The sequence below is a fragment of the Canis lupus genome, chromosome 29 (assembly GCF_003254725.2).
Source record: "Canis lupus dingo isolate Sandy chromosome 29, ASM325472v2, whole genome shotgun sequence".
In the NCBI taxonomy this organism is placed as follows: Eukaryota; Metazoa; Chordata; class Mammalia; order Carnivora; family Canidae; genus Canis; species Canis lupus.
Genome location: NC_064271.1, coordinates 27,002,868 through 27,147,046, shown reverse-complemented (window position 1 = coordinate 27,147,046; position 144,179 = coordinate 27,002,868). Strand labels below are relative to the sequence as shown.

General features: G+C 37.3%; 2 long non-coding RNA genes across 4 annotated transcripts in view; both read right to left on the bottom strand.

Annotated features, from left to right (window-relative positions):
• Positions 1 to 612, bottom strand: part of LOC112678417 (uncharacterized) — a 21,030-nt gene extending 20,418 nt beyond the window's left edge. The window contains exon 1 of the long non-coding RNA XR_003147562.2: positions 484 to 612. This is a non-coding gene — a long non-coding RNA (uncharacterized LOC112678417). The remainder of the gene's footprint in view (positions 1 to 483) is intronic.
• A 25,593-nt stretch (positions 613 to 26,205) lies between these two features.
• On the bottom strand, positions 26,206 to 121,938 carry LOC118352800 (uncharacterized). 3 transcript variants are annotated; one of them, XR_004810555.2, is made up of 6 exons: positions 121,458 to 121,938; positions 86,023 to 86,158; positions 73,627 to 73,687; positions 61,995 to 62,119; positions 48,421 to 48,525; positions 26,206 to 27,105 (listed from the first exon to the last, which is right to left on the bottom strand). It is a non-coding gene; the product is annotated as an uncharacterized LOC118352800 (long non-coding RNA). The 3 variants fall into 3 exon arrangements; XR_004810553.2 differs by lacking the exon at positions 121,458 to 121,938 and adding an exon at positions 118,050 to 118,128; XR_004810558.2 differs by lacking the exon at positions 121,458 to 121,938 and adding an exon at positions 108,869 to 108,942.
• Positions 121,939 to 144,179: the final 22,241 nt, after the last annotated feature.

Sequence of the window (144,179 nt, the reverse complement as noted above, 5' to 3'; positions counted from 1 at the left end):
GCTGCCTTAATTTAGCTGTCACGCATAATCACATATTCGAATGACTTCTTTGACTAGACCTATTTCTGAGAACATAATTATAGTATATTTTATTTGTGGTAATTACTGCATTCTTTGAGAGCATCTTACATAGTCTATCCTTTGACTTGTTTAGTTTTAAGACATCCTTTTTCATGATTCCTCTTGGAAAATGACTGAACTAGGGCTTTTGTCCAAATGCAAAAAGGGCTTCCAGTTGATAAAAATTACTGAATCCGACCATGCAAGCGGCAGTCTGTAAGATGGCAAGCTTACTGCCCTTGCTCATTTTGCCTTCTGTTCCTCTTTATTGTGGTTCAGATGACACTGATGACTTGTGAACCATTCATTATAAGGACATTCATGGATTCTATGGAAAAATGAATTTTAAAAAATTCTAGAAGAGGAAACAGTGTAGTGACTCCCTTCTGAAATCTCTCCGGAGTCTTTCTGTTTCAGTCTTACCTCTTGATGGAGCGTGACCCTGGAGAGCTCATAATCACAGGTTATAGTGCCAATCAAGGAAGAATGAAGAATGATATGAGTAAGCCAAAAGTTCTTTTTTCCCCTCAGTTTGGCAGATGGAAACCCCTAATAAAGAAGAATAAAGGATTAATAAAAGACAAGACTATGGTAACAGTACCCAAATGTTTTAAGAGTATTTTGCATAGGATTCTTTTTAAAAACACCCTTGCTTTTTCAACCCCCCACTGTCTTCCATGTTTGGTATCTTTCTGGCTCCTGAGTAGAATTCTAGCTTAGTTCAAATGGACTGCCTGTCTGTGAATCGTAGACACCCCAGCCCTTCCCATACCACCTCCTACCTCCCAGTGCCTCATTGTTTTTATTCATTCCAGCTTGATTTATTTTTGCCACCTGGTTCCTGTCTCTGGGATCACTTGTCACAGCTCATGCCTAAGCACATTTTGCTAGTGTGGTGTTGTGGAAAGACCATGAGCTTTGGGATTTGAAATCCCAGCAACTAGTTCCTGGCTGCGTAAGCTCTTTCTGTGTCAGTTTCACTAAATATAAAAAGAGAATATTAATACTTTCCTATTAGGATAAAAGTGAAGAATTCACAAGTTAACCATATACAGTGTTTATTACAGTGGCTGGTACCTAGCACATGCTCAACGCCTATATACTTCTTTCTCCTGACATCCACTCGCAGAGACATGTCTGCTTCCCCTTGCACTGGACAAGTCCACTGCCTTTCCAGGCACTGGACACCTGTTTCTGGCCAATTTGACTCTTTCCCTTTCCTGGCCTTCTCCCTAATGACTGTGGGTTTGTGGGTCATGACATTGTGACAAGGATGACCAGTGCTGCAACCTCCTATCCACACCCTTCATGTTGTCTTGTCCTCCATACTTCTTCCCAACACCTGTCTTCCTGTCACGGGTAAACTACCTGTTAACAGTTATCAGTTACACATCTGTTATCATTGTTAGCAGAAACACTAAAGGAGGAGAGGAAAGAATCAATAAAGATATAAGCTGGGGTTTCTTGGGATCCACTAAATAAGTTAAATCTTCAAAAATGGCATCATCTTAAATTTAACACCACCACCATTTTAACTTTGTACCTTATACTCTTTATTTCCCTATTTATAAGAGTTGGTACTAATGATACTTTTCTCTTTTGTTTCACCACACCAGGAAATCAGTTGTCATCAATTTCTTTTAATTTGAAGAATCCATTGCCGAAACTTTCTGAGTTTTCTTCTATGGACATACTTTCACTAATTTTGTCAAAATCTGTAATTTAAACTCTGCTTCTGTTTTAAATAGGTAATTTGGACTTTTTCCTACTTAATAGCTGAGTGATTATCACCAAAGAATGGCCATGGTCAAGTTTTCTGCCAGTATCATTCATGTTTTATCTTTTTTTTTTTTTTCCATGTTCTATCTTTTATCAGGGATTTTAACTTTTGTAGCTCTCAGTTTTGAAGATTCTAAGAGGTATAGAAGCTCCGGGTGTTGGAAACAAGCTTAACATTCTTAAATAATTGAAATGATATTCTTGTCAAGTGGTCACTTGGCCCAGCTTGAACAATCCCAGTTAGTATAATAATTGAATCTCAAGGCATCAACCCACTCCATATTTAGACAACTTTGACTATTAGAAAGCCAAGCCAGACTGTATTACCCATTTTCTTCTTCCTTAATCTCAAATTTGTCTCTCGGATTCATGTGGAGCAAAGCTGGTTTCTCTACTTCTAAACTCCTTAAGCATTAGAAGGCAGGTGTATTGTTCCCCATATACTCTTCCCACACCCAACATTCCTTAATGGGATAAATATATCCATTCACTCCAGTCACTCATAAAACAAATGTTTTTTAATACATAAGCTTATCACGTTTGCCATAAAGTTAGGAATTTTTCTTTCTTTGCAGTAATGCCACAGAAATGATAGTCATCAAAGTCATCTCCAATAGATGTCATATGTTAAAAACAAACTACAACAAAAGAGAGTGTTTTAACAAATGTTATGTAAGAAATTGTTCATTTGAAGTAATATCTTTGCATACTCATCTATGTTGTCTTGAACATGTAACGTTGACATAAGGGAACTGCTAACCATATATAGATATATGTGGATGTGGGGGTGAGTGGTATGATTTTGGACATTACTAATGTGTCTGCCTTTCAGAGTCCATGACCTTTGGCCCCGTCAACCTGAGACAGCCCTCTGCCTAATAGAGGAAGAGAATTCATTACAAAAAATGATGAAGAGAAAAACAGACTAATATATAATTCCTGGAATGAAAAGCAGGGATAAGGCAAAATAAAAGCATTTTAACCCAGACTATCATCCTGAGAGATGATTTCCCAAATGCCTTTGTTTTTTCCCTTTTTAACATATCAGGTGCTAAACCCAGAGAATCCCATAGCAGAGAAATATCCTTCCATCCCATGACAGCAAAGTTCTGTTCTTCACAGAGATAGAACGCAGAACAAAAAGCAAAACCAACCTCTTTCCTAGGCCTGGAAGATGATAATGGGAAGGGGACAGAGAGGAAGAGAAGCAAGGAACACATTGGTCAGATGTGTGCCTCCCTACTTCCCCTCTCTGGACTATGGAGTAGATGCAGGAGTCCAGTGGGTCCTGACTCCCTTCTGAGGCTTACAAAGATAGATCTTCAAGTCTTCCTGCACTAAGTAAGCATACTGTCATTCCCCCAATCTTGCAGTGTTGTTGCGGAGCTGGAGCTTTCCTGGGCTTCCCAAGGTGATTGGTCTCTGATCCTTGGAGTAGGCGTGGAGTCTACTGAGGCACAGGGGAGTCTTAACAGCAGACACTGGCCAGGAGCCTCAGGGTTTGGATACAGCAGGTGCCAAAGTGAGACAGGATTGGCCATAGAGTCAACTGGCTATAACTAAATTGGGAGAATAGGACCAGTTTACAGACTCTAGCCATGAATGACAAGACAGACAGCAGCCACATGGACAAGGCAACATCATCTAGGAGACCAGAGCACTGTGCTCAGGACCTCCATGTTTCTCCATTTTACCCCTCCCATACATCCAGCTGCCTTCTTTCAGAGCTAAACAAGGGAGAGCAGAGGAGATCTGAGAACTGAGATTTCCTCCCACTCCTGGGGAGACTATTGTCTTCAGAGACTATGAAAATAATCAAATTAGATCAGGCTTGAAATGGGTTAGAGATGTATTTCAAATTTTTCCCCTAGCTAGGGGATGGGGGCTCATGTGGAAAACCATAAACAAACAACAACAAAACATTTTCTCTGCATACATATCTGACTTGTGTTCATAACAATTTTCAACCGCCATTTTGTATCAACTATCCCTAAAACACCTCTAATCATATCTGAAAGAGGAGAGAGATTGTCATTAGTGATTTATCACCTCAAGCTCACTGATGCCTGAAGTTAATCTCAACTTTCTATTCATGTAGTGGCTTATTTGCACATAGTGTGTTACATTAATTTTTCAGCACACTTTTTATGTATTTTTATTAAAGTATACGTTTCTTTTGACATTTTAAAAGCCTTGTTGGTATTGCAGTAACCGATGCATGCGTTCATTGGTTTGATTCATGCTCGCTTCTTGGCTTTACTGTTTTTGTTTATCTTCAGTGAGAGCAGAGCAGAAAGTCCTGTTTATCCTTTGCTGTTCATTCAATATTCATCTAGGTTTTTACATATTCCCAGAGTGCATTATTCTTTAGGCTTATATGCCACAGAGCTAGGGGACCTGATAAATTTGATAATTTCAATGAAAACAATTTTTAGTATTATACAATGGATTGCAGAGTTAAGGAAAACTAACGGTTTTACTTTAGGATTCTGATTTCAGGTGCTTGATCCTTGGAGTAGAGTTGGATTTGTTGAGATTTATTTTATCCCGAGCTTCTACTTTCTTTGTTTTTTAATTTTTTTAATTTTTATTTTTTTTGAGCTTCTATTTTCCTATAGAGTTATAAGAAGTTTTATTAAAAAAAAAAAGAAGGTATATTATCCATGGTTGTGTTGTGTGTATATTTTGGGGGAAGGCATAGAGATTATCTCGTGGGATTAAAAAAATTCTGATTTTTTTTACTACAAAAACATTCCGCAATATTTATTGAGCATCTACTCCATACTGTTCCATTGCCTAGTGGCCTTCATTAAGCAGCACTCTGTCCCGTAGAAATTTCAGGTAAAGGAGTCTGGGTTGAATGAATGGGTTAATGCATCGTCTCATTTTACCAAGGAGGCTCCTGGAGACTTTGCCTATACTTAGAGGTATGTCTCCAAGGTTGGGAATTCTGAGACTGAAGGTCTGCAAAGAAACATTTGGGAGAGAAGGCCTTTCAGTGTCCCTTAAACCATAGCGACAGACTGCTTTTCCCTGGAGCAAAGGCAGTAATGAAGGAACAATGCAACCACAGAGAATGGGCACACTGAGATCAGGTGAGTCCTAGTTCTATCAAGTTCTAGGGCCTGTGTGCTCTTGAGTAAATGACATGACCTCTCAAGGTCTTAGTTTCACTTGTCTGCAAATTGAAGAAACAATGGGAATTGACCTATCTCATAGAATTGTGATGATAAATGAAGAGAGCCTTTTGTATACTATAAAGCATTTGCTGTCATAACATTTTTTTTCTTGGCACAGGTAAGCAAGGGCAGAGAGGAGAGGAGGACTGGGAGTGACTGGAGAGGAGAAGTAGTTTTGGTGGAGATCCTAGTTTGGGGAGAAGGGAACTTAGTCTTTCTAGACCTTGTTCCTACCAGATGAGTATCTCATGGTATAGCCTTAGGCACTTAGGCAACTTCTGCACGACTTGTCTTAGTTCCTCGGCTGCTAAAACAAAATGCCATAGACTGAGAGGCTTATAAACAACAGAAATCTGTTTCTCCCAGCTCTAAAGGCTGTGAGAAACATAGCCTTCCCCTCACCAGGTTCCTCTGAGTCTGGGACCTACTCTCCTTCCTTCCCTCTGACTTACCCTGTTCTGGTATATAGCAAAGTGTACATTTAGCATTTGGTCTATATGGAGTAAGGTAGATGGGAACTGAGCAAATTCTTGGACATTGGAGGTGATCTCCTTCCTGCAGGTGATGTTCTAAAGAGCTACTAGTTATTGCTAGAAGGAAGTCCCATCAGCAAACCAATGAGAAGATCAGTTTACCTGTTATATTCACTCACCAGAGTAGCAACTGAAAGCACGGATATGGTGATTACCTTGTCCCACACAGCTTCTGCTTGCTTGGATATGCCTTTCTGAGTAGCTTTCTAGTTTAGCAATTCCTCCATCCTCTAATTTCTCCAAGGTGTTCATTTTCATCAACTCTCTTCCCCTTGCTTGCCCTTAATTCCCTCTGCAGCCTGGGAGAACATTGTGGAGACTTAAAGGTAAGTCTCAATCTCTCTAATCCTCAGTCTTTCAAAAGTTTGGCCTCACTCCCAAGTTCTTTCCATTTTCTTTTCGGAAATCAAAGCCAAAATGTCTGCTGACTCATTCCGACCTTTTGCCTTGACGTTTCTATTCTGAGACAATCACTACAATGGACTATATGCATGTGTCCTGCCCCAACCTATGCATATATTGAAATTGTAAACCCCAGTGTGAGGGTGTTAGGAAGAGGAGCCTCAGGGAGATGATTAATGATTAGGTCATGAAGGTGGAGTTCCCTTGAATGGGATTTGTGCCCTTATGAAAGAGAGCCCAGAGATCTCCCTTGCCCCCTTCTACAACATGAGGTTATGGTGAAAAGGTGGCCATCTGTGAACCAGGAAGCAGGCTCTCCCTGGACACTGAATCTTATGGTGCCTTGATCTTGAGCTTCCTAGCCTTCAGAGCTGTGAGAAACAGATTTCTGTTGTTTATAAGCCTCTCAGTCTGTGGCATTTTGTTTTAGCAGCCGATGAACTAAGACAAATCATGCAGAAGTTGCCTAAGTGCCTGAGAGGATATGGGGTGTGGGAAAGTTTGAAGGTCAAGTAGGGCAATATACTTGGAAAGATATGTCAATAGTAAAAAAAAATGATCCTAGCATGCACATATTTGGATTGTTTACTGTGACGGATTGGAGGACCTCAGAATAAATTTACATTAATTGTCTCTCCTCTTCTAAGAGATGTTTTTATTGTGTACACCAGAGACAGAATCCAGCCCTTGCCTTCATCAGTGCCTAAGGTCCAGATTTAAACAAAAGCTGCAAAAATTGTATTCAGCAAAAAATCATAAACTTGGTGTAAAGATGATGCCTCTTTTTGGGTTAAGTAGTCTAGAAGATTTTGTTTCAAATTTGTACAAAAGAGCACATCTCTCGAGGCCATTCTAGGTACAATCTGTCCTGGCATACCAAGTAGGGGCAGAAAGACATCTTATTTATTGACTCTCATAGAATTACAACACTTGTTCATTCAACTTTGACTTTGTTACCTTGATTTGGTTCTATCTTTTGGTTTTAGCATGAATAGAAATTAATTAAAAAAAATCTTAATTTAAAACAAATCCAAAATCCCTAAAAATTTATATTCTTTTACTTGCAAAAAATAGTTCAACATCTTGAGTTTGATTTCATCCTCTGTTCCCACATATTTTATCAGCTTTCTTCTCATTATCAATTTCACACTGCAAAGTAGCGTGGGGCTGACAATAACAGATAGGAGAACAGAGATAATTAAAGTAAATTTCTCAACTATACTTAGAAATTAGGGCAAAAAATGTGTGAATAAAAATAGGATACAAAGTGTTTGATGTTTGAAACCAGCCTTTTGTAGTTCAGTGACTCTTAATCCATGTTAGAACTGGTAAACATTGAAGGAAACATTTTATTAAACAATTGAAAAAATTTCAATATATCTTAATACAAATTTTCTTTTCTGTAAAATAAGGCTAAGTACTTATGGACTTTACATAGATCTGAGGATCAAAATTTCTTTTGAACTAGAACAACCTTACACGTATTAATAATTATTGCTTTCGTCCCCTCCCCCTACCAAGACCAAGTTCTGCTCATTCTCTGAAGTTTATTCATTGATTCTGCCCTCAATCACTCAGATTGGCCTAAACTGTAATCTCTTTAAATATCTACTACTTTTTTTTTCAGGAAGTCTTTTCTAGAACTCCTGAAGCTGCCCACATTTGTATAATCTGGTTTTCCAGTGGGATTTCTATTTCTATTCTTTCTAAGTGCATTTTGTAGCATAAGGACAAATCATGGCCTATTGTAAAAATTGCTTGTAAAATTCATGAAATATGTCTTGTCTCAAATTTGAGAAATATTTTAGAGTCATTTGAAATCATTACATCCTCGAACTTCAATATTCTATCAGCAACCTTCTTTCTAAAGTGACCCCATTTGTTATAGCTCTCATATAAGAGTAATCTTCTGTAGGATGAGGCTGATTAGTATACAGGTGGGAAAATCAGTGCCTAGCTCATAATATGGGCTCAATAACCATCTGTTGTATGAATTAAAAGAGTGACTGTGGCCATACTTTGTTTCTGTGAAGACGTAGAGCCTAGACCTGCCTCTAAGTCTACATTGTAATACATCAGCTCAAAAATGGCATCCTTTACTTCAAAGCTCTACATTAGTAATCTTAAACTCAAATGCATTTTCATAGCACAGCTTTTAGTTTGAGCCTTCTATAATTATATTTCCCATTTTATTCTGATGTTCACTGTGCTTTTTAAAGGTTTCTTCTGCCCATATCACATTTAGATTCCTCTTTTTGTCCCCAAACAATACCAAACTATTTGGGGACTTAGTTCACCCTGAAAGAAATGTGGAATTGAATGATACAGTGTTGCTTCCTTGATGTGGTGAAGAGAGGTAGGACAAGTTGGTGTTAGCTAAAGTCATTGTGAGTCAGCAGACTCACAATGTCATCTCGAAAATGAAGCCAGAATGATAGAACATCACCATGGTTAGTAAAGTATTCGATAGCAAAGTTCAATGGTTATTTCATGAACTGTGCAGAGCTTCAGACATGAAGACGTTACTATGTCACAGGAAATTCTATTTCCTTCCAGGACCCTTTCACAATAATTCAAATAAGCCTAACCAAAAAGGGATTCATTGCTATTATAATGTGAGTCCGAGAGAAATTTCCATCCAGGCATATGTTTGATTAGATCAGGCTATAAAGATGTTACTAGGGCTTCATCTCACTCAGTATTGCTCAACTTTATTCTGCGTGGAGGTTCATGACACACAATAGGCAAAATAGCTGCCAGATGAGAACTTCAGACTCTTGTCCTCTTAGCAACTTAGAAAGGGAGATTTCCTCCCAAAGTTCATATAGATATCCACAGAGATGACTTATCAGTCTCAGTTTGCATATTTCTACTCCTATGGCCAGGGAAGGTAGGAAGATGTGCTGGAAAGCTTCTCTAGGACATCATGGAATGGGGATGAGTGGTTCCTTCAAGGATGTGACACTGGTGGATAAAAACAATATGCTCACAACACCTAGTTTTAATATCTCTAGAACAGAGCTAAGATCTGTCTCATAGAGCTGTTAGTAAGATTGAGTGATAGAGTGTAGACTTCTTGGCATTTGATTGGCATTCAATAAAGGATAACCATTATTACTATAGGAGCTGTGTTAACTGTGCAACCTTCTTTTATCACTGAATTGTGATCTTTATTGTTATAATCCCATATTACTATTATGTTATCTAAACTTACTTTCCATTGTCAGGGAGGAAATGGTGGGAAGTGCTAATTTTCAGCTTCAAAATATCAAATATTATAATTATTATTTTATGATTTTAAAATGCTTTTATATGCATTATCATTTGAATCTAATCAGTAACGTTGGGAGCTAGGCATGATTATCATCACCACTTTATGAAGAAAGAAATTTAGATTTAGAGAAATTAAATGTCTTGTTCAATACTACACAGTTGGTATGTAGCAAACTCAAGATTCAAGACGAGTTCTTCTGACTCTAAATCTTGTGTTGTTTCTTGTATATTATGTAATCATGAATTTACTTGTAGAAGGTATTAAATTTTCTGTAGAATCAGGGTTTTAATGGAATACTTTGCAATTGAACATTTTTTTAAAGATTCTATTTATTTATTTGAGAGTGAGAGAGAGAGAGCATGAGCACAGTGAGGGATAAAGGGAGAAGCAGACTCTCTGTGAATGTGGGCTTGATCCCGGGACTCCAGGATCATGATCTGAGCCGAAGGCAGATGCTTAACTGACTGAGTCACTGAGGTGTCCCGAAATAGAATACATTTTTGTCCAAAAATCAGACAACTTATAGGAAACATTTTACAGAGTATGAGGAACTGTGCTATTATAAAGAATTTTGATTTGAACAATGGGAGTATTCTAAACTAACATTATGAAAATGGCTGTGCTAATAAGTAGGAAGGTAAAGAAGATAAAATTCATATTTCTCTCAGTTTTGCTGATCTGCAGAAGAGATACCAACTGAAGATCAAACCTCCCAATCCTTAGGTCTCCCGCAGGAGTTACATTTTGCAACTAATATTTTTGTTTTTTGAGGCTGAGCTTTAGGGCAGAAGTTGTGTTTATAAAGAGGTCAGAAAACCACTTGTTAATGATATGCCATGGATCTGTTTTTGTTGTTTAGGAAAAGTAGCAATATCAGTAATTTCTAAACTGGGCCTCTCAATGGTACACAGGATTGGGCCCTTCTTTGGAATCAGGGGGTCACTGAACCCTCATTTGTGAGTTGCTTTTAAGGACTCTTAATTCTAAGTCTGGCATGGGCGTTTAGGGCACCATCAAGCACTCATCCCTTGCCCCAGAGTTTCTTAAATTACCTGTCTGTAAATCTCAACGTGTAGCTGCATTCAGTTACCATGGCAACATACTTGATGTCTGTATATAAGTTTGAGCATATTCAGGTCACTTGAAAACCAAAAGATGTCCCTAAATACATAAATAAAGCAAATGCAAAATGGATGTTTGAGCATTATTATTTATTTATTGTTAGTTTATAGAATATAAAAGAAAAAAATCGATTGACAGCAGGCTTTATGATGTCTGCAGAGATCTGGGCTCAGGTTTACAAGCCTGGAATGAGAGAGCAGATTTTTGACCTCTGAAATGACTAGTAGTTGAATTGGCTACTGCTAGAATAAGAAAAATTCTAGTTGTCTAGAACATTTTGAGTTTATCAGACTTGTAATGACTTATGTTCAATAAGCCAAAGGCAGAAGCATGAACAGGCTGAGGTTTGTGAGCCTGAGGCTTTGGAGACCATAGGACAAGGTCTCTATTTCTGCCATGAAAGTTGATAATGGAGCATTATGTAATGAATGTCTTATGAGGGCACTTGGGTATGGGTGTGCAGGGGGCACGTGCATCTAGATCTGCAGTCACTGCGGATATTGAGAGGAAAGTCACATCTTAAATATACCTTTACACACATGAACATTTTTTATCCCTCTGTATCCTTACTTTCTTTTTAATCAAGAGATAATTTACATACAGTGAAATGCACATGTGATAAATGTAGTTCAGTGATTTCTGACAAATGCATCTACCCATGAACGCTTCACTTCAAACAAAATATAGAACATTTCTATATTTCTAGAAAATTCACTTGTGCGTCTTTCCAGTAAGTATCCCTCTTCTAGAATTTCAAAGAAATGAAATCATACAGAGTTTATTATTTAGATATGGCTTCTTTATCTCAGCAGAAAATTTGAGATTCATCTATGTTTTTCTGTGTATACTTAGCTGCTGAATAGCATTTCATTGTATGGATATATGAAAATTTGATTATTTATTCTTCTGTTGAAGGACGTTAGAGCTGTTCTTTTTTTTTTTAAGATTTTATTTATTCATTTGACAGAGAGAGAGAGAACGCATAAGCAAGGGGAGCAGCAGAGGGAGAGGGAGAAGCAGGCTCTCCGCTGACCAGGGAGCCTAATGCAGGCTCCATCCCAGGACCCTGAGATCATGACCTGAGCTGAAGGTAGACACCCAACTGACTGAGCCACCCAGGCACCCCCATTTGGGTTGTTTAAAATTTGGGACTAACAATAATCAAGTTGCTGGGAAGCATTTATGTTCCAATATTTGTGTGGGAATGTGCTTTTGTTTCTTCTTTCATTCAAGTGACATTGTCAGGCCATAGCAGGTTTTTTTTTTTTTTAAGATTTTATTTATTTATTCATGAGAGACACAGAGAGAAGGCAAAGACGTAAGCAGAGGGAGAAGCAAGCAGGCTCCTTGCAGGGAGCCGAATGAGGGACTTGATCCCAGAACTCCGGATCACGCCCTGAGCTGAAGGCAGATGCTCAACCGCTGAACCACCCAAGCGTCCTGCCATAGCAGTTTCATAGCATAACCATATATGTTTAACTTTATAAGATACCGCCAAAATAAGTTTTGTGAGTTTTCCAAAACGATTCTATCATTTTAGACTATCAACAGCAATATTTAAGAGTTCTGAATGCTTCATACCCTCATCAATATGACATGTCATTCTTTTTAAATTTGCCACAGTAATGAGTGTCCAGTGATGTCTTTGTGCTTTTCATTTGGATTTTCCTGATGACTAATAGTATTGAACACTTTTTTGTATGCTTGTCATTTGTATGTTTTCCTTTATTAGTTGTCTCAATCTTTTCTCAATTTTTATTGGTTTGCTTGCCTATTTTTATAGCATTATAGGAGTTCTTTTTATATTCTGCACACAGATCCCTTCTTCAGATAGGTAAGTTCTTTCAGTCTGTGCTTCCTCTATTCATTTCCTTGACAATGTCTTTTGATGATCAGATTTTTTTAGTTTTGAGAAAGTCCAATTTATTGATTTTTAAATTTGGTTGCTGATTTCTGTGTGCTATTTAAGCAATCTTTGCTGTCCCCCAACTTCTGAAGACATTCTCTCATGTTGTTTTCCAGAATATTAACTCCAATAGAATTTCTATTTGTCCTAATATTGTAGCCCTTAGCTATCCATTTGATAGTTAAGCATTTGATATATGACTAGTGTGTGACCGAGAAATCACATTTTAACTTAAATTTTATTTTGATCAATTTAAATTAGATTTTGCATGGCACATGTGGTTAGTAGCATCATGTTGGATGACATAGTTCTAAAGGCTTTATAGTTTTAACTTCTACATTTATATCTACACTCCATCACAAATTATTAAATTATTAACTTTATTATTTGAAATTGTGGTAGAAATTCATTTTTCTCTTCATTTGTTTATCCAGTTGTTCCAGTACCATTAAATTGTGTTATCAAAAACAATTAGCTGACTCTATATTAGTCTATTTCTGGACACTATTCTGTTCCATTGATTTATTTGTCTCTTTATATTCAAATAAAACACTGACTTAATTTCTGTAAGTTTGTCTTACAATCAGTGTAACTGCATCAAATTATTGTTTAAGGTTGTTTTGGCTTTTCTAGTCTGTTGCAATTTTATATAATTTTTAGAATTTCTTTAGTTTTATAAAAAACGTGGTTTTTTTTTGAATTTTTATTGGGAAGTCTTCATCCATAGACACTGATTTAAAAAAAAAATCTAAGAAGCCACTTTTTATAGCCTCCATTTCAATTGCTCAGTTCATCATTTTATAATCAAGGAGGTATTAAGTAAAATTCTCAAGGCCTTGGCAGGGCTAGGATTTTAACCTAGATTTATCTGATTCCTCAACTTGTACTTTTCATCACAATTTCTCTTGTCCACTTATAAAGAGATAATTTATTGCAAGTGATCAATTTTCTCAGAAGAATAATTTCAAGGGAGATTATATATATGTATATAAACATATGTATGTAAATATATCAAAATATCAGTTATTATTATTCTTGCCATGTGTATAATTTTATCCCACATTCCATATAGTGGCATAATTTAAAATCCTGTTACACAGAAACAATTTGAGCTACACTCATGGTCTTTTATTTTCTCCTCCTATACTTACTTGCAACAGTACATAACTACTTTCACTTTCACCCTCTTCTTTCCTGAATCGATGAATGGATTATCTATCCTGCCTCATTCCTACTCACTTCAACAGAATACACACACACAAAAACTAGATTTCATCAACATTTGAAACTTTTTCTTTTAAATATACACTGTAAAGAATGTAAAAAGGCAAACTGCAGAGTGGAAAAAATATTTGTGAAGTATATATAGAACACAGACTTATATCTAGAATATGCAAAGAACACTTAACTGCTCATTAATATAGGACAAATATTCCGATAAACAAAAGATTTGGGGGATCCCTGGGTGGCTTAGCAGTTTGGTGCCTGCCTTTGGCTCAGGGTGTGACCCTGGAGTCCTGGGATTGGGTCCCGCATCAGGCTCCCTGTGTGGAGCCTGCTTCTCTTTCCCTCCTCCCTCCCTCTCTCTCTCTCTCTCTAGCTCTCTGTCTCTCGTGAATAAATAAAATGTAAAACAAACAAACAACAACAACAAAAAAAACAAAACAAAAGAAAGAACAAAAGATTTGATAGATAAACAAAGAGAAAAAAGGTTTGAACACTTTCCAATAGAATATATATATGATAAATGTGGTATACATAATATATATATTCTATGGTGTGTATGCATATATGTATATAAATTCTATGATATATATAAAATAAGCATTTAAAATGCTCAACAAAGATAGTCATTTGGGAAATGCAAATTAAAACTTTGAGAAAATCTACTACACATGATTAAAATATCTAAAATTAGAAACATTGACTATCGCAAGTGTTGAAGAGGACGTGGAACAGCTGGAACTCTTATACGTATAAAATGACACCACCACCCTGGAAAACAGGCTAGCAATTTCTCAGAAAGTCAAGCATTTACTCAACCATTCCACTCTCAAGAGAAATTCATATACTTGTTCATCAAAGACTTGTATGTGACTATTCAGAACAGCTTTATTAGTACTAGACAAAAAAATGGAAACAATCCCAATGTCCATCAATATGTAAATAAACACATTATGGTATATCATACATTTCCCACTAGTGATTTCATGACCTAAAACTTAGAAAAAACCCAGGCAAACAGACTTATATGACTTGGTCAAAACAAAACTGAAGGTGACAGCTTAAGTTTGGGATATTTCTCCTGCAACTGGCCTGATATGCTCCTACAGCCTGGCAAACTCTTTATGCTCGGAGATGCTGCTTTGGCATCTCCCTTTGGCAATGTTCCCACTCCTGGATTCCATAACAAAGATTATTACTGTCTGCTTTGAATTACTATTTTAGAGCCCATTTATTTTATTGAGTGACTGACAGTTTTGTAACAAAGACTGTATCTTATTTGTTTTTGCCTTCATTTGTCTAAGGAGAATAAATAGATAAATAAAGGTGTGAATACTTCTAGAAAAGATACTCCAATCGTTTTAGAGGTGAGTGTGTAGCTTTGTATAACTGTGATGCTCCTTTTGGCCTGCTTAGATGCATTAAGTTTGGCTCAAATTTTGCAGAAAGCCATGGGTTGAACTTTAAACAAAATATATTCTAGAGTCTAAGAGATTGTTTCCTTGAAACAGGACATCTTGTGAAGGTCAGAGTAATAAAGAATTCTGAAACACAAGAGTGGCCTTGCATACAATCCAGGGGTGATAAATGTCATTAAAAAGCCAACTTGTTCTTACAGCCTGACTCTGTGGGCCATGTTTTATCAATATCCTAGGGCTCTGGTTCTTTTCCAGTGGTACAATGGGTAACTGCTAACATTTGGCTTAATAATTTGATTTCTAACCTATTGAGTCACAGATTATTTCGAGAGTCTGATGAAAACCAGGGAGCTTCTTTTAAGCAGAAGATTCTTCTAGGTATGCCTACAATTTTATACATCTTATTGGGCTTTGTTTTCTACAAACCATCATGATAAGAACTCTGCATCAAATATTAACAGGATAATACCTCATTGGGATAATCAGGAACATTTAGAAGAATTTATTAACAAAGTGTATTGTATTGCAGTGACTGTTGTAACAAATTACCACAAACGTGGTGCTTTGAAACAAGAGGAATTTGTTCTCATAGTTTTCAAGGTCAGAAGTCCAAATCAGTATCTTTAGACTGAAATCAGGGTGCTGGCAAGACTACTTTCTGGGAGCTTTAGGGGAGAATTTATTCCTTGCCTTTTCAAAGGTGGCTGCTGGCATTCCTTGGCATGTGGCTGTATCACTCTTCATGGTCACATTGCCTACTTTTATTCTGTCTGTTATAAGGACATGTTTGAAAGCATGTAGGCCCATCTGGATAATCCAGGATAATCTTTCCATCTCAAGATCCTTCACTTAATCACATTTGCAGGCACTTTTTCCTTATAATACTTATAGGTTTCAGGGATATCTTAGGTAGGCATTATTCAGCCTACTATACAAAGGAACTATTTAAAAAAATAGGCAAGGTCTAGTAGGAGAACCACAGTAGTCCAGAAACCACTGGTAAGGAGTAGAGGCTCTGCTTCAATCCTTAGGCCTGAAGAGGCAACAGGAAATGTGGTCCTGGGACCTGGAAGGACAGAGTCATGAAAAGAAGTTCCTTGAGAGGAACAGAGGGCTCCCTCCCTCCCCCTTCCCCATCATGATTTAAGGAACGCCAGCTTGAGACAAATTTGAAAGGAAAAGGTCAGGGCAGTCACATCCTGATAATGCTCTACCTTGTCTCCTATCTGGTTTCTCATCAGCTTAAGCCAATTGGAAACCAGTAGGTGCAGGTTATTGAATCTACACAGGTTAAGCTCTCACAGAAGAGAGCAGGGTAGAGAAGTGTGGAGAGTAGATCTAGAAGCACAAAGGAAGATACTCATCACTTAGTAATTGGCTCAAAGGGGAGCGTCATCCGTGAACAATTTTCAGGCAATTTTTTTCCTTACAGAAGTGTCATTTTTGAGCATTGGAACACTTGAAGAACCAATTATTCCTCTAGGTAGCTCTTCAAATACTTGCCATTGCCAGTAAGACAATCTGGAGTTCTGTGAAAGCAGGGACTTTGCCTATTTTGTTTACTGATCCTGACCTAGTTTTTAATCTATAAATCCATACATTGTCTATTTGTTGAATAAATGGAGCAGAAATATAGTGTACAAATACCTCATGGTCACCCTCCATATTGCTCCATATTTCCTAGCAGGTGTTTGTTTCTCTTTCTGCACCCTTTGGCCCAATACAGCTGCAGTTGCTCCATGAGACTTTGCTGCTCTACCCTCCAAAGGAGATAGTCCTTTGGTACTGACACAGTTTCCTTCTACACTCATATTCCTCTTGTGGGCCTGGTTCTTTTTTTCATTATTAAAAATATTTATTTATTTATTTATTTATTTATTTATTTATTTATTTATTTATGAGAGACAGAGAGAGAGAGAGAGAGGCAGGCAGAGGGAGAAGCAGGCTCCATGCTGGGAGCCTGACGCGAAACTCGATCCTGGAACCCCAGGATCATGCCCTGGGCCGAAGGCAGATGCTAAACTGCTGAGCCGCCCAGGGATCCCGGGCTTGGTTCTTTTAGCTCCATTGAGCACAACTGCTTAATTCAGGTAGATTCAGGTGCTTTTAGAAGTGATTTCATTAAGTAAAATCTTTGAAGGAAACAGAAAGAAGGAAACTTTACTTATAGGGCTTTGTGTGACTATCATCCTCTTGGAATCCTACGAGGAACAAATATGGGAATTGGATTTGGTTAGCTTATCAGCAGAATCCTGGAGAGGGGGATTCCTGTGGTCCCACAGTGTGGAAAGGGACATAGGAAAGGAGCTGCCTCTGAAGGTGCGGTGTTACAGAAGCTCACGAGATAGAATCAGCTGGGCACTTGTCTACTGGTAGTCGGGAGCTCCCGAAGGCAATTGTGGGGCTGACAGAAAGCTCAGAGGCCACTGGGTCTCTGTGATGCTGCCAAATGTCCTCAGATATCTGGGACCATTAGAGCTCAGTGGCTTCCATATCACACACTTTGATTTCCAAGGGGTTGCAGACTCTGAGGTAGAAGACGGGGAACCCCTTCTGGTAAGCTGCACTGCCATCACCATCAAGATAAAGATCTTCAGACTATTGAAGACTTTTTGACAGAGCCTCTTTCTAACTGCCTGGTCTCCTCCAGTCTATCATCTCCCTTGCTTGTAATGTACTCCTCAAAATAAGGCCAATTGTTTTATGTCATTCAGCATCTGTGTATTAATGTTGCCTAACCCTTCTGCCTCAGATGGGGTAGCTGTCTATTTAACTGGGATGATGATATAACATCCAAGACATTTGGGCAAACACATCTTATTTCTTGACCTAAATTGACTAATAAACTTCCATTTTTATATATTAGGGAGTAGTGTATTGCAACAGACCCACACATCCCTAATGATACGCATCTGAGTTTCACCTAACACTGAAACTCCTAACACTGAAACTTACCCCATTCTTAAACATAATCCATCTTTCTGAGGATTATCACCTCTCATAAATTTTAATATCATCCACAACCTAACATGGTACACATCCTTATTTCTGACCCTCACCTAAATCCCAATCTCAACCTGATCCTGAGTAAGTAAATGAATTAAGGCAGAAATGAGTGAACTGATCATCAAGAGTAAAATTCTACATGGACTGTGACCATTATTCCCAGAGGGGTCTCTTAGCTGGGCTCATAGATGTAGATTTTGGCCACAAGTTTTTGAAGGACAAAAGGAGGGACTTAGTATTCAATGCAATGATTTCCAGATTTAAAAGAATGTTTTTCTCCAAGAAGGCCAATGAAGGGTCAGGGCAGCAATCCATTCCTTAAACAGAAAAGTAGTCTTGTAGACAAATCCAGGATGATAAATGCCACTCAGAGGTTAACTTAATTACTCTTCCAGTCTGACCTTGACATCTTTTCCTGCCCAGTATTGCCCTTGATTCAAGAGGACTTGTTTTTCCCACTTGGTGTTTGGCATACAAAATACACGCATAAATTGCTAAACTAGAAGCTAAATTCCAGTATTCTAGGGCTTTTTGAATTTGGTAATTGTTTTTTAAAATCTGAGGAAAGTCACTTTCTCCCCAGAAAAATGCACATAAATACACATACACACAATTTTGCCTACCATTTCAAGGATTTTAGTGATCCAAGGACCTCATATTTAGAAGCCATGAATTAGAGATATTATCTCCTTAGGTAACCGGCCCCAGAGAGTCTATTAATAGAACATTCTCCAGGCCAGTTCTTCTTGTTCTGAAAATGTCAGTCCTGGGCCTGCTTTCATTCGCTGAATGTTCTTAGTCTCTTATATCTGTGGTCACCTAGGCACCAGGTCTACTAGATAATCTATAGCAGAAACGTCATGAACAATTTAGACCATACTTATTTGAGGCTCTCCACTAGGCTTAGCTCTGCAAAGGGACATTAGATTTGCTTTCCAGAAACAGATGTTGCATGGGTGAGATAAATAAATCAGTAGGTGGCCAGATTCTTGCAGCTGCTAAGCACCTCATATCCATGTGGACTTGTAGGCCACTTTCTGTCCTCATATACAGATATACACCCACTACGAGGTGCTCATACTTGAACAAAAATACTTTAGATTCATTTATGCTGTGTCATGCACTCTACCAGAATAAAGTAGTAGTTACACTTATGTTATGGCTTAGAAAACTGAAGTATTGATCATACAGCAAATTTCCCAAAACTGCACCACAAATTTATGAGAGCTAAGATTAAGACTCTGCTTCCTGGCATCTCAGAATCATTACCTTTTACTAGTGGTCCTAGCTGTGATCTGGGCCTCTGGTCCTTGACTGCCCAGCCCACGTTAGTCCCCAAGGGCACCACAATTCCTCACCATCATGTCGTCTGAGACAGAACATCTCAGCAATGCTCCCTCTAGCCCCACCTCATGAGTCTGGCTCCTTTACTTCCACTGGGCAGTTGCTCAAGTAAACAGGTTTCAAACTCCATTAGTTTTCTTGCATAATTACAATATTTTCCCTTTCTTTGGAGCTCAGGAGCAGAGCTATACTCTTCAGTTTGTACCTTACAGTGTGCCTCATCACTGCTGGCCTCTGCAGCTCCACGTCTATTTTCACGCCCTCATCTTTCCTCCTAGGAAACTATTCTATTTAGTACACATCTATTTTTTGTTTGTTTGTTTGTTTATATGTGTTTTATAAAATGTGTATTGTTTTGTGCATTTGTTTTTAATTTATGTGAGTAGTATCGTGTTATTATTGGGCTAAGTTAAAGTAATTTAGTGGCAATGACAGATAACCTCCCAAATTTTAGTGACTGAACACCATAAAATTTCTTGTTCACACAAGGGTATAATGGAGATGTTGCTTATTGGGTGGTTCTCCTCCAAGTAATGATTCAGGAATCCAGCTTCCTTCCTTCTTACAGCTCCACCATCTAGAACAGGCTCCCAATGTTATGTGGAGGGCTGCCTCATTTGAGACAGCTAGAAAGGGAAAAGAGCATGAAGGATCACCAAGTGTAGATATATTGTCTGCAATCCACCTGCTTTCCCTCAGAGTTTCAGGTACAAGTGCTCATAAAGGACTTTCACTCATGACTTTCACTTTCACTCATGACTTGTCTTTAAACATTAATTCATTCAACAAATATTGCTCTGCGCTCATCTCTTAGCCAAGTCCTGTACGAAGTTCCTTTGAGGAGAAAAAAGGACGTATGTGGCAACTGTACATATAAAAAAGCAAAAGCAAGGCAAAGGAAAACAAAAAACAGCAAAACAACAAACCAAAACAACAAAATCATGGTTTAATGAAGATGTCACAAAAATGCTGCCTAACCTTAAAAGAGGGTGTGACTAATTTTGATGAGTCAGAGAAAGGTTGATATTTATCGTATTTAATTGAGGAGGAAGGAGGGAAGGACATTGCAGAAATAAAGAATAATGCTTCCAAAAGCTGGAAAAAGCAGAGCAAGTAATTGGGCGTGGCTACAGCATTTGGGGGCAGCCGGCAAATGTTCAGGACCTTAATGCCAGGTTAGCAGTCTGGACTTTATCCAGTCTGGAATCACATTCAGGCTTTAGAAACACCATAAGGGTTCAAGTACAGTTTTCCAATTGAGTTGAACTTTTTATATTGCAATTTCCTCATTTGTAAAATTCCTTTGATGGTAATTCCTGATTTCCATCTGGCAGTCTCATTGTGAAGCTCAAATAAAAGGACATAACGTTTTCTTGTACAGTTTAAAGTTGTTTACAGCTAAGAATTTTGATTATAGTTTGTATCCCTCATTGGGAAATATGCTACCCAGGTGAGCCTTTGGCTACTCTTAGAAAATCTTACATATTTTATTAATTTTTATCATATTACATTTTCATATCTTTTTTCTCTTAGCTCTATAACTCCCATATTCTGCAGCATGAGACAGCAGATATAGCATGTATCAATATATGTCTTCATTTGTTAAGTACCCTTTAAAATAATTGATAGGGGCCCTACCGATAGATAAACATAGTCTTTGGGTCTTGGTGATTAGTAAAACAAAAATAAAGAAAAAAATAATTCTGCTAATTGAGAGGATACCTTAACAATAGGAACTCAGTGGCTGTGTCATGGGTTTGAGCCAGAGCACACAGGACCTCCATCTTCACAAGATTTGTTGGGGCCAGCAGAGGATCCCAGAAAGACCACAAGGTAGAAATGAAGAAATATATGGATAAAAAGTAGAAGGTTGGGAAGATGGGATACAGGCAGAAAAGAGATCCCAGCTGCTTTGAGGATTACAGAGGTCAGAGGGTACATTTTATAGTCTTACTTCCTACAAGAGTCATTCAGGGGGCTACAGGCAAGCCCTGGAAAGCTTGGTGAGCATTATGAAGTCCTGACTCTGGGGAGCATAAAACTGTTGGGCGTGGACCACAGGGAAACAAGGCTGGGTCTGGCCCTTGGGAAAAGCTCCATGACGGGAACAGGAAAGGAACCCAGATGCTAGAGTGAGCATGAAGCTAGAGCAGTCCTAGCAGACCCTGTGGTGGAAACAGTTGTCCATTCAGACCAAACACGATGGTCACAGAACTAGAAGCAGCCCCAAGTCTTTTGGGGTGTTCAGCCTTCTTGGTTGTAAGGTTGGTGCTTAGTTTCCAAGCTTCCTGGCAACCACTCCATATTTAGTGCTCAGAAGATGAAGATTTTATGAGAAATTGAAGTCATCTATGGGAATCAGTTCACAAAGTCCACATAAGCCTCACGGTGAGGCACTGAGGCTCACTGAACCAAGCCGGTATGGACTATGAGATTGAACTTTGACGTTGGGCTGCTCACTTCGTCTCTTCACAATTTGTGAGTGGCACTTAAATATTATTTTCTCAATTAGATTGTCTACACCCAGTGTCCCAATTCTGTCTCATTCACTTAGTAACTAACTCATTACCATCTGGCTTCTATTTTAGCAACTGGGTTCGAACTTTACTCTGTAAGTTCCCTTCAGCTTCCAAATTGTGAATATTTTTCTGGATATTCTGTCCCAGTTGACATTGCTACTCACCTTCCTTGTATCTTTTTGACCTTCTGTAAGTTTTCTTTCCTCCACTTTTCCCCTTAGATCTTGGGAAGGTTCTTCCATCAAACAATGCTCTGTCTTGGGTGATTGCCTAAGTCCTCGAGACTTAACTATCATCTACCTACTGACAGCTTTCAAGTTGGCCTAAAGTTTCTAAAGATCCTCATATCTGTGTATTTATAGGCTGCCTGGATGCCTATAATGTAATGATTACTACCAAAAACAGCATTCTGCTCTTTAAGCTGTTTTCCTACGAAAGTTTTACCTCATTGACAATATTATAACCACCTAGTTACCCATGTTATGGGCGTGTTGGCCAGGTATCCCAAATTCCTTACCTTTTTTCACTTCTCCAGTTCAACATACAGTCAAGCCCTACTGAATTTAAATCCTAAATAGTTTGTGACTTTGTTTCTTCCTATACATCATTTTTAACACTTCCCCAATTGAATGACAGTCTATCTTTTGAGTCCAAGCTTTAGCCATTACGCTATGCTGTGTTCTCAAAGTTCATTTTGTAAAATTAAAGATACACACAGAGCATGTTATATGTTATTCAAGGTTAAAATACATCTTTCTAGCTGTATGAAACATGGAAATATGTATACTGAATTTATGATAATGGTTGCCTAAAAAGGGGGAGCAGTACTTAGGATCACACAATAAGTGGGACTTTTTTTTTTTTTTTAATTTTTATTTATTTATGATAGTCACAGAGAGAGAGAGAGAGGGACAGAGACATAGGCAGAGGAAGAAGCAGGCTCCATGCACCGGGAGCCTGATGTGGGATTCGATCCCGGGTCTCCAGGATCGCGCCCTGGGCCAAAGGCAGGCGCCAAACCGCTGCGCCACCCAGGGATCCCTAAGTGGGACTTTGAATGTATTTGTTGTTTTGTTCTATTAAAAAGAAACTTGAACCCATATGGCAAAAACAATTGTCAGTTGTATGTAGTGCAACTTAAGTAGTGCTTGCTTAAGTTTTCATTAAATAGTTGTAGTTCTGAAATTTCTTTAAAAATATTAGCTTTTAAGTAGGTTGTGGAGCAAGTGAATGGAGTATAATGGTGGTGATTTTGTTAAAAATTCTATAAAGTACAAAAAATACACAGTAATATGTTAGTGGTATGTTATTTTTGGATGGTAGTATTTTACAGGTAGGTATTTTTTCCCTTTATGCCTTGAATAATAATAATTACAAAATTAGGTAAAATTATTTTTAAAATGGTGATTATATTTCCACAAAACATGTAAGTAGTAAATCCAGGAAGTCTAATGAGAGTATACAATCTTAAATGCATCCTTTTACCACCTCCTTAACAAAAGGCTTCTGAATCTTTTCTGTCTTCATTCCCACAACCTTTTCCCTAGTTCAGACTTTAATAACCTCTCTCCTGAAGAGTAACAATAGCCGTGTAACCAGCTTCCCCATTTCTACTTCATTCTCTCTAATCGACTCTGCACACACTTGCTAAGTTGTCTTTCTGAAGAGCCAGTCTCTCTGCGCCACTTGACTTCCAATAATCTTCAAGAGAAGTTTCAAATTTATCAGAAGGTATGTGAGCACCTCCTTCGTCTTATTTTTGTGTTAAGCTCTCGGCTTCTATCTCTTGCAACCTTTCCACCTAGACTCTTTTCTCTAGACTTAGCAGTTCTCCTGGAGCACAATGATATGAGAGGATTGCTGCCTCTCCTTTTAATGTACTTGTTTCCTTCCCCGACCTCCACCCAACGCCCCACCCCTTCAGCCTGGCCAATTCCTGGTCATCTTTTATAGATTAGTTCTTTTATGGAAAGCATTTACTGAGCAGTCTCGGTCATTCTTAGCTAAGATAGTGGCAACTCTTCTGTTATCCTGCAGCCCCTATCCACACTCCTATGCTTTATCCCTCTGGGATTAATTATGGATTTTTTTCTGTCTCTTTGACCTATCCTAGTACTTGAGTGTCTAATGCTGAGGTCGTATTTAGCATTTTTTTGAACGAATGATTATGTTTTGCTTTCTGTTACCCTCCTTAGCCTGGACAGAAAAGAAGACAGCCCTCTGAACCCTAGGTGCAGGGATACTGGGCAAACTTGCTGGGAAGACCTTCCTGAATAGAGAAAGCCAGCTTTGGATGACTCAGCTTCTGACTGCTCAGACCCTTCTGACTTCTCCAGTACATGAGAGAAGTGACCTACATTCAGAATCACTTTATAATTCAAGAATTAAACTCAAATGTGTAATAGGAAAAGAAATTATCTCAGCATAGGGAAACATCAGTTTTCAGAAAACCAAGATAACAAAAATGAAGGATCGAAGAAGCAAGAACTGCTGACAACAACAGCGGAGAAAGTAGGACAGTTTAGACAAAGTTTCTTGGAAGGAAAGGACATTCAGTGAATCTGGAATTTTCTATCTTTTCCACATAGCTCTTTATCTGAAAATGACACTTTTGACTATCACAGAATGGTCCCTAGTGACCAGTAATCAATAGCCTAGTCACCACCATGGACACCAAACCCAAGGTTGGGAGAGGCAAGGGTCCCCAGCAAATATCCAGGAGCTGAATACATTTTAAATTTTAGTCTCAGGTTATTGTTGCATTCATTCAGACTTTCCTCCTTCAAGAAGCATTTGTTTTAAACCTCACTCTTTGTCAAATCTCAGGCTAGGCTTTAGAGATTTAAGTACAATCATGTGTCAGTCTCTGCCACAGAGTTTACTTCTCCCAACTTTTTAAAGTATCGCAGAAAAAGCACATAACACAACATTCACCCTTCCAACAATTTCCAAGAATTGAGTACAGTACAATATTGTGGACCATATGCACATTGTGTAAGAGATGCCCAGGAACCACCCACCTCTACTACCATGCTGCATGATTGAAACTCTACACCCACCCAACAAAAATTCCCCAACTGCCCCTACCCCTGTTCTCTTGCACTCCATTCTACCTTCTGTTTGATTATTTTAGATACCTCGTATAAGTGGTATCATGCAGTACTTGTCCTTCTGTAACTGGCCTGTTTCACTTAGCGTAGTGTCTTCCAGGTTCGTCCATATTGTAGCATATGACAGGACTTTCTTTCTTTCTTTTTTTTTTAAGGCTGAATAATACTCCATTGCATATATGTGTGTGTGTGTGTTTGTGTGTGTGTGTGTGTGTATATATATATATATATATAAAATATATAAAATGTTTATATATACAAAACATTTTATATATTTTATATATAAAATTTTATATATACGTAAAATGTTTCCATCCATTGATGGATATTTAAATTCTTCTACTTCTTGCTTATTGTGAATAATGCTACAATGAACATAGCTATGCAACTATCTCTTTGAGATATTGTTTTCAATTCTTTTGGATATATACCCTAAGGTGAGAATGATAGATCATATAGAAATTCTATTTTTAATATTTTGAGGAAACTCCATACTATTTGCTATAATGAGTGAACCATTTTACATTCCTACCAAAAGACATAATTTCTCTACATCCTCTTCAACCACCAACACTTCCTTTTTTTTTTTTTTTTTTTGGATAATAACCATTCTGGAAGGTAAGAGGTAAGAAGTGTCTCATTGTGGTTTTGATTTGCATTTTTTCTAATCATTTGTGATGTCGAGCATATTTTTACACGCTAGTGATGGCCATTTGTATATCTCCTTGGAAAAGTATCCTTTGTATATGAGAAGTATTTCAATATTTTATATACACAAGTAGTTTTTTTTTTTTTTTTTACCACAATTCTATGAGGTAGGTGCTTTTATTATTCCTGTTTTTTTGGGTAAAGAAACTGAGGCACAAATAAGTTAAGTAATACATTCTTTTAACATTACAACTACCCTATGATAATAGTTACCTATTGACAGTAACTAAGGCAGGTATTATTACCACAATTAAAGTTAAAAAACCCAAGCCAAAGAGTCCTTAAATGACTTGCCTATGGCCATGGCGCATAAATCCTCCTTCCATGGTATTGTGATCAATAATGGATAGAATCTAAAACTTTCAAGTGCTTTCACTTTGTATAGATCCTTCTTCCGAAGATCTTTTTAGGCACAGATATCTCTGCAGAAAAGACAAAGATTACACTGAGCATTAGCAAAGTAAGTACACTACTGATCTATTGATTTATAGAAAGAGATATATATGTACATTCTTCATGAAACAAAAGAGGACTTGAACTGATATACTAAGACTTTGTGTCAGCTTCAAGATCCCCCAGGCTGTAATACCCATGCTGTGGACAACTTTTGCTGTGGCTGTCTTCTCTATAGGAAGGGATCTAAGAGCATATTCATGGCTACCCCAGCTCCTGGGCAAAACTTCTGGATGATGAAATCTAATCCTGTGGTGGGCATGAGGCAGGAATCTAGACTTAGATTAACAGACTCCTGACAGGGACTAATGTGAAGATTCAAGCAATATTCCAAAGGAAATGGTCCAGGGTTGTACTCTTTGATTTAGTATGGTAGGTTGGGTTTAATCACAGAAGCAAGACCTAGTGAAATGTGAGCACAATGCTGGAGCAGGCCAGCAGCCATATGATCTTTATACTCTGCTATTGCTCTGGGGTTCTTTACATTCCCCATTATGGTGATGAGCTGGTCCTACGGGAGTCCTAAATGGCCTCAGATGGGGCGATCAAAGGGCCTCTCCCCCGCGGAGCCAGGGGCAATGGTATTAACTCTACCCAGTAGTTTAGGGGCTGCAAGGGAATGTGCTGGGAGTTTAGTTGTCAGGAGTCAGGTTTTCAAATGAAGGGTATTGGTTCAAAACCTGGAGAGTTCTTCTCATAAAATTTGGAATTGGCGCCTGTATATGGAGGGCAGAAAGAGACTGAAGAAAGAGTCAAGCTATTCCAGATCTGTAGACAGCAGTTTTAATAGGCGAAGGAACTTGCATACAAGGCTTGTCTTTGGTGGCCACAAGATGAGTAGATCTCAGTACTTATCCAGCAAAATCTTAAGAGTTTATATAGAGGCCTCAATGGGTGGGGTTCAGTCATATATCTAATCCAGATGGTCTCAATAACACATTCCTCTCTTAAGGCTTGCTTCTAGTGCTGAAACAGTGGGCAGATCATACATGCCAAGAACAAAGAGCTTCTGATTGCCAGGGGTCTAGCTCACAGGTCAACTGGTGGTCACATCCTTTCAGTGACTTCCTTGAAAGAGATAATAAGTGAGAATAGTTAGGTTGCATATGAACAAAGAAGTAAACATACACTGGTGCCTTATTCATTTTTAAGATCTGACTCTCAGCTGCTCTCTGACCATTTAGTTCTTGATTATTTTGAGTCTCATCTCTATGTGCTATGGTGAGCCTGGGGGACCACAGGCTGCATCTGGCATTTCTTTATATCTCATCCACCACTCAGAATAGAGCTTTGTTTTTCATGTTCAAACATGATGTTTTTGATTTCATTTTTGATCTCCCTTTCCATGTAGTGCCAATACAAGGGCTATTTACAACTTAATAGGATGTTTTCCCTTTGGACATGAAGAGATTGGTTAATTGAGCTGTTGCGTGTCTCTCTTAATCTCCTTGATCTGTAATATTTGGTGTAGAATTATATATACCTTTCCAAAGAAGAGGCTCTACTCCCTGTCTTGATTTCCCTACCTCCCACTTACGTTTTACTCTTCAGCCTTTGGTTGCCATCCCAGCCACTCCACTGAAACTGTTCTAAGGTTATCAGTGACCAAGTATTTACAAAACTAAAATGGCATTTTTGGTATTTATTCACTTGGTATCTTTGTTTCAGTGATGCTGTCAATCACTCCAAATTACTCTCCTGGCTTGTAAGATCCCAGATGTTCCTTATATTGTAGCTGCTCCCTGCCAGGCTTCTCTTTCTCCTCCACATTCCTTTTAAAATGTTGGGAAAATTCTTTCCTCTTTGCATGCCTTTCCTGACTAATCTTATCTATTTCAATATTCTCCTAAACTTTGTTGATCTCCATATTTACATCTTGTAGACCAAATATGTCTAATAAAATTTAAACTTCTGTATCCAATGGCTGCCTGTATATGACCTCCTGCCTATGCAAGAGGCAATTAAAATTCAGGATTTCTGAACTGAACTTACATCTGTGGTCACCTTCCATATTCTCTGTGTCCCCTGGAGGCAATAACCTATGTAGTCACTCAAGCTAGCAACCTTGTTTTTGTCTTCTTTCTTGTCTTCCACATTCAGACATGCAATCCTGTCCATTCTTTCTGTAACTAGTTTTTGAATTTGTTCTCTATGCTCTATTCCAACTACTAACTACTACCTTGTCTCTTAATAGTCTTAGTAGTCTAATTAGTTACCATTCCTTATCTCTTGCCTGGTTTGGTAAAAAACTTTTGGTCTTTGAACCAGTCCCTTCTTCACACTCCCATTGGGACCACTTACATGTAACATGTAACTCTTCTGCTTAATGCTCTTCAAAGATGTCCATTACCAATAACATAATGCCCAATTTTCTTAGCACAATACATGCATCTCTTCATGATCTGACTTCTACCTAGATTTCCAGCAACAAATATCACCAATCTCCATGTTAGGATTTACTCTTTAGCGATATCGATTTGCCTGAGGTCACCCAGTCTGCCATGTTCTTTTTCCTTTTCAAACTTATATTCACCTTGTCATCTCTACCTGTCCTTTTCCCTTTGTTTTCAACCTATCTCTCTCATAACCTTGCATTTTTAATTCTAATATCACCTCATTCAAGAGCATCTCTTTACTCAACTTCTTCCTCCATGACTACCATCATTGTTTGTCTTCTGTGATCCACTAATACTCTCTGTGCATATATATGTTATTGCAGTAGCTATGAGCTAGCCTGGTACAGGGTACGTATCAATAAGTATGTGTGGAATTGAATTGGCATTGCTTATTCTCCTTAATTTCTCCTTGGGATATTGGTAGCCTGCGCCTGGCTGAAACTGGATTCAAATATCAACAATTGGGCCTCTTCCACTCTGAATGTGCCATGTCCACCCCAATGATGTGGATCTTTCTCGGAGCTTCTTACTCCTCCACAAGTGCTGGTCCTCGTGGAACCCTTTCTAGAGGCTTTTAACTTTGTGAGCAGTATGTTGAGTGCCCATTCCTGGTCATCTCTTCTCAGGGTGCAGAGTTGTGGGCGACATCTATCTGTACATTGGCTTGGTTGGTTAGTCCATTTTTTTTTTCTACTTTTTCTGAACTTGTGAAAAGGACTGGTCCCTAATCTCTGTTCTTTGAGAGTTCATGGCAGTCACTTTCTGCCCATGTCAGCAAGAGATATATATTACGCTACCTGGCTGCCATAACAAAATACTACAGACTGTAGGGCTTAGACAACAGAAGTTTATTTTCTCACAGTTCTGGAGACTGGAAAGTACAAGATCAAGGTGCCAATAGGGTTCTATTTCTGGCAAGGATCCTTTTTCTGGCTCAGAGACAGCTGCTTTGTCCTCACATTATCTTTCCTTTGAGCTTGTGTGTGTGTGTGTGTGTGTGTGTGTGTGAGAGAGAGAGAGAGAGAGAGAGAGGCTGAGAGAGAGAGCGTGTGAGAGAGTGCTTTCTTGGTGTCTCTTCTTATAAGGACAGTAATCCTATCAGATCAAGGCCCCACTCTTTTGACCTCATTTAACCTTTTTTACTTCCTTGGAAGCTCCACCTCCAAATACAGGCACATTGGCCTGTATTTGGTTAGGGCTTTCACATTTAGTTGAAGGTGAGGGACACAAACATTCCATCTATAATATGACCAATATTCAGAAGTCTGTTCAACGGTAATCATAAAGAGGAGCTGCCTTGATAGCTGACCTGTGAATGTTACCCAAAATAAAAACTGAAGCCAGAGCTAGAGACAAGGCAGTCCTAAGCATGTAGAATGGTGAATCATGAATTTAACTATTAATAGGAGCAGGGCAGGGGAGAAGAAGATACAATTTGGATTTCATAACATATATAAACTCATATTTCTGTTCCAGCTTTGTTAATTATGACTGGGCTGGCCTATCTACTACAATGTAGGTGTGGAAATTGAAAGTATATCTTTTTAATGGATGGCATGAGAACATCCTCATGTCTATACCTACTATACCAGTCAAACTGATCATTCAGTTCAATTTCTTTAATATGTGACTAGATTAATAAATAAGAGCATGAAATCAGTATATTTGTGCTGAGAAACCAAACCCAAGCAATGAATCTAAAAGAAAGTATCAACCAGGATGTCCGAAGTCTGACTTGGGGATAAAAAAGGATTCCAAGAAAAAAAATGGATGAAGTACATACAATCAAGAAAGAATATCACTTTATTTCACTTATGTTTGGAAATTGTAGCAGTAGGTGTGACCTTTTTTTTTTTTTACCTAACTTTTTAAAATTTTGTTTTGTCTTTTCTTTGATTTATTTAGAATAAAGATATTTATGATAACAGCTCTGTGGACATTATTTTTTTTTAATTTATTTTTTATTGGTGTTCAATTTACTAACATACAGAATAACCCCCAGTGCCCGTCACCCATTCACTCCCACCCCCCGCCCTCCTCCCCTTCTACCACCCCTAGTTCGTTTCCCAGAGTTAGCAGTCTTTACGTTCTGTCTCCCTTTCTGATATTTCCCACACATTTCTTCTCCCTTCCCTTATATTCCCTTTCACTATTATTTATATTCCTCAAATGAATGAGAACATATAATGTTTGTCCTTCTCTGACTGACTTACTTCACTCAGCATAATACCCTCCAGTTCCATCCACGTTGAAGCAAATGGTGGGTATTTGAATTTCTAATAGCTGAGTAATATTCCATTGTATACATAAACCACATCTTCTTTATCCATTCATCTTTCGTTGGACACCGAGGCTCCTTCCACAGTTTGGCTATCGTGGCCATTGCTGCTATAAACATCGGGGTGCAGGTGTCCCGGCGTTTCATTGCATTTGTATCTTTGGGGTAAATCCCCAACAGTGCAATTGCTGGGTCGTAGGGCAGGTATATTTTTAACTCTTTGAGGAACCTCCACACAGTTTTTCAGAGTGGCTGCACCAGTTCACATTCCCACCAACAGTGTATGAGGGTTCCCTTTTCTCCGCATCCTCTCCAACATTTGTTGTTTCCTGCCTTGTTAATTTTCCCCATTCTCACCGGTGTGAGGTGGTATCTCATTGTGGTTTTGATTTGTATTTCCCTGATGGCAAGTGATGCAGAGCATTTTCTCATGTGCATGTTGGCCATGTCTATGTCTTCCTCTGTGAGATTTCTGTTCATGTCTTTTGCCCATTTCATGATTGGATTGTTTGTTTCTTTGGTGTTGAGTTTAATAAGTTCTTTATAGATCTTGGAAACTAGCCCTTTATCTGATATGTCATTTGCAAATATCTTCTCCCATTCTGTAGGTTGTCTTTGAGTTTTGTTGACTGTATCCTTTGCTGTGCAAAAGCTTCTTATCTTGATGAAGTCCCAATAGTTCATTTTTGCTTTTGTTTCTTTTGCCTTCGTGGATGTATCTTGCAAGAAGTTACTACGGCCGAGTTCAAAAAGGGTGTTGCCTGTGTTCTTCTCTAGGATTTTGATGGAATCTTGTCTCACATTTAGATCTTTCATCCATTTTGAGTTTATCTTTGTGTATGGTGCAAGAGAGTGGTCTAGTTTCATTCTTCTGCATGTGGATGTCCAATTTTCCCAGCACCATTTATTGAAGAGACTGTCTTTCTTCCAATGGATAGTCTTTCCTCCTTTATCGAATATTAGTTGCCCATAAAGTTCAGGGTCCATTTCTGGATTCTCTATTCTGTTCCACTGATCTATGTGTCTGTTTTTGTGCCAGTACCACACTGTCTTGATGACCACAGCTTTGTAGTACAACCTGAAGTCTGGCATTGTGATGCCCCCAGACATGGTTTTCTTTTTTAAAATTCCCCTGGCTATTCGGGGTCTTTTCTGATTCCACACAAATCTTAAAATAATTTGTTCTAACTCTCTGAAGAAAGTCCATGGTATTTTGATAGGGATTGCATTAAACGTGTATATTGCCCTTGGTAACATTGACATTTTCACAATATTAATTCTGCCAATCCATGAGCATGGAATATTTTTCCATCTCTTTGTGTCTTCCTCAATTTCTTTCAGAAATGTTCTATAGTTTTGAGGGCACAGATCCTTTACCTCTTTGGTTAGGTTTATTCCTAGGTATCTTATGCTTTTGGGTGCAATTGTAAATGGGATTGACTCCTTAATTTCTCTTTCTTCAGTCTCATTGTTAGTGTATAGAAATGCCACTGATTTCTGGGCATTGATTTTGTATCCTGCCACGCTACCGAATTGCTGTATGAGTTCTAGCAATCTTGGGGTGGAGGCTTTGGGGTTTTCTATGTAGAGTATCATGTCATCGGTGAAGAGGGTGAGTTTGACTTCTTCTTTGCCAATTTGAATGCCTTTAATGTCTTTTTGTTGTCTGATTGCTGAGGCTAGGACTTCCAGTACTATGTTGAGCAGCAGTGGTGAGAGTGGACATCCCTGTCTTGTTCCTGATCTTAGGGGAAAGGCTCCCAGTGCTTCCCCATTGAGAATGATATTTGCTGTGGGCTTTTCATAGATGGCTTTTAAGATGTCGAGGAATGTTCCCTCTATCCCTACACTCTGAAGAGTTTTGATCAGGAATGGATGCTGTATTTTGTGTGGACATTATTTTAACAATTGGAATTCATGCTTCAATTCTCATACAAAATCAGGTCCTTTGTTCCTATGTTTTCAGTTGTAATATCAGTGTGGACAATTATAATAAAGATGCAAGTAGTGTCTACCATTCTGGACATTTACATCAATGTATAAAATTCTTTTTTTTAAAAAAAGATTTTATTTATTTATTCATACAGAAAGAGGCAGAGACACAGACAGAGGGAGAAGCAGGCTCCATGCAGGGAGTCCGATGTGGGACTTGATCCCTGGATCCCGAGATCACAACCTGAGCCGAAGGCAGACGCTTAACCCCTGAGCCACCCAGGTGTCCCAAATGTAGAAAATTCTATTGGAGTGTACTGCTATAAAGAAAGTAATGCTGCCCCCTGTGTGTTAGAAGGTCTGGGTCTATTTCTCAGTTCTATAACTTCATAGCTTTAGCAACATTGGACTTCATCTCTATAAATCTCAGTTTCTTCATCTAAAAAATGGAAATAATAATGATAACCTTCTTCAGAAGGTTTGGAAAACTGAAGAAGTCAACAAAAGTGAGTGGCATGTTTCGAATGCTTGATCAATCACATTATTCTGTGGTGAAAAGCACATTCCAGCTCTGGAGCGAGACCATGTAAGTTAGAATCTTGGTCTTAATACTACCACTTATTGGCTCTGTGACCTTCACCAAATTACTTAATGTCTCTGTGTTTCAATTCCCTCATCTGTAAGATGAAGAGTATAATTGTAACAATCTTTAGGGTTTTTAAGACGAATGAATATCTGAATACAGGTAAAGCTCCTAGAACATAGTAAGTACTCAATGAATATTAAGAAGGACAAAGCAATGATGAGTTCAAAATATATGAGAATATTCTTGACATCCAGAACATTTAGAATTGGGATTTTAACCTACAGTATTTGTTTTTTAAAGATTTGTATTTATTCATGAGAGACAGAAAGAGAGAGGCAGAGACACAGGTAGAGAGAGAAACAGGCTCCATGCAGGGAGCCTGATGTGGGACTGGATCCCAGGACTCTGGGACCATGTCCTGGGCAGAAGGCAGGTGCTCAACCACTGAGCCACTTAGGTGTCCCTTAACCTACAGTATTTTTAGATGGACTTTAGGGAACCTATGTATTCTGAGTTTAAATGAACTTAAATGTACATGTATTATGTGAATTTTTCTGGATTTCCGATGTTCATCCATTTCTTGATGTGAGACCAAGAAAAGAAGTAAGGGCTGTTTAGAAGGACTTTTTTTGTTAGATCTGAGGGGATCCTTTATCCAGTGTCGATCTGGTCTCAGCAACTCACTCTCCTTGATAATTTTCCTGACAGTGGAGTTTATACTCAGAGTGGGTTCTGAGGAATATAAACAATTTACTTACCCACAAATTAGAAATTTTACTTCCCATTTCTGAGCTTCAGTTTTTTCATCTGTAAACTGGGGATGTAGACATGATAACTGCTGAATAACACTGGAAATCTAACATACTATGATCTCAACACAAATGAAGTGCTGTTACTAAAATGGTCACTATATCAAGGACATTGAATATGTTTTAAGTAAAAGCTCAGCCAATATTGCTTTATTAAGTCCCTTTATCATTAAATAGAAAATCTAGAGCAAGAAGGCCCTGAAACATAGCAGGTCTTTGAGCAGAGAAGCATTGCTTGCTGCTTAGCAACCTCCCAGGCTGCCGAGTGCAAATAGCAACCTGCAGGACAGCTGAGCAGTTTCTAGAGGAAAAACCAGGCAGCTCAGGTTTTTTTTTTTTTTTTTTTCTGTAGAAGGGATGCTTTAGGATACAATAAAGTATTGCCTAGACAATGCAGCTGAGTTTTGGTCATGGGTAAAAATCTCTGTTAGTCACAGTGTGAGGATGTAGTGAACTGAAGTGTGACATCCTTTTTAGCACAAATGAATTTGGAAGAATTTGAGTCTGACATTTATGGTAAACAAAGACAGCTCTGCTGCTGATAACCAGCCTTAAATGTTTACACATATGTGATTTTAATGTTTTTTTCACAAAGTATTTGTATATAGCAGCAACCATTATTTTTAAGCCCCAAGATCTATAAAGTAGATAATTTTTAAATGATAGTTTAAATAGAAAATCCTTTAAAGACACATCCGAAGTCATTTTGTTGAAAAATGAAATATTTCAATTTATTCTTTTTCTTCATACCTGTATATGCCTATATTATCTTTTCTCCATATCACAATATGCTTCCTTAAGAAACCATTTTTATTTTTTTGTTCCTGCTAACAATTCTAAATGTCTGTAAGTAAAATTCCATCATAGGGTAAAGATGCAGAGAATCTAATAATTTTCTAATCTGGATGAAATTTGTAAACCACCTATCATCTGCCAGTCTCTTAGTGGCAGAGTAGAGATTACATATATACTATATAAATTTATTATATATAAAATGTATATATAAGTTCACATATATCTGTGCACATATAATATATATAAATTTATATACATAATATATAAATATGCATATATACATATACAATATATTATACAATATAAATATACAAATATATATATACATAATTACACACACACATATATATACATAAATATGAAGGAAAAGGAAGGAAGATTTCATGTCTTGGAATTTTTCTGATTATCCAGTTTATTTGGGATCACTCTCACGTTCTCATCATGATTTCATTCTCCGACGATATTACTGACCCAAATATTTCTAAGTGACAGATTGTTCTGTCTCAGATGTGAAATGTAAATTGCTTTCCCTCTGTGTGAGTCAGGAGTCACACAAAGTCTTTTCCAAAACTCTGATTAAGACCATAGTTGTCATTCATCTCTGACTTGCATGTAGTATGTGTTTGCCTTTCATTTGACCTCTATTTCTGTTAGATCCAGGATTTCACTTTTTTCTCAATATCACTAATAATATCCTTAGTTTATTGGTGAATATCAAACATAAACCAACCACAGGGGCCAGAGGAAACAGAGGATATGCCCTGAGTTACCTGATGCTCCAGGAGTAGCACATATTTCCCCAGGCTTTCTGGGGTGGAGACAGAAAAGGTAGAGTCAGTCTTCAACAACATAAGGAGTGCACAGAAGTTAGAAGAGTCCCAAATGAAAAATGGGTCCCAAATAAAAAATAAAACTGTTAATTTTTTCCCCTTGCCTCTACTCAAGAGAGTGGGTCAGGTGGAAGGAGGGACTTGAATATAAAGATTTTGGATAGTTTTCTAAGTACTATACAAACTAATTTTCCTTTCCATCTAGGGATTCATAATACCCCTCACTCCTCTCCAGCAGGACATGCAGCATTCTGTAGGGCACATTACCAGAGGGGCACATCAGTGACGTAGATGTGCCTCATCACTTCAGCATTGCATAGATCATAGCAAGCAGAGAATAATGCAGATCAGGACGTGAGAATTTAAGGATTTCATGATGAACAAGAAGAGAAGAAGAAACAAAAATTCTTTTCAAGAAGCACAACAGCACTGCTTCACTTAAATGAACCAGCATGGGTCAGCTTGGGACACCGATTAGCATAGGACCTGAAAGCAGATCAAAACAATGACTCAGAGCAAGAGAGAAGAGAAGGAAGGAGACCATGACTAGGCTTAGATTTAGAGAAGAATGGATGTTAGCTACCCCTGGTGAACAGAGAGTAATTGAAGACAGGTCATAATACTGAGTAAATGCTTCTCAAGTAATTAATTAATTATTTTCCTCTCTCTCTCTCTCTCTTTTTTTTTAATTTTCCTCTCTTTTTAAAATAAAATTTCAAATAGAAAATTCTATGTATACTATCAAACTCCTCGTTCTATTCTTTCCCTTGCTCCTTTCCTAGGAGGAGAAACATTGATTTGATAGGCATAGTCCAAGAAATTATTTGAATTATACTTAGGAGGTAGAATCACTGTAGTAAAATGCAAATGATTTAGGGAAACTGGTGGCTCCCTGTGGCCCAGTCTGGTTTGCCATAGTTACTGTCTCTTGGATTTCAGGGGTAAGTTCCACCTAACAACTGTTCTTTTGAACAGTTAGACATAGGTTTGTTTATATATGACAAGTGATTACATTAGAATTGGGGATAAGATCACAATGCTCTTATCTTATGACCAGGGAACCCCAAAATGTAGGAATATGATCCCAGACATACCAAGGCCTCCCCATAAGGTCTCTGAGAGAAATATTTGGCAAAGAAAGTTGGTATAAGAGTCAATTGTTAGGTGGAAATTTACCTGAAATCCAAATGGTCCACATGCAAGGTTGGGTCCTAAGTCTAGGGGAGTCGGGGTCAGGACTATGGAGGACCCCTGGGCTGGGCCTTGCATCCAGATTCATGGCTGTAGGCCAGAAGGCTGGTGCTGCCGGGGGGCCAGCCTGGTGCTGGGGTCAGCTGGGAGGGAGCTTTGGTCCCAGGGAGCTGCCTGGTGCCTGGTGGTGGCACTGGGTTGTGGGGGCCCAGAGCTGGAGTCTGCAAGAGCCCTCCCTGAGGTTGGACTACAGGAATCACCTGGGGTCCAGTGAACCAGTCAGCGCTGGGGTCTCTGGGGAAGTGGGTCCTCACTTCACTTTCCTTCCCCCACAGGGAGGGTTTCTCTGTTCACACTGGGGTGCATGCTGCTGGCGGAGGAATGCCAGGAGTAATGTGAAACTGCCTCTTCTATCTGCTCCATGAGTCTTTTCTTACACACACTATTCAAGTGCTATAAACCCTCACCTGGAATCCTTAGCTTCTGTAGTTATTTTCAAGAGTGAAGAGTTGTTCTAACTGATGTTTCTGGGCAGAGAAGAGCACTGGATATTCCTTTTCTGCCATCTTGAATCTTGCTCATGTCACATCCCCCACACCAGTTTTCGATGAGTTTTTCTAATCCAAGTGTGGTTATTTCTCAGCGTGGTTTTAATTTTTGCATTACCCTAATGGCTAATGATGATAAACATCTTTTTATATGCTTATTTGCCACTCACCTCTGCTCATGTGTTATGCCCATTTTCTAACTGAAAAGTTTTTAATTGTTGAGTTTTGAGAGTTCTTTTTGTATTCTAGATACAAGTCTTTTTATAGGTATCAGATATGTGGATTGCAAATATTTTCTCCCAGTCTGTAGCTTATCTTTTTATTCTCTAATATCCATTTGCTGAAAAGTGTACCCTTCCTCCATGAATTTTCTAGCTTTTATGTCCAAATTCAGTTGGGAATGTTTGTGGAGATCTATTTTGGGTTCTTTATTCCATTGATTTACATTCCTCCATACTGTCTTGGCTACTGTAGCTATGTAGTAAGTCATCTATAGAATTATTTCTCCAACTTTCTTCTTTTTCAAAATTGTTTGTTATTCTAGTTTGTTAGTCTATTGTTAGCCTTTCCATATAAACTTTAGAGTAAGATTTTCTAGATGTACAAAGATCTTGGGATTCTGTAGAACTTCATTTAAACCTATGTATTGATTTGGGGACAATTTTCATGTTTGCTTTATTGAATCTTCCAATCCATGTACACAACGTGCTGATTTACTTAAAGCTTTGCTTTCTTGCCTCAGGATATTATAATTTTTAGCATGCAGATCTTGCATATACTTTTTTCATATCCTCTTTTTAGGCTTTACTATATACTATTTACTATTTCCTTTTGGGAGAGTGATAATAAATGGCATCGTATTTTAAATTTTGGTCTCAACATATTTGTTGCTTGTAACAAGCAACATAGAACAAGCAATCATAGGAATATGATTGATATGAATGTGTCAATCTTGCATTCTGTAACCTTGACAAATTTTAAGATTTTTTTTTCCTTTTTATGATAGATTCATCAATATTTTCTATGTAGATATTCATAGCATCTGCAAATAGAGACTGTATTTCTTCTTTTCCCATCTCTATGCCTTTTGTTTAGGAAAGAGTATTTTTGCTCTACGAGGCACAACAATCCCTTCTCATAACAGCTACTCCCGGTAGATAGATATTAAGAGTGTTCCCGGGTTGAGTAGGAAGACCTTTAGCCTCTTTTTTTTTTTTTTTTTTTTTTTTACTGCATTAAAAAAAAATCAATTTCCACAAAAAGCTTGAATTGAAGGACAAACGACAGCCGTTTGCTTCTTCTCACATATTTATGAAGGCAGATTTCTTACTCTGTTAAAAAGGAATCCCGTCATGAGTACTGGCCTACCCTGGCTCTGAAGACTTGACCCAAATCCTGGATTAGTCCTTGGTTAATGAGGGCCAAGCTCCATTCAAACCAGTGTCTAGGGCTAGGATTAAGACAGCTTTGCTGTACTGGATACCTGCTGTGCTGCTTCTATGAAACTTTCTCTGATCCTTCCATGTAGAATTATTCCATCCTTTGTGAATTCCCATAAAAATATATACCCTTTTGAGAGCCTTTCATCACTTCTTTCCTCTGTCTGTCTTTCTGTCTGTGGAGGCAGATACTTCTCTAACCCTTACTTTTTTTCATTGAGGTTATAAGAAAGGGTTCTGTATCATTCCTGGTTTGTTTTGAAATTTCTGCTGAGACAGAAGCCTGCCTCAGATGCCATAATCCTTGGTTGAGGCCATATACCTGGGTGAGCCCTCTTTGTTACTTTCCCCTCATTGATGTCTGTATGAAGTCCCTGGCTTGTATATGAAAGCCAGTGATGCTTTCATGACTGCCACATGACTGCCCTAGAATCAAGACTATTTTTCGCATCTGCCTATCATCCCCCATCAGACTCATGAGGCAATGCCTCCACCATAAGATTTGGGACTCTCAGATATATCAACTAACCCATATCAGCTCAATGGATACTGCAATTTGAACCAGTTGACTTCTTTTTTAGAAATCAATCTGTCTTGATATTTACATGTTTTTCTACTTCTCCATAGTTTGCCTATCTCAACAAGGAAAAGAATATCTTTGCGTTAAAAAACATTCTGGGGTTATGGTGGTTCATTATCCATACTCTATTAAGGCAAAACTTTATTTAAGTCAACTAAAATTTATTTAAATTAATTTATTCTGTCCACCTGGATGTGACATTTCAAGTAATTTCAGATGGCCACCTGCTGGATGGAAATAAAATTTCCTTTTTCAAAAAATATTATACAACCCACTATGTACCCATTGATGTGGTGGGTACTTAAGCAAAGAGATGTGTTAGACATGGTTTCAGGCCTCTTGGAAAGTATAATCTGCTTGAGGACATGACATGCAAAAATGCTCAATTCATCCTTGCTCTATGATTAAAACTAGCTGTGATTCATGGCCTGAAGTTGCCTTCTTCATAGTTAGCTTTTCTAGAATGTTTCTTTTGGGTTAGTTTCCTAACCTGTTGTTTAATGATTGTTCCAATTTGCCTTGTATGTATCAAATGGGTCACTTCTTCATGTGTGATATAGTCCAGTCTAATAAGCAAGCAGGTGTTGAGGGATGTTGGGATTGCCCTGTCAGTCATGATCTCTGTAGTTGCTTCACTCTTACTCATGATCAACCTATCAATGCTTTCACTGAAAAGCCAACATGAAAAACGACTGCTGTGTGAGTTCCTTAATGCTATGTTACCACACATCACCTGCAAGTAGGTTCGCTACAGAAATGCTTGTTACCTGGAAGTCATTTCAGTTTGCTATGCGCTCTGGGTCAAACCAGGGGTGACTCTCCCTTCCAATACCTTGCAAACTTCAAATCACATTTTACTTTCATTTACTGAATATAAGATTTTGTCCTGAGGGCCATATAAATGTATCCTTCCCTCAAGGTACTTAGAGCTTTGGAAAAGATACAAAAAAAAAAATATACACAATCAACAGTACTGCAAGATACCATGTTGTAAGTGCCATCAAAGAGATGCCAGCAAAGACCTCAAAGTACCTGAAAAGAGAAAGATTAATTCTGGGCTATTATGTTAATTCTGAGCTGATATGTTATAGTCTGAGTAGGATGGTTACAGGTAAATTTTGTGGAGAGGGCTTTCCAAAATAGAGAGTAAAAGCATAGCAGTAAGAGAAAAGGAAGATGATGAGTAATCTATATTGGATGGATTTGAGTGGCAATAGGACACTGGACATTTATATAAGAGTTAATGTTTAGGAAAAAAAATGGACATTACTGTGTGGTGAATCAAATGTTCTTATACAAGGGATGTAATTACAAGGTTGTTGATAAACAGAAAAAGAGAGTTCATTTGGGATCTGCTGTTTACTGACGTGGGAGGTAACAGAAGCTTTCTCTAGGTCAGTTGTTGTGAACATGGACAGGTGAGATGAGTAGATCAGCACTGAAGACTTTGAGCATAATGGGATCCCTCAGGGGTTTTTAAATTTTGCTTTGCTTTGTTTTTTGATGCTTGGTGTCTAAAGGACCGCTTGTAGGAGTTAGATCATCACTGTTCAGTAGAAATGTAATTAAAGTCATAAATTCAAACTGTATATGTGATAAAAAAATTTAATAGCCACACTGACAAAAAAAGAAACGTGTAAATTTAATTTTAATAATTTTAACTCATATCAAAAATATTATCGGTATTCAATATTGTAATCAATATAACAATATTGATGAGTATTTTCATCTTTTTTTTTTCTTACCCAAGTCTATGAAACCAGCATATACTTTATACTTTAATTTGGACGAGGCATATTTCAAGTGTTCATTAATGACTTGAGCTAGCTAGTAGGTACTGTATTGGACAGCACAGACTCGAGCAGCACAGACATGACTTATCTACTTACTACTAATCTACTTTTGCTAATCTACTATCTACTTAAATAAACTTTACTAATCTCCTTATCCCATTGAAACATATTAGCCTCTTTCAGGGACTTTGAGCTCCTAGGAAGGTTGCATGGTTTTACTGATGTTAAAGCTCTACGGCATGGGCATGGTGTAGTTTCTAACAGAAGTCAAGTCCTCAAAGAATGATTGTTACACAGATGAAGCAGAGAATGCTGATTTGGAAGCCGAGATGTGGATATAGGTAGGTGTGGGAAGAAAAGGCAAGGTTTATACTTCCTAGCCTGACTCATCCTGACTTAGAAAACTGAATACCCCGTTGAAGCAAAGGTGACTAAAAAAAGTGAAAGGTATTTCTTTCATCCCCATATTTATATCAAATATTCACAGACAAAGAATTGGTGTGGACACACTTGCTTGGAGCCACTGATGAAAAGTTCACTAAAAAATTTAGCATTAAAATTTTTTTTTAAATTTAGCATTAAATTTTTTTTTAAAAATTAAAAAACAGCATTTTCACTATGCCAAAAAAAGGCCTCATGGTTGAAATATCTCTATTAAAAGTGGCATTTATCTCTTTTCATTTTTGGAATGTTTCCCTTTCATGTCATACAAGGGCATATCCTTTTTCTTTTCCCTATTGCATTAATCATATTTTTTTATTTTCATTATATTATGATGTTTTGCCATCTTAAAAAAGCTTGCTGGCTGGGGAGTGATTGCCCCTCCCAGGGCTAGCCAATTCTTAAGAGATAACAGAGCCCACCCCACCCCTCCCCAGGCAGTGTGCCTTTCAAATGCAAATCAGCCAATCTGGCCATTTATTCACCCAACAACTTCTATTAATCTACACATCAAGCCAATATTTCTCCTGCCCTAAATCATCCCAGGGTCAGGTACCAGGCAGCTAGAAACTGTTTCTGCAGTTTAAATACTCCAGAATTATTCAAAATAGCTAATCCTATATTGTTTCCCTTGTCCTGCCTTGTCTTTCCTGTGGAAACACCAAAAAGAAGGCTACAGCTGAGGCTTTCCCCTTGCCCCTGCTTCCGCCTCCTGACCAAACCCTGGTTCTTCCCATGTGGCCCTGCATGACATGGTGCCTCCTTCTCTAGAGAAATGTAAGTACTACATTCTTCTTTCAGTACCATTGGCCTCTGTAGTGTTACTCAGTCACCTCCATAAATTAAAATGCCAAGATCAAAAATGAGACACATACACGACTGCTTCTCTCAGTTATTTTATATTTCAGTCATTTTGGATACATATTCTTATCGGAACGTAAATTTAGAACCCAGGCTAAAAGGAATGCCAGAGGATTTAAAGTTGCACTTGCACAGTGAACCCAAAACCAGCAGGGAATAGGGTAGGTGAGCAGAGGAGGGTTGTGGGTAATGAGCAAAAAAAGGAAACACTGTTCAAACATTCTTCTAAAGTACATTATGAAGGCATCAAATCCCTGGAATGTTGTTTATGTATTGAGTGCATGCTGGCTATTTTTCCTATCCCCGCTCGTTTAATCATCTTCAGTACATAGAAGGGACACAAAAATGTAAATGATTTTCTCAAGGTCAACTAGGTGTGTCTGAATTCAAACCCAGATCCTTCCTAGACCCCAACTCATTCTCTCATTGCTGCCTCATATTCTCCCCTTCTGAGAGATCAGAAGTCAGGAATTAAGGAGTCGACCTAGACATGCTGGGGAAGGGGGGTGCTGTTGCTTTCATGACTTTATTCTGAATGCCTGATGCATGGCATGTTTTAGATACAGTACTCAGAAGCCAAGAGTCACAGGTTTTATTTAGCAACAAAACAGGGTAAGAAGTATCGTGGTTTAGATTCACGTGGAAGACAATGATGGACACCGAGAGCCAAGAGGTATTGTGTGGTCTGGGAAGGGAAGCACTTTAGGCTCCTGAGATCCAGCTGGAACGCTGGTGACAATTGGAAGAATTCTGTACAGAGGAGAGGGAATCAAATAGCCACCAAGACAAATTGAGAAGAAAAGGGAGTGGCAAGTTTCAGCTTTTTTTTTTTTTTAAGGGCAATTTATGACTCCATGATCTTATTTATTAATTTTCTCGAGTCTACTATATTAGTGCTATAACTCATACTGCATTTATTAATTTTTAATGGAAACAGAGGCTCTGATACTTCAGATAAAGAAATATAATTTGGGGGTTTCCTAGGCAGCAAGTGAAAATATGAGCAATACAGTGTAACAATAGTGTAAACTTCATAGCTGCTGGAGAAGAATGAATCATGTAAAGATTTTTCTTCCATATTAAAATATTTCATGTCAACACATTTTTCACACGGATAAATGAGTAGAAAGGAAAAGCAGGGCAGAGTGAATAGTAAACTACATGAAAAGCAAAGAAAACAAGTGCCTCCAGGAGGTTTAACTTGTTGCCTAAATGAAAGGGTGTGAAATTGGACTAAGAGGGATATATCATTGGAAGTTTCGGATTAAATGGAAAGTAAACATTTGATTCTCATAAGTGATTTCTGAAGTTATTTTGCATTAACATGTTTATGTATGGCTTAATGGATCACTGATGACCTTCTTGACTCTTCAGGCCATTTCAAATTTTAAAACTTCAGGGTAACAATTTCCCCAAGTTTAAACTTAGGCATAATTGGATTTCCAAGGCTTGGAAAATTTGGATGGACTATTTTAAGTTACAGAGAAATGTGAAGACAAAGTGACATAATGTGGATTTAGCAGGAAGATTCTTCTTGTGTTCCCCAGCTATAACTCGGCTAAATACACTCTGTTCGTAGATTACTGGAAAGTAGCAGATATCATAGAAGAAAGGGTATTCCTATACCGAGTGAAGCAGTGAAAGCTGGAAAAGTGACTCACTGCTTCTAAAGAGGAGCTATTTCAGTGTCTTTTCATTTGTGTATTTTTTAGTACTGTGCAAGAATATATAGTCTGACTTCTAGATGTTCCATTCTTTAGAACAACTTATTCTAGAACACATTTTGTTCTCCAGTGGATTTAAAATGGGTAAAAGAAACAGAGTTTTCTGAGTTTGGGTGAAGGAAGTATAAAGAGAGAGAGACACACCACAGGAATTAAGAAAGGTGACTCACAGGGTGCTTGGGTGGCTCAGTGGTTGAGCGTCTGCCTTTGGCTCAGATTATCATCCTGGGGTCCTGGGATTGAGTCCCACATCAGGCTCCCAGTAGGGAGCCTGCTTCTCCCTCTGCCTATGTTTCTTCCTCTCTCTCTGTGTCTCTCATGAATGAATAAATAAAAATCTTAAAAAAAAAAAAAGGTGAGTCACTTGCTCGTGAGCTTCAGGGAGTGTCAGAACTAAATCAGTCCTCCCCTTAGTACCAAGGCAAGGCAGTGATGACATAATTAGAACTTAGCAACTGAGAACAGGTTTGCCAAGAGACACCTTCCTCCTTTGGGTTTATTTCCTTCTGGAAAAAACATCCAGATTAAGGCTCTTTGTGAAAGGATCCACACTTTTGATTTTTTTTCTTTTGTTCTAAAAAATCTAAAATATGTGAGATAACCCCTATCCCCCCAGTATTGAATACTAATGTAAAAATCTGAACGATAATAGAACTTATGTTGCTTGTAAAATATTCTGTTTTTCTGTGACCTCTTCCTTCCCTTTGTTTCTCATTTTACCAGGGGAATTTGATAAGAAAAAAAAATTAAAAGAACAAAAAGACCTCATATATAGTAAGTAATGATTTTAGGCTTTGAAAGAAATTATAGAGTATTTGATCCAGTTATTATTTTTTAATTATTGAGTTGTTGGAGTTCTTTATATATTTAAGAAATTAATTCCTTATCATATAAATGATTTGTAAATATTTTCTTCCATTCTGTAGACTGATTTTTCATCCTGTTGATTTCTTTTCTGTGGAGAAGCCTTTTAGTTTGACGCAGTCCTACTTGTCTACTTTTGCTTTTGTTACATATGTTTTTTGGTGTCCTCTCCCAGAAAAACAGTAGAGCAGCTGTGGAAAACAATGTGGAGGCCCCTTGAAAAGTTAAAAGTAGAATTACTGTATGATCCAGCAATCCCTCTTCTGGGTATAAATTCGAGGGAAATCAGAATCTGGAAGACATATCTGCACTCACACATTTAGTGCAGCATTATTCCCAATAGCCAAGGCATGGAAACAACTCAAGTGTCCACTGACAGATGAATGGATAAAGAAAATGTGGTATATGTATTCAATAGAATATTACTCAGGCTTAAAAAAGAAAGAAATCCTGCCACTTGTGACAACATAGATGAACCTGGAGGATATAATGCTGAGGAAAATAAACCAGTCACAGAGGACAAATACTTCATGATTCTACTTCTAGGTAGTATCTAAAATACCCAAACTCATAGAGGCAGAGTGTACAAACGTGGCTGCAGGGCTGCAGGGTGGGAGCAATAGAGAGCTGTTGTTCAATAGAGGGATGCCTGGTGACTCAGTGGTTGAGCATCTGCCTTTATTTAGCTCACAGCATGATCTGGAGATCCTGGAATCGAGTTCCACATCAGGTTCCCCCCAGGGAGCCTGCCTATCCCTTTACCTATGTCTCTGCCTCTCTCTCTCTCTCTGAGTCTCTCATGAATAAATAAAAATAAAAAAGTCTTAAAAAATGGAGAGCTGTTGTTAATAAAGTTTTAATTATGCAAGATGAGTAGAGCCAGATGGCCATACCACATAAAGTTGGAGATGTAGTTCTGCTATGAAGGAAGGACTCTCCTTCAGGGTGTAAGTAAACCCAGAGAAAATCTTGCTGGTTTATACAGGGAGACATGTGCATTTCATTGCAGCACTGTTGGAAGTAATAAAAATTACTATGTTTTAGGTTATTTTTATTGTTAAAGATATTTGTGCCAAACTTACTTCCCATTGGGAGATGTGAGCGAAACAAGAGAATAAAAGTAAGCGACAAAAAAGTGTGAAAAAGTAAAAAAATCTTTAAGAGAGATGTAAACATTTTGTTAGGCTATACACTTTTTAAGCTTTATTTCGATTGGCTTGATGAGGAGTAATCTTTCCTACTCAAAGTATGGTCCACAGACTAGTAGAGAGGCAAGTCCTGGGGGGATGTATTAGAAAAGCTGACTTCCAGGCCCCACTCCAGCTTTACTGCGTTAGAATATGCATTTTAACAAAAACACCAGGTGATTTGTACGCATAGTAAACTTTGGAAGCACAAGTCTAGAGCAGCTGCCCTTCATTTTTATGTCTCAGCAGGCTGATGGGTCATGACAGGCTGGGAGGTGAATACAAATACACCCTTAGTAACAATACACACTCTTTTGAGCAATTTAAAAAATAGAGCAAATCTGAACTATTTCACATGGTACCAGCGCTCAAATTCATGTGCATTTCCTGAGTGAAAGACTAAGCATTGAGGTGGATCTGTGCAGATGGGCTGTGCAACACCACATAGCAAATATTTGAGGGATCGTGATGGGATCCAGTAGGGAGAGGCACATGTTTCATGACTGTTAGAGGGTAAGTTGGTGACTGTAATAGAGTTAGCATCCCGGGAAATTGATAACCAATGATAATAAGTATCTGCTTGGGATCCCTGGGTGGTGCAGCGGTTTAGCGCCTGCCTTTGGCCAGGGGCATGATCCTGGAGACCCGGGATCGAATCCCACGTCGGGCTCCCGGTGCATGGAGCCTGCTTCTCCCTCTGCCTGTGTCTCTGCCTCTCTCTCTCTCTCTCTGTGTGACTATCATAAATAAATAAAAACTAAAAAAAAAAAAAAGTATCTGCTCTCAGAAAAGAACCATTCACTCACTGAACAATTACTTCTTCATCTCTTGTGTGTGTCACCTCCTCTGCTAGATCCCAGGGAACAGTGGAGACCACCACACCACGGGCACAATCCATGTCCTAGTAGAATTTACAGTCTCTCAGGGGAGGCAGGTATTTAACACGTATGATTGTTCAGCGTCTTAGGAGCTGAGAGGCATGAATCTTATGAAGATAGTTAATTAGGTAGGTAGGTGGATTGATAGTTGATACATAGAAAGATGATACGTAGAGACAGAATGAAAGCATATAGCAGAGGCATCTATTGGAGTTGTGTATCAGAAGCTTTTGAAACGTTAGAAATGTCTGATTTATTTTATTTTACTTTTTACAAAAAGATTTTATTTATTTGAGAGAGAGCAGTGGGGAGGGGCAGAGGCAGAGAATCTCCAGCAGACTCTGTGCTGAGCACAGAGACCGATGAAGGGATCGATCTCATGACACTGAGATGATGACCTGAGCCGAAACCAAGAATCAGTAGCTTAACCAAGGGTGCCACCCAGACGCCCTGAGAAATGTCAGATTTTAACAGAATATGTGGAATTATTAGAATATGCGGATGCAAAGAGAAACAGGACAGCAAAACTTTGGGGGAACTGGCTTTAAATAAAACAATTGGACAGATTGGATTTTTAAGTTATTTACCATGATTAGATAGACATACAAATCCAGAAGAGTAGTGGGTTATTTGTGAAGAGGCATTTGGAAACCTTGATTCAAATATTATCCAGATTTATCAATACTCACTTTCTTTCTGAGGCCTTCGGAATCACTTATAGTTTAATTATACCGAACCCTGCACTTCTTCCCTGGTCCTTGGAGCTGGAACCAGCTCTGGCTCAAGGGTCTCCCAGGAGACTGCCCAGCTGGTTTTATTTGAAGAAATGAGGACACGTAAGGTAGTTTGGGTTTTAAAAAATGTGTTCTCTGCTCCCTACTGCTGCTATTTGCCCAGCCCCCCACTATGACACAGATGACACCCACTGGTGGGCAGGCTCCCACCTGACTCAGATGTCTGTTCCCCCAGGCCACACCTCCAACTGTGGCACTAGGTAAATGCCCCAGAATTGTGTAACCTCAGAGTAGGAAGGGCACAGAGCTGATAAAAATTTAGTTTTCATCCCTCAGGAGAATGAGGGTTCAAAGTATTAACTGAGTTAAGATAATGTTATATTTCTTCATATCAAATTTTTGGCCTGAAGTTTGTGCTCATCACAGTAGCTTTCTCACTATGTGTGTGGGATTGAAGTTTGGAGGTGAGGTGTATTTAGGGAAGAAGGGAGTTGTTTCCCTCTTCTCTCCTTTTTACCTTAAGACGTGGGGTTACTTATGCTGGAGGCATTTCCGTTCCTCCTGTTCACGTCTGTCTTTTCCAGATTTGTTCAGCAATATCTCTTTTCTCCATTGCTTGGCCCTGGAATCAGAGACAAAGCGGACAACACCAAACCGGAAATGCATCCGAAGACACCCTCTCCCAGAGATGACACCCATTTCTCACAGAATTCTGAAGGTATCAGTGGTTCTGGAAGGTCCCCAAACCACTTCCCTTTCCTTTCTGAGGCCCAGGTTATTCTGGAACTTGGGGAAAAAATACCGAACACACGGAGGAGAGGAATCGAGAAAATATAGGATAGGTGGAAAAGACGTCAGAATTTAGCTGGAGAGGGATGCCTGGGTGACTCAGTGGTTGAGCATCTGCCTTTGGCTCAGGGCATGATCCCAGGGTCCTGGGATCGAGTCCCGCATTGGGCTTCCTGCAGGGAGCCTGCTTCTCGCTCTGCCTTTGTCTCTGCCTTTCTCTCTCTGTTTCTTTCATGAATAAATAAATAAATCTTAAAAAAAAAATGTAGCTGGAGAGAAGGGAGAGAAAGGAAGTGAGGCCACAATTTTCTTGTTGAAAACGTATACCAGTTTGCTTACCCATCATTGGTCCTGCCAGGGGGGATATATTTTTGGCATGATTGTATTGAGGAAAATATATGCCTTATACAGGTGCTTTGTGTGGATATGTGTACTTGGGAGCAATGCCTGACTCTGGGGAGCTGTGAATTCTATGAGATTTTTCAAAGCTTTTTTGCTTTGTTGAGGTGGATGCTTTTGCATGGAAACCTCACACTCGCTGCTCTGCTTCTGCATTGCTGGCGGCTTAGACACGCTTCCTCAGACATAGCCAGAGGGCAGCACAAGGGCATCACTTCGATACTCAGAGCAACAGAAGCCATGGCTGTAATGACAGAGAGAACGATTCTATCGTCCTTGGGTGCCCTGCCCTCTCTGTCCCATGGTGCTGTCGTTTTATTGTTAAGCAATACGGATGGACCTACAGGGTATTATGCTAAGTGAAGTAAGTCAGATGGAGAAAGACAAATGGCATACGATTTCATCTATGTGTGGAATATTAAAAAAAGCAAAACAAATGAATACACAAAAAGCAGAAATGGACTTATAAATATAAAGAACAAATTGATGTTTGCCAGAACACAGGGGGTTCGGAGGGGTGGACAGAATGGGTGAAGGACAGTGGGAGATCCAGGCTTCCAGTTACAGGATGCCTAAGTCATGGGAATAGAAGCACAGCATAGAAAATATAGTCACTGGAATGGTAATCGTGTCACATGGGGACAGATGGGAGCTATGCAGGTGGTGAGCAGAGCATAATGTACAGAGAAGTTGAATTACAAAGGCCGGATAACCGAAACTCGCGTAACATTGTATGTCAACTGCGCTCAAGTAAATAACAGCAACAACAACCCGAAAGTCCTCAATGGAAAATCCCTGGTCTCCCATCTAGGGAAGTTGGCCGTGTGTACTCACCGTGGGAACTGGCTGCCACCCTCCCTATGAGTTTACCAGGCACTTGGTGTGTTGTGGTCCCACCATCAAGGAGAAGACCTGTGGATAGCCTTGCATGCCACCTGCATTCAAAAAGGAAATCACCCCTGGTGTGCTTGTGTCTGAGGTCGATGCTTGTGCAGAAAGCTAAACCCCAGCACCGCTTAGAACAGTTTAGAGAGATGGTGGCAAATGCTGGGGAGACTGCAGGGAGAGAGGACAGGTGTTTGTGGGGCAGGTTCCCAGACTGCCGCTTTTTGTGAGGAAGCCAACTCAGCACTTATCCGCACCACCCCGACGTGAACTCCTGTGCCCAGTTTCTCACTTTAGGGAGCAATAAAACATGAGGAAGGAGAGAGAGCTTGGGCAGTGGTGGGAGACGAGAGGAAAGGCTCCATTGACTGGGAATGAGCTGCTGTGTCTCTGTCTGTTGGCTTTTCTTCCCTATCACCCTGCCCTTCACGTGTGGCTGGAAGTAGAAATATTTATTTCCACTAAATGTTTGTTGAATGAGTGAATAAATATCTGGGCATGTAATGGTGTAGACTACAATTACTTTTATAATTAAGTTATTATGGAAGTATGAGCATTTGATCTATTTTTTTTTTTTTTTGGTCATCTCTGATCCTGTTGTTATTTATTACCAATTGTCATAAAATTGTCCAACACTTTTACTGATAACTCAGCTGTGATGGTCAGACAAAAACCCAGTCAAAAAAAATGATGGTAGGTCAAGCAACTCTGGGGAGGTATTTTTGTATTTCTGAAAACATGATCGTAGACCTCAGAAAGAGGAATCTGTGTAGACAGCAACACTAACCGATATCCCCTCCCCGCTACTGGGGAAGCAAATGGGATCTGAGACAATGTGATTAATAATTGCACAGTCTATGACGATGGTTTGGGCAGAGCCCTTATGCTTTTGTGTGAGGGATGAGTGCTTTGCAATGAAAGCAAGGCAGGAAGGGAGCAACAGTGGCTGAATGCAATAACACCAACAGTCTGATTTCTTAAAAGGTAGGAGGAAGACCCTGTGAATGGGAACGACGTACTTTCACCTTTTATGATTATATTCCCCTTTCTTGGTTGGTTCTGCAGGAACATGGCTGCAGCCCTTATTGGTGAAGAGCTTCTATTGGCTTCTATTCATGGGTGCACAGTCCATGGTTCCCCTCAGAATCAGCAAGAGCCTGAGGAAAGGAAAGCTTTTTTTTAAAAAAAAAAAAAGCTTTTTTTAAAAAAAATTGGGGAATTTTTTAAAAAAAAATATAAAGATATTATTTATTTATTCATGAGAGACACACAGAGAGATGCAGAGACACAGGCAGAGGGAGAAGCAGGCTCCCTGCAGGGGAGTCCAAGGTGGGACTCGATCCTGGGACTCCGGGGTCACGCCCTGAGCCGAAGGCAGATGCTCAACCGAAGGGAGATGCTCAACTGCTGAGTCACCCAGGCGTCCGTCAGAAAGGAAAACTTCTATTACAATTTTGCTGAAGTCTTGAGGTGGCGAGGTGCTATATGCAGGAAGAGACAAAGGCGTCCATAGACTTCTCATGGAAGTAGACTTTTCCTAGAGGTGAAGGGAGTTCTGAGGAAAGGTGAGTTTTCCAAGGGAAGAGAGGATCAGAGTGTCATTTGTGGGAAGGGAATGGGGCCTCTGGGAAAATAGAAGTAGGGAACCAGAGAATTCCCATGGGGCTGGAGGTCCTCCAAATGCAAAAGCTGCATTTTCTGATACTTTTGCGTGGTTCAAGGGAACTAGCTAATGAAATAAGGTTACAGCTCTTGGTCTTATTTTATACTCTTTTAGGATGCTTACTTGACATTTCCTTACGAGATTATTCAAACCTCTGTCAGAGGTCAAGATCAGGAGCTTCCTGTTGTCCCTCACACCTCCTGGGTTACCAGGCTGCGGAGTGTCAACCAGCAAACAACCCCAGAGGGGTGGTTGAGCCCATCTCATCAACTTCTCCTCCCAAGTCAGGCTGATGATGTGTATTGATCTATTCTTTAAGGTAAAAAGGGGGTTCATATCCTCTACCCACTTTGCCAAAGACCAAGGTATCCTATGGGCCAGTGTGATTCTACAAGTCAGAATCTTTGTAGCTGGTTGTTAGGAACGATTGAAAGTTAAACAAAGCATTAGCTTTTCTTTTTCTAAGTTTCAGCCTTAAATGACATTCTTAAAGGATAATTTTAAATATCCCCAAATATAAGAAGATAAAATTAGAAAAATAAAAACTATTTCTGCAAGCTGTTAGAATTTCATTAGGCAAACTTATTTTATTTATTTATTTGAGAGAGAGAGAGAGAGAGCATAAGTGGGAAGAGACAGAAGACAGAAGGAGAAAGAGAAGCAGGGTCCCTCTGAGCAGGGAGCCTGATGCAGGGGCTCGATCCTAGGACCCTGGGATCATGACCTGAGCTGAAAGCAGACGCTTAACCCACTGAATCACCCAGATGCCCCTAGGTTTATCTTCATTTTAAATATATTGGGTAGGTGGCCTTATTTTCCAGGTCATATTGTTTTATGTACATTTAAGCCAGTACATTTCCTTGCTGTATTTGGTATGTTTTTGTTTTCCTAGTGGGAATCCACATCTGTTCCATGTACTACATGATTAGGCGTGGCATTGTTTAGATATTGCAGATTCAACTGACGGCCCTCATCGATTTGTTATCCTGCCTGTAAAATGAAAACATGAGCTCAGGCTGGTATGTGAGTCTGGTTCCTTCTTACCATTAATCCTCTTTTGTAAACCATTGATGTTTCCTTGGCAACTGCATTAAGTTCTTGAACATATTACTTAACTTGTTACTCAGGGTCTTTTCTCAAGGTGAAGTCTATTCGTTTTCACTTTTTTTTTTTTTCATGAGCTTGTTTTTGTTAATTATAGTTCTTTAAAGTATTACTTGCTTTGAATGTTACACTTGCTTGCACAATTCGTAGGGAAAAATCAATTGTGAAACCTATGGAATTTCACCTAATGCACACCTAATGCACATCATGTGGTCACTTGGCTCATGGAGAAGAAGATTCTTTTCATGGTACCATTAAGTGTGCTTTTAACTGCATGAAAAAGATTCCAGTATTTGCAAATCTACTATCATTCCCAAGTGTCTTGAATTTAGTCAATAATTAAGTGAAATAATGGAGACAGATTTTTTTGTATGAATAAATGGGTTTTCTTTCAAAATTAACCTGATAAAGTATCATTTAGCAGATTTAGTCAATTGGGGAACACAGGAGGTTTTCCATTTCTTTTGAATTCTTTTTTGCAATATTGAAATGCCTGACAGTTTATTACATCTCACAGGCCAAGAAAGAGCATTGGGGATCTTGCAACTTCTCCTTAAGAACATGGGGAAGGGGATCCCTGGGTGGCGCAGCGGTTTAGCGCCTGCCTTTGGCCCAGGGCGCGATCCTGGAGAGCCGGGATCGAATCCCACGTCCGGCTCCCGGTGCATGGAGCCTGCTTCTCCTTCTGCCTATGTCTCTGCCTCTCTCTCTCTCTCTCTCTCTCTGTGACTATCATAAATAAAAAAAAAAAAAAAAAAAAAAAACATTAAAAAAAAAAGAACATGGGGAAGGGGTGCCTGGGTGGTTCAGTCGGTTGATTTCAGCTCAGATAGTGATTTTGGGGTCCTGGGATTGAGCCCCGTGTTGGGCTCTGTGCTCAGCAGGGAGTCTGTTTGAGGATTCTCTTTTCCTTTCTTTCTTCCTCTGACCCTTACTGGGTTCTCTCATTCTCTTTCAAGTAAATAAGTAAATCTTAAAAACAAACAAACAAACAAACAAACAAAAAACAACAACCAGGAGGAGGGAGTGTGATTAATGGAATTCACATCCCACAAACACATGCATTTCCCCTATAGTTCAGCCCACCATAGCTCCTCCAAAATGCCTCCAAGGTGAGAAGCCAGACAGGATTCTACAAATGTGTGGAATGACACCTGCTGACATTGTGTCCTCCTACAGTCAGCAATAGGGAATCCCATGTGAAAGAGGTTAAGATAAAACCACCACTGCTGTTCTACAGAGCCCATTTTAGAGTCCACAGAAGTGCTGGGGATCAGAAGTCCTGCTACAGGCCTTTCACTGTTAAAATTTTTTTTTTTTTAACTTTTATTTATTTATGATAGTCACAGAGAGAGAGAGAGAGGCAGAGACACAGGCAGAGGGAGAAGCAGGCTCCATGCACTGGGAGCCCGACGTGGGATTCGATCCCGGGTCTCCAGGATCGTGCCCCGGGCCAAAGGCAGGCGCCAAACTGCTGCGCCACCCAGGGATCCCAGGCCTTTCACTGTTAAATGAGCAGTGGTGCCACTTTTGGAAAGCCAATTCAAATCTTATGCAAGTGGCCTCAAGTGCCAGGCATGGGAAGCACATCCTATTGTCTACAGTTTTGGTTGAGTCCCTCCTCAAGGCAGATTCTGGAAAGAAGAGAGAAGAATATTGACTTCTTCTGTTCTAAATAGATTCAGTACCAAATGACAAATTGCGGTTAAGTCTAGAGACTTCCTTTGTGAGCTTTTTATCTATCTTTCTGATGACTTCTTTTTTCTGTTTTGGCTCATGAATGCTCACCTCTTGACTGCCAGGTTTACTGGCTAAGGTTTTTCCTGGGTTCCTGCAAGGTACATGTCAATGAATACCTAGAAGCTCTGGTCCAGTGAATTTGCCTTTTATCAGTCTGTTTGCTTCATCATTATCATTACTGGTTGGCACAAAGTTTCTCTTTCAGTGTTACACTGAAAACAAACTTCTCCATGTGGCCTCAACTCTGATGTTTACTATTATATCACCACAGTCATTTTGCTGGATTGTTCCTGATTTTTTAGATTTCTTTTTTATTTTTTAAAGACTTTATTTATTTAAGAGAAAGAAAGAGCATGAGTGGCTCCCTCTGAGCAGGGAACATGATGTAGGCTTGATTCCAGGACCCTGAGATCATGACTTAAGCCGAAGGCCGACACTTAACTGACCGAGCCACCCAGGCACCCCTCTGATTTTCTTTTAGAGAAGTGGGAAAGTCTACACATGGCTTCTGGTTCTATATCTACTTTCAGAGAATGGGGAATTGATATTAAAATGTTCTACTTGAGGATGCCAGTCCCCAGGATAGCAGGAAAGTATCTTTAATTTATGGGATTACCCATACCCCACCATAAAGGTTTTTCAGTGAAAGAGAGTCTTCTGGGTAACAACTTGCTTCTCATTCAATCTATAGTCTATGGTCCAACCTTCCTCCTTAGGCGTTAGCTAGGAGATCTTTCAGTTATATATGAATCCTTGCATTTCTTTGTCTTAAGCTCTCCTTTGTTCATAGTGACACAGCCACACACTACAATCTTTAAGATGTTAACAAGTATTGAAAGACAAAATGGAAAGTATAGTGTTTCCCAAATTTATTTAAATATTTGTTGTCTTCTCATGGGAGAATTTTAAGCACCACCCACCTACAGTAATATGTGAGAAAATTGTATGGCAAATTTATATTTTCATGCCAGAGTTTATAAAGACAATTTGCTCACCATGTTCTTGCCCTCTATGGAAGGCAAGGCCAAATCAATAAGAAATATCCCAGAGTCATTTGTATTTGTCCTCACGGGAGTCTGAAAATGCAAAGACTTGAATGAGAATTACCTAACTTAAAAGGCTACATAGCACTTCTGAAGAGAATCTCAAAGTAGATTAGAGATTCATAGAATCGTTTTAGAAAGTTATGTAATGAAAATGAAAGTTAAAATTAATTGTGGCTATAATTAAGGGCTTTGTAGAAAACCAAAGACTTTGCGACACCATGTTAGTTGAAATCAGTTTATTTGTATTCTTTATTGTGTTCTTACTGCATATTGAGCTTTGTGCAGATTAATACCATAGCCTCCATTCGTGAGGCTTTCATTAAATAATGGAGGATTTTAAAAATGGAACTATAGAACTACATATGAATCCAGATATGAGACAGCCTGCCTAAAAACTGTCTACATGTGCTCATCTACATATTCAAAAATATTATGGTTATGTACGTATCTATACTTATCATAATCAATAAACATTTTGAAAACCTTTGTTGTGTTTATTACTGTGCTGGGAGCTGGGCATACAGATTTAACTGGGAAAATCTCAGTTATTTTGAAGTTTCTTTGGTCCCTAAGATGCAATTGTGAAATCTTGCTAATGATCAAGAAGAGGAATTAAAGGTTAACAAATTAAAGAATGTGAAACTGACTTGCCAGTCTTTACAACCAGGAAGTTCAAACTCATGTTTTTTTGTTTGTTTGTTTGTTTGTTAGATTAATAGGAAATTGCTAGGTAAGCATAGCCTTGAAGCATGCTTTGACCTGTGCATGAGTGATCAATGTGCAAGGGGAAAAAGCTCAAATCCACTTGGAGAAGTAAGTCACTTTAATTGTTGGATTGGTCACTAAGAGGCAACTTACAAAAGAACCAGGCCCTAAGATCTAAAAGGTGTTACAGCTAAAGTTAAATATTTTTTACCATTTGATATGCCTGGCATAGCCTTGGCTTATGTCTATGCTACTGATTTTGATTATCATTATTATTGTAATGATAATTATCAATGGCAATGATTTTTATTAATTGTAATTATTGATAGATTCTCTTTCAGTCTCAAAAGTGACCTAGTTTGGGAACCAAATAATATTCCCCACTATTTAAAGGTGGGGGGGGAAGAATATGGGGAGTAGCTAGAACTTGGTTTCATTTTTTATTTTTTAATTTTTTTTGGCTTGCTTTAAAAATTTTTTTTAATTTTTTTAAATTTATTTTTTATTGGTGTTCAATTTGCCAACATATAGAATAACACCCAGTGCTCTTCCCATCAAGTGCCCCCCTCAGTGCCCGTCACCCAGTCACCCCCACCCCATGCCTACCTCCCTTTCTACCACCCCTTGTTCGTTTCCCAGAGTTAGGAGTCTCTCATGTTCTTAGCCCTTGGTTTTAATCCCAGCTTTGATGTTTACCGGGTCCATGACCTAGTGCAAATTACATAATCCCTTTGAGCTGCAGTCTTTATCAGTAAAATGTAAATAATAATTCCTTCAAAAGTTGTTAAAAGCTTATGTAAATGTAAAATATCCATCTGAATACCTGGCATATGGCAGACACTAAATAAATCATGGCTACTTTGCTATTCTGATTGGTATTTTTATCTGAGGTTCAATTCCTAAAGAAGAATGAGATAACAGAAATCCTGATAAGAGGTGATATTTAAAGTGAGGTTCTGTGGTTCTCCCACCAGGGAACAGCATGTGGCCAGCAGCCAAGGACATGGAGGCCTAGTTCCTCATGGGAGGGCCGGGCACAGTCTGAGACAGGCAGTCGAGACTCATACCAATAAGCTTGTTCAAAGGGAAAACAGAGATCCTACCAAGAAATGGGTCAGAAATCCAGTCATATGGACCAAGCAAATGTAGAAGAGTTGTGGAAGAGAGTAGGTACTGCAGTGCTCGGTATGCAACGGGATGCAGCAACTGGCCTCCCAGATACTAATCAGTGGGGTGTTCTGAACTCCAGTTTCCACTCTGTAATGGATGAAGCCTCCCCATGTGGTTTCCCCCACTCTGTTCCAGACTCACAGAGGATCTAGATGTTTTGAATGCATAGCCTTAGAATCTATGGTTGAGCTAGCCTGGGGAGGGAAAGACTAATCTCCTCAAGGTTGATTTCTTTTTGTCCTGGTTGGGTAGAGTGCTTTACATTTGGGAGAAAACAAACACATTTTCATAGCAGGAATGGTACAGAAGTTTCACCAAATTCTATGACATCCCAAGGCTTGTGGAAATGAACCGTAACATTTTACACTGTTTGTGTGTATAAGTAAATTCTATTGCAATAACCTGATTTTTCCAGAAACAAAAATAGTCTAAATTTTCATAAAATCTAGTAGCATTTTATGGTAGTGTTATTTTTACAAACACCTATGGTAAACAGAATTCTAATATTCCTATCCCCTGTGAATACGATGTATAAAATTCTCCCCCCCCATGGGCTAGAATTGGAACTTGTGGGTAGATGGAATGTCATTCCTATGTTATGTTCTATAGCAGGAGGGATTTTGCAGATATAATTAAAGTCTCTAATGAGTCTCAGTCCTACAGTTGCCAAGAACCTACTGCTGGCCAAGACGTGAATGAATTTGGAAGAAGATCCTGAGCTAGAGATGAGACCACACCTCCATTCACCACCTGGATCTCAGTCTGGGGAGACCCTGAGCAGAGAACTCAGAGATTCCAAGTCTTCTGAAATGGTGAGATAATAAGTAGATGTTGTAAGATGCTGTGTTTGTAGTAATCTGTGACACGGCAACAGAAAACTAATGTATCTATTAAACAAATTTTACTATGAATTTTAAATCTAATGGAATTTGAAGCGAGTTTGAAACTGAATGTAAATTCTTGGTTTCATGTCTATAGGTTTGGCCAACTGTAATCAGGATTAAAAAATTTAATGAGAGAGTATTCCATGTCTGATCAAACTCTTCAATTTGAAATCAATTGTGAAATCTGAAACCAGTTACATTTGAGCTATTTTTCACAAATTTCTGAATCACTTAAAAAGTTATTTTAGATAATTTATTTAAGCTGCTTTCTTTAAAAGCTTTGGTCCAAAATGTGTGGAAGAAACTCCAAAGACCATATGTCTTATGTTTGCAAAATACTGGAGCAGATTTCTGAGCTATCTAGCTTGCTGGATATTGAGCATTTCAGAACATTTCATAAATTAGAAAAAAATACTTTTCCATCACCTTTTATCTACTAAGTCTGTGTAAATCAGAATTAGTGGAAGCCTAAAAAGGATAAGGTGTACATTTCTTCTTCATGGGTAAATAGCACAGTCTATTTCAACCTAGATCATAGATATTTTCAGAGAGGCATTGAAATCAGTAAAACAAATTAATTTTTGACCATGTAAGAAGATACATTTCTATCCTTTTGCTGACGTTTTGCCTTTGAAACTTTTTGTTTGATCATACACCCCTCGTTATTTATATTTCATGATATTGAGGTTGTCATATTTTAAAAACTAATTGAAGAGCTTTATTATATGTCTTTTCCAGAAGAAGGCCATAACATAAGATGGCTTCATACTAACTTTTGGATGATTCAGAGGGAAATTTACTTGAAATGCAATGGAGACCTTTGTAATCTGAACTATGTTACTGTGGCTTTAATTGAAAACTTTTGTTTTTCTAAAAATTTTAACTTGGTAAGAGATTGTGAGTCAGTTATTTTACCTTCAACTTGCCACATGCTTTTTTCCCTTTTGCAAATGTCCTTCTGTTAAAAGACCCATACATTCAGCACCCTTCAACAATGATTTTATCCCTCTTTTAACTTCAAAGTAAATGTTTGAAATAACAGGAGAGAAAGTAAATGGCTTGAGCAGTGAAGATCGGGTTGTGTGTGATTGAGCTTGACAATAAGATACTTGATTAGCTCTGATGTTTTTATGCATTTGAGAAAAATTGCAGTGGTTCAGATTGCTTTAATGATTTGTTGTTTTAAGTCAACAATGAAGTGTGTCTTCGAAACAATATTTTCTTCCATTTGTTTCCTTTGTCTTAGACTCTTAGGCAACACATGAAAGATTGATTTATAATTTTATAAGCAGCAAGAGTCTTTAAAGAAAATTGATTGTTTTTCCCCCTCCTCTCCTTTAAAGTCACTTTCTCTGCAAAGGCTCTCAGAAATGGAATATTTATTGAGATTGCCAGTGGGTTCCATTAGTTGGACAGCACCTCGTGGTTTACTAATGAGGCTAGGCTGTGCTTGCTGTCATTAAGGATGATTTGAAAGAATGCTATAATTATCGCTTTGCATTGATTGTGGTTGCTTTTCTCATGGCTTTAGCAGTAACTATGTTCTACGATGTCTTTCAGAATTTTTCTGTACTTCTTGACATTTTATTGCTGATGGTCTTTCTACTTCTGCAGAAAAATAGAGCAAATTAGCTTTGCCCCTTGTCATTTTGGGAAGATGATTTACTGATCTTTACATTTAGTTAAACTTCCCGAACATATTATTGATAAACACCCAGAATACTGCAGACATTGCTCAGCTTTTCTTTTTGCCGAGAAAACAGCATCTTCAGTCTTTTCTAAGCCCACCTAAGTAATGGCAATGTTTCTCCTTTTATTTGGAGTTTAGGCTAATTCTTTTTGTAAATATCTTATACAGCCCTATGTTTAGTCACGTTAAACCATTCTTAAGAGCTACTGGATGTTAATTCACTTCCTATATTTAAGGACTTTTCCTCCTTTGTTTGCTTGTGTGTTTCTAACTCAGCCATAGTTGGCAGGGAGCTAAAGTCTTTGAATAGCCCCCTGAGTCTGAGTCAACTCAGGTTTGGCCAACATTCCAGTGAAATGACTTTGGTAGAACTTATTTAACTGATCTTCACTAGGCAAATTCCGCCACGGATAATATCCTCTTCCTTGATACAGTGGAAAGCATGTGGATTTTGGAATAGATAGACCAGAGTCACTCTTGGTTGTGTGACATTGGTAGGTTACTTGGCTTGCTGAGCTTCAGTTTCATATCTGTAAAATAGGAATTTTATAGATAGGAAACCAAAGAGGAATCTACCTCTCAAGCTTCTAATAAAGATTAAATAAGATAATCCTAAATAGAATATGAGTGATGTAATATATATGTATACTATATATATAGTGTATGTAAAACATTCTTCATGATATGTAGTATGACATCAAATGTATGTTGTCTCCTAATGCATGTTGTCTTTTTCATTTTCCTATGCTTTCATAAAAAACAGTAACAAAAAACAACTTTATGGAAACTGTCTAATGGACAAGTGAATGGTGGGTTTTCATCTACTCTACCTCTCAGGATGGAATAAATGTAGGGGCACCTGGATAGCTCAAGCTGGTTAAGTGTTTGCCTTCAGCTCAGGTCATGATCTTGGGGTCCTGCAATTGAGTCCTGCATCAGGTTTGCTGCTCAGCAGGAAGTCTACTTCTCCTTCTGCCCCTCCCCCCCCCACTCATGCTCTCTGTTTCTCTCTCAAATAAATAAAAGTTTTAAAAAAGAAATAAATGTAAAAAAGTTATAATCTTGTGGTTTCTTGGAGTAGTCAGAAATTTATTACCACTGTGGGTTGATTTATAGCATCACACTTTTCTTCGGGATGAATTTAATGCTGAAAATGTATGCAACTGAAACATTCCATTCTTTATAATGTCCCAGAAGAGAGAGAATAGTTTGCATTTATTTATTTAAAATTTTTACACAGCTGGAGCAGAACTATCTTGAGTAGTTTCAGTTCCACTGAAAGTTCTATTGATGGTCATTTATAATAAGCTGTGACCAACAAGGATGAGGACATCTGGAGAATTAATGTCATTCCCAGCCAATTAAATTATGAATTCCCAAACAATTTACAAGTTAAATTTTTATTACACAAAGTTACATTTAGACTTGTAGAATGCTTAGAATTGTGTAAGTGTTTATTGTTTAGTAATAAGTATCCATGCATTATACTGTATGGCACATCCCAAGACATTGTCACAAACCCATATATGTTAGGGAGGGAAAATATTTGAAGAGGAAGAGGGATGAGCAGGTGAAGGGGAAGACTTTTAGACTTTTCTTCCAAAACTGTGACCTCAAGATGGAGGGGGTGAGGGTAAGTTATAAGGAGAGAGGGCATTGTGAAGTCTATTATTAAGCTAGGGAGTGGAATTGATGTGCACACTCCTGTTAGGCAAGCACTAGAGTTGGGATGCTAGCTCTCCCTGCCCACCTCACTTGATAAGTCATTTCAATAATGTCTGCATTTGACAGAAGGCATTTTGAAAACATGTGGAGTGCGTGGGAGGAATATTGGAATATAAAGAAGAATTTGTCCCCCCTGACCAGGAAACTAGAAAGTGTCGGGGATAGCAACATGGGAGAACTAGGGAAGCAGATGGTTTCAGGCTCTAACCAGCCAAGAGCTGTTGGTTTCTGTCCACACAGTGATTTCAGAATGCTATATGGTGATTCAGAAGGAAATTGAAGTGCTTATACCTTTGAATGACATATTTATTCCGTGGATCTCAGTGCTAACTTCTCAAAATTTGGATATATTATGGTTCTTTTCAACTCCTTTTCAAAAGAAGGGGATAAAGTAGCAATAAATCTGAAAAAAGAATCTGTACAAGACCAAATATGTGTTAATTTGAACAAAGGAAGCCATGAAACTTCTCATCACACTCCCATTCAAGGTCACCTGAAGTTAAACTAGAGATATTCAGGTATTGTCCTCCCTGTGGAATGCTTTCCCTTAGCAGAAACTTAAAGCATCATTTTTTTTTTTCATTATTTAAAACTTCCTAAAGATAGACACTGTATTACCTGCCTGCCTCTACCTGCTGCCTAATTTGTCTTGCCAATCACAGTACTCTGCTCTGCAGAGATAGGCACTCAATCGAATAGCATGAAGAAAGCAAGCAAAGAGAAGTGCTGCATCAGAGCAGTTATCCAGATATATTCATTCTGATCAACAGCTTCATTTGGAAATTAAAAGAGCAGTTTGTGTTTGAGGAAGTAAAAGAGTGCAAAAGAAGAGAAACTCACTGGTCAAAACAAGACATGTAGCACGTTCTCTTGTTCTCCAGCTTGGAGACTTGGTGTTTATTATTTTGAGAAGAAGGAGTCAGGAAGGCCTTTTGAGGTTTTTATACCTGTCAATGTAAAAAAACGTGCTGACACTGGTCTTTTTAGATCCTCTGGTCACCTGATGGTTTCTGGATCTTCCAAGCTATTTGTCCCATAGGGGAAATGAAGGAGATGTGATGGAAGTGACTCCTATCTCTAGAAGTTGGTCAGAAACCCAACTGCCTGACTCTGCCCACCGGAGTTAGCACAGAGATTTTTGTGGCCTAATTTTTCTGCTTTGTTGATGAGGTGGATGCTGGATTAAAGATTTGCCAGCTTCTAATCTAGAATTTGTGCTGAAATCTGGAAATTGTCCCGCTTTTGCAGCACATCTATTAATGTTATTACTCACTATCAGACCTTCCACTTTGGGAATTTATTTGCTTTCTAAAAATTTGTCTGACACAGAACATGAGAGACTCCTAACTCTGGGAAACAAACAAGGGATGGTGGAAAGGGAGGTGGGCGGGGGGAGGGGGTGACTGGGTGACCGGCACTGAGGGGCGCACTTGATGGGATTAGCACTGGGTGTTATGCTATATGTTGGCAAATTGAACTCCAATGAAAATAAATAAATAAACAAACAAACAAATAAATAAATAAAAATTTGTCTGACAAAAATATCTTTGTCTTTTTCTTCAATTTTTCTCAATGGGGAACTTTGTAATTTTATGTATACCTTCCTAAGCATGCTCACTGAATTCTCTTGACTCTGTAATTTTCCTGGCTATGACTTATAGCCTGATAGATACATTTGATGTGCAAAAGAATATTCTAAAAGTGAATTTTCATTGGTTCCATTTTCACCTACCTCGAGTTAACCCATGTTTATATTTTTAAGACATCATGAAATTCCAATTAATATTAGACAAAGGAGGATATACAAATAGTATAAGCACTGTTTCATCTTTGGGGTGTGAAAAAAGCTGCTTAAAATTCATTATATTCCACTAAAAATAATTTTGAATAAATTAGGAATTTTAAAGAGCTGTGCCATTCTAACATTTTCCCCCAGAATTTCAAAAATACATGTCTTTTGTTAGCAATAAAGAATTCTTTAGGCCAAACAAGGAACTGATACAATAATGATAACTAGGTAGTCACTTAATGATTGTCATTCACTGATGACATAGTTCTCCTAAAAGACATTTACATTTGTCTTTTTGTTATCAGAACTCTGATTTTATTCAGAAATTTGAGGATCCATGTATTTTAGGGAATGAAATAAGTACTTTTAGCCAATATATATGCCATTTTCCTTGCTAGATTGGGCATGTCATGAAATTCTGGCTCACCACAGATGAAGGGTAGTTTCTTAGGAAAATTATCTCCACTCTTAAAAAGATACTTAGGACAACATATGTCTTTTTTTTTTTAAACATTTGGATTTTGTTATGTATAAATACAGTGGCTGTAGATATTGTAGTCATCCTAATACAATAAGAGGTGAAGCCTACAGTGGTCAAAACAGAGCAATCTGGGTATCAAAAATGCTGACTTAATGGATGCTCTACTTTGGGACTTCTTATTATGTGATTTAGTAAATTTATCTTATTTTATATAAAAGTTTTAAAACAGTGCTATTGATGTATAATTCATATATAATAAACTGTACTTTAAGGTATACAGTTTGAGAAGCTTTGACATTTGTACCTACTTGTGAAATCACTTGTGAACATATCTACTCTTCCAAAAGTTTTCTTATGTTCCTGTCCTTGAGTAAAGACAGGTTTTTCATTTTTTTATTAAAACATTTATTTTGATTAATTGCACTCATTATAACATGTAGCACACTGTTGAACAGGAGTGGTGAGAGATGAACTTTGCCTTTTTCTTCATTTTTGTATTTAGTCTTTGATGTGAGCTACAATTGCTTTGTACATATTTAGTTCTATTCTTAGTTTGCTGAGATTTTTTATTAGGCATTGATGTTGGGTTTCACCAAATATTTTTCCACATCTATTGAGAGAGTCATATGGTTTTTCTTTTTTAATCTGTTAATACATTACATTATATTGATTGATTTTTGAATGTTAAACCAACTTTCATTCCTGGAATAAATCTACCTCAGCCTGAACGTTTTCTTTTTATATAATAATGGATTCCATTTGACAAAATTTTGTTAAGGAATTACCATCCAGGTTTATGAGGGTGTGAAAAGGAGTAAAAGAAAACCTCATCCAAAATGGAGTCAAGAAGTCCCGAATGGGGAGCTTTCAGGCATGTACCACTTTTGGCAGCCTACTTTACATACCCCAATAGGAAGAAGCTTATTTTACTACCCGGGAAGGGGGAAAGATTTTCTCTGTGACCAGCAACAACCCAGCTAATAAGAACTATTACAACTTAGACAATGAGAAGTCACCATAACCCCTGAGGCTAGCTCTCTTCCAATGAAATTACATTCCAAGTGGCACCTTCCAACTCTTTCCTTTCCTCTTAAAAGAACACTCCTTCTCTTTGTGTTTAGTTTGCCATAATTTGCATGTTCCTAGTTTGCTATTCCTGAATAAACTCATTTTGCTGATAAACTAACTGGCTATTTTATTTTTAAGGTTGTCAAGGGATATTGGTCTGTAATTTTTTCTTGGAATGTCTTTATCAGGTTTGGTACAAAAGTAATGGCATTATAGACCAAGTTGCTAAGTATTTCTTCTTCTTTGGTCTTCTTTATTGTATTGTTTTTCTGTTTCTATTTTATTGATTTCTGCTATGATCTATATTATTTCCTTTCTTCAGCTTACTTTCATTTTTCTTTGTCCTTTTTTCTTCTAGTTTCTTATGATGAAAGCTGAAGTAGTTGATTTGAGATCTTTTTTCCTAATAAAGGTATTCTAGTTCTATTTCCCTTTCACTTCTGCTTTAGCTGCATACCACAAGTTTTGATATGCTATATTTTTATTTTCATTTAGTTCAAGATACTTGAACTAAAGGTACATTTGGAAATGTGCAATTTAGCTTCAAATATTTGGGGATTTTTCAGGTATATTTCTATTACTGATTTTAAAATGAAATTTTACTGTGATCAGATATATACTTCGTATGATTTAATTCCTTTTAAGTGTATTCAAATGTGTTTTTGTGTCATCATGTATGATATATATGGGTAAATGCTTTGTGTGTACTCGTAAAGTATGTATTCTGTTATTTTTTTAAAAGATTTTATTTATTCACTTATGAGAGACCCAGAGAGAAAGAGGGAGAGAGGCAGAGACACAGGCAGAGGGAGAAGCAGGCGCCATGCAGGGAGCCCGATGTGGGACTCGATCCTGGGTCTCCAGGATCACGGTCTGAGCCAAAGGCAGAGGCTCAACCGCTCAGCCACCCAGGTGTCCCTGTATTCTGTTATTAAGTGAATGTTTTACAAATATTATTTAGGTCAGGTTAGTTGACAGTATTGGTCAAGACTTCTATCTCCTTATTGATATTCTATTTCCATTAATTTTAGAGACAGACATGTTGAAATCTCATACTATTTTCCATTTCTCTAATTCTTGCATTTCTATAATGTATCTCGAAACCCTATTTTTAGGTGCATATATGTTCACAATTGTTTTGTTGTTCTGATGAATTGACACCTTTATATTATAAAATGGCCTTTTATACACTGATAATATTCTTTGTTCTGTACTTTATATTTTTTATCCTAATACATCCATATTAATATACTAGTAAGATGTAAGATGTTAGTAACTTGGGATATTATTTAACCCAACTGGGTCATGAAATACCCAAATATATTATGATATTAATATAGCTGTTTCTGTTTTGTTTTGATTACTGTGAGCATAGTTTACTTTGTATATATATATATATATATATATATATATATATATATATTTAATTCCAGTATAGTTAATATAATGTGTTATATTAATTTCAGGTGTACAATATAGTGATTCAACAATTCTATACATTACTTAGTGCTCATCATAAGTGTACTCTTTAATCCCTATCATGTATTTCACCCATCTACCTACCCACTTCCCCTCTGGTAACCATCAGTTTATTCTCTATGGTTAAGAGTCTGTATCATAGTTTCTCTTTCTCTCTCTTTTTCCCTTTGCTCATTTTTTTTCTTAAATTCCATGTATGAGTGAAATCATATAGTATTTACCTTTCTCTGACTGACTTGTTTATCACTTAGCATTATATTCTCCAGCTCTATCCATGTTGTTGCAAATAGCAAGATTTCATTCCTTTTTATGCTAATATTCCATTGTATATATATATAGAGAGAGCATGGTTTACTTTAAACATTTTGTATTTTTATATTTAAAGCGGGTTTGTTTTAGGTAACATATAGTTGGATCTTGCTTTTTTATGAATCTGGCAATCTTTGCCTTTACATGGGATGTTTAGATTATTTAGATAATCACCCCTCAGAATTTCTTGGGTTCTGTCTGGGTTTCTTTTCTCTGCCTTGTGACCTGGAAACCCTCTCCAAATGACAAAGTTCACCTCATTTTTTCCTCCTATTTCTCAGAGATCATGGTTTTTCATTGCTTGTTGTCCATTATCTTGAAAAACCACTTTTTATATACATTGTCTTTAAGTTTTTTGAGACAGGATGGAAAATCCTGTCCCTGTTATTCCATCTTGACTGGAAGGAGAAATTCTCAAATAAGCTAATTTTGGTTGTTTAGTTGTTATTTTTTTACAATTTAAATTCAATTAGCCAACATACATCATTAGTTTCAGATATAGAGTTCAATAATTCATCAGTTGCATACAACACCTAGTGTTCATCATATAACATGCCCTTTCTTAATGCCCATCACCCAATTTCCTCATCCTCTCACTCACCTCCCCTCCAGCAACCCTCAGCTTGTTTCCTATAGTTAAGAGTCTCTCATGGTTTATCTCCCTCTCTGATTTCTTTCCATTCAGCTTTCGCTCCTTTCCTCTATGATCCTCTACACTGTTTCTTATATTCCACATATGAGTGAAACCATATGATAATGGTCTTTCTCTGATTGACTTATTTGACCCAGCGTAATACCCTCCAGTTCCATGCATGTATGGTAAGTATTCATCCTTTCTGATGACTAATATTCCATTGTATATATATATATATACCACATCTTTTTTTATCCATTCTTCTGTTGATAAACATCTGGGCTCTTTCCATAGTTTGGCTACTGTGGACATTGCTGCTATAAACATTGGGGTGTAGGTGCCCCTTCGGATCACTACATTTGTATCTTTGGGGTAAATACCTAGTTTAGAAGAAATGTTGAAAAAGAAAACAAAAGCTGGTGGTATGATAGTTCCAGACTTCAAGCTATATTATAAAGCTGTAATCATCAAGATGGTATGGCGCTGGCACAAAAACACACATATAGATCAATGAAACAGAATAGAAAATTCAGAAATGGACCTTCGACTCTATGGTCAAGTAACCTTTGACAAAATAGGGAAGAATATCCAATAGGAAAAAGACAGTCTCTTCAACAAATGGTATTGGGAAAATTGGATAGCCACATGTGAAAGAATGAAACTGCACCATTTTCTTACACCATACATAAAGATTAGTTATTTTTATTAACTGCTAAAAACAATTTTATATATATGGTGACATGCAACTTTTGAAAATTATTTATTTGGAAAGAAAATCTATTTAGTTACTTATTTAAATAATTTTCTTACCTACCTCTTCCTCACTCTGGTTTATTGGAGAAAATGGTTATATTTAAGCATCTCTAGGATAAACATATCTGTTATATTTGCAAAGAAGAAAAGAAAATAGTTCTTTATAACTGATTTTTTTATAAGTAAATGTTAATTAATTTTGAGGTTATTTAGCATATGCAGTAGAGGCTGTGAGCTCATGATCCCCTAGGCCTATCTGGTCTGCAACCATGTTTTATTTGTCTCCCAGAATCTTGGCCTTTACTATATTCTAAAAAGATATACATGTTCTATCATTAAAAAATTTCAGAGAATTTAATGGAAATCTAGATTCCTAGCTTCTCTTAAAACACTTGGAGTATCTAGAGATACTAATAAAGTATCATAAGAAAGCATAGTAGCAGTGAAGAATAGGAGTTAAGTAGATTGCCCCCTTCGTATGGAGCATGCATTCTCCAGCAAATGGTCTCTATCTTTCCTTGTAGACTCCTATTCTGCACTTTCATACATGTTGTGTGCCTGATAACTGACAGGATTTGAGTTTGCATTTTTTTAAATATAAGGGATATCTATGGATCCAACTCATCTCTAGATTGCCTTCTAGATTCATTACAAAATGACCAGGAAAATGCCTCTGGATATTAGTAAAGTTAACAAAGAAACAAAAATCTTCTTTCTCTACTTTTTCCTGATCTCTTTTTTAGGGGTTTTGAAGAGAAGGATTCTTTTTTTTACTTATCTTTCCACCTCCTTAACAAATATGGACACACTTTTATTCCTTTTCATTTGCCTTTTGTCACCATTTTGGTAAAATGGAGGCACAAGATAGCTTGACATCTAATTTTTTAAATTATCCCTCTTTGTTGAAATAAGCTAACATCTTTTTAGCCTTCTGGAACTGGCTTCCCACAAAACCTGTACTCAAAAACCTCATATATGACCTGGTTTAGTGATGATTAGGATTTTAAAAAGATGAGAAACTTTATATTGTGTAGTGACTTCCTGGGCTGGGTTTTGATTGCTTTCTCATTTTGTTTGTATATACAACTTGCAATGGATGATTCTCCACTGTGACCATTCCACTTCTCCAATTCTGGTTGGACCATCTTTTTAACTCCATCTTAGAAATAAGAAGTCATATAGCCTAATTATTTTGTTTGCCTACATGACTATAATATTCTTGGCTTAAGTGAATCTTATAAAATTGTAATAAGCAATGTCAAGTTTGTAAATTTCAAATGCCAGTTTTCAGATATAAACTGTAATCTGAAGGGGACACTTCATAAAAAATACATAACCTTCATCTTTTCATCTTAAAAACCTCTGACTTCTTTCCTGAACTGCAAACCATATGTTTATAAGTGTGTATTGTGTCTCTTGTAGCCCCTACTCAAGCATTCACATTTACATGAATCTAGGTGGTAGCATATAGGGAAATAGCTAACAACTAATGAGTGCCAGCTATTAGCTCAAGATAGTAGTAATTTCATTTAATTCTCAGAATAGCCTCTAAGGTAACTACTATCATTATTTTATTTTGCAGATCATATATAACCGAATCAAAGCTAGATTAATTTGCTCCAAGACACAGTCACATGGATTCAGGCCAGGGAACTGGCTCCAAAGTCTGTGCTCTTAACCTCCTCTCTATACTGTCTCCTGAAAAGTGTATAGGTGTTAAATCTGAGTCATTGTAGGGAAATTTTTGCAACTGGTATTTCAGGTCTTATACAAAGTAGTTACTTTAGAAATGGCATTAATCATCAGATAGCTCTGAAGAAACCAGGTGGGAGAGACCTAGGGAAGTGAAAGGAGACTCAGGCCAGAATTTGCACAGAAACATGTCCTTTAGCTACTTCCTTATTTTTTTTAAAAAAGATTTTATTTATTTATTTGAGATAGGGAGTGAGCATGAGCCAGAGGTCAAAGGGGGAAGGAGAGGGAGAAGCAGGCTCCCCACTGAGCAGGGAGCCCAACATGGGGCTCCATCCCAGGACCCCGGGATCATGACCTGAGCAGAAGACAGATGCTTAATCGACCGAGTCACCCAGGTGTCCCTAGCCACTTCCTTCTATGTTTCACAGAACTACACCTTATTTTGTTTGTATATCAACTTCAGATTGTTGCTGGATGCATAGAATGAGTTATGCACATAAACACACACACACACACACACACACACACACACACGCATAAACAAACATACCCCCCCCCATAAAATTTGTTTAATGTAAATGTTCTGTAAACTACATTCCATTAGTAGTTTGCTTTTTTTTTTTGATGACCTTATAACACCACAATATAAAATAGAACAAAATAAAACAAAAATGAAAGCGATTTCAAATATTGCTCAGGAATGCCTAGACCTGAAAGCTTTAGGTAACATTTTCAGAACCATGGGAACTTTAGCCATCACAGGGTGATAGACAAAATAATCCCAAAGATATTCAGAGCCCAATCCCTGTGACTTGTGCATAATTTATTTTACATGTAAAAGAAAGTTTGAAGATGTGATTAAGGACTTTGATACTTGAGTATTATCCTGGATTATTCAAGTGGGTCCAATCTAATCACAGGGTCCTTAAAAGAGGGGAGATGTGTTGATGGAAGCTAATCAGATTTGAAGACACTGGCTTTGAGTGGAAAAGGAGCCATGAGCCAAAGAATGCATGTGGCCCCAAGAAGCTGGAAAAGAGAATAATATAGACTCTCTTGGAAAGCCCTGTTAACATCTTGATTTTAGCTCAGTGAAACCCATTTAGGACTTTTGACCTCCAGATCTGTAAGACAAATTTATGTTGTTTTAAGCCATTAAATTTGTGATAATTTGTTACAAGCAGAAATAGAAAAGCAATGTGGACAATCTCTTGGGAACAGCAGTCTCTCAAGATGACCTATCAAGACTATCCTTTGGGAAATTTCGATTCCTAGGCACATGGCTTATTATGACATAAATCAGTAAATATCTGCAAAAAAGAATTTTGACTTTATATGATGGATTTTCCTTGTCAAAAATTATTTCTTGTTTAGTTTTTAATAAATATTTGAGAAAATATCAGCTTGATTTTTTAATTTAAGAAAACAAACTGAACAATGAATGTTCCTTTCTTTTGCAAATAAAAATATTTCCAAAATACATAAAGCTTATCTTTTAAGTGTTTTATGCTCATGAATAATCTTTGTAGAATGCAAAAAAGTTCTAATATATATTATTTATTTGTATAACCAGGTAAAGCAACTTCTCTTTTGTTGCTATTGTAAATAAATTTATCTTTGAGGATTCAACTTACAATTTCAATTTTTTTTTTAATTTTTTTTTCATTTATTTATGATAGTCACACACAGAGAGAGAGAGAGAGGCAGAGACATAGGCAGAGGGAGAAGCAGGCTCCATGCACCGGGAGCCTGACGCGGGATTCGATCCCAGGTCTCCAGGATCGCGCCCTGGGCCAAAGGCAGGCGCTAAACCGCTGCGCCACCCAGGGATCGCAATTTCCATTTGATTCAGTAATAAATTACATGTGATCAAGTTTCTGATAATCTCCTTTGCAAATCTCCATTGTGCAAATGTTTTCAGTCTCAGTACAAAGTCATGGTTCATTGGATAGTGAAAGCACAGATGTTTTGGATTCTACAGATAACAATAGAATTGGAAATGTAAAATATTTTAGAATTTATGTGTAAATAAGTCTTGTTTACATTAATTGCTTTATCAGGTTAAGAAGACCCTTGAAAAAACAGGGCATGATTCTTAATGATAAAGAGTTTAGAATTTTAAACACTTTAAAGTTTATGATAATAGAATAGAATTTGAAGGTGAATTTTTATGAAATTCTTTGCTTTAATGAGTTTTGAAAATATACCAAAAAAGCAGTGAATACTAAGATTAAATCTGAGAGTTTTTTCCCTACAAATTCATTGTTAAAAATAGATTTTTAAAATATAGTTGGTTATTGAAAATATTTTAAACTGTAGAGTAAGTTTAGGTTTGACATGTTTAAGCTTGCAATTACTTTCAAAATCATTATATGAACAAGATATGTTTTGTGAATATTAATGGGTAGATCACACACTTCTTTTAATCTCCAGTACAGTCAGATAATTTACATGGTTATTATGTGTTTTCTGGTTTATATTCTACTTTTGACAAAGAAAACTATAATATTAAAAGAAGCTTATTCATACACCGTATGTAGAGAGTTTAATGTAATCATTTTACAACATATTTCATTTCTTTTTGGCCATTTTTTAAAAATTAGGCTCCATCCCCACTCCAAGCCCATGGGGCTTGAACTTCTGACCCTGAGATCAAGAATTGCATGCTCTTCTGACTGAGCCAGCCAGGTACTCTTTGGCCATTTTCAAAGATAAGAAATAAAAATTTTAGTCTGGAATAGGAGATTTCAGAAACTTTAGAGATCTTACAAAGAGAGATCCCTGGGTGGGCTCAGCGGTTTAGCGCCTGCCTTGGCCCCAGGGCGTGATCCTGGAGACTAGGGATCCAGTCTCACAACAGGTTTCCTGCATAGAGCCTGCTTATCCCTCTGCCTGTGTCTCTGCCTGTTTCTCCCTCTCTCTCTCTCATGAATAAATAAAATCTTAAAAAAAGAAAAAAGAAGAGACATTCTTTGTTATGGTTCCTGAAATAATTCTTTAAAAATTCTTAAAATACATAATAAGATGGAGGAGGGGCTTAAATTTCAAACATGCCATAGTCAGAAGTTATTAGCCAACAAAAAGACTTAAAATCATAAGTAATACACACACACACACACACACACACACTGCAAAATCTATATGTCTTACTTGTAAACTGGATTCTGTTTTTACAAGAACTCAATCATTTGTATCTTGTATTTGTTATTGTTTACACAGTGACGTTGTTTGAATCATTGTCCATGAAATCATTTGTCCACCTCTAATCTTTAGAAGATAAGCAACTTATAAACTATATTAAACTTAATATAGCAATATGTTATCAACTCTAAAAGCATCTTTAAGTTTGGGGAATTATAAAGTATATCCAAGGACTCGTCAAACAAATATAAGATTTGTAATGGCTGTTTACTTTTTGCTTAGAATTCACAGAATTTGATAGGTAGAAGGCTACTGAAAGCTAATTCAATCCCAATTCTGTCTCATACCAGGCAAACTATTTAACCTTTGAGTCTCATTTTTCCAATCTGGAAAAAGGGGCTCATAACACCTACTCACAGATTCCTTATGAATAGTGATTAAGATAATGAATATAAAGGACTTAATAAGACATTTGGCATATATTGAGTGCTCAAAGGTTTATTATTATCACTATTACCCAAGAAATGTTAATTATTATAGTTATTCTTTTTCTATAAATATTTATATTACTTACTAATATTACCGTTAGAAGATTCTTTATGGTTTCCTAGGTTATGACTCAGTATGTCAAAGCTCTAAATAAAAGCAGAAAATTTTAGTTAATATTTCAGTTCTTGAAAATGGATGACTCTGATCCCACTCACCTACCCAAACAAACAAATATAAAATAAACAAAACTCCAATTGCTACCCACTATCCACCAAATCAAAGACCTCTTTGCCTTATCAGTTTTTCCCTAGTTCAACCTCAAGCTACATTTCCCTAATTTGCAGACACACAAAACCACATGCTCTTCTCTGAGCTTGTCCAAAGTTTTCTTTTTTTTTTTTTTTTTTTGTCCAAAGTTTTCCTGCTGTCTTTTGCTCAGGTTGTTCCTGTCTATGGCCCTAGATAAACACCCTGTAGAAACCTCAGGGTTTCATGGGAGAGGTTTGATGTAGCACACTGGTAGACTTATTTCTACTTTATTTCCTCCGAAACTTATTAACCATTTGAAAACAATTCTGTACCTCAAAGATCTGAGGGGAATTTGGACCAATGAGAATAAGTTACTATCTCAGAGAAATCAGAGCATTTTACCTTTTGGAGACCAAGTTAGACCTTCCAATTGTTAACCACTAAGTGAAATCTAGAGCCACACTGCTACACGGCATGAGTTTTTAACAAGTCTCCTTCTTAGGAGTATCTTTCTCCTATTTCAATAATGGAACAATACATTTGCTACCACTACCCTTGGTGACAAGTTCTTGTCTTTGCTCTGTCTATAAGATTATAAAATCTTATTTTTTAGTCTCAAAAGCAGCTACTTCAAAAATGTACATTTAAGTCCCATTTAAGAAATCCAGCACTCATCCTGGGCCATTGTCCTTCTCAATTCCTCTGCTTTCATGGCTGCTCTTTCCAGAAAGCTCCCTATGTATGACATACCCTCCCTCTATTCCTCTCAAAATCCTACCTATAAATGGACCAAACAAATGTTAGCTCCTTTATAAAGCCTTTTCCAATCTCTAAAAGGCTTGAAACATTCTATTTACAAACACTTGAGAAATCGTTCACACCATTTTGGACCATAGTTTTCAGTGGTGTACTTATCTTCTCATCTTTTCTTGCTGGATATTAAGTCTGTTTAGTCTCATTCTTGTTTGTATCCTCTGAAGGCTGTCTCACAATGCCTTTCATCAAGTAGGTGCTCAGTAAATATTTCACTTATTGTGATGAATGAAAATTTTCAATGTTAAGTCCCTAAAGGTAAAAATCAGGGTTTGTTTGGGTTTTTTTTGACCCAGACTATATATAGAATCTTAGCCCAGTCCTGTCTTCAAAGTGACTTTTACCCTCTTTGGTGTACTCTTCATTAATATTTTCTTGCAGATGTTAAAGTGAGACAAGTGGAAATGAAAAGAAAATGCAATGTGTTAAATCACATCTGTATTTTAGGAAAAACTCAGGGCGGTTTCAATTGAGGTCATGCCAAAAATTTTCACCTAGACAAACCATAAAAATCAGCTTGACTAAAAATTTTTTAATGTTGAACCCATTTAACCAGAAAAGTGTATGTCTTTTATTTTTAAATAGTGGGACTGACATTTTTACATTTTAATTATTTAGGCACTGGTTACACTCAATATCTATAAGGTGACTTTTCATTTTATTTTACCATCAGCATCATCATTAGGAGGGCATATGGGGCTGTGTTGGGGTTGGGAAATCTATGGAAATAAGTGTTACAGCATTTGGTAAGAAGTAATGCAATTTTAAAAAAGGTTCTTTAACCCCTTTTGAGCCCATATATGAAAATAACAATAAGAATTATTTTATCTTACAGGGGTTTTTGAAGATTAAACTATTATTCTGTGAAAGTGAATTACAGAATATACAAAATTCATTATATTATTTGGGAGGCACATATGAGATGAATGTCTTATGGAAATTATCTTTGGACTTCCAGCCGCTGGTTTTGATGGTAGCAAATGGAGCCGGTGGAAAACGTTTATTCTTTACATTGCTTCTGAAAGTGCAAGAAAAATTATCCTGGGGAAGAAGTATCACTGAAGTTTGAGTGGGAGAATTTCCTCTTGTAAAATTACTGATGTCTATACCACTTAACCTGTCTTCAAATAGGAATCAGTCTGTGGAAATGTTTATGCTCACTCTCTTTCTCTCATAAATAAATAAATAAATAAATAAATAAATAAATAAATAAATCTTCGAAAAAGGAAAAGAAACTGATTTTATGTTATTGTGGTACAAATGATATTATTAAGCAGGGGTCTTGCTCGGCCATGAAATATGGATGGGTTGTTTAACATGCATGTAGATGACACATTTCTAATTAATTCTAATGGTCATTACAATTTGTTGAATTCTAAAAAATGGGTTAATGCCTTATAATACTATATCTTGGACAGTATTGATGTTCTTCATTTTTTCAAATGTTTACCATCACTCAGATGTATTATAAATACATTCATGTTGAATCAACCAAAGAGAACATAACTGGGAAAACTTAGTGCTGTCTTGTCTATATACTGCCTTCCAGTAGGATTATAATTTAAAATTTTATTGAGTGAAGTCTTATAATATTGAAATATTAACTGATTATTCTCTGTAGTTCCATAATAGCCTTCAGGCCATCGACTGAAATTAGATTGCAAGTATGAGGCTTACCACCTGAAAGAAAGGCTAAAAAGGAGGAAAACAAGATTAAAAGCCTTGGCTTTTGTCTTCCATGTAATACAATGGTTCTCAACTAGGGGTGATTTGCCCACCTCACAAGATGTTTGGCAAGGTGTAGAGAAATATTTGGTTGTCACATCAGGGAAGGGAATGCTATTAGAACCTGTGGTTAGAGGCTAAACACCCCATAAGCACAGGGCAGCTTCCCACACAAGAATTATCTGACCCCAAATGATGGTAGTGCTGAGGTTAAGAAACTCTGATCTAGAGATTTTTGAAAAATGCAGGGTTGACATAATGCTTTTTGATTTAAAAAAAATGGCTCTTGGCAAATTGCATTTAAATTAAAACAAAAAGATGGCTCAATTTTATTGAGTGCATATTACATGCTGTATGCTGATTGAAGACTCATATATTTTTATGCATTTATCTTCAGAACAATCCAATGAATATAGGTAAGTATAATTTTCATACGATAATGATGAGGTAAAGCAGTTTGTATCAATTCATACAGATAGCCAGTGGTGGAGGCAGATCTCAACCCTGGGAGATCTAATTCCAGAATTGACTTACCCAACCACTCTGGCCTGCTCCTAAGACTTGCAATAGCCAGAGTCTCATAGAGAGAGAAGTGTTTGGTGGGAATTTGCAAAAGGCCTGGAGTCCTCAGAGAATGAGATTTATACCATCAAGAAAATGATTGGGAGGACTAAGTTGATGTTGTAAGAACCTGTTTTCCAATCATAAAGGAGATAGATTTTGATGGTCTAAGGAAAACAACAAAACAAATTGGTAGAAAGAGAGAAGTCCATGTGAGAAGAATGAAGATAGAAATTCTAGATGGGTTTGGGGATTTCTGAGTACTGAGTGAACCTATACTTCACCTGCCAGGGAGTAGCTTCAAGCAGAAATATTCACACCAGTTTGGTATATCAGGTTGGAAAATCCAGGCTGACACTATGCTTACCTCAGGGGGTGTTTGGCAGAGGATGTTGCTGAGATGTCACCACTGCTCCTCTTCCCAAAGTGGGCCACCGGACTCTCAGAGTGGCATGGGAGAAAGTATGCAGAGTTTCCTAATTGCTCTAAGAAGGGCACAAAAGTGTCTGAGAAAGTTCTGCAGATGAGAAGCATCATGGAAATGGCGAGGTGATGACATCTATGAATGTGATGTACTGACCCCACACCATAAAGAGGCTGGATGGGCAGCAGTAGATGGCAACAAAGATTGATGCCAACAAAGATGACATCTTATAAGGACCAGAGCTGACACTGTGCTTATGTAAAACATAGCCCCCTTGTCTCAGCCCTGGCATGTGAACTCATCAGGCTGTCTGAGAACATGAAGTCAGCCCTGTGGGGAGGAAGGAAGCCCGACAATCTTGATCTTGAGAGTTAATAAGTGAAAGGACTAAATAGACCCTAATTGAGATGAAATATTCCTGCAACAGCATAATGGAGACTTATGATGGAAAGAGTTGGGTTAAAGAAAGTAAAGTTGCATTTATGAGCTCCAGACTTTTATGTCTTTGACATTCAATTATGCTACATGTATCTATGCAAGACACAAATGAGGAGTGGAAATTAACATTTTCATGAGAAAGGCTTGTGATATTCTGGCTTTTGTCTTTCTCTACTGCAACTTAATCTCTTAAACTACTATCCAAAGAATATTTAGAAAATACTTCTTTGCACACATCACTTAATTTGTCCAAACTTCAGGGTTTCCCTTAGTTTATAGATAATATCCAGACTTTGTGCTAATCTTCCACAATTGAGTTTTTGTGTAATTCTCTCCGGCCCTAAATGTAATTTCCCTCCCCACCCCCAGGCAAGATTCTCCCTTTTACCCAGACAGATCTATTAGATTTCTTACAGGTACCTGGACACAGCTTACCTCTTTGTCTTGGACCGTAATGCTCTTTGAGTCTGGAATATCTTTTCCTTTCCTTTTGGCATGTCTAATTATAAATCTCTTTCAAAATCCATACTCATGTCACACATGGTTTATAAAGCTTTCTCCAAATACCCCAATCATAACTCCTGGAAATGACAGCTATATATTCACTGGCATGTGGACAATCTGGCTATGCTTTTATCAAGGCTTTTATTTGAATTGCAAAGAGGTCTCAGGTTTTCTAACTGCAACTATTCATATTTTGAATGCTGAGTTTCCATTAACTATAATTCTTTATGGTCCCCAATTTGCTTCTTCACAGATATAAGTAATGCTCAATTTAAAAAGTTTCTTTTCTTTCAATGCATTATCTTTGAAATGCCTCTTACTCGGGAGTGGCTTTGCTTTCCCTGCAATGTGCTTTCTGAATTGAAGTCAAGAAGTATGAGTTGTAGCAAAGATGATCATGGCTTTTAGTGTGAGGAGACATTTACCAGATGAGATGCCATCTAGGAAAGTTTTCTTTACTGTGCAGAAATCCCTTTACTTTATCAAACAGCTCACCCCATCTGGAGTAGACAAGCATATTTGTATTCATTTGGTGTGGACAATGTATATATGAGATAATTAGCATGCAACTGACACTAAAAGGTTAATTAGGATAAATTGATTTTAGCAGGAGTCCTCCTATTCAAGGAAATTGGGTCATATATTTGGCCAATTAACCCAAAAGTCAGCCAAATGTGAAATAATAATATAGTTTTGTGCAGTGAAGAATTAAGTTAACTTAAAGAGGGTTCTGGCCTTTGCCTTTGGCTACTGGAAGGTGATTTCTAGTCTCCTGGGGTATCCTTCCCAGTAGGAGTGTCTTTGTTTGCCTTGGGAAGAACTGAAGACTAAAGATGTTAGCTTGAACCTCTGGCAGGTAGTGGAGACTAAAAGACAGCCCTGTGGGTGCTATGTGATAGAGCTCCAATAAAAACTCTGCACACCAAAGGCTTGAGTGCACTTCCCTGGGTGACAATACTCTGTGCATACTGTCATGCATCAGTGCAGGGGAAGTAACATGTTCATGATTTCATGGGAAAAGGACAACAGAAACTCCCCATGTGGCATTTCTCTTGGACTCCTTCCTATGCTTTCTTCCTTTGGCTTATTTTGGCCTATACTTTTTCTCTGTTATAAATCAAAACTATGAATATATCAGGTTTTAATGAGCTCTGTGAATCGTTCTAGTGGATTATTTTACTCGAGAGTGGGTTGGGATTCTGCTTCCACCTTACCACATTTGAAGTTGGTGTTAGAAGTGAGAGTAATCTTTTGTATACTGTGTTCCTTCTAACTTAGTTGGCTAAACTCATAAACTCAACCCAGGTGTTCATCAGAAATGTCCATAAATCCTTTTTCTAGGCATATTGTAATGGATGTATAATGTGTGCAATAAACTGTTGTTATTAGAATGATTGGAATTTGAAGATTGTCACTTCAGCTTAACCTAGACATCTGACTGATAAACACACAAAAATAAAATCTTTGGCTTTGACTTAGAACGTAGAAAGGTTTTTTTTTTTTTTTTTTACAGGTATTTCAATAGATGTTTTCTTTGTGTATGGATTCAGTGGTTACAGGTCTAGCCAAGATAATTTTTTTCTATTTTTTATGGAAGCTATGATCAATTACTCTAATTCTGAAACAAGTATCTTCAATTACTTGACTAATTTGCTTCTCTCTCTCTTTTTTTTCATTTTGTTTATTTAGTTGACTGAATAAATCAACCCCATAAATCTAATAAACATTTCTCAGAAATAGAGTATAACCAATCTCAGCACAGGATCCTTCTAGATTTCTCCCTTTATTTTTGTACTCATAATTCATGTGTATATGTAAGAATTCCTTGAATAATGTAATCCTAATAAAAATCTAACAGACATAAAATGGTTTGGGACTAAATGTGATAAAACTCTTAATAGGCATACATTGTATAGGCATGTATTGTATATACAACTTGTAAGAGGGAGTATTCAGGCACACAAATGGACATTTTAAGATTGGAGAGTATTTCATGTGGTGTAAACATCTGTATTTAAGTTTTATGTATCTAATGGAAAGTATTAGCTAATAAGACAAATTAATTAAATTGTGGGTGGCTAGGAGAGCTCCTGCAGTAATTGATGAAGAAGATAAGATTTGGAGGTATTGCCTTTGATACAGTACATAAACTTTAAATGGTGTACAATATTTTAACTTATAATACCCAATCTGTAGCTGCTTTCTTAACCTTTAATTTCTGTTCTATTTTCATTCATTTTGCTTAAATTATGGTGTGTACCAGGAAATTCTTTTTTTTTTTTTTAAGATTTTATTTCTTTATTCATGAGAGACATGGAGAGAGAGAGAGAGAGAGAGACACACACACAAGCAGAGGGAGAGGCAGGTTCCTTGCAGGGGGCCTGACATGGGACTCGATCCTGAGTCTCCACGATCACACCCTGGGCCAAAGGCAGGCACTAAACCACTGAGCCACCAGGGGTCCCCCAGAAATTCTTATAAAGAGAAATATTCAGTAGCATAAGTAAGAAAATAGGAAAACTTTTTGCATTATCAACAATTTCATCCCTGACACAATGTAATATAAAGTTATAAAGTAATTTGAATTTGTGTGTGGCAAAAAGTAAATCTAGATGTCTCATTATATTGCTGAGAAGAGTAAAGTAGCCAATATATGTGTTTCTAACAAGCAGTTATAGGGAGTGGCTTGATTTACCCAAGTAACTACATCTGTTTTCAATCCTACCTCATCTGGGTAGCCAGTGGTAGTAGTGTTTCAGAATACTGCAGCTGGTAGGTGCAAATTTCTTGGTTGATTAAAGGAGTTTATTCCTCCAAAAAACTCAATGCTGCCAATGTTGGGGAAATCCCTTTCAGGCACAGGATTACAATCTCATTCTTGGGAACCCATTAGTGCAGCTCTATTGTTTTACAAACAAGGGGCTCCAGTGTCCAAGAGGTTTTTCTGGACTTGCTCATACACAAATAACTAATGGAAAACTCACATATTAGATCCAAGGTCTCCTGCCTCTGATCAAACTTTATTTGATCTATTATTACTAGGCTCTATTGTCAAATCTAGTCTAGAAAATCGTTGCACATTCAATCACTATTGTTTTATTTTACCACTAAGCCTATTTGCTTCTTATTTTATCACTTTCTTTAGAAAATGTTGATTTCTATTTTGCAAACTCTAGTAACTTTTTCACAAGCTCTTCTGTACTTTTTTCTCTCAAAATTTTGTAGCCATTTTTTCTATGACGAGAAATATAGAGCTAAATTGTAATTTTTAACCAATGTATAATCTTCTGATATATAAACATGTAGCATACTTTTAAAATTAACCAGTTGCTTCTCTGTACAGGAGAATGGGAGTGACTACCAGGATGTTCTCTGGTCCCTGGCCTAGATGATTGATCCAGGGGTGGAAATATTGATGTTCTGAAATTTCCCACCTATATATCTAAGAAAGTGTTTGTTTTCATTTACTTACTTAGCAGTCAGTGGTCCCTTTCAATTTAACAACGATTATTTTCCTTGAGCACTAGGAAATTTTATTGTTATTACTTTATTTTTTTTTTCATTTTAAAAGTTTGAGGTATAATAATTGACAAATGATTTTATACAAGTATCAGGCATATAACATAATGATGTTAATCTGTATATATTGTGAAATGATCACATTAACTCCAGTTAACATTTATTACCACACATAATCACAATTTTTTTTTTCCAGTGATGAGAACTTTCAGGATTAACTCTCTTAGCAACATTCAAATATACAGTATGGTATTGTTAACTATGGTCGCCATGCTGTAGCTTACATCCCCATGAACTGTGTGGTTTATAACTGGATGCTTGTACCCTTTTACCTCCTGATTCATTTCACCTACCCCTCACCCCCTACCTCTGGCAACCATCAATCTGTTATTTTTACTTATGAGTTTATTTCTGTTTTGTTTTGTTTTCACTGTTAGATTCCACTTACAAGTGAGATTACACAGTGTTTGTCTTTCCCAGTCTGACTTATTACACTTAACTTTATGCTCTCAAGGCCCATCCATGTTGTCACAATTGGCAAGATTTCCTTCTTATTGTCTTTAATTAATTAATTTATTTGGATTTTATTTATTTATTCACGAGAGAGACAAAGAGGGAGGCAGAGACATAGGCAGAGGGAAAAGCTGGCTCCCCGAGGGGACCCTGATGCGGGACTGGATCCCAGGACCCTAGAATCATGACCTGAGCTGAAGGCAGATGCTCAACTACTGAGCTACCCAAGGTGTCCCTTATTGTCCTTATTTTAAAAACAATTTCACCAATTTCTTCCTTTTCTCTTTACAGAAGTCCTATTAATCAGAACTTAGATGCTCTTTTTTTTTTTTGTTACTCTATTCATGCAACACATTTCCCCAAAATTTAGTTCCTTAAAGCAACCTTCTAATTTTGTTCATGATTTTGTAAATTAGGATTTTTGAAAAAGATTTATTTATCTGAGAGAGAGAGTGGGGGAAGTGACAGAGGGAAAGGGAAGACAGCCTTAAGCGGACTCTGTGCTGAGCACTGAGCCCGACCTGGGGTGGGATCTCATTACCCTGAGATCAGGATCTGAACTGAAAACAAGAGTTGGACACGTAATGGACTGCACTATAAATTAGGATATTTGGAGAGACTTCAGGCAGGTCTCATGAGGTCTCATGCGGGGGGTTCTAAAGCAGTTGCAGTCAGATTTCAGCTGGCTTGTCATCATCTGATTAGCTAGACTGGACGTTCAAAATAACTCATCCATAAGGGGGCAACTGATGCTGGCTGTCAGCTGGGAGCTCAGTTGGAGCTGCCAACTGGTGTGTCTACATGTGGCTTCTTCACATGGCTTGGACTCCAACTGATTTCTTTCTTCGGAAACTTGTGGAATTCTCTAAGCTTCCACTGTGTGGTGAATTTATATTCTGCCTTTTGAATCTGTCTTTGCTATCCTGTTTTTTTTTTTGTTTTTTTTTTTAAGTAAACATTTTAGGGAAACATAACATAGTGGCAGAAATGTATGTAGATCTTTTTAATCAACTATTTTTGTAAGTGAAAAAACCCATGTAATTGGTACCTAGATCAAGATGTAAAACATTCACAGCACTGCAAAACCCCCCAATTTCAGCATCTCCTGACAGGCCGCTCTCCACTATCCTAACTTTGAACAGCACAGATTAATTTTGTTTGCTTTTGAATTAATTTTAATGTAATCATGCAGTATATACTCTGAATCTGGTTCTTTTCGCGGGGCATTAAGTTTATGAGAGCCAGTCATACTGTAATATTTTTGATCAATCTCTTTGTTACACTATTCCATGGCACAAAATGCTGTAATTTAATTCATCTATTTTATTGTTAATATCCATTTTTTTTCAGTTTTTGGTTTTTATCAATAGTGACTCTGTAACTCATTTATTCATTCAAGTAGTTTACTTGTACTTTCTTTTGAATTTTCTACCTATACAGTTTGTCTGTGAAGAGCAGTTCTTAGAATTATTTTATGAAGCTTCTCATAAAACATATGAAAACATAAATGCGTTTACTTAGACTCCTTGCACCAGAAATCTGGTGAGCACGTTTTACATATAAATACTTTACTAAATCTTCCCTCAGAAATGTTATATCAGTGTATCTTTCTAAAAGTGCATACGTAGCTGCTTTGCCATAGTTTTTCTGCTACTGTATACTTTTCCATGTTAACCTTTGCTGATCTCTTGTCCAAGAATAAAACCTAAAAAAAATTGTAATGATAACTGGAAACTCACTTTGTAAGTTTGTTATATGTTTGTACTGGAATTTCTTTTTTGTAAATTGATTTATTGTTTCCTTTGATCATTTTTCTTTTCACATAAGCTATTTGAAATATAGGAAATCTGGCATAGAGTGATGTAAATAGGTAAGGATTGATACCGTGACTCCACAATTATTTTATGACATTTTTAACAGGTGACTTTCATCTCATAATTGTTACTTTCTGATATAAGATGGCTATTCTATCTCCAGCAGCAAGAAGGAGATGGGGTAAAGGCTTATACCAGCCATGTCTCCTCCACTTTCAAAGTATTTCTGGAAGCTTTGTCCTATAACCTCTGCTTTTATTTCATTGTTCAGAACTAGGTCATGTAGTGACCCCTCACTACTCTGGAGCACAGAATGTAGCTATAGACAGCTTTATTGCCACTTCAAACAAAATCAGAGTTCTGTTCATAAAGGAATATGGAAGAGTGGATTGTATAGGCAGCAGCAAAATCTTCCAGGGTAGGTCAGTGGGTCCCTAACACTGATATGCATCTTCTCAAACATAGAATCTATTTACCATCATTCCAAGGAAGTGTTCCCTATCAGCCTATTCATGGTCTGGTGACCTATAATCTAAAAGATGAGTTATCAACCTCTGACACATCCATCAAGTCTTTGCTCTCGCCGCCCTGAAGAGTTTGATACTTGTTATTAAAAGGCAACCACTGTGTGTTTCCCATTGTTCCCTTTTCTGAATTGGAATCATAACTATAGTCATGAAAGAACCATAGGATTCTTACGGTATGATGTTTGAACTCTACATTGAACTCTTGCCTCATGTTCATCCCCAGTGAGTTCTGGATTTATAAATGGTACCACAGAGCTGTCCTGCCTTGAGCAAGGGGGTTAGGCTTTTATACCTGCCTGTATTGGTGAGTCCTTAGCTGCTGGCCACATCTCAGTGGCATGGTTTTGTGCAACCATGCAGACATCTCTGAGTTGGTTGGCTCTGATTGGTGGAGAACTAATTGCTGGAAGAGGGTGCAACTCTCAGCCATTAGCAACCAAGAGCAAAGCAACTGTGTCTGGCAAAGGAGATCTGGGCAGGTACCCACAGCATCACCTAGCTATTCTGACAACTTCTGGTTCTTCTCTTTTAAAAAAAGTCACTTCTTTTGTTTTTTGTTTTTGTTTTTTGACTTCTTCTAGCCTGTGTATGTTGGGAGTGGGTAGTGGAGGAGGTTATTCCTGCTTCATTTCTTCTATTGCTTCTTCTGAGAAGGGTGTAGGGGAGGCTGCTTTTCCTGGGTTTATTAGCTTTCCAAGGCCTCTTCCATGAGTACTGTTTGAGAGACCTAGGCAGTTTTAAGGGCTCAAAAATCACAAGCTATTGGCAGCCCGGCCTGGGATTTTGTTGGCAAAGTCAACTCCTCAAAAGCTCTCTACTTTCCTCCCAGTTATGTGCAAATGGATGCAGTTAGAATGTTTCATATACATAATGTTTAAGCATGAAGATTCCCTGGCTTTATTTAATGGCCTCATAGCTCAGGCTATTCCTCTGGGGATATTAATGGGTATTCCAGCTCCTTGGTGATGGAATTTACTGTACTTTTCTGTACATTGTGGAAATGGGAAACAGAGAAGTTAAATGCCTGACATCAGGTTCCACACCTGTGGAGACAGCTTCAATTTTACTTCCTCCCAGTCCAACATTTTGACTAAACTGCATTCACATCAGAAAGCAATCAAGATATAATTATAATATTAATGGAAACTTACTTTTATTGAGTGCTTACTATATTATGGTTATTATTCCAAATGCTTTATATAAAATAATTTCATCCTTCCAAGAAATCTATAAGGAACTCTCAAGAGGTCACATGGCTAAAAGACACTGGGTTGTTTGAGACAGTGGACAATATTTAGTAGAAAAATATTATTCTTCTAAACAGACTCCCTCATTCTGAATATCACTCCTTAGTTCTTCAAAACTATTCTTTTTTTTTCTACAAAAATACTTACTTTCCTTTGACTTTTGTCTGGTCCACGTCATGATCATTTCACATCAGACTACGGAAATTGCCACTGTCCGTATTTTCTATAGCAGGTCTCACCTTGTTCATAAGTCTTCTTATGAAGAAAGTTTCATCCTTGTCATCTAAAAAGAAATAAGTCTCATTTAGAAATTTCTCTTCATGGGGTGCCTGGGTGGCTCAGTGGTTGAGTTTCTGGCTTTGGCTCAGAGCATGATCCTGGTCCGGGAATCGAGTCCCACGTCAGGCCCCCTGTGAGGAGCCTACTTCTCCCTCTGTCTATGTCCCTGCCTCTCTGTGTCTCTCATGAATAAATAAATAACATCTTAAAAAAATAAATTTCTCTTCATGATAAATATTTGGTTAATTTAAACTCCTTTTCAAGACTATTTTTTTCTGCCAGAGCTTCGTCTTTCCTTTTTTCCCAAGACTGTGACTGGGTTTTGGTGGAAGCTCACCTCTCTCTGTGGTGGTGAGGAAGGAGGCCTGTTGTCTTCCTTCTGTCCTTTGGGTCTGCACCAAACTCAGGGGTATAGAAAGCCTCCATTTCTCCTGTGATATGCTGTGATATGCTGAGATGTGATCCCATCCTCTTGTCATTCCAGACATTCTGCTCATATCCACTGCTGAAATCTGTGGTCCCTCCCTGCAGCAGCCTTGTGGTTGAGGTCTCCCCTCTCTGGCTTCATGGCACTCACCAGTGTCTTTCAAACCTCTGCACTCCATGTGGGTGTCATGGGGGCTTCATTCCAATATCTGACCCAGGCAATGGGCCTTTGGGTGCAGACAGAAGGAGGAAAACAGGCCTCCTTCCTTGCCACCACACAGGATTCATTGCCTTGGGCAGAATTCCCTAGATACTATCTTCTTACACCATAGGGGAAGAGGCAGGAAGTAAAGGAGCTTCAAGGTGTTCCTGGAGTCTCTCTAAACTTATTTGGGGCCCCTGTCAGTGTTCCTTTATGCTCCCTCTTCCCCTTCTGCAGGGACCCAGACAATATCTTCATATGAATGCATCCTCTTAAAATCTTTCTCAAGCGCATTTCTCAGCATCTCATCCATAGAGTAATACGTAGAATAATTATATTCTTAGACTCTTAAGCTTTATTCTTAATGCATGAAAGGAAGCTGTGGTATTTAGGATCATTTTTGTTCTGCCTCTCAACAATTTCAGGCTTTCAAGACTCACTGTAATTAAACATTACAACTCTTCCAGCCTGGGAGAATAAATTCTCACCTTTTTAACCCGGAATTCAACACCTTTCACAATTTGATTTCCAACCTCTCTCTCCATTTTCGAAGTCTCTGTGTCCAAAAAAGACTTCCATCTCTTATTCCTGCTAGTACCATTTATCTACACTTAAATGTCCTTCTCTCTCCGTCTGCCTCATCTGCTCCCAATTCCCTCCTCAGCAAAGCCTTTCCTCCCCTCCAGTTAACCATGGTACCTTTCTCGCCTTGGTTTTTCAGAATAAGTTCTGCCAATTTTGCAATCTCCTCCATCATTTGATTTTCCTTTTTCAGCCCCTGAGTGTTGGCAGTTCTCAGCATTCTTTGCCCTGTCCTCTTATCTGGTGGGTTTTCTTTGGTTGATCCTACTTGCTTCTAGTTCTCAACTACCACCTCTAGTCAATGGCTCTTAACACTGCATCTCCAGTCCTCACATCTGTCTTGAAGGATATTGTTTCTTTAATGGAGTCAGTGATCTCTCCTGCAGGTACCTCAGACTAAAGGTGTTCAAAGCTGACTTACAGAAATGGAAAACGGAAAGCTGTTATTTTTATAATCTTAATACTCGAGGCCAATTCTGTTGCCTCAAGATGAAGAAATCACCAAGACAGATAAAGAATTTAGAATGTAGGAAATTCAGATTTATGAAAGTTAAGTATTAATTTGCCATAGGGAAGGTCAATGGATGCATGTAGGTATAAAATTCATCCTATCTGCCCAAAAGTTGGAAGCAGTAACACTGACTCATTTATGTTCTATTTTTGTTCCTTATAAACATCTTGGTCTTTATCATAAATGTTATAAAATTTTATTACCAAAGAATTGGGAAAATAAAACTAAAAAGAGAAAAACACAAATGACTCCTAAGTTCACCATCCAGAAGTAATAACCAGTCAATTATTAAATTATATTTCATCTTGATCTTTTTTTCTATGTATATATATTTAACCTACTTAGTTTTTTTTTTTTTTTAAAGATTTTATTTATTTATTCATGAGAGACACACAGAGAGAGGCAGAGACATAGGCAGAGGGAGAAGCAGACTTCATGCAGGGAGCCTGATGTGGGACTTGATCTTGGAATCCCAGGATCATGCCCTGACCCAAAGTCAGACACTTAACCACTGAGCCACCCAGGCATCCCTTAACCTACTTGTTTGAATGTCATTTATTTACTTACCTATATTTAGGTAAAATTATCAAAGTACTAAGTAATGTTTTTGTTGTTTTTACTTAATATTATACTGGGAATATTTTTATTTCATTAAAATTTCCTGTAATTTCCGCTTTCAATGTGTCTCACTGCCTGGATATACTATATCTCTTAATTCTCTCTTTGTTGGTACTTTAGATATTTCCAATTTTATTTTTCTGCTCTTAAAGCCTATAAGATGAGAGGACAGGGCAAAGAACCAAGCTGAGAACTGCCAGCACTCAGAGAGAAGCTGAGAAAGCAAAATAAATAATGGAGGAGCTTGTTCTTTAATGAACATACTTTACCTATATCTTTGATCTTATGTTTGATTATTATCTTCAAATAAAGTCCTAGAAATTGCTGTGACTAAAGTTGGGATATTTTTCCTTTTCTTCAACCAAGATTTAATCTTCCTTATCCAGTCTGATGTGGGATCAATCAGGAAGATAGCATGGATGGTTTAAATCCAACAGACCTTTTTACTACAGCTTTTCTTTGTCCAAAAAAAAAAAAAAAAAAAAAAAAATTCAATAGCTTGTCTTTGTATATTACTTGTAAAAAAAACTTATCTTTGTAAATTGGAGACTTCTCCGAATGCATATGCATCTCCACATGCTCATTCCTCAGATTCCTCCATAAGGAACACAATAACTCCCACCTCCTGCCTCTGAGGGATGTTTAGGGTTCTAAAGCATATGAGGCCAGAGAACAAGGCTACTGTTTCAGGGAGGGACATCATAACATTCTCTTTGGTTCTCTAAGGGGAATAAAATTATTTAATATACAATCACTTATTTAATGTTTCAGGCATTGCACAATGTTCTGGATACCTGTACATTTTGGACAAAAGATATAAATATAGTTCATTTTGATTTAAGGTTCTTTTCTCCACCACAAGTGGTACTTTTAAGCACATACCGAAATCAGCAAATTTGATTCTTGAATGAGGTAATCGGTTGTTACAGCTTGAAAGTTTATATGCCCCTCCATCCTCAAAATTCACATGTTGAAGTCTTAAACCCTCAGTCTGGCTTATTTGGAGATGGGGCTTCTAAGAAAGTTATTAAGTTTGAATGAGATCATGAAGGTGAGACTCCAATCCCATAGGATTAATGTTCTTATAAGAAGAGACACCAAAGAGTTCTCTTTCTGTCTCTCTTTCTCCACTGGCACAGAGAAAAGGCCATGTGAGGACATAGCAAGAAGCTATTTATTTACAAGCCAGGAAGAGAGCTTTAACCTGGAACCTGCTATGCTGCCATCCTGATCTCAGACTTCCAGCTTCCAGAGCTGTGAGGACATAAATTCCTATTGCTTAAGCATCCACTTTGTTGTATTTTGTTACAGCAGCCTGAGCAGATGAATAGTTATTAACCTAATGCTATGCAGAAGCTCAGAGAGCAGGGGACAAGGGACACAAAGGTTGACTCGTTGAGCACCAAAGCCAGAAGACATGTAAGAACCTAAAATCAGAGGCTCCTGGGTGGCTCAATCAGTTAAGCATCTGTCTTCAGCTCAGGTCATGATCCTGGGATCCTGGGATCAAGCCCCATGTCAGGCTCCCTGCTCAGCAGAGAGTCTGTTTCTCCCTCTCCCTCTGTCTGCCGCTCCCTCTGCTTGTGCTTTCTCTGTCAAATAAATAAATATAATCTTAAAAAAAGAGAGAATCTAAAAATAGGCTTGCACTCTGGTGTATGGAAATGAAATCAATTTAAATAAATGAAACTAACAATAGAATATAAGTCTTATCAGTTCTTTTCAAACTTAAGTGATTCAAATAAATTGAGGAGCTTCTGAAAAAATCAAATTCTTGAACCTCAAGCCCAGAGAATGGAATTTTGTCAACTGGGGAAGGGCTTCTGTGCTTTAAGAAAGCAATTCAAATAATTGTGATGGTTAATTGGGTTTTGCAACCACTAATCTATGTATTATAGTGCTTACTTTTTATTGCTTTTAGAAGAAAGACATTGTTTATTTTCTATTCTTCTTAAGGTGAGCATAACAATGCATGGTGGTCAAACTGACTCACATCGGAGCCAACTTCTCTTATAATTAAGAAGGAACTTAATAAAATCTTATGCTCAGACTTTCTCTTTATCACCTCATTCTTTTTAAATTCTCTTTTTAGGAAACTTGCCTCGAAGCATGATTCATCCTTTATTCAGCTTCAGAAGAAAACATTTAAGTCTTTGTTTCATTTCCAGGGTAAGGTTTGATTGCTTTAGAGAATCAAAAAACAATAGATTCATTTTCCCCCCACAGGACTATTTCAGAATAACAGACCTTGATTTCATTTTTATTCTCTTTTATGCTATTCTTTGTTCTATTTGTAAAGAAAATTTTCTTCTCCCTCTTATTCCCTTCCCCTCTCCTCACCACCTCCAACGTTTTCAGCCACTCTAATTTTTATGAGATCTCATTTTTGTAATTTGGAATTTGATCAAAGCTATTTAAAAAGGAGCAGATGCTTCCTGGAAAATGCTGTTGTGTCTTTGTTTTAGAGACTGTTCTACATTTGCATTGCGGATTTCTGTATTTTTCGGATTATTTACCATTGTATATGTCTTAGTTTCATTTAAAATCAACTACAATGGACTCGTAACCATCTCTAAAACGTTGTGGGGCTGATGTGGCTTTCTGTTGTTTTTAATTGCATGATATTGCTGTGTTTGAAGATGAAAAAAATAGTTGAATATTGGCAATTTCATACTTGGTGGCTAAATAAATTGAACTTCAGACAGAATAAGTGACTTTGCTCAAGATTACCTAAATGTAAAAGAATTAGTTTCAATGTGCTCTTTCACCTAAACCATAGTTGTTTCTCTTAAAAAAAAAAAGTATTTACCAACAGCTGCAGCCTGTTTTCTTGTTTTTTCCCTAAACTGAAAACAATGAGATCTTAAATTGTGCTACTTGCACATGCACACAATTCTGATTCATAGAACATACACACTGCAGTTATATTGTTTTATGTCAAGCAGGCTATTCTATGCTGCTCTGTAAATATTCAGTTTTATATGAATATACCTTTTTAAAGGTGAGAAATAGCTTATCATTTCTAGAATGTAAAATTACAGTATGAGGAATTTTTAGATTGGATATTTTTGTCTTATATTGGAAATACCTAATATATAAAGTATAAAGGCGCTGATGTTATTTTGTCTATATGATACCTATCATGTCTAGAAGCTGCTGCAAAAGGGAAGTAGTTGTAGTACAAGACCTAAGTCCTGGAAGCTTGTTCTAATAAGATTGCAAATAGTGGAAATGTTATTATATAGCTTTGGATGAAAATCTAATCAGAGTGAAGTTCTTGAACTCATAATTGTTGAAGTAAATCCATTGTTTTAATAGTCTGGTTCTTGTTACCTCCTTGTATTCGTATCTCTTCTTGTGTAACTTTGTCATGAGCAGGTTGGCCTGCCCTTCCTCTCGACTCTTTTCCATGTGACTCATTTGGCCAATGGAATGAAGTAGAAGTGATAGTGTACCAACTCCAAGCATAACACTTATGAAGCCTTGCATATTTCTGTTTATGCTCTAGAGAAGTGGTTCTCAACTAGGGACATTTTTGGCAGTATCTGGAAACAATATTAGTTGTCACAACTTGGGGAATTCTATTGGATCTAGTGAGGAGAGGCCAGGGATGCTGTAGAAAATCCTATAATCCTGACAACCCCCCACAAGAAAAAATTATTCAGTCTAAATTATCAATAATGTTGAAGTTGAGAAACTGTGTTCTTGGTAGACTGTCATACCTCAAGAAGGACCTCAGGTCTTAGGAGGAGGATGAGAGACACATGGAATAAAATGAACTTGCAGAAATATGAGCATGCCCATAAAGATAACTAATATTCAGTCTTGTGACTTATGATATTTAATAATAAATGATTTTTTTACTGATATTTTAAAATTTAATTTAATTTAAATCCAATTAATTAACATACAGAGTATTATTAGTTTCAGAGGTAGAATTCAGTGGTTCACCAGTTGGATATAACACCCAAAGCTCACTACATCATGTGCTCTCTTCATGCCCATTACCCTAATAATAAATGATTTTATGTAACTAAGTCTTGAGGTGGTTTGTTATGCAGCAATTGCTAACTAATACAACCTTGCAACAGAGAAAAGGTGAATATTGGGTGGCCGAGTCACAAGTTAATAGATCATCTTAATCAATTACCAACCAAAACATAAAATATTGAACTATTACAGTTCCTTGACTCTACCAAGAAAACATATTTTTAGATTTGTTCTTTAAAAAGAATATTTTATTTATTTATTTGAGAGAGAGAGAGAGAGAGAGAAAGAGAGAGATTGAGCACAAGCAGGAGAAGAGGCAGGCTGAAGGAGAGGGAGAAGCAGGCTTTGTGCTGAGCAGGGAGCCTGATGTGGAGCTTGATCCCAGGATTCTGGGATGACCTGAGCCGAAGACAGATGCTTAACTGAATGAGCCACTCAGTAGACCCTTTTAAATTTTGTCTGTGAAAATAAATTCAGTTTTAAGATTTCTATAATGTCTCTAATTTTATAAGTCAAAGGATAAAGAATAATAGTATGTTAATGTAAGAACTTCTGTTTACTATTAAGTATACTGTATAAAATTCAATTGCATCCATATTAATTAAGTGCCTTCAGTCCCAGGCACCATGACGAGCAGTGTAATTATAGGGAAGAAAGTAGCCCCTGTGTACAATAAGCTCCTCATACAGCTGGTATATTCAAAACACTGTGTCCATGTATTTTTAACGAATGTACATCTTACCATTGATTTAGGAAGAGCATTTAACTTAAAACAAACAAACCTATTCTTGGAGGCAGAGTTATAGCTCAAAATATTAATTTCTACTTTTTTCTGGATTTTTGTGCCTCTCTTCTATACTCTATCGGTATGCTTGGGGTTATTTTTACCTCCTCAGTCAACACTGAAATGAAAAAAGATTTTAAAAAACCTATGTCCAAATACAAAGAAAGACACACATGTACATGTGGAGGTAGGTTTTTAATAATCAAGGCTTTTAGTAAGGCAAAGGCAGTGGGAAAGTGAGGTTCTATCTAGAAAGGAGAAGTAGAGGGGCCTCATTCCTCAAAGGCAAGGGGGAAAATGTTGGATTTTTCTATGATAAGGACTAGGGAGCAAAGCTAAAGAGACTTATTACTGGCTATTCTCCAATATGTATTACTCTTTCCTGGTCACCCATTGCCTGTGGACAAACCATGGTTACACAATTCTGGAGACGGTAAGTTTTACCAACTGAAAAGATCTTGGAAGCCTTATATGCAGATGAGACTATAAAAAGCACCTCACTTGCTGACAGGGTGGAACTGATGGAATCCATTTGGACTTTTCCTATGACCAAGTACAGTTGGGAACATTTAATTTTTATAGCAGTAATCCGATGTAACCATATTTTTATTGCTTTGTTGAGCCTACATCCTATTTTTACCTGTGACACATTTATACATATATTTCATGCTATTTCAATATTTAAACATTTCTAATTGACTTTTCATTTTCAAAATCTTCTTTGTCAATAGCACATATAATCAAGTTTGTGATTATTCCTACTGATGTCTGAAAATATGAAATCTTAGAAGCGTTGTTTTTCTCATATCTATAGTAATCCGACATATTTTCATAGCGGCAACACAAAATTTCCTGGTAGCATGGTTTCTATGCCTTCTACAACAGACGGGCTAAAAAAGGCTTCAAGAAAAGAGACTACACATTTTTTTCCCCTAATTGTGGCAACATTAAAGCTCAGGGGATGAACAGATCCTGAATGACTGCCATGGATCCTCATCTCCTGATAATTATACCTGTTGTAAACATTCTGCAGAAACAGGATAGACCCACACCCATACTTTGAATTTAAGAATGATGATGTCATACATACACCAAGAGGGTGTGAAAAGGTATATTACTCACATAATGAGGCTTTGTGGGAAAGCAAGGCAGGTTTCTCAGGCTCGTCTCAAAATGGTCCAATAAAGCAGGGAAAGAAAACAAGCTTAGGGATTTTGTGGCAGTCAAGGGGTATGACTGGTGTCATGATCTCACATGTAACAGGGCTTGTATGGTGTGAATTCCTCCTGGCTCCACAGGAAGGAGCACCCAGACTTTGCTATTAGCTTGCTCAGATATGGACAGAAGGGGAGAGGAAGGAGCGAGGCTTACAAATTGTATGTAATCAGATCTCAGAAATGGAGTCAGGCTATTTCTTAACATTCCCTTACACAAAACCCCTTTGGCTGTGGGTGGGACATGGGACTTGTTTTGAACCAACAGAATATATAAAATGTGATGGGATGTCACTTGTGATTATATTACATTGTAAAGGCAAGGATGTTGCTCCCTCGATTAATAGCACATTACCTATATACATATGACTCCACCCAGACTCATTCTCCTCTCCTGCCCTCCTTGAAGAAGCAAGCAGCTATGCTGTGAGCTGCCTATGGGGAGAGCCACATGCTGGGGACTGTGGGCAACCCTTAGGGCCAAGGGCTTCAGGCCTCCTGCTCCAAGGAACTAAATTCTCTCAACAGCCACAACCATATGAGCTTGGAAGATAACCTCGAGCCTCAGATGACATTCCAGCCTAGCTAACACCTTGACTGCAGCCTGTGAGGCCCTGAAACAGAAAACTCAGTGTCCAGACTCCTGATCCACAAAAACTATGAGACACTTAAAGTATGTTGTAAGCTGCCACGTTGATGGTACTATATGCGTCAACAATTAATATAAATAATATGGCTAATATACCAAGCCATGACAATTTTTTCTAAACTTCTCCTTTTATCTTTTGATATGAGGAAAAGATGTCTGATTGAAAAAATATGTATTTCATGTTATTGTGTTTTTATTTCGTTTGAGTAGATGGCAGAGAGATTAAAGCCAGATGTGGAGGCCCTTCAACATAGTGGAGGGTCTCAGAATGGAATGGAAAGAAAAGAACCTCAAGGTGGAGAGACCGTAGGAAACTACTGAAATAAGTGTGGCATCCCAAGTGACCTGGATCAGGGTTCTGCCATTGGAGTGGGAGAGACACTATAGAGGGGTTATTAGAAGATGCTTGTGGTAACTGGATTGAGACAGTAAAGGCGATGAAGGAATCAAAGGTAATGCAGAGGGGGATCCCTGGGTGGCTCAGCGGTTTGGAGCCTGCCTTTGGCCCAGGGCGCAATCCTGGAGTCCTGGGATCTAGTTCCGCGTCGGTCTCCCGGCATGGAGCCTGCTTTTCCCTCTGCCTGTGTCTCTGCCTCTCTCTCTCTGTGTCTATCATAAATAAATAAAATCTTAAAAAAAAAAAAAAGGTAATGCAGAGGTTTTTGAGACAGTGTCATGCAGACAGTGACTAAATTATTGATAGAATTTGGCAAATCGGTGAGAGCTTAATTTGGGGAGAGGATTATTTTTACATTAAACATGTTGAATCTGAATTGACTAACATTGAGCTGAGGTTCAAGATTAAAATTCACTATTCACAGATTCAGCTGAGGACCTTTGAAGGTCTGGCAGTGGGTAAGCTCTGGATGTAAAGCTGATGAGCAAACCAGAGAATGAGTATGTACATTTTCTGCCTTTAAGATGTTTGTGTTCTAATTTAGGCAGACATGTAATGGGTACGTGAATACTGTCCTACTGGGTATGAGTTTCGTGATAGAGGTAGAACAAACACATTGTAAAGTAAAAAAATTGGTGAGAATCTTTGTCATCCTTCAAAACTCAGTTCAGGCTGACTTTTCCCTGATCAGTTTCTCCCTAGTTCCCTGTGGCTCCCTAGTCCCCTATGGTCCCAACAAAGCACCCTCCCCCATACCTGCCCTCTTCGATGGCAACTGTTTGTCAATACCTCTGATTTGCTTTTTTTCCTTCCCTTCTCTTCCCTTCTTCCCTTCCCTTCCCTTCCTCTTCTTTCTTTCCCTTCCTTTCCTTTTCTTTTTTCTTTTTCTACAATATGAGTTCCCCAAGGGCCAAATAGTCTCTTTTCTCTCTCCTTGGTTTTCTGATGCCTCACTTGTTTCATAGTTGCACTCAAAGGCTCTTGTTGAGCATGTTTGGGTTGGTGGGGCAATTAACTTGTTTCAGGTGTAACTTGCAGAAGGAAGGAGGGATTTCGTCCATAGCAAAAGCAGGAGCCCAAGGTCATATCAGGCACCTCTTTAACAGTCTTCTCACAAAGCAAGTCTTTCAGCTCCCACTACACACAATGTGATGGGCCCATTAAGGCTTTGCCTTTTTATAAAAAGTGACATTAGATATTGGTAGGATATCAAATTGGCATTATTATCAAAGGATGCTCATTACCAGCCCAGGAGGTGTCTCCCAGTGGGCACATATAACCCTACACCCTTGAGAGGCCTTCATGACTCAGATATTCATCCTACCACTTTGCAGTCTGGTGGCACTGTCTCTGTCATAGCAAGTATGGACACTTCCAGTATCTGGAATTGACATGCAGTATGTGGGGGCTCAAGGAAATCAAGCAAAATAATTGAAAAGTGTCAGACTAAAATCTGGGGGTAACATCATGTACCTCACAGTAGTGACATTGTTTACCAGAGAAAATAATTCACCTTTATGAATGAGAAGGTCCCTTCAGTGTCCCTCTTCATTCTTTCTGTATAATGGAAACTTTAACTTCTGATGTTGAATATTGCTTTCTTTCCTCTAAATCTCAAAAGGCAGATTTTGCAAATGTTTCTTGATATTGAAATTGTCCTAAGTGACACCGAAGTGGCAAAAGGGAGTGGGACAAAGAACAAAACCTTGAAGGAGTATCTGCTGAGTGAAGAAAGTGGTGGTGATGAGTAAGAATACCCAGGGAGTGTATAATCAAAGTTACGCACTCACCAACAGTCATTTCAACTGTTGTGTGTTGTACCCTGGGACTCAGATCAATTCCTATACAGGTTCTAGTGTCAGGAAAAGCACAAGGAGAGTTTAGGATTTGAGATGATTTAATTCTTCTGAGTAATGTTGGTAAATGCCTAAAAGAAAAGATGTGGGTGAAGGTGGTCTAACCAAATATATGTAGGAAAGAAATATGGTTTTTCAAAAAGAAGTCATTTGTGCCTTTGATTTACAATCAAGTCCACTGGTGGTTAGTACAGCCACATACTCTATCTTGGCTAAAATTAGTCTACAGAGCAACAGAGAGGCAGAAATTTAGCAGGTCACAATATTTGGGTTCCGTCAAAGTGTCTCTAATTAGTTACGCTGCCTGGAAAAAGGCCAATCCTGGGTAAAAGATCAGATTTTTCATGATGCCTCCCCACTGAGGGCAACTGTTTCACACTCCCTCAAGGCAGAGGTTGATTTGAGACCAAGAGGGAAGGGAAGGACATAGCAATCTATAGCTAGAAACCAAATAATTTTATAATCAAAGGTCGTATCTAAGTGAAGATCTTTAATTAAGGCCTGGAAGCAAAAGTATCTGAAGCTAAATAAATTGTTAGGAGAATTGCATTCTCCTTTGGGAATATCTTGTCCACAGAATTTCAGCCACTTAAAATGGTCTGCTAAAGCATCAGGATATTCTGCAAGGTCTGTTTTTATATCATTCACCCCAGGTGTGACATACAGAAAAATGTACAGGGCTATATATACACAGAACAGAACAATACTGTTAGAGTGGCTGATCAAGACAATATTCTTCTCTGAGGGCAGGGAATCTTCTCTTTTCTCTCCAACAGAATTATGTTTAATTTCCTATTCTCCCTTTAGTCACGTGGGAATTTTATTATTGTTAACTTGTCCTTTCTGCCCTTCTTGTTTTCATTATTTTAGGGTTAGATCCCTTACCTCTTAGTCTTAGATTTGGAAGAAGCCGTATCTATACCTGATGAAGAGAACTGCACACAAGCCAGGGTTTTGTATTTAGATCTGGGTACAGAACAGATTTCATACTTTCTTCAGGAAGGATATAAATATGTTTATATAGGTATTACCATTTCTAAAAATATGCTTAGATATTGGGCAGCCAGAGAGGTGAACTGCAATAGTCATCAAATTTGACTTCTCAATATCTCACTCCTAATGATTAGCACAAGATAATCATGATACACTCATTTCCTTTGCCAATCCTAGGCAATGAAACTTCAGTGGAATGTTAATATGGTGCTTCTGGAAAATGACCCCCTGCTTCTTTAAAAGATATGCAAAAGTTATATGGTTTCATTGCTGACTCTGGAAGTAGTAGCTCTGGTTGTATGTAACACAGGAGATTTCTGCAGCTATCTTGCAACATTTTGAGGATTGATCCAGCACAAAGAGGAGGGAGATCAACAGGAATAAAAGAAATGTAAATTTGGAGTCTCTGTGTACTCCATGTTGTAAAATAATACATTTCATTATTATTTAATCCAACTGGAATTTGGTCTTTTCTTATTTGAAGTAAAAAAACACTAGCTCATGAATAGGCTATCCATGGGCTATTTTGGTTCCCTTAATACAATGGGACCTTGTTTTATGTGATCTGCATATGTCTACTGGGTATACATGAGAAATAGACTTGCCAAGCTTAACAAATAAAAATACAGGATACTCAGTTAAATTTGAATTTCAGATGGACAAATATTTCCTGGGACATATACTGAAATTTAAATTTAACTGGACGTCCCTATTTTATCTGACAACCCTAACAAGGATACCTTGGTGATAAGGTATAAATAGATGTTTTTGATGCCCCAGGCTATTCTTGCTGCTTACTGGAAAAGAAGACCATATTACTTATGGATGACAGTGCAGATGAATAGGGAGTCAGATTCCTTAGCACTCTTATTTATACCGGGGGTAGGGAATTTAGAGCTTGTGCTGGCAAATTTTTTCTGTAAGGAGCCAAATAGTAAATAAGTTTAGGATCTGTGGGCCTTTCTGTGTCTGTTACAACCATTCTTCTCTGTTATTGCTTGAAAGCTGCCATAGGCAATATATTAATGAGAAAGTATGGCTAGGTTTCAGTAGAATTTTATTTAAAAAACAGATGAGGTAAAAAAAACAAAAACAAAACAGATGAGGTATATTTGGCTTGTAGGCTGTAGTTTGGTGACCCTTTTTCTAGATCATCCAATGCAAATTGGTGATGAAACATGACTTGCATATCCAATCCCAGAACTGTCTTAATATTTCATTTCTAATCCTATAATGTGCTAGATTGAGTTGCTGAGTTAGAGAATTTGTATAAAGACTCATTTAAAACTCCTGTAGAGTCCAGGGCAATTTTTACAGCCTCTAATGTTGCCCATATGCCAAAACATTTATTAAATAGAACCTTCCTTTTCAATACAGAAATAAAGTGTGGAATTAGATAGAGGGGAATGGTAAACAGCAAATGAAATTATAGGGATTGCAATGGAAGAGGCAAGATCCATTGTCCTAGTGTTAATCATCTTTCACTGAAATAAATTTACTGCAAGCAAAATAAGAACATCTTACATTCAGAATGACACAATATAAATAAATACCAACTCTATGAATAGTAGTAGATCATCAGAACAGAGTACTAGGAACAAAGTTTACTTGTGAATGAAAAGCATATCCATGTTCAGTAAATCAGAAGCATTAAATTCCAATTTATGATGTAATAGACTAACTGGAGATACCTTTCTGGATCACAGACAAGAAGCTTAAACAGATAAAGGTGATGATAATAAATAGGGAGAAAGTGAGGCAAAGGTAATATGTTTCTTTTAAGAAGATAAAACATTAAAGAGAGCATGTGGGTATTGTATAAGCACTGGGTATTATAGAAGACTGAGGGATCAATGAACTCTACCTTTGAAACTTATAATACACTATATGTTAATTAACTGAATTTAAATTAAAATATTTTTTAAAAATTTAGAAAAGAAGATAACAGAGCTCATGAACAGAATCTATAACAGAAAATAATAGCAGAAATTGTTCCTGGCATGAAAATAACATGGTTCAGGAAATTTGTGAAAAGGTTGATTATCTAGCTATAGTCAGAATATATTTAAAAATACCACATGAGCATCCGAGTAAACTAAAAAATGAGTAGAAATTATATTGACATTAGACTTCGTTCCACAAGGTTAGCTTCTAGAAAACAATAAAATAAAAATTTCTACCTGCAATACCTTTGGGTAGCTGAGTTAATTTTCATGGGTGAAATGTACAGCAAGATGTTTTAGATGTTTACAGAAATAAAAGAAGAATTTCTATCAAATTATCCTTCTTACATAGATGCCTTTCAATTATTGAAGCAAAATTTAGAATCTAAGAACGGGGGGTTGTAGATAAAAGAGACTAATGATAAATATTTAAGCCAAAAAAGCCAATAGAATTGCTTAAATATTTATAGAACTTAGTTTCAAATTAAGTACATAAAAATTATGTGGAGAAAAAACACCCTGTGTTTGGAAAGAGTTTTTAAAAAATAAATTACCCTAAATTACATTACAGAAAACAAGGAAAATTGCAGGGGAGTGAGAAATGATGACCAGATGGATACAGAAAGAAAATAGAAGCCCGAGATTCTCCTTAAATAATTATAAACTTTAAAATTCTGCTTATTGTTTTATTTCAAAGTTAGATAAATATAATTCTGAGCACTTAAAAACACAAGAGATCCACTAATAAAATTAAAAGTTGAATACATGCCATCTAAATTATTGCGAAAATTTTAGACAAAATAGATCTAGTTTGTATCGTCCCCCACCACTAAATAGACTGGGGAAAAAGAGTGGTCTTTAAGAAATAGATCACATGAAGATAATAGTGTCCAAATAAAAACAAGCCCTTTACACATTACTGCTCTCCAAATTATATATGAGGAACAGCATAAAACAGGAATCCTGTTTATTACATATTTTCAGACTTAGTCCAAAATAGAATGGAAGCTTTCCTTTCCTCACACATTCTTTAGAGCTGCTCTTTATTTTTACCATCCATTTTTACGTCTCATGTCATGTATCCTTCATAGTGTTACCTTTTTTGCACCGGTCTCCCCTGCTGGAGACATCAACCATGGTAACAGCAATGGTGTCTCAGCAATGCGTGGCCAACTCCTAGAGCCCATAACTGTTTTCCTACCTACCCTGCAGTGGTCAAAATATTATAAAAGGTTGTTAAAGTAAATGTAGAATGAAACTCACTAAAAGTTAAGAACACTCACATGAATTAACAAACAAAACTTAGCCATACACTGTGGAATAACTAGGCATGTGGTACAATATGGTTGCAAATGAAGAGATAGGTAAAGATATATTTGGTAAATACTGATAGACATGTACCAGGTACATATCTAAGTCCAAAACATTAAATAGAATATTCACTGTAAATTGAGAATCCATTTTGAAGTCTAAACAAAAATTAACTCCAATATGTCAAACATCATGTTAAAGTATGATATTAACTATCTTTAAAGATATAAAATAACAACAGGTAGAAAATCAAGGAGAAATCATCATTGCAGATCAAAGGGTTCCAAGGACATAGCAGATAGCCTTAAAACTGGTAAATCCTCAAAAATATCTTTCAGTGATGCTGACTCTATGGAATCTATCCTACATCTATATGACCCTGAAGATGCTAATAGCAATAAATAAAATAATTCAACCGCAGTAATAAATATTAGGAATTTTTCAAGATATTCTAAAAATTTTACCTTAGTTAACTATCGCTATAGCCTAAGTAGACATAACATCCATTTGAAAGTGTGAGCTATCTGAGATTATGGAAGGTTAAACTAACTTATCCTAGATCATGTAGTCTTTCAAAGAAGTGGACAAAATTTGAAATTGTATTTGTCTAATTCCAGGGCTCATGCTTTTTCTATCATGCTATGATGCATCTTATGCTCAAAGACTTTTTCATCACCATAGTAGGAATGGAATGAACATAAATCATGGCTCCTCATTGAAATAGTACACAATAAAAATGTTTATTAATTCTTTATAATAATATTTTGATTATTTTAATAAACATTGAATAGGAAATTGAATACAACTTAGTCCTAACTATGCAAACAAAATAGAAACATTGTGTTCTTTAAATTTTTTTTTTTTTTTGTATTTTCTGTAGAATGAGCAGCTTTTACCTTTAAAAGTTAGCTCCCAAATCCACCCCACCTGAGGTTTGGTAGCATTTTGGTAGGTCTCAGGTAACTGAAAATAGGAAGATTTTTGGCACACAGGATCTAGTATTGCAGGAGAGTTGAGTAAGGCACCAACTCATAGAGAAAAACTATCAAAAGGATTTTTTTTAATGGAAGATACTCTGTCTCCAATTTTTCTGGCCTCTGATTATTAATGTCATCCTTCAAAAATATTATTTTAGAAAAAACTAATCTTATTTGCAAGTAACTTTATAAAAAATTTTGTTTAAAAAAGAAATATTGCTTTTTATGTTTAGATGTCTGAGAAATAAAATGTCTTCAAGGCAAGCCATTATTCATTCTATTTTTGTGAAGACAATTTAGTGGAAATATAAAACAAGCTATCCCTGTTAGAAACTAGCTGGCAGATTATCGTCATTCTGAACAGACTTTCAACATTTTAGTATAGTTTTTTTCCCAGGATTTGGTCCTATTCAGCCCTTGTGGAGGGAGGTAATGTGTAAGTATTGGATCTTATTGAACATATTCCATTTAGCACAGAGAGGGGGTTATAGTTCTGGAGATGTCACTGAAGTTCTTGAATACTCAGATTTAAGTAAATTGACCTACTTGCAAGGAAAAAGACAGGCCAATATAAGCTTTTTTTCTTCTTCCAGTAAAGGATTGTATTCTTTTCCCACCTAATTAGATGAATAACTGATTTTATGATCAGTTTGCAGGCTTCCTTCTACAGAGAGTAGAGCCTGAAGCATACCAATACTCTCATCAGCAATTTTTTATTTCAAGCCTGCAGTTTTAATTTGATGAAAGATGTGCCAAGATGAGGAATCCTGAATCAAGTTTTATATGCAGAGAGAGCCTTTAAAAAAAAAAAAAAAAACTAGAACACTCATGTACTGTGTGGATGTACATCAGAGTGTGTGGAGCTAGCCATCTAAAGCTAAGCAAATCCCTCTACCATATAGGAAGCCTGCCTTTCGTGTTGACTCTGATATAGTGCAGTTTGTGCTCACAGCTCCTACATGAATGGTTTGCAAAATCAATGAAAGCATGTCAGTGCCAGAGTTAGCATGCACTTTTCCTGATGTCTCTGGAAGTCTATTACCTTCTGAATAAAGTCACCTTCCTGGAAGACATAACCCCATCATTTGCTCCAGACATCCAGAGGCCAATGATCCTGACCATCTGGTGAATGCACAAAAAAATTGTATAACCCCATTTATGAAAGCCACCAACCTGTGTAGACTTTAAAAAAAGAAAAGATTCATTTATTTATTTAAAAAAGAGAGAAAGAGCATGAGAGATGGGGGAGGGGAGAGAAAGAGGGAGAGAGTATCCTCAAGCAGACTCCCCACTGAGCATGGAGCCTGACTCCAGGTTCCATCCCTGGACCTGAGATCATGACCTGAGCCAAAATCAAGAGTCCAATGCTCAACTGAGTGAGCCACCCAGGTGCCCCCAACCCATGTAGCCTTTAGTTAGTATTTCTAATAGTTAATTAACAGGTATTGCGGTTCTGCTCAGCAAGTACCAAATGTTTAACATTTAATAATGAAAGATTGATTCAGGATATATTTTCAGTTTTGAAAAATATTCAAGTAAGAGATTCCCTAAGAAGAAGTGGGGAGACAAAATGACTAAGAGGCCACCAAACCACAGTAAGTTTATGAAGTTAATTGTGGGGTAAATCTGGATAATGGAGTTTCTATGAATATACTAATCACAAGACAGAAACTTCTTCTTTTCTTTTAGTTTTTTCATAGCTTCCAGAGTTTTGGGTCAATACCACTGAAGACACAGTGAGACTGTACATTGTATTAATGTAACCTAAACCATGACCAACCAGTTTCACTTCAGTCAGAGGGAGAGATCATGGTTTGACTAGCCAGCCAGTAGAAGGACAAAGCCTGTCACAGCAAGGAAAGGATAAAGATAAGCTCTTCCAAGACTTCTGAACTGAAAAATAATAGATGCTTAATCTTTCTCTGAATCTGCTATGACAAAGTTCATCTCTAACCAGTCCGTGATTGTTTTATGTAGAAATGGTTGAGAAACACAATAAAAGAGGTCCCCCAAAAGGCAGAGTTTGACACTCACATCATTCTCATATATGTTATTTCAGTTGTATGTTTGGTCTTCTGTAGTTTTCAGAACTGATTCTAGAGCACTACTGGCAAGCGACTATGTTGCAAAGATAGAGAGTTCTAGAAACATCCTTAGCAGAAGCAAACTAGAAAGCCATGATATACTGAGAGTGTTGTTGGTCACATTAGATATGCATCAGATGTGTGTGAGGCAGGAGGCTTGCTGGCAGGTGATATCTTAGTTTACTGGCTGGTCTGAGTATTTTGGTTAAACTTGGAAATGTAATACAGAATCTGTTGTGTACGGATGGATGCAACAAATGCAATGAGTGAGAAACAAAGAGAGTACTATCACAAAATTGTTGCACACAGTCAGAAAGACAAACACACACACAAACACATTCACAAGAAGTGTTTGCATAGCTTCTGAATCCATTTCCCTCCTAAGAATTTCAGAGACGCTGATCTCATTACTTTTCACCTGAACTTTGGCAATGACTTTTAAATTATTTCCCCAGTCCCTAGTCCACCTTCCACAATGTGCCAAAATTACTATCACTAGGCATAGATTTAATCATGTCATTTAAAACTTTCAAAACAAAATGTACATTCATAACTATCATATATTTAACCTAGAGTAGGACATTTTGCTGCCTCCAGTAAGTTAATAATTTATAAATCCTTCAAACCAATAGTCTTAATATTTGTTTATGGGTTATTTATGTATGAGGCTGAGCATCTGTGTGAAAAGGGGAAGAAGAAAGCACTCAGCCTCTTTCTGATTATCACACTTAATTCAGCTCTGGTCCCAAACTTGCATACCTTGTTCTGTGAAATGAAAGTCTTATTACTAACCAGACTGAACTTTCTTAAGAGGGTAATAGTAGGGGATCCCTGGGTGGCTCAGCGGTTTAGCGCCTGACTTCTGCCCAGGGTCTGATCCTGGAGACCTGGGATTGAGTCCCACGTCAGGTTCCCTGCATGGAGCCTGCTCGTGTGTTTACCTCTCTCTCTCTCATAAATAAAATCCTTAAAAAAAGAGAGGGTAATAGTATACTCCTACTTTATGATGTAACAATTTCACTCCTATGCATTTGCCCAAGAAAATGAAAACAAATGTTCACACAAAAAAAGAATTGTACAAAAATATTTGTAACCATCTTACTTATAGTTGCCCCGAACTGGAATATAAAGTCCTAATATATCTCAGCAGAAAAATGAACAAATTGCCATACATTCATACAATGGAATACTACTCAGTAATAAAAAGAACAAAGCAACATGGATGAATCTCAGAAAAGGTACATTAAATGAAAGGAACTAGCATGAAAAATGTATACATATTGTATACATTCCTTTATATCAAACTCAAATATAGGCAGAACTAGTCCAAAGTGAAAGGACAGATTGTGTGTGTGAGACAGAACTAACTAGAAGAGGCATATGGAACTCTCTTGAAGATGGAGATATTCTTTATCTTGTGGGAGATGATTTCACAGGCTTATACCGTTGTCAAAATCTATCCAACTAAACATATAAGATGCATGCGCTTCCTTTTATGTTAATTTTATCTCAGTAAAAAAAGCAGTTATGAGCCACTTATTGTTGCTTGAAGGTATCCCTCTGGGGTATCATCTCTCATCTCAAATAGCTCAAATAGAGTTTTCTCTGCTAACACATTCAGATTTTTTTTTCTTAGAGGAATCCCAGTAAATATGCTTTTCTGTGTTTACTCTCTAATAAGTTACTAGCACCCAATGATCTTTCACAGCCCTATATAAATAAAGCATTGAGCAACTACCCAGCTGGATCAGTCCTAGTGTCTCCATAGCTGAGGATCCCGACAAACTTATCCCAGCCTGCCATCCTAGCTTCATCACTGACAGTGCTTACCATAAAGCCTGTGTTCATTTCAGCCACAAAGAATAGCTGATACTACCTGAAAATATCTTTGCAATTTATCCAGTGTTGCATACAGAGTGTGGCTGCCTGGGTGTGAATCTCTCCTTTCACGTTCACTACCTGTGTGAATGTTGCGAGATTATCTCCAGCTCTACCCTCATCTTAACTCATGTGCATTGGGAATATAGAACCTAACTCATAGGATTTTAGTATTAAATGAATGTGTGTGTGTGTGTGGGTGTGTGTGTGGTTTAGAACAGAGTCTGACATATAGTTCCTTGTAAGCGTTAGTTATTAACATTGAAATGTTATTAGTTGTGATTTTATATGTTTGCTCTTATTTTTAAAATTTGTTATTTATTATTTTCCATCTCATTTATTTGCTTGTAAAGGATTATTTTCTTAGCTTGGACTTTCCTAAAGAAGGGAATATACACTTTTTTTTTTTTTTTTACAAAGGTTAAGTTTGCATGAAACATGGAACCATATAAATGGAATTACTCATATTCATGGAGAGTGTTTTGAGATATTCATAATTATTTTTTTCATTCACAGGACAATGTTAAGATTATTATGATACTGATGTTCTGTTTCTTAGAATTTTGTTCATAGTACATCTTCATGCTAAGATTGCCCATTTATTTCTTGTATTTTATTTTAGTACTACTGTTCTGGCACAGGTGAGTGAACGAAATATTGGATGAATATCTGCTTTGTCATTCTGGCAGCTGTCTCCACATTCTGTCTGCTGACAACTTTCAACGATCTCAGACTACAGATTTTCTCCTCTGTCTTCTTTCTCCTCTCCCTTTCTCATGTAGAACTTTCTTAGTTCATTGATTTTAAGAATATTTATTTTGCAATATAATGACTAACCATCTTAGTGGTAACAATTTCATATGGAAACTTAAATGTTTGGGCTGCTTGTTGCTTTTTGTTCCTTTTTTTGTGCAACAGTTTTATTGTGTTATAATTTATTTACCATCCATTTGAAATACACAATTGAATGGTTTTTAGTATATTTACAGAACTGTGCATCCATCTCCACGATTGATTTTAGAAAATTCTCATCACAACCTAAAGAAACCCTGTTCCCATTAAAAATCACTCTTCAAGGGGATCCCTGGGTGGTGCAGAGGTTTGGAGCCTGCCTTTGGCCCAGGACGTGATCCTGGAGACCCGGGATTGAGTCCCACGTCGGGCTCCCTGCATGGAGCCTACTTCTCCCTCTGCCTGTGTCTCTGCCTCTCTCTCTCTCTCTCTCTGTGTGTGACTATCATAAATAAATAAAAATTTATTAAAAAAAATCACTCTTCAAGAAAAAAAAATCACTCTTCATTTCTCACCAATAACCCATCCTCAGCCCTAGGCAACCACTAATCTACTTTCAGTTTCTATAGCTTTCCCTACTTTGGACATTTCATATAAATGTCATCATGTTATAGCCATCTTCTTTAATTAATTTGAATATGGTTTCTTGCACTTAGCATAATGTTTTCAAAGTTCTTTCATATTGTGGCACATTTCAGTACTTTTTAGGGCTGAATATCCCGTCATATTTATATGCCACATTTTATTTATCCATTCATCAGTTTATCGGCATTTGAGTTGTTTCCATTTTGTGGCTATTATAACTAATGCTGTTGTGACCTTCGTGTACATAAATTTTGGTGTGGACATATGTTTTCATTTCCTTTGGATATATAAGTGGAGTGGAATTGCTGAGTCATATGGTTAATTCCCTCCGCTCAAATTCTCTGCCTCTTGAATACATAGTCATTCTTCAAAATCCAACTGCATTTTCACTTCTCCACTCTCCCAAGAGCAGCTAATAAATCATTGCATCTTATCTGCTTTCATAACATTTTATATATAAGTGAATTGAGTGTTTTCTTATTGTTGTTATAATTACTAGTTAATAAATCTGTCTCCCCACTCATCGTGAGTCTCCGTGTAAGGAAATAAACTTTACTCATCTTTTTTCCCCCAGTAACTAGCTCATAGTTTTCAATAAATGGTCAAATAATAAGATGAGCATAAGTGAGTAATTTGTGACTTAGTCCAGTTTGAAAATTAAATCCATCAGCATTACACACTGTGGGTCAGGCACCATACTGTGCCCTGAAGGTATACAGATGGGTAAAAAGTGGCTTCTGTCCATGAGGGCAAAAATAGAGAAAAATGTCCAGGAAGGTTCTGTGCAGACACCCTGCCCACAATGTCTCACAAGCCCCTTGCTCCAGAGTGGAGTGCCTAGCCTCTGGAGGCCTGCACTCTGCAGGAAAGGAAATGGGGAGAAACAGGAGAATGAGACAGGAATGTTGGAGCAGGAACTTACCTTCCCAATGGAAACTGGAAGGTGATGAATTGTAGGAGGCCCCAAAGTAGACAGATCAGTAGGAACCTGGGCTTTAGAATAGAAACTTTTTCAAATATGATGATTTGTACTTATTGCAAAGGCAAAAGCGAAATTATATTTAGGAGTAACCTACTCACTAAAAGCATCTTTAGCTAGACCAAAATATGGGCAAGAGGGCAGTGAAAAAAATGGAGCCCAGGCTAAATCTAGAGATGTTCACAAGTTATTTATTCATAGTGTAACACACGTTCAGTGACCAAATATTAGGGTACACACTGTGCTGGCCCTTGGGAAACAAAGGCGAATAAGGAAATTTCCTGACTAAAATATATACATACATGTATTGCAAACATGCGTGTATTATTTCCTCCTTTGTAAGGCACCATTGCAAATTTAATATTAGCTTTTGGGGGAAAAAAAGCATTGTACTAAACACAAAAGTCAATTGTCAGATTCATTCCAATATTTGGGATATAATATGAAAAAGGTGTGTCCTAAAATTGAGGAAACACGTGCAATATACTGTCTATGTTATATGCATCTGTAACATACTCATATAAAATTCCTAAATAAATATATCTGAATGTCAGTAAGTGTGAATTGTTTTTTATACATGATCTCACCCATTATTTGTATTCATAACCACATTATAGTAGGTAACCGAGATTGAGCATATACAATGTGCTGATATATTTTCTAGGCTATCTTTCCAAAGACTCTATGAGGTAGGTGCTAGATTATAGATGAGAAAACAGAGGCAAACTCATTCCCCAAGGTCACTGAATTTCTAGTCCACAATCATAGAGTGAGTAGGCAAGTCAAAATTTTGACTCAGGCAGTATCTGAGTATCTCTGCTCTAATCATTAAACAATACTACTTTCTCTATACGGTGGATCTTTTACTTATTTGTGCCAATGAAGAAACTGGAGGTGAGAGGGAGTGCTAGGATATTCATAAGCAGTTCAAAAGAAGTTCATAAGAAGTGAAATCTGAATTTTAACCCAAACTTGTGGATATGTACATTTTTTACTGTATTTTTGCTGCATCATAAAGCTTTTGTGAATAAGTAGTTGAGTAAATATGCTGCTATAAGAATTATTTTTGTTTTAGGGACACTTGGGTAGCTCAGTGGTTGAGCGTTTGCCTTTGGTTCAGGGCGTGATCCCAGGATCCTGGGATTGAGTCCCACATCAGGCTTTCCTTAAGGAGCCTGCTTCTCCCTCTGCCTATGTCTCTGCCTCTCTCTCTGTGTCTCTCATGAATAAATAAATAAAATCTTAAATTTTTTTTTGAAATAGTTCTCTTGGCAATATATAGGCTCAAGTCTCTCTGGTGTGCATCTTCAGGAATGTGCAATTCTGGCCTGGGGATATATTTAGGAACACAACTTTTGTATGACTTCTTTCAAATCACACTTGAAGGAATTTGGGAACAATCTTTGTCCTGAAACACATTGTCCTTTAATGCTAAGCTACATGTCATTAATATGTACAATCACATTAAACTTCTATAAATAAACCTAATATTTTAGCCTTTAACATACAGTGAGTTTTATAATGCTTTGCATATTTATTATTATTATCACAAAGTCACATTTGATTTCTTGATTCGAGTGGGCTAGAAGAACAGTCTGTTTGAGAATATATGCTAATGATAGTTTTGCTGTGTGTAGAAATTCATGTGGAGCACCCTCACTGTTGAGCTACAAAACACTCCCAAGTTATAAACACGAAACTGGAGCAAACATTTTTTAAAAAGTGATGATGAAGTCATTATTAAGAGTATGTTCTGACCTTGGAAATTTGAACTCTGTGCTCTTTTATTGTCTTGGAATAATTTGCTTTGTCTTGAGAGTGTTACTTTCCAGCTTTCACAGAAACTTTTTCTTGAGGTTATGAAGAAAAACGTACTTTTTGCTTACAATCAATAATGTCTCAGTATCATAACAGCATATTGAGAGGGGAATAGAAATATCTCAGAATATTTTTTAAGGGCTTCATTCTTTGGTTAAGGTAAAGGATTTCATAGAGTTTACAACTTCTATCTTTCCTTTCTCAGGAAAGTATAAAAAGATGTATTAGCTCCCTATTGTTGTCATAACAAATTCCCACAAACTGAGTAGTAAGATACTTAATCGTAATAACTTTTTTTTTTAATATTTTATTTTGGTATTTGAGAGAGAGCAAACACGAGCAGAGTGAGGGGCAGAGGGAGAAGCAGGCTCCCTACTGAGCAGGATGCTCCATGTAGGGCTGATCCTGGGATTCAGATTGTGACCTGAGTGGAAGGCAGGTGCTTAGCTGACTGAGCCACATTGGTGTCCCAATCACAATAACTTTAAACATAAATTTATTATCTCGCAGTTCTGGAGGTCAGAAGTCTGAAGTGGACTTTCATGCGTTAAAATAAGGATATTGGCAGGGCTATGTTCCTTCTGGAGGTCGTAGGGGTTAATTGGTCCTTTTGCCTTTTCCAGATGCTATAGGCCAACTACATTTCTTGGCTGGTATCCCTTTCTGCCATTTTCAAAGCCTTTCACAGCACCTTCCAATCTCCTTAGGACTCTTGTGCTTCCCTCTTTTACTTCATAAAATCTCTAGTGATTAGATTGACATCATTGGTGTGCCTACCACAGTAGAAAAGGAGCAAGTATTAGCAATTTCTGTCCTTTTATGATATGAAGTTGACCATCAGATGGACAGAAGAAAGCTCATTAAATACTCTGATGATTGGATATACTGTTGCAACATGTATCAGAATATTAGCTTTTGGTGAAATTCATTTATGAGCTTATTCTTTTAGTACTGTAAACTTCAGAGTCAAATAACAAGAATCTTTTCCTCACACATGAAGCCAGAGCTATCATTTGTCAATATGCCTTATTAATCAGATGTTTTTATAGCACTTGAGTTGGTGATACTAAATAACTGGACAGCTTTCTTTATACCTTTTTATTTTTTTTTAAGATTGTATTTATTTATTTGACACAGAGAGAGAGAGCACAAGCAGGGGGAGCAGCAGGCAGAGGGAGAAGGAGAAGCAAGCTCCCCACTGAGCAGGGAGCCTGATGTGGGGCTCAATACCAGGACCCTGGGATCATGACCTGAGCTGAAAGAAGATACTTAACCAACTGAGCCATCCAGGCACCTCTCCTTTTTACCTCTTGATATTAATATTTGAGGCATATTTATGAAGGTGTTCTTAAACAGCCCGTGGTATGAAACATCTCTAACTCAAATTTAAAATTTGTTTTAGTTGAGGCCTGCATATATATTTTAATATTAGAAATAGAACAAGAAGAAAGCCAGCAAGAAAGAAGAAAGTTAAGTGACATCTATAAAACACAAGAAACTTTAGGGTCTTTAGGAACCTGGGGAATTTGAAAAATATTTCAGTCCCTAGAATATCATTTAATTCAAGAAGGATTTCAAGCATGCCAAAATATTAAAGAAGTATTATAAAACATTTTTAAAAAAGGACCTTTGTAAAAAGATATTTTTACTCCATTACACATTCCAATCATGAAGAGGAGTAGAGACCTTTGCTCAGTGGAAAGGTTGGTGATGACAATGCATGATGTTTGCCTTGAGTGTGGCAATAAAGGAATAGAGTCATAGGGATCACATATTTGCTCTGCATTTAATGTTTTGTTTGGATTCTGCTGAATGAACATACCAAAAAGTATTAGGCTTTGTTGAAAACATGTAGTTCTTAATATTATTTCTATTCTCTTAGTACCACTAAAAGACAGGGTGGGTTCTTCTGTTCCAAGGAAATTGATGGGAATCTTGCCAAAAATGCATTCCATTAAATGCATTAATAAAGATCATGGGAGAGGTATATTGCCTTTTCTTATCATCATTTCTAAAGTTATTTTATTATAGCCACAGCAAATAATAAAACCAACATTTTCCTCATACGGTTTTGTAAGGGCAAATGACAAACAAAAACCAGAAAATGAACTCAAAAGGAGGAAAAACAAGCAAAACATTCTAGAGAGGACCACCAGAATACACCCCATGATAGGGAAAAAAATGTGAAAAATAGACTGTCAAGTACAGTGTGGGATCATAAATAAAATCAAGATACATTAAAGAAAAATATTTAAAAACATGAAAAATCATGAAAAGACATAGGTAATTATAGGAAGTAAGTTTTAAAAAATAGTGAATGTTAATTAAGGTTCACAAATTACACAGATGTCAGGAATGATGTATTTTGAGTATTTAGCAAAACACGATGTATCTCAAAATTTCATATATCAAAATGTAAATTAGGAGGCAAGGGATGCATTTAATTGCAAAGAATAAATCAAAGATGTTTTCCTTGGATAGCATATTATCAGAATAATGCAACGGAGGCTCCATATTAATGTAAGGTAAAAGGGACAAATAGTGGTGGGCTGCTTCCAGAGAAGGCTACTGAGGGTACTATCAAGGGTAGAAGTGTAGAGAGACAAAAAGGCATAAAAATACAGGTTACATGAGTGTTTAAAGCAGAACAAATAGAGAAACTATTAAACTTTTATTTTGTTTTGTTTTTGTTTTTGTTTTTTACCAAGAATCAACTTGGGTTTATTTTCAAGAACATTTTGCAAACCTTTGCTTGGTTCTGTCTTTGTTTAACTTTTAAAAGTATATACTCTTATTCTTGGATTTCTGTTTAGGCATGTCTGAATACAAGATCTGGAAACAGTGATGGGCTGGTAAACTTGTTCTCTGAAAAAAAACAAAACAAAACAAAACAAAAAACCACCACAAAATGAAAAACCACCCCAATTTGTAGAATTTGCCAATTTATATGCTGTAAATTCTTCCGCCATGGCTGATTTCCAACTACCCACCTGATGTCACTGAATGGGAAGTTTGGAAGAGAGGCACAGAATTGGTTCTAGCCAGCTTCAGCAATGCATTATTTGAAACTAATGATTTTGCTTTCTAAAATATATCTGCATAATTGTTGAGAATCATACTGGGAACACTTTTCTTCTCACTTTATGGATTTCTCAAACTCTTAAATGAGGACAAAGCAGTACTAAGATATCATGGGCAGTCAAATAAGTATAAAAATCTATTTTATGCTTAAAGAATTAAAATGAAAAAAATCTTAGCTACCCTTCTGTATCAGTTCTGTGCCTCTAGCAAACCAACTCCAAAATGGAATTAGAGGTGCAAGAGACTTATTGGAGGGTGGAATACCTCAAACTAAAGGGGAAAGGGATAGGTATGGAGTCTTCAGACCATAATACAGGTCAGATATCTTAGAAAGGGGAGAAGTTAGGAAGAATTGGGTAGGAAAAGCCTCAGACTACACATAGCTCTGAGAAAGTCTTGGCCATGCTGACCAAAGTTGGACCCCAGTGCCTGGGTTAGTCATTAAGGGAGTCTTCTAGGAGCTAGAATGGCCCATCTCTAGTTCCCACTCTAAGTCCAGTCATTGGCTAAGAACAGCCCATGAATAGGATGACTTATCATGGCAGATGATTGCAGAAGACTCCCTTTGGAGGGTTTTACTGGCATTCCTACATGACTGCCATACCTTCTTCTTCTAAGATGCAAAAACTATCAGTTCTATGTGGTGGAAATTTGTATCTTTTTTGTTCACTAATATATTGTCAGCATCTCAAATAATAAGTGACATAGTGAGTGCTTCATAAATACTCCCTGAATTAATTAATTATAGCCTTTATTGTATAGCCTTAGTCATTCATTCATATAGATGTTCATAAATGTACTATCTTGCATTTAGTCATTGCATTATAGAGATAATGTGTCTTCTCTTCTTGAGAAACTAATTCACAGTTTCTTAGCAAACTAGTGACACCATTATAGCATCACTGCAATGTTGGTTGTTTTTTGTTTTGTTTTGTTTAAAGATTTTATTTATTTATTTATTCATGAGAGACACAGAGAGAGAGAGAGAGAGAGAGAGAGAGAGACAGGCAGAGGAAGAGGCAGGCTCCATGCAGGGAGCCCAACATGGGACTCGATCTCTGGTCTCCAGGATCATGACCTGGGCTGAAGGCAGTGCTAAACCGCTGAGCCACCCGGGCTGCCCTGCAACGTTGTTTAAAGTCTGTAACAGACTTACAAAGAATATCTTGAAGAATGACAGGAAAAGAGAAGTCAGGAAAAGTTTCACACCGAAAGTGGCTTTATCTGATTTTTAAGTCTTCAATAGTTTCATGAGATTTAGATGGATTTTTTTGTTTCTGAAATGAAGGAAAAGGATTCAGGTTAAAACACTGTGCAAATGACTATAAGCTGAGCCAACCAAGTTTATGGGCCTCCCAGAGGAGAACCAAGGGAGAGCCTAAAGTTACTCACTATAATGTATGCCTATTTCAGAAAAGGAAGTCTTTTGGAACTTACAAGCTTCTATTTCTCCTACAGCTCCAGTTCAGTCAAACCTACATTTGTTAGAGGTACTCCTTAATCAGATGGTCAAGGGAAAAGATTTATGCGCCATCATTCTATCCAACCATCTATCTATCCCATCCACCCATTTATCCATCCATCCATCCTGTTTTTTTGTCTCCTCGGCTACTTAATTCCATGTTTGAAGGTGTATTTTCATGTTTCAAATAAAAAAATTCTACTACAGTGTTAATATGGTATGGGATCACTTCCTGATTCTCTGTCCTACTGTCCCCACCCTCACCCATTCTAGGCTGTCAGGTATTTAGTAATGACACAGAGAAGCAAAAAAGTGAGCTCTTATCTGGATATATCAGCACAGTACAGCTGCTCAGGACCAAACTCGCTACGAGATTTAAACCTTTCTATTCAATAGAAGTGATGTTATTTTAAATGAGTTATTGGCATTTCCATCTTTATTGCATGGGTTTGTTCATTCATTCATTTGCTCAAGCAATATTCTGTACAAAACTTCTGGACTGGGAGAAAGTAGAATGCTAGAGGGTCATAAGATAAATAATTTTTTAAAAGCTGGCATTGAAAATGTTATGATCACAAAGCAAGGTATTTGGAATTAGGGTGGCTATAGGTAAGGAAAATGATCAGGGTGAGGCCATGGGAGGGAGCAGCTGTAGTGGAGTAGAGGTCTAGGTCATTGGCTATGAGGCTTTTGAGGAACTGAGAGGCCAGGGAGTTGGATGGTTGCCACCTGGGTGCTGAATTCTGCCAAGATTATGGTAGAAAATGGAATTGACACAAAGTCTACATTAGTTGCAGGAATAAAGGTCTGCTATGGATGAAGAGTGTTAAGTGAGGGCTGTAGATGAGAACAAGAAGGAGGAAAAAAGCATGGTGTTTCCAGATAAGATGTCTTTCAAAAATGATTTCTTTAGAGAGTCAGGATAAATGACCAAGAAACAGTGATCGGGATTGAGAAGAACCCACATCACACCTCCTGATTTTGAGGACAATATGAGGGAGCAGCCACCAGGTAAGGAAACTGCAAAGGAAGCACCTCCTTGGTGCAGGGCCAGGTATCAGAGTAAGATTAGGAGGCAGGATAAATGACATAGCCCAACTTTCATTGTTAGAAGTTCAAAGTGAGTTAGCCAGTGGAGATAGTAGAAGAAATTCAATTTTAACTTAGTCTTCTCATTCACAGGCTGTACTTCCTCTGCCCCCACTGAAGCCTGACATTTGAAAATGGTCAGGATCCATTATGGACTGTGGCCACAGTTACATTTGAGGGCAGAACTCATTTTGCCTCCTTTCTTATCCATGAACACTGGGATAGAAAATCAGAGTAGGTCAAACAGAAATAGGACAGCAGGCCTAATGGGAATAATAATAAACTCATCTCTTCCTTCTTTTATTATAGGTTTAAATTTTTTTTATTTTTAAAAGATTTTATTTATTTATTCATGAGAGAAACAGAGAGAGAGAGAGGCAGAGAGAGAAGCAGGCTCCATGCAAGGAGCCTGATGCAGGACTTGATCTGGGACCCCAAGACCACACCGTGAGCCAAAGGCAGACACTCAACTGCTGAGCCACCAAGGTGTCCCTGTTATGTTTTTGTTTGTTTTTTTGTTTGTTTTTAAGATTTTATTTATTTGAGAGAAAGAGAGAGCATGAGCAGGGGGAGAAGCAGGAGGAGAGGGAGAAGCAGGCTCTTCACTGACCAGGGAGCCCAATGCTGGACTCAATCCCAGCACCCTGGGATTATGACCTGAGCTGAAGGGAAACGCTTAACTGATTGAGCCACCCAGGCACACGTCTTATTATGGTTTTAGAGGCCTAAAATGGATAGTTGTATTTTTCTCTCTTTTGGGGGTGGTGGAGAATATGAAATTGACGTAGATTTGGTTAGTGCTATCCTAGTTTGTGAAGCAATTGCTCTCTGCATTAGTAATGCAAGGGACTTTTAGAAAACCCTTTGCAAAGTTGCTTCAGAAACTAAAAAGAGTGTTCTTTTTCTTTACTAGCACGTGGGAAAACTAGTAGTTTGCAGGCTATGTTTGAGGAAAACTGTAAAATAGTCGTCCTCCAATCATTTTTTTATTATTATTCATGAGAGAGAGAGAGAGAGAGAGAAAGAGAGACAGGCAGAGGGAGAAGCAGGCCCCTCACGGGGAGCCCGATGTGGGACTTGATTCCAGGACTCCAGGATCACACCCTGAGCCAAAGGCAGATGCTCAACCACTGAGCCACCCTGGGGGTCCCAATCAGTTTTTTTTTCACACCTTTCCTGTCTTTGGATGCCACTGGCCTCTCCACACACCCTGTATCTTGTGGCAGCCCTTGGATGCTTAATCCCACTGCAATAGCCCACCCAAAACTTCTCATTAGAACAGTGTCCTTGTCCTCTCCATTCAATCAAAATCTTACCTAAATTATGTCCCATTTTTTGGATTATGTACCTGTATTCTCATCAGAGAGCTTTTAGCTGAGATATTTAAATTCGAATGAAGGTATTTTCCAGCAATCAAGTTACTGGGGAAACAGGGTAATATTCGTCAAGTTAGAACATGAAGACAACTGCTTACTACATCTACTGCAACCTCCAGTAGTCATTACATAGGATTCATCCTTTATGAAGAGAGTGAAGCCAAAGCCGTTAAACTTCATGATTACAGAATTATTGACAAAGTCTGGAAATCAAGGAACCAAATAAGATACTTGCTGAAATCTGCTAGACAAAATGTGCCATTCTGGATTCCTGCTAATTGGCTAAGGCATAACTCACCAGAGAAAACCTTGGATATAAGATCCAATCCATAGCAAATCTCAGACACAAGATGCAGAGTTCTTGTCACCATGGAGACAACAGAAAGAGAAGACCATGTCATTATCCTTAAGGACTTCAGCTACAACAGAAATGAGCAGGAATATAAAACCTTGTTCATACCCTCAACACCAAGTCCAGATGAGTGTACTGAAAAGTATACTACATGAAGGCATAGCTCAGCAAAGAGGGGATTTTTTTAGGATACATGGCTAGCTACTTCACTGTCATGTTGTATTTATCTTCTTATAAAATCTACCTGCTTTAACTAAATGTGGTGGCATATATTCCCTCTCAAGTAGTTTGGATATTGAATAAAACGTTACAATAACTATAGTTCAATTGATGTGTTGGTATTGAAGTCAAGAACAGAAACATCATGTATACATTCATTTATATATCCATTCATCCATACTCCATTAATTATATTTTCAACTGTTTTTATTCAAGGCTCAGCATGGGTCAGGCTTTGATAACAATAAGTAATATGTAGTTCTTACTCTTAAAAAATTCTAAAATCTCATTTACCAACGAGTGAAGGCCGTGACTACATTGTAAGAAGATAGGCTACAGAGTCTCCTATGCTGGTAGTATAAACTTGACCAGTTAAGTTGGATGCTTTGTAAATAAGTTCATTGTAGGTGATATTGGTGTTTCTAAGAATAAAAAAGTATACACACATATTTACTTGTGGAAAAAATATTAACCTTATTGATGACATTAGGAACTCCAGAAAGCTGTTGAAGAAAACCAGAGCTGGATAGCAGTTAAAATGGTAGAAGCAGATTTTAATCAGGAACTTCTGCAATAGAGGAAAAGAGACCTCAGTATAGAACTGGTCTCAATTCCAAGAACTTCATGGACAAGTGGAGGTTTCTAGCCAAGGAACAGGGTGGATGGAAAATTACTAAGAATAGATATTAGGGTTAAGAGGGAGATTCAGGCTAAACTTACTTAACAGTATTCTTGCTGAAGGCTACGAGGGTGATTAGATATCACCTGGGGGATGATGGAGATGAAGAATTTGATCAGATATCAAGGGTAACTGAAACTTTACCTAGGTGGAAGAGTGAGAACAAATCAGGACATTTGTTAGTAAAGAATTGATGGGGTTTTGAGAGGTTTAGAATTTAGTACTGATATTACTGCTAATAGTAAGAAAGTCCATCTGTTTAAATCTTGCTGGCTCTTAATTTCTTTATTTGTAAAATTCAAAGATAAGACTAAGCGGTTATCTAAAGAAGTCTAAGATGACAAGATAACAGCTCCCAAGCAGTATGTCATGGCAGGGTGAAATCAAAGGCCACAGCAGATCTCTTTCTATGTATATATTTATTCTTTACAAGGGGGACTCTCATTTCTCCTTCATAGATCTGCATTTTATGTGTGCTTAGCCTGGTCACACTCATCATCAGTCAACTTGATCATTCTGTAAACATTGAGTGCCCACCCTGTCCCGGACCTTAGGCTGGGGACAGTGCTCCTGGATCTCACATGGCTGGCATGAAAGAACTCTTTCCTTCTGGCCAGAGTAATAAGTTTCTCTGGTCAGAAGAAGACCTCCAAACACTGTTTGGTCTACAAACAGGGTAGTGAATGTCTTTCAAGAAGGCATTTGACTTAGAAATAGTTTTGATAAAAAGAGGTTGCTTGTGTAATTACCCAGTTCAGAGTATCTTGAAGAAGGAGTTTGAGATGATTTTGAAGATGAAAACCCCACCTCCCTTTCATGAACTGGGTTCAGAACAGGGACACCACAAATGCTTACATGTAAGAGGATATGCTGCAAAGAACTCTTTTGAAAATAGTCTTTGAGGGATCCCTGGGTGGCGCAGTGGTTTGGCGCCTGCCTTTGGCCCAGGGCGCGATCCCGGAGACCCGGGATCGAATCCCATATCGGGTTCCCAGTGCATGGAGCCTGCTTCTCCCTCTGCCTGTGTCTCTGCCTCTCTCTCTCTCTCTCTCTCTCTGTGACTATCATAAATAAATAAAAATTAAAAAAAAATAGTCTTTGAAATGAATGCCTGAATCATCCAACTGCATGTCTCCCTGATATCTTCGGTGTTATGGTTTGAACTATGTCCCTCCAAATTCACATATTGACGTCCTAACTTCCAAATCTCATAATGTGACCTTATTTGAAAACAGAGTTATTACAGATATAACCAGTTAAGATGAGGTCATTAGGGTGGGCAACAAACAAATAAACCCAAAACCACCCAAAATGGCCAACAAATCTCAAGATCTCTTATCCTTGATAGATTTGATTGGAACAAACCTTAGCAACAATTTGATGCTGTGCTTCCAACCTCCAGAACGATGAGACAATAGCTTTTTGTTGTTTAGGCCACCATTCTATGGTCCTTTGTTACCGCAGCCCCAGCAAAATAAATAAATAAATAAATAAAAATAAAAAAAATAAAAAAAATCCATCAATGGGACTGAAAATGTTGCATTGCTATTTCTATAAGAACAGTTATGTATGAGGGGCTTAGGGTAGGTTGGGACTCTTAGAACATTTATTACATTACTCTCAGGAGTGTAGGCTTAGCATAAAGGAAACAATCAGCTTAAATGTACACCTAGAAAATAGAAATATACAGTGCAGATTTTCCTCTTAAAACACATGTTGACAGGATCTTAAAAAGAGGTATTGAAAAAAAACATATGTATATGACCTTCTGGGAAAGATAGACACAGAAGAAATACAGAGAAAATGGAAGATAATAAAGAATTCAGCAAGTGCTCTTAAATGCCACAGTCACAATTCATTCCAACAAAGTAGAGCCACATACAATGTTCAGTAGATAAAGAGAATGGTGTTTATATATATTTTTTTCTCATGTTATGATCTCTGCAACCAATAATAGGAGAGCCTGGGAAGAAATGTGAGGCTCAGCCAGAGGGGGACAAACAGAGGCAAAGAAGACATTTGAGGCTGATTAAGATGGTTCTCATCACATTCACTATCCAGCTTTCTAGCAAATCAAGCTGGCAAAATCACCTTCAATATGCAGCTTTGTTTGTTTTTTTACCACTTTGGAGATCAGCAATTCTCACAAATGGTTTGAAAAAAACAATCTTAGAGATATGGGGATGTTTGGATGGAACAAAACCCAAATTAGTGTGCTCTGGATGACCTACTGTCCTGGCCACTCTGGTCCACTCCCTTGCCGGCTCCTGCCTATTGCTGTGCTTGCCTTCTTTCACTCGGCACCTGGGGACTGACCTGTCTCTTCCCCCTTTTTCTTTCTGGAGTGGACTACTAAACAGATTGAAAAAGAGAGGTGAAATATGTTGCATTTAGTTTAGGCCTTTCGATTATTTTCATATTCTTAAGGAAAATATCAATAGGTTTTGCTCTCTCACCTTTCCACTATTTGCCATTTTCCTTGGTGAGCCTAAGGTGTCCCTCTGTCTGAAGGGTCGAGGTGGGCACAAGAGTGGGAATAAATTGCCACAGTGAGGTTGAAAGATAGTCAATGCAGGTTTTGCAGCATTTGACAGTGGGTTTGAAGGCTTTTTCATGGAAGGAGAAGGCCTTCTCTATTCCCTTGGTGCAGAGCTCTGTACCTTTACACACTGATGTGCTAAGAATGAGTCACAGACATAAAAAACATTGATTTCCTCAGAACTGCTGGGGGTTTTAAAGTAAGGCCTGGGGCCGGGAATGCAGATAGGCCACACTCGCCAGGATCCCGACTTTGAGGTCCTCACCATGACAAGAAAACCGGGAGTTGACAGAAGCTGCTGGCAGCAACCAAGGGAACAACATCGCCATGGAAACCAAGGGAATCAGAGGACAACGCGAGGACGTGAGGTTTCCTTTACTTAGGAGGTCACAGAAGCCACAGACCTGCACCAGGAGAAAAGGAGATGGGAAATCTGAGTGGCTGCATATTTTATCTGAAAGCATCAAATTATTACAGCAGGCTATATTGGGCTGATTAAATGCAGGCTTCCTCTTTTACCACCCAGGCTTCAGGGGCTTTTGAGGAAGATTAGTCTTAAGGAATGAAGAAGATATATTCTCTTTGCACGTCCCTGTTACAGTGAGGGTATATATGCTACTCAGCTTAATTTTATTAACTTTTGCTCAGGCTTTTGGCTGTTTGATATTCAGGATGAGACGAATCAAGAAGTAGAGCAATAACCGATGTGAAGGGGATGTGAACAGGTACATTCTGTGCCCTGTGTCACTTCTGCTGACTAGCTCTCTTCACTCCTTAGGGGAACTGAAAATCTATGGGTGCTTTTGCAGTAAGAGCAATCGTGGCCTGTCTGCAGACATCTCTTCCTTAGGTTTTTATTTTTTTAATTTTTTTCCCCTGAGGTTTACTATAATGATGGGCACTGATTTTTCAGCCCTGTTGGTTACTGGGTAGAATGAAGACAACTAAGTTGCTCAAAGAAACTTGATGATAAAGTTGGTAATATTGTGCTTTTCAAATAGTAACCTAGGATCAGGTTTTTAAAAAATTTCTAATCTGTTATAGACCTGGGGCTTCTATAAAATACAATAAAAGTGAGTCACTGAGCTCCAGAGAATTTCAGTGTGCTGCTGAAGATCCTGAGCATTGGTGGTGGCACTGATGAATGGCAAAGCTGGTACATTAATTAGGATAATCTTCCTCTACTTTCACTGTACTTGCACTTTTCCTTTTCTTTATATTCATAGCTACTGCCTCAAAGACAGTTTGCTATGAATATTTCTTCTAATCTTAGGGAAAAAAGGTGAGTGTCTGAAGGATTTTGGTTAAGCATTTGTAGTCAGGGCCTTGCACTGGATATTATACAACCGTTAATTTAAAGTGATACAGATCTGCCCACTCAGAACTAATAATCAGATGTAATGACTGGGGAGTAAGCTTTGCATTTAGACCATGATACACTAAACAAAACTCCTCAAACAAAGGCAGCCAAATAAAAACACTGAGGATCCCTGTTTTATAAATGACAATGCTGCATTAGGAACACTCTTGAGTGCAGATAACACACCCCCAAAAGCACTGGAGATAGAATATCAGGATTCCTAATTATGTTAATTTCAAGTTTCTGGAAGGTAAAAACATTTATGTTTCCATATAAGGATTGAAGATATAAAGAAAATGTTTAAAGGGAAATGTTAATGGAAATAAAAACAGGTGGTATGTAAATTTCTAACAATAATTTCTAATTTGATGTATAATTTTCTGGTGAACAGAAAACACAACAGTTAGTAGAGAACATGCTGCATTTGATAGCTTAACTGCATTGGGCTCCATTAGCCATTAAAAGAAGGTATTTGCTTCTGTTTTATCTTTAGTTTTAAGAAAGGCTTTTTTCCTATGCTGTGAATTGTGTTAATAGGACAACTATTTCACATTGGATAGCTCCAAATTGCTTATTTAGGTGTTTCTATGGTCCAGTAACTAAGCATGGTTGAATATGTAATTAGCTTTTAAACTCTACCCTAATAGGCAATATACGGCTGCTGTTCTATAGAACTTCATTTAACATGTCCCTAAGCATTTTTGGAATGTTAAATAAGAGAGTATTACTTGGTATTTGCCTCAGTGCAGTGAATTTATCTCCCAATAGACACATAATCTATACAAAAGTTTGAGAAGAACTATTTAGTGTAGTGATATGAATACAAAATCTATTATAGGGTCTAGGGTACACAGACCATTCAGGAAATTGAAAGGAAGTAGTGATATACCTGGAAAGTCCTTACAGGATTCAATTTCATTTGAAGATACAAAATAAAGCACAAAGATAGAAAATGTATATTGTTTTAGAAGTAAAATAACAGATATTTAAGTAGGTGTTGGGCAACACAACTGGAGGAAAAAAGTAGGGTGAACAACTGAAATTCAGTTAGAAAAATTCTTATAGTTTATCTAAAATTCTATCTTGAAATGATAAGAATGTCTCTGAAATTGTTACAACAAATTGTTACAATTGTTAAAACAAATTGTTACAACTGAAATTCAGTTAGAAAAATCCTTATAGTTTATCTAAAATTCTATCTTGAAATGATAAGAATGTCTCTGAAATTGTTACAACATTCTTCCTCTTCCAGAAAGTTGCCTTATGAGCTATGAGATACTAAGAAAGCTTATTGCAACATGTTATGATTGCAAGAAGGATCACAGGGCAGAAGGGAGATATAAAAAATAATATTTTCTGAAATATTAAGAAAATCATAAGAAAGCTAAAAATTTTCCATGATTCCTCAATTGAATTTAGAACTAAAACAAGGACTTTCTAGTTCTATTAATAAATACTTTAATTGAGTGCAGGGAGAATTTTTCATGATTATTTCACAGAGATCAATAATTCCTGTAAACCTGTGGATTCTGATTTTGGCATCTTTGAATGAGGTAAGTGGATTTCAACAGCAATTTTTAAAAATCTTTGCTTAACTAGAATTAATAGACTTGGGAATTATGTGGAAAGTCAGAGTTGTCAATGAAAGATTACTTCCAAATATATTGTTAGACATGTAAGTGAAATAAAATAAAAAATAAATAATAATAATAAATAATAATAATAAATAAAAATAATTAAGTTGGAATATTTAGAAGAAACTCCAAGGGTTTCTAGCCTTTGTTGAGAGACAAAACAAGGAGAGAAGGATGAACTATTTAAAGGCATCTTGATACTCAGAAGTAATTTCCCACTATGGCTGAAATGTGCTTGCCTCACTCTATTTCCTTGACAAGGGATTTCTCTCCCTGCTAATGGCAGATCAATTAATTTTCACAAAGTGTAGCCAGTTATTAGTAGTGGAGCCACAATAGTCTAATCAGCTCCACTATGAAGGGATGGTCTGGAAAAGCTACCAAGGAGCTCTGGATATTGGTAACATGTTGCTTCTCCTCCAAACTCTAAAATAAAACATTGTCTTGGCTTCAGCAACATTATGTGGAAAAACCATGGTCAGAACTGCCTTGTATAGTTGTTATGGGTCCTGAGCATCCTTGGCACTCTCCATGAAGATTGCTTCTCTACCCTTAATATCACCTTTGAGGTTTACATCTTTCTCAGCAGGGGTTCAGTAGAGTAAATGAGCAAAAAAATCATTCAACGTCTCCTCACAAGAGCATAAACCACATTGTTAATGGGTATTACGTTTTGGTTCTTTTTTTCTATACATTTAAAAAATATATGGCTGAGATTATACTGTATCATGTCATTTTGTTTATTGCTTTTCTGCATATATTTGCATACATATCTACTTATATATGCATATATTTTCATATCATTAATCATTCCTCATAAAAATGATTATAATTGTATTTTTTGCTAATTTTTTTTCATTAATGCATTTTTAAAAATTTCTAAATATTCCATTTCTTTGTGTCATCTTCAGTTTCTTTCATAAGTGTTTTTTAGTTTTCAGAATACAGATCTTTTACCTCTTTGGTTTCTGGTGCAATTGTAAATGGAATTGATTCCTTGATTTCTCTTTCTGTTGCTTCATTATTGGTGTATAGAAATTCAATAGATTTCTGTATGTTGATTTTATATCCTGTGACTTTCCTGAATTCAAATATCATTTCTAGCAATTTTTCTGGTGGAGTCTTTTGGGTTTTCTATACAGAGGGTCATGTTATCTGCAAATAGTGAAAGTTTGACTTCTTCCTTTCCAATTTGGATGCCTTTTATTTCTTTTTGTTGTCTGTTGCTGAATTTCATATTTTAAATATTCTTAGCTTATCTATTGTCCTCTTAATAGAAATTAAAATCATTTCCTTGTTCCACTATTACCACAATATGGTAGTGAAAACCCTCACATGTTTCTATATATGTCTTTTATATGTTTTGATATATGTCTGTCTATGATAGGTACTTCAACATATGATTATTACATTGAATTATACACATTTCTTGGGTAGGTACTGCCTGGATCATGATCAAGAAATCATTCCAAAAAAGAATTTCTGCTTCCTTTATTCTCACTGACTTTCTCTTCCAAGTTCTTTTCTCAACATACATCCTTCTCTCAAAATCAGTTTGGGTTCTCTTCTTGCTTTCTTGGGAAACCCCATTCCTTTCCACAGGAAGAGAAGATTTATCCTCTTGATCCAGTTCAGTACTGTGGACACTTGAATGGAGCTCTAAGAGGAGCACCTCAAGATGGTCTCCTAGGCTTGATCACCAGATCTGTACAACACAGTGGGCTTTCTGGAAGTTCTGAGGGTTCAGTTCTAGTTCAGACTTCTCACTGGAATTCCCCTCAAATTAGCCATGGTTAATTTTCTTACCAGCTCTCCTGAATGGTAGTATAATTCACCAAAACAGTATCATGTTTGTCCCCAAACAGTGCAGTCTACATTTATATATAGGGAAAGAAGCTTCTATCAGTGTGACCTTGTCTTTGGTCCTTTTAGAATAATAAATCCCACCATAATTATACTAAACCTAAGCTCAGCTTGCAACTCAAGAGAAACCAACTCTGGATAAGCATGATGCTGCCCTGTAGGAATTACACCAACTCTGATGGTATTCTTTTGCTCCACATTTGAAAATTTCATATATGTTTTCATACTGATCACACCATATGTGCATAGTCACACTTAACTCCCACAAGATGCCAAGGTGCAGCTACCATCATTCTCTTCTAGTAGATAAGGGTATGCACTGAAGCTTAAAGTGGTTATAGAATTTAAGATCATAAAGGTTCAAAAGGGCAAGGCCTTGTCTAACTTTTGGGGACCATGATACTAATCCCTAGGCATTCTTCATCATCATCATCATCATCATCATCACTATCATCATTTAACATTTTAACAGTTTTCACTATGTATTAGTCACAGGTCTAAATCATTAACCATATTAATGACCCAATAGAATATGCTATCTCAATTACTATCTTTTGACACAATTCTTTGAGGTAGGCAGTATTACTGTTACTATTTTATACATAAAAAACTGGGAACATAGAGCTTATAAAATTGGACAAATATCATACAGCTGGGAAGTGAGGAGCCAGATGGACTTGACTTTGCCTTTATTACTTTGGAATTTATGATCTAGGTGTGACTATCATAGATAACAACATTGAGAAAACAGTGCTTGGTGATACAATATACCCTTACTGAAAGATTCTTTTTAAAAATTTTCTTATTTAAATTCAACTTAATTAACATATAGTGTATTATTAGTTTCAGAGGTAGAATTTAGTGATTCATGAGTTGCAATAACACCCAGTGCTCATTACATCAAGTGTTCTCCTTGATGCTCACCACCCAATAGTGTGTGTGTGTGTGTGTGTGTGTATATATATGAATATTACTCAACCATCAAAAACAATGATATCCTGCCATTTGCAACAACATGGATGAAACTAGAGGGTATTATGCTAAGCAAAATTAGTGAGTCAGAGAAAGACAATTATCATATGATTCCATTCATATGTAGAGTTTAAGAAACAAAGCAAATGAAAAAGGGAAAGGGAAAAAAATAAAATAAAATGAAAACAGAGAAGGAAACAAACCATATAAGACTCTTAACTATGGGAAACAAACTGAAGTTGCTGAAGGGGACATGGGGGGAGGTAGGGTAACTGGGGGATGGGCATTAAGGAGGGCACTTGATGTAATGAGCACAGAGTGTTACATACAATCAATGAAAATTTTTTTAGATGAATATTGTTTTATTTGACTTATGTAGTTGATGTAAAGTTTTACAAAAATGTTTGTAATTTTTCTTATTATAAAAATCTATGTTCACTAACAAATCATGTTTCCTAAGAAAGTAGAAAATAAACTCACTTGTAATATCACACCAGGACCCCTTGGTGAGCATTCTTCTTTATTTTCCGGGTTTAAAAAAATACACATATATAAACAAAATTTGTATAATGACTATTTTTTTCCATTTTGAGTCCTAATATCTCAATTGTATTTTCTATACTATTTGAGTATTTATAAAGTTGGTTCTAGGAACTGCAGGCTTTAGGACACCATTTGGTTTTCCCTCTAGTCATGTATGTTAATATCAAGGGAAAACACATGACTTCTTATACTAACTGATAGTTTCACCTGGTTTGGGACATATATTTCTGTGAGGATTTTTTCCTCTCAAGTTGCAGATTCTGACTGCCACTTAGTACTTACACATAATTTTGTCTAGTGCTTTCCTCCTGTCAATTCCTGAGCATTCAATGAAAAATTACTAGGGCTCCCTGACGGCATTTTGTGGTGCATCATCTCCAATGGTGATCATTAACTGAAATTTGTGAATTGGTTTCAAAAGCACCATTTTACAAAGCTTTTTTTTTTTTTTTTTTGGTCTACTGAGCTCACAGATAGTCAAACACTCTAGCCAGAGCTGGTGTTTACCATTTGTCATTCCACAACCCTTGCTTTGACCCTAAAGTGTCAGAAGGACCACATCCTTATCAGTTTTGGCTGGGACATGTAAATGGAATGGCAGTGTTTCAGCACATGAAATGAACTGAATATTAATCAGAAATTGAAGTGATGAATCAGCATAGTTTCTTCTGAACTGAAATAAAATCCACATGTAACATGTAAACTTTCTATCTAAACTTTACTTTAGAAATTCTCTATGAATCCTGTACAAAATGTAACACTATTCTATGTATTTCAATAATAGATCCTAACACCTCTAGGGTGCTTACAATGTACCAAAAATGCCCTAAGCACTTCACATGTGTTATTTTATGTAAGCCCATAACACATTCATGAACCATTATGGACTGAGTGTTTGTGTTCCTCAAAAATTCATATATCTACCCTAATGCCCAATTTGATGGTATTGGGAGTGGGGCCTTGGGAAATAATTAGGTCCAGATGAGATGATAAAGGAGGAGTCTTCAATATGGGATTAGTGCCCTTAGATGAAGAGACCAGACAGCTTGCTTGCAATCTTCTATTTCTCTCTTTGCCATGTAAGGGCACAATCAGAAGATGACTGTCTGTAAGTCAGAAAGAAAACTTTCACTTTGAATATGACTGTGCTGACACCTTGCTCTTGGATTTCCCAAATTTAAGACTATTTGAAATAAACATTTCTTGTTTAAGCCAGCTAGTCTATGGTTATTTTGTTATAGCACATCAACCAAACTAAGAAATAAGTACTGTATGGCTACAAATGAAGAAGAAACTTCATGATGTGAAGAACTCACAACAAGGTCATTTTTCTAGTGAGCAGGGATAAACCATGACCATTAATTCCAGTGTCCAACACCTAACCACCATGTTGTACTGCCTCTTCCCTTCCAGAGAGCCAAGCATGGAAAGAAAACAACCTTTCTGTGAAATACTGACAAACATTGCATGAAGTTGTTAAAACACTCAAGTCAACCTAGTCCTGGAATTCAGGAGATCCATCTTACTGATATTGTACTGAGGTGAGCATGACAAATGATCACAATAACTTCCAGGATATTATTACTTAGAAATTTCTATCCATATTACCTATTTGACTAGAACTTAGCCCTTTGTTAATTATATTTTATTTTAAGGTGATGCTTTTTTTTTTCATAGAAACCAAATGGATGACTTCACCATTTCATTCACTCAGCATCAAATGTACTAGGAATGAAGTAACGAAGTACTTTGTCTTTAGATACTCATTCTTTCTCATTCATTTACTTCATACACACTTATTATCTCTTAAAAATGCCAACATTTGAGTTGATACTGGAATTATGAGTCAGATATTCTAGGGAAAAGCATTCCAGGCAATGAGAACAGTAAGTGCAAAGTCTTAGAGTCAAATTTACTTCTATGTTCCAGAGAATAAGGTGAGATTTGGTTTTAGAGCCACTGTCCGATTTTCTTTAAGCTCAGTTTGATTTATTTCAGACCCTAGCATAAACCAATTTGCATGGCTAGATTAAATAACCTAATGAACTCTGACCCACGTGCTTGAGTATTAAGGTTGTCAAGTACCCATTTGGGTTTTGTTTATGTCTTCCTTCCTGTTGAATATCATCCTATTTGAAATCTTTCCAGCATTGACTTTAAAAAGGAAACACAGGTCATTTAAATGAGAAAGCAAGCAGACAGGAGATGCTGTAAATCAGAGCATTACAGATCATGATTAGATTTTGAACATATTCCAAGAATACTCTTTGCATTCCTCTCCAACCTCTTTCTATCTGATTGATTTATGCTAGAAATTATGATCTCATATTACAGTCTTCTATTGTTTTGCTGCTGGTATAGTAGTGTTTTACGATGGCATTGGTAATGAGCATAATGAAATCATTAAATTCCTACAACCATTATGAGAAGAATTTGGGGCGGGGGACTTTATTTTTCTATAAAAGAAATTCCATTTGAGTCACTAATCCAAATATTAAAAATTCACATGCACTAATGACTCAGGCCACTTCACCAAAGAATGCCTTAGTATACATGTTGGGTAAGGCCATCAAAGCAGATGACAACACATTGTCTGAGCAGAGGAAGGATTTACAAGTAAAGGCCTGAAGATAGAAAGCATGTGTGTGAAAGAAATACTTCTTTCCTTTACCAGAATTTCCCTTCTTTATCAATGTTTTGTCTAATTAGTAGCCTAAAAATATAAACAGAATCATATAAACTGATTTCTAAAGTCTAATTTCAGAAATAAGAAAGAAATTATACAAGGAAAGCAATACATATCATATTACTACGCATCATTGTGCCAAAATAATAATCTCTGAAAAGAAAGAGGAGTCTTGAATTATTAGAAGTATCAGATGACCAGGCTCTGAGAAAACCTTGAAAATTATGTCAATTTTTAAAAAGATTTCTTATTTATTCATTTGAGAGGGAGAGAGAGAGAGAGAGAGAGAGAGCAAGTAGGCAGAGCGACAGGCAGAGGCAAAGAAGCAGGCTTCTACTGAATAGAGAGCCCAATGGGGGGCTCGATCCCAGGACTCCAGGATCATGACCTCAGCTGAAGGCAGACACTTAACTGACTGAGCGACTCAGTGTCCCAATTATGTCAATTTTAAAGATAAAATTATTTATTAAATAATGTATTAAATATTACATATTTAATGATATATTGAGAAAATTTACTTATTTTCCAATGTTGTAGGCCATTTTGGCTTTTGAGATTTGCTTTTTCTATTCCAAAAGAAGTTCTATAGTTACCCTGTTATTACCCAATATCTTAGGAAAGCTAATAATACACCTTTTTTGGGGGAGACAAGTATGCTTCCTCAGAGGTTTTTTTTTTGTTTTGTTTTGTTTTGTTTTTTTTTTAAAAAAAGCTCAATGCTACATTTACCATTTATTTTTATTTATTTTTTTGTATTTTTAAAATTGGAGTTCAATTTGCCAACACATAGCCTAACACCCAGTGCTCATCCCGTCAAGCACCCCCCAGTGCCTGTCACCCAGTCACCCCAAGTCCCCACCCATCTCCCTTTCCACTACCCCTTTTTTGTTTCCCAGAGTTAGGAGACTCTCATGTTCTGTCTCTCTCTCTGATTTTTCCCACTCATTTTCTCTCCTTTCCCCTTTAATCCCTTTCACTATTTTTTATATTCCCCAAATGAATGAGACCATATAATGTTTGTCCTTCTCCAACTGACTTACTTCACTCAGCATAATACCCTCCAGTTCCATCCATGTTGAAGCAAATGGTGAGTATTCGTCGTTTCTAATGGCTGAGGAATATTCCATTGTATACATAGACCACATCTTCTTTATCCACTCATCTTTTGATGGACACCGAGGCTCCTTCCACAGTTTGGCTATTGTGGACATTGCTGCTAGAAACATCGGGGTGCAGGTGTCCTGGCGTTTCACTGCATCTGTATCTTTGGGGTAAATCCCCAACAGTGCAATTGCTGGGTCATAGGGCAGAACTATTTTTAACTCTTTGAGGAATCTCCACACAGTTTTACAGAGCAGCTGCACCAGTTCACATTCCCACCAACAGTGCAAGAGGGTTCCCCTTTCTCTATATCCTCTCCAACATTGGTTGTTTCCTGTCTTGTTAATTTTCACCATTCTCACTGCTGTGAAGTGGTATCTCATTGTGGTTTTGAACTGTATTTTCCTGATGGCAAGTGGATGCGGAGCATTTTCTCATGTGCTTGTTGGCCATGTCTATGTCTTCTTTGGTGAAATTTCTGTTCATGTTTTTTGCCCATTTCATGATTGGACTGTTTATTTCTTTGCTGTTGAGTTTAATAAGTTCTTTATAGATCTTGGATGCTAGCCCTTTATCTGATAGGTCATTTGCAAATTTCTTCTCCGATTCTGTAGGTTGTCTTTTAGTTTTGTTGGCTGTTTCTTTTGCTGTGCAGAGGCTTTTTATCTTGATGAAGTCCCAATAGTTCATTTTTGCTTTTGTTTCCCTTGCCTCCATAGATGTATCTTGCAAGAAGTTACTGTGGCCAAGTTCAAAAAGGGTGTTGCCTGTGTTCTCCTCTTGGATTTTGATGGAATCTTGTCTCACATTTAGATCTTTCATCCATTTTGAGTTTATCATTGTGTATGGTGCAAGAGAATAATCTAGTTTCATTCTTCTGCATGCGGCTGTCCAATTTTCCCAGCACCATTTATTGAAGAGACTGTCATTTTTCCACTGGATAGTCTTTCCTGCTTTGTCAAAGATTAGTTGACCATAGAGTTGAGGGCCCACTTCTGGGTTCTCTATTCTGTTCCATTGATCTATGTGTCTAATTTTGTGCCAGTGCCATACTGTCTTGATGATCACAGCTTTGTAGTACAACTTGAAATCCAGCATTGTGATGCCCCCGGCTCTGGTTTTCTTTTCAATATTCCCCTGGCTATTTCGGGTCTTTTCTGATTCCACACAAATCTTAAGATTATTTGTTCCAACTCTGTGAAGAAAGTCCATGGTATTTTGATAGGGATTGCACTGAATGTGTAAATAGCCCTGGGTAGTATTGACATTTTCACAATATTAATTCTTCCAATCCGTGAGCATGGAATATTTTTCCATCTCTTTGTGTCTTCCTCAATTTCTTTCAGAAGTGTTCCATAGGTTTTAGGGTATAGATTCTTTACCTCTTCGGTTAGGTTTATTCCTAGGTACCTTATGCTTTTGGGTGCAACAGTAAATGGGATTGACTCCTTCATTTCTCTTTCTTCAGTCTGTCTCATTGTTAGTGTATAGAAATGCCACTGATTTCTGGGCATTGATTTTGTATCCTGCCACACTGCCGAGTTGCTGTATGAGTTCTAGCAATCTTGAGGTGGAATCTTTTGGGTTTTCTATGTACAGTATCATGTCATCTGCAAGGAGGGAGAATTTTACTTCTTCTTTGCCGATTTGAATGCCTTTCATTTCTTTTTGTTGTCTGATTGCTGAGGCTAGGACTTCTAATACTGTGTTGAATAGCAGTGGTGAGAGTGGACATCCCTGTCATGTTCCTGATCTTAGAGGAAAGGCTCCCAGTGTTTCCCCATCGACAATGATATTTGCTGTGGGCTTTTCATAGATGGCTTTTAAGATAATGAGGAATGTTCCCTCTATCCCTACACTCTGAAGAATTTTGATCAGGAATGGATGCTGTATTTTGTCAAATGCTTTCTCTGCATCTATTGAGAGGATCATATGGTTCTTGTTTTTTCTCTTGTTGATATGATCTGTCATGTTGATTGTTTCATGAGTGTTGAACCAGCCTTGCATCCCGGGGATAAATCCCACTTGGTCATGATGAATAATCTTTTTAATGTACTGTTGGATCCTATTGGCTAGTATCTTGTTGAGAATTTTTGCATCTGTGTTCATCAGGGATATTTGTCTATAGTTCTCCTTTTTGGTGGGGTCTTTGGTTTTGGAATTAAGGTGATGCTGGCCTCACAGAACAAGTTTGGAAGTACTCCATCTCTTTCTATCTTTCCGAACAGCTTTAGTAGAATAGGTATTGTTTCTTCTTTAAATGTTTGATAGAATTCCCCTGGGAAGCCATCTGGCCCTGGACTTTTGTGTCTTGGGATGTTTTTGATGACTGCTTCAATTTCCTCCCTGGCTATTGGCCTGTGCCAGTTTTCTATTTCTTCCTGTTCCAGTTTTGGTAGTTTGTGGTTTTCCAGGTATGTGTCCATTTCTTCTAGATTGCCTAATTTATTGGCATATAGCTGCTTCTAATACGTTTTTAAAATCGTTTGTATTTCCTTGGTATTGGTGGTGATTTCTCCTTTTTCATTCGTGATTTTATTAATTTGAGTCTCTTCTCTTTTGTTTTTAATAAGGCTGGCTAATGGTTTATCTATCTTATTAACTCTTTCAAAGAACCAACTCCTGGTTTTGTTGATCTGTTCTTAAGTTCTTCTGGTCTCTATTTCATTGAGTTCTACTCGAATCTTTAGTAACTCTCTTCTGCTTGGTGTAGATTTTATTTTATTTAATATTTTAAATTTTTTTAAAAAATTTTATTTATTTGTGATAGTCACAGAGAGAGAGAGAGAGAGAGAGGCAGAGACACAGGCAGAGGGAGAAGCAGGCTCCATGCACCGGGAGCCCGACATGGGATTCGATCCCAGGTCTCCAGGATCATGCCCTGGGCCAAAGGCAGGCACTAAACCACTGCGCCACCCAGGGATCCCTGGTGTAGATTTTATTTGCTGTTCTTTCTCCAGTTCCTTTAGGTGCAAGGTTAGCTTGTATATTTGAGCTTTTTCCAACTTTTTGGGGGTTGCTTGTATTACGATGTATTTCCCTGTTAGGACTGCTTTTGCAGTAACCCAAAGATTTTGAATGCTTGTATCTTCATTTTCATTAGTTCCCATGAATCCTTTTAATTCTTCTCAAATTTCCTGTTTGACCCTTTCATCCTTTAGCAGAATGCTCTTTGATATACACATGTTTGAGTTTCTTCCAAATTTCTTCTTGTGATTGAATTCAAGTTTCAAAGCATTGTGGTCTGAAAATATGCAGGGGACAATCCCAATCTTTTGGTACCAGTTGAGACCTGATTTTTGACCCAGTATGTGGTGTATTCAAGAGAAAGTCCATGTGCACTTGAGAAGAATGTGTATTCAGTTGAGTTTGGATGTAAAGTTCTGTAAATATCTGTGAAATCCACCTGGTCCAGTGTATCATTTAAAGCTCTTGTTTCTTTGGAGATGTTGTGCTTAGAAAATCTATCATTTGCAGAAAGCACCATGTTGAAGTCTCCCAGTATTAGTGTGTTATCTAAGTATGTCTTTGCTTTGGTTATTAACTGATTGCTATACTTGGCAGCTCCCACATTAGGAGTATAAATATTCATGATTGTTAGGTCCTCTTGTTGGATAGATCCTTTAAGTATGAGATAGTGTCCCTCTTCATCTCTTATTACGGTCTTTGGGATAAACTTTAATTTATCTGATATGAAAATTGCTACCCCTGCTTTATTTGGAGGACCATTTGAATGCTAAATGGTTCTTCAACCTTTCATTTTCAGGCTGTAGTTGTCCTTAGGTCTAAAATAAGTCTCTTGTAGACAGCAAATAGATGGGTCTTGCTTTTTTATCCAGTCTGAAGTCCTCATCTTTTGATGGGATCATTAAGCCTATTCACATTCAGAGTTACTGTTGAAAGGTATGAATTTAGTGTCATCATAATACCTATTCAGTCGCTGTTTTTGTGGATTATTTCTTTGGGTTTCCTCTTTCTTTTACAGAGTCCCCCTTAATATTTCTTGCAGAGCTGGTTTGGTGGTCGCATATTCTTTCAGTTTCTGCCTAACTTGGAGGCTCTTTATCTCTCCTTCTATTCTGAATGAGATCCCTGCTGGATAAGGTATTCTTGGCTGCATGTTCTTCTCATTTAGGACCCTGAATATATCCTGCCAGTCCTTTCTGGCCTGCCAGGTCTCTGTGGAGAGGTCTGTTGTTAATCTAATATTTCTCCCCATATAAGTTAGGGATCTCGTCTCTCACTGCTTTAAGGATTTTCTTTATCTTTGGAATTTGCAAGTTTCACTATTAAATGTCGAGGTGTTAAACGGTTTTTATTGACTTTTGGGGGGATCTATCTCCTGGATATGAATGCCTGTTTCCCTCCCCAAATTAGGGAAGTTGTCAGCTATGATTTGTTCAAATATGCTTTCTGGTCCTCTGTCCCTCTTGGTGCCCTCTGGAACCCCAATTATACATAGATTTTTCCTTCTGTCATTTATTTCCCTTAACCTTTCCTCATGGTCCTTTAATTGTTTTTCTCTTTTTTCCTCAGCTTCCTTCCTTGCCTTCAATTTGTCTTCTATGTGACTCACTCTTTCTTCTACCTCATTAACCCTCATCATTAGGACCTCCAGTTTGGATTGTATCTCGTTTAATTGATTTTTAATTTCAGCCTGATTAGACCTGAATTCTGCAGTCATGAAGTCTCTTGATTCCTTTTTGCTTTTTTCCAAAGCCACCAGTAGCTTTATAATTGTGCTTCTGAATTGGCTTTCTGACATTGAATTGTAATCCAAATTCTGTAACTCTGGGAGAGGGTACTGTTTCTGATTCTTTCTTTTGTGGTAAGTTCTTTCTAGTCATCTTGCTCAGTGCAGAGTGGCTGTATGAGTGGGCTGTATCAAGAATATCAGCCACGACCTAAGTAAATTTCACCCTAGATGATTCTGCCGAGGTTAGAAACCAGAAATTGAAAATAAAGATCAGAACAAATTAAAACAAAAGGACCACTAAAAGTGAAAAACAAATTTAAAAAAAAGTAGTAAAAAATAAAAGGCCAGGAATCCTAAAGAAGACGAGAAAAAAGAAAAGAAAAGATAAAGAAAAAAGAAAAAAAAGGAGAAGAAAAAATAAGGTGTGGGGACTGGTAGATGGTGATGAAGAAGTTGTAGTGAAGGGAGAATGTAGTCTACCTGAGGGGTTCTAGAGGGTGATCCCCTTATTTCTGACTATATTAAGTTCTGCATATTAGAAGATGCTCAGTTCCAAATTTATATAAACCAGAAATACTTGTAGAGGGCCCCAACATTGATCACCAAAACGTAAATAGATAAAAAGAGGGGGGCAGAAAGGGAATGAGGAATCTCACAGAATGAACCAGCACAATATACCACTTGGCTCTGGGTGCATATTGGTCATGTTTTAGGAGGTATTAACTTCTGCCATTGTAGAACAAAATAAGGCAGAGAAAACAAAAAACACAAAACAAAACAAAACAAATCTTGTTTATTTCCCCAAATTAAGTTGAGTATGTTGAAGGGAATCTAGAAGTGGAAAATATATCTAGGACCTGTAATTGTAGAAATATGGAAATATGAGTCAAGAAGGAAGAATCTTAAAAATGAAGAGGTGGCAAAATATTGTAGTTGAGGTGGGAAAAGAGAGAAAAATGGAAATTTACAGTCTGATATAAAAACGAGTTATACTGACGAAGTAAAAAAAAAAAAAAAAAAAGGAGGGGTACCCTCTGGTTCTATATACTGTAAGTCCCTGACTTCCCTGGAGCTTTTCAGCATTGCTCGGTCAAGAACTTGCTCTTCCCCTGTTCTTCCAGCTGGTCTTCTGGGCAAGGGGCTTGCTGTGCTGATTCTCAGTGTATCATGTTAGAAGTGAAAACCCTTTTCTCTGTAGCATTCCAGATGTTCTCTCTTTAAATCTCAGGTTGAATTTGTAGGTTTTAAGGATAGTTTGAAAGTTATCTAGGTAAGTTGGTGGGGACAGGGGTCTTGGGGACCCTGCTCTGCCATCTCGGCCCACCCCTGGTACATTTACCCTTTAGAGTTAAATTTTGCCACATAAGTAGTTTTTCATAAAAATCTTTTAAATTTTGTTTCCTAGTAAATCTAGCTCTGTACAGACACTTATCATTTAAAAACCAAGTTCCAAGTTTCTGCTGCCGTGTATCTGTCATTGGCAGAAGTGGTGCTCAATCATAAAAAGTCTTTAGTGACCAAGAAAACTTATGGCATTTGATGATTTGGAAACCCATAGACTGAGACATAAATGGGCATTCAGATGCCTCTTTCGTTTATTTTATGGCATATTAAGTGGGGATTTATGGTCCTCACATAAATATAAAGAGAATTCTATAGATTTTTTCTTCTTACCATGTTGGCACATATTCTTGATGTGCCATATTAGTGCATATTCTCAACCTACCATGTTGGTGCATATTCTCAAGGCACTACCTAAAATGCCTGGAATTCCAACATAATTTATCTTATGGGTATTTACTGGCATTTCAATATGGAGCCAGGACCACTCATCATATTGCCTTATTGAAGAATCAGGTTGGGCTGATGTTTACAAACATCAGCAACCATCAATTCCTAAAGCAAAATTTATGTGAAACATTTTTCAAAGCAATAGTGCTTATGCTAAAGTAGTTGATAGTGATATACTTAGAATCTTGACTGGAAGGAAAACATTGAATATCTTCATTTGTGTGGTAAATTTGAGAAAAAAATCATTCTGTTCAATAATTATCCAGAATCCAGTAATACCTAGAATGAAGAAGAATCTATTTTTGCTCTTTTGAAGTATGATTAATATTCAACAAATGTCAACTATGCATGCACATAATCAGATAAGACAAATACTCAGAGAACTGCCTTGGAAATTATTTTGTATTATCTAAAAGACAAGTAAAATTTTAAATTCTAAGCATAACCAGAACAATTATTTGATAGTTTCATGTAAATCTATTAACGAAATATGTAAATATGAGATAATATATTACTGAATCTTAGCAAGTCATTTTTATTCAGAACACTTTTGGAGCTTTTGTACATAATGAAGTGTGTTGAGAATATTTCAGCTTAGTTAATAGCTATCTTTAAAAAAGATATATTGAACATTTCCTTAAGTCATAGGCTGGGAAATGTTTGCAAAATGAATTCAAATCATTAGAATTACTTAAATCCATCTATATTTTAAAAAAAAATCTAGGAATTTACTAAACTGTTAAAAGGATAAGAATATGGGATTCGAAAGTAAGTATCTGGGTTGACTGTGATTTTTAAACCTAGCTAAAGAAGAAAGATGATTTATTAGAAGCTTAATTTATACTTTGGAGGCCTAAAAGGGGAATATTTCAGATTTGTTAAGTCAATATTTGTTCTAAATATGCCAGGTTAATGATGGCAATTCTAAAAACACCGATATCACCGACAATGGCATCTTACCATTACTTAGACTTCTCAGACAGAGTATTAAAGGATACAGAAATGAGCAAAACAGCATTATATCACACTCTGTTGTTTTATTTAATTTAACTGTCTGCAGAAGGGACTTCTTATATACTACTGAAAGTATTTTTAGTCAAAACTGTGATTATAAGTATTATGTATTGCTTTCATAGGTGAAATTTAACGGATCCATTCATTCAGTAATTCAGTGAGTAGAATGGTCTCCAAGTATCAGACCCATTTTAGGCACCGGGCATTTGGAAGTGGAAAAAAACAAGAAACAGTCCCTACTATGAATAAAACTATCAGTTAAAAACATACAGAAGTCATACATATAAAAATAGAATTGTTACACTGGCTAAAATTAATTCTTTTAAATACAAAGCAGCTGCATCAATGGCCAAAAGGTTTCAGGAAATGACATTTGCTCAGAGAAATAACAGATCAGTATATTTGTATGTGTAGCATAGCTGACCTGCAATATCTTGGAACCCTCACTTCTTAGGGAAAATATAATCCTAAATTGAAAATCTGACTCAAAAATTTTCACTTCTATTTTTATTTAAGTGAAAAAAAATCCACAAGTAGATGAACAGGTAGGTAAATAGATTGACAAACAAATGACAATCGTAAGAAGCAAACACAATGCTCTGCATCCAGGTTTCTTTAATATTTCCCAGAAGCAGTTCAGTCAGTTGATAGCTAATAATTAAGAAGGATACTTAAGGGTAATATGTGCTAAAACTAAAATCATTTTTTGTCACAATTGCTTTGGCAACCTGATAGATGAAGTAATTAGCTCTATTCAACAAGTTAAATCATTTGGTTATACAGGGGTTCACTCTGAAGTTAAGTGATCCTGATGGGTTTTTGAGGATGTATTCAAATGCACACATTACAGGAGCTATGATACTGGTAGGTGTTTGATAACTCCTATACTCAAAAGCTTCTGCTTCTTTAGTTAACTGACATGAAAACTTTGAAGTTTCTAACAAACACTTGTGTGACCATGAGAATCGATGCATTGCTACCTCTGAGCAAAGTCTTAACCTTGATTTCAAGTGTCCTTGGTGGGGTCACTTTTTATTCTGAGATAATAATAATAACGGTGATAAGATCAAGGGCTAATATTTGCCATTTTGAGTTAACAACCATATTATGATAACAATGGTTTCCACTTGTTGACTTATTCTATGCCAGACAGTGTGCTGAGTGCTTATGCACATTATCTCATTTAATCATCTAAACAACTTAAAATTTTTAATTGTGGAAACTGAAATGTAAGGAAGGAGTGTTATGAAGAAATTAAGGCAGGAGGGGAGGTGTCTGAATTTGGCTCAGATTTAACCAATTCCAAGTATTTATCTGTAATCTCTGTTCAAAATAAAACCTCAACACTTTTAAACACACTTGTAAAATTTAAAGTTATAGCAATTCTGTTTTAACCATGACCTAGATAATGTCTGATATTTAGGTTCCTGCCAGCAATCTTTATTTTGAGGAGTTTTCCCTAGAGCTCCTTCAAAAGTTCAGCTAGATCAGTGGATATTTATAAAGGATCACCTAAGAATAGTAATCATATCATTTTAGGATTATTCATGCTTTATTTCAGCATTAAGCCAGAAATATAGAAAGCTACATGATTTAATTATTAAGTTGGCTTTACAAAACCAAAAGTTCATTATTTCTTTTAATGCATTAACCACCAAGTTCCATACAGTTTTTAAGCAATATAAAAATGAATGCAATGCATTATATTGGGAAAGGGGTACTTGGGTGGATTAGTGCTTGGGTTGATTATTTGGTGAAGCATCAGACTTCTGATTTGACCTCAAGTCATGATCTCAGGGATGTGAGATTGAGCCCTTCATTGAGTTCCATCTTGGGCATGAAGCCTCTTTGAGATTCCTCCTCCCCCTGGCACCCCACTCAGGCATGCACTTTCTCTCTTTAAAAATATTAATTAATTAGTTTAAAAAAATCAAGATGATAATTAAACTAAAAATACAATTATGGCACAGCCATACACACCACATAATCTTGAGATATGTCTGCAAATTTGACTTAGCGCTTCCTTCAAGGCCAATGAAGGGAGGGTAATATAGTTATTTACAAAATTTAGAGTCTACGAAAGATGAAAAACTAAGTAGTATTTGAAAAAAGCACAGTGTTTCCGAATTCTGAATTATGACTGAAATTTCTCTTCAGGGATCTTATAAGGAGGAATGGGTCTTCATAGCATCTGAGACTAGATTAAATACGAATTTCACAGACTTGCCTCTTCTATTGTCCTTTATCACTGAGCCAAACTAGTGCCATTTAAATTTGTATTTCTTTGGTAGTCAATGGGCTGCATCATATAAAACTGATTCCTAAATAGTATTTCTCCTGGACTGGCTTCTGATATGGTTTGGACTGGGAGAGTTTAGGGTTGTAGTCTTTGGCAAGAATCTGTAATACTGGCATTCTATGAACTGGTTAAAAGCAATTCTGTTTGCTTTGCTATAAGTTAAAGATTTATTTTTTTAATGAAAAAAGCCATGAGCTCAACCAACAAGTTTGTTTAAATAGATCCTACCTTTAGGTGGAACTAGGTCCAGAGCAGTGAAAGAGTAGAAAGGGTTCTAAAAAACTATTAGGAGGACTTGGACTGAAAACCTGCCTGAATATCAGTAATAGGAGACTTTGAGCAAGTCCATACACTTCTGTGGACATATTTCCTTCCTCAAAATTGGAGACAGAATTAATTATTTCATATGGTTGTCATCTAGAATGAGGTGATAGAGATGGAAACATGTGTACTAGTGCAGTATACTTTTTTAGAATTATAATTCTTCCTTGCCATTAGCCAGCCTTATTAAAAAGAAAAAAGAGAAGACTCAAATTAATAAAATTATGAATGAGAAAGGAGAGATCACTACCAACACCAAGGAAATACAAACGATTTTAAAAACATATTATGAACAGCTATACGCCAATAAATTAGGCAATCTAGAAGAAATGGACGCATTCCTGGAAAGCCACAAACTACCAAACTGGAACAGGAAGAAATAGAAAACCTGAACAGGCCAATAACCAGGGAGGAAATTGAAGCAGTCATCAAAAACCTCCCAAGACACAAGAGTCCAGGGCCAGATGGCTTCCCAGGGGAATTTTATCAAATGTTTAAAGAAGAAACCATACCTATTCTCCTAAAGCTGTTTGGAAAGATAGAAAGAGATGGAGTACTTCCAAATTCGTTCTATGAGGCCAGCATCACCTTAATTCCAAAACCAGACAAAGACCCCACCAAAAAGGAGAATTACAGACCAATATCCCTGATGAACATGGATGCAAAAATTCTCAACAAGATACTGGCCAATAGGATTCAATAGTACATTAAGAAAATTATTCACCATGACCAAGTGGGATTTATCCCTGGGACACAAGGCTGGTTCAACACCCGTAAAACAATCAATGTGATTCATCATATCAGCAAGAGAAAAACCAAGAACCATATGATCCTCTCATTGGATGCAGAGAAAGCATTTGACAAAATACAGCATCCATTCCTGATCAAAACTCTTCAGAGTGTAGGGATAGAGGGAACATTCCTCGACATCTTAAAAGCCATCTATGAAAAGCCCACAGCAAATATCATTCTCAATGGGGAAGCACTGGGAGCCTTTCCCCTAAGATCAGGAACAAGACAGGGATGTCCACTCTCACCACTGCTGTTCAACATAGTACTGGAAGTCCTAGCCTCAGCAATCAGACAACAAAAAGACATTAAAGGCATTCAAATTGGCAAAGAAGAAGTCAAACTCTCCCTCTTCGCTGATGACATGATACTCTACATAGAAAACCCAAAAATCTCCACCCCAAGATTTCTAGAACTCATACAGCAATTCGGTAGCGTGGCAGGATACAAAATCAATGCCCAGAAGTCAGTGGCATTTCTATACACTAACAATGAGACTGAAGAAAGAGAAATTAAGGAGTCAATCCCATTTACAATTGCACCCAAAAGCATAAGATACCTAGGAATAAACCTAACCAAAGATGTAAAGGATCTATACCCTCAAAACTATAGAACACTTCTGAAAGAAATTGAGGAAGACACAAAGAGATGGAAAAATATTCCATGCTCATGGATTGGCAGAATTAATATTGTGAAAATGTCAATGTTACCCAGGGCAATATACACGTTTAATGCAATCCCTATCAAAATACCATGGACTTTCTTCAGAGAGTTAGAACAAATTATTTTAAGATTTGTGTGGAATCAGAAAAGACCCCGAATAGCCAGGGGAATTTTAAAAAAGAAAACCATATCTGGGGGCATCACAATGCCAGATTTCAGGTTGTACTACAAAGCTGTGGTCATCAAGACAGTGTGGTACTGGCACAAAAACAGACACATAGATCAGTGGAACAGAATAGAGAATCCAGAAATGGACCCTGAACTTTATGGGCAACTAATATTCGATAAAGGAGGAAAGACTATCCATTGGAAGAAAGACAGTCTCTTCAATAAATGGTGCTGGGAAAATTGGACATCCACATGCAGAAGAATGAAACTTGCCACCCACTTTTTACTCCCTGGTCTTTGCCGTTCTTGTGTCTGTTAAATCAAATTAAATTTAAATGTATATCAGGATACATACATAACCATTTATATACACATGCATGTCAATGCCATGCTTTAAGTTAGGCAAGTTAGAGAACAGAGTTATTATCCATTGGACTCCATCAGTGGAAGCAGACATGCTAACTCATGGGTGTGTGTTAGATTGAGAAAGAGAGAGAGAGAGATGCAAGTATCCCGAGACTCTTAGATTAAAAAGCCAGGGGCAGGCGAAGCATCCGTATGTGTTTGGGTGACCTTGGAAGGCTGGCTGCTGATGGGTCACTCCCTGGATGGAGCCTGGACATATTGTCCCCAGTCGTCTTGGGGAAACTCCACAACAGCCAGCACATTAAACATGGTGCAGATGCACAAAATGAGAAGTGACTGAAGGAGATACCTGGGTTAATGATGTTGTTCTGCT